Source organism: Chiloscyllium punctatum, chromosome 9 (assembly GCF_047496795.1).
Source record: "Chiloscyllium punctatum isolate Juve2018m chromosome 9, sChiPun1.3, whole genome shotgun sequence".
Lineage (NCBI taxonomy): Eukaryota > Metazoa > Chordata > Chondrichthyes > Orectolobiformes > Hemiscylliidae > Chiloscyllium > Chiloscyllium punctatum.
Window position 1 is genome coordinate 7109646 of NC_092747.1, and position 121896 is coordinate 7231541.

General features: G+C 44.9%; 2 protein-coding genes across 2 annotated transcripts in view; both read right to left on the reverse strand.

Moving 5' to 3' along the window:
• dgat2 (diacylglycerol O-acyltransferase 2) overlaps positions 1 to 45263 on the reverse strand; it is a 72228-nt gene extending 26965 nt beyond the window's left edge. Inside the window, exons 1-4 of the mRNA XM_072576796.1 lie at positions 44939 to 45263; positions 21857 to 21985; positions 19149 to 19256; positions 15913 to 15983 (exon numbers count right to left, since the gene is read on the reverse strand). Coding sequence (XP_072432897.1) covers positions 15913 to 15983; positions 19149 to 19256; positions 21857 to 21985; positions 44939 to 44978 — 348 coding nt within the window. The 5' untranslated portion in view covers positions 44979 to 45263. The remainder of the gene's footprint in view (positions 1 to 15912; positions 15984 to 19148; positions 19257 to 21856; positions 21986 to 44938) is intronic.
• Positions 45264 to 60409: 15146 nt separating this feature from the next.
• Positions 60410 to 121205, reverse strand: mogat2 (monoacylglycerol O-acyltransferase 2). The gene is made up of 6 exons (XM_072576589.1): positions 121101 to 121205; positions 114178 to 114356; positions 72927 to 73131; positions 69922 to 70096; positions 62909 to 63108; positions 60410 to 60732 (listed from the first exon to the last, which is right to left on the reverse strand). The coding sequence occupies exons 1-6, from the start codon at positions 121192 to 121194 to the stop codon at positions 60578 to 60580; spliced, it is 1008 nt and encodes a 335-aa protein (XP_072432690.1). The 5' UTR covers positions 121195 to 121205; the 3' UTR covers positions 60410 to 60577.
• Positions 121206 to 121896: the final 691 nt, after the last annotated feature.

Below are 121896 nucleotides of genomic sequence, written 5' to 3' on the forward strand. Positions count from 1 at the left end.
TTCACATTTCACCATTAATTTCGGTTGCTGGATTATGGAGTCAGAGCATGGAAACAGATCCTTTGGTCCAACACATCCATGCAAACCATATACCCTGAAATAATCCAGTCCCATTTGCCAGCATTCGGACTATATCCCTCTAAACCCTTCTGATTCATATACTCATCCAAAGTGTTGTAATTGTACCAGCCTCCATCACTTCCTCTGGCAACTCAGTCCATATGTACCACCCTCTGCATGAAAAAGGTGCCTCTTAGGTCCCTTTTAAATCTTTCCCCTCTCACCTCAAATCTATGCCCGCTAGTATTGGACCTCCCCATCTTGGGGAAAAGACTTTATCTATTTATCCTATCCATGCCCCTCATGATTTTGTAAACCTCTATAAGGTCACCTCTCAGCCTCTGACAATTCAGGGAAAACAGCCCCAGCCTATTCATCCTCTCCCTGTAGTTCAAACCCTCCAATCCTGGCACCATCCTTGTAAATCCTTTCTGAACTTTTTGAAGCTTCCCAACATACTTCCTGTAGCAGGGAGACCAGAATTGAATGCAATATTCCAAAAAAAATGGCCTAACCAATGTCCTGTATAACTGCCACATGACCTCTGAACTCCTATACTCAATCCACTGACCAATAAAGGCAAGCGTACCAAATTCCTTCTTCACTATGCTGTCTACCCGAGACTCCACCTTCAAGGAAATTTGAACAAGCATTCTAAGCTCTGCCTGGCAACATTCGCTTGGACCCTACCATTAAGTGTATAAATCCTGCCCCATTCTGCCTTTCCAAAATACAACACCTCACATTTATCTAAATTAAACTCCATCTGCCACTCCTCAGCCCATTGGATCAAGGTCCCATTGTACGGTGAGGTAACATTCTTTGCTGTCCATTACACTTCCAATTTTGGAGTCATCGGCAAATGTACTAACTATTTCTCCTATAGTTAAATCCAAATCAATTATGTAAATGACAAAAAACAGTGGACCCTGCACCGATCTTTATGGCACACCACTGATCACAAGCCTCCAGTCCAAACAACAGTTTTCCATCACCACCCTCGGTCTTGATTACTAATTCTTAAAATGGTGTTCCCTTGTTTCAGTCTCTCCCACAACAGGAAACGCTGGTATCCACCTAATCAGCTCCCTCTGAATCTTAGATGTTTCAATAAGGCTTGTGTATTCATCTACATGATGTGGACATCACTGGCTGGGCCAGCATTTATTGCCCATCCCTAACTGCTCAGAGGGCAGGTAAAGGTGAATCTGACATCACATGTCACACTGAGTCATAGAACAGAGTCAAAACGTGTGCTGCTGGGAAAGCACAGCCGGTCAGGCAGCATCCGAGGAGCAGGAGAGTCGACGTTTCGAGCATAATTTCTTCATCACACATTCCTGATGAGCTTATGCTCAAAATGTTGACTTGCCTGCTCCTCGACCTGCTGTGCTTTTCCAGCACCACACTCTCAACTCTGATCTCCAGCATCTGCAGTCCTCACTTCCTCTTGAGTCACATAACAGGTAAGGACAACAGTTTCTTTCCCTAAAGGGCAGCAGAAAAACCAGATAGGATTCCTCCTCTCCCCAACCCCCTGACAATAGTCAGTATTAGAGTCTTGTTTTTTTTATATTAAAAATCAGATTCCACTCTTTACTGTGGACCTGGCAGGATTTGAACCCAGGACTGTGGGATATTACCCAGGTCTCCGGATTAACAGCCCAGTGACAATATCACTAGGCTATTACCTACCCCTTTAGTCTTCCAAACTTAAACCTTCTCAGGATAAGCTAGTCACCAAGCCAGTATCCTGGAACAAAAACAGAAGTTGCCAGAGAAGCTCAGCAGGTCTGGCAGCATCTGTGGAGCGAAATCAGAGTTAACATTTCTCATTGAGTGAGCCCTCCTCAGAGTGGTGCTCAGTTGGCTGGATGGCTGGCTTACAATGCAGAGTTATGTCAACAACATGGGTTCGATTCTCACACTGGCTAAGGTTACCATGAAGGTGATTTCCTCAACCCCACCCCTTGCCTGAAGCATGGGCACCCTCAGGTTAAAGCACCACCAGTTATCTCTGGCGAGGACACGGTCCCCTGGGATTATGGTGACAACCTTCCCAATCTGAAACTACAGATCCCCTTTGTGGTTTCAAATGCCTTCGTTTTAAGTTTAAATCCTTTGCTCATCAAAAGAAAAGCTCATGGTAAAAGTTAGACTTTTCAATGATTTATTTAAACAAACTTTAAAAAAGAGAGCATAACTTGCCCTAAATTTCCAAACTCAGGGCTCACTATATCCTCCTCACTGACCCAGTGCCCTGAATTCATTGTGAAAGGCATGCAGGCTAATGACTGGGACCCTTGCCAGAGTTTTGTGAAAATGCAGCAGAATGTCTACTTTGATATCAGCCATTTCAGTTCAAATTGTTGAGCAAATATTGTAAAACCAGCAGATAAGGCAGGCACTGTGTGCCTGGATGAGAGGCACACATGCCTATTTCAAGTGGTCAGGCAGGCAATTGTCAAACATGCTGCAATTTTTCCACAGCATTGCTCAACAGTAACTAAGACAAAGTCCAAGCTATTTCAGTGGTTGCCGATGCCTCTGGTGTAGCTGGCAAAGTGATTATCAGACTGTCTGCGGCTTGATAAGCATCACTTACAAGTGGCATTAGCTTTGATCAGCATTAATTACTCCCTGCCCTCACTGAAATAAAACAAACCTGCGTTTATAGCATCTATCCCTTCCCCAAAGTGCTCGCTGGCAGATTCGAGCATCGTTGCAATGCTGGAAATTGCAGCAGCCAATTGACATACAGGATATTGATCACAGGCAGAACATCGGGATTTGGGCTGGAGGAGAACCATCTATTCCGAATATTGGAGTGGAATCCCTTACGTGCCTCATGCAGGTCCTCATTTGAAAAGTAGCTCCTCAGTCAGTGCAACACTCACTCAGTACTGCAATGCAGCATGAGCTCAGTATTCCTACTCAAGTCTGCATTTTCCTGGAGGGTGGGCAGGGTGTGGAGGGAAGGGGTTCTGACTGCTCATGGCCCAAATGAAAAAGGGAGACAGAATCAAAAGAGTCTGCCCCGCAGCACATAACAAGCGTGGAGTGGGACTTCTGCCCATCCCCAAGGAGGGAGTCTCACCCAGAAAGCTGGTCTGGTCTGGAATTGAGATTCCCATTCACCTGACCAAGGGAGCAGTGGACATTAGCTTTAATTGTACAAGTAGTTCAGATCTAGAACACACCATCGGGAAGGTAGCAAATTTAAAAAAAATTACTTTACATAAATGATTTGGACGAGAGTATAAAAGGTATGGTTAGTAAGTTTACAGCTGACCCTGAAATTGGTGGTGCAGTGGACATGAAGGAGGTTTTTTAAGATTACAATGGGATGTTGATCAAATTGGCCAATGGGCTAAAAAAAAAAGGCATATGGAGTTCCAGCTGGATAAGTGCCAAGTATTCCATTTTGGTACGGCAAACAAGGGTAGGGCTAACACAATTAATGGTAGGGCCTTGGGTAGTGTTAGAAGTGTGGTGCTGGAAAAGCACAGCTGGTCAGTCAGAGGAGGAGTCAACGTTTCAAGCATAAGCTCTTCATCAGGAATGTCATTCCTGAGGGTGCTTTTACATGGAGTGAACTTCATGAGAAAGTGTGGATGTGGGAACAATTACAATTTGGATAAATACATGAGTAGGAAATATTTGGAGGGAGAAGGACCAGGAGCAGCAAAGTGGGTCAAGTTTAGTTTCATATTACATTGGGCGGCACGGTGGCACAGTGGTTAGCACTGTTGCCTCACAGCGCCAGAGACCTGGGTTCAATTCCTGCCTCAGGCGACTGACTGTGTGGAGTTTGCACATTCTCCCCGTGTCTGCGTGGGTTTCCTCCGGGTGCTCCGGTTTCCTCCCACACTCCAAAGTTGTGCAGGTCAGGTGAATTGGCCATGCTAAATTGCCCGTAGTGTTAGGTAAGGTGTAGATGTAGGGGTATGGGTGGGTTGCGCTTCGGCGGGGCGGTGTGGACTTGTTGGGCCGAAGGGCCTGTTTCCACACTGTAAGTAATCTAATCTAATCTAATCTAATTTGGCATGGACTGGCTGGACCAAAGGCTCTTTTCTGTGCTGTAGGACAATGACTCCAAGGATCAGCACCAGTCGACCAGATCATACAGATATAGTCCATCACATTTCACTTCCTGGGGGCCTATTGCTGCTGCACAGATTGCTAGAAGGGCACAGAGAAAGTGGATTCATTCAGAATTCTGTCGTGGGATGTGGGGCTTAGGGGAAAGAGACACAAAGTGGCTGTGTAGGTGTTGCCTCATCTCACTTTTGATCCAATCCAACTTTCAAAAAGATAAAGGCCCCTGCAATTGCTCCCAATCTGCCCAAAAAATAATGTTACCTTCAAAACCATCTAGTGAAAGCAGACTTCAAACTGAGACAGTTTACAGATTTGAATATAGAAATGAGATCAAATGGATGAAGTGACAACATTAAATATGTTCTCTGCTCATCACTGGCACCTTTAGTCATTAGACAGGCAGGTGGCTGGAAGAACACAGCAAGGCAGGCAGCATCAGGAGGTGGAGAAGTCAATGTTTCAGGTGTAACCCTTCGTAGGTTACACTCAAAACGTTGACTTCGCCACCTCCTGATGCTAGGTAAAAACAATAACTGCAGATGCTGAAAATCAAATACTGGATTAGTGGTGCTGGAAGAGCACAGCAGTTCAGGCAGCATCCAACGAGCAGCGAAATCGACATTTTGGGCAAAAGCCCTTCATCAGGAATAAAGGCAGTGAGCCTGAAGCGTGGAGAGATAAGCTAGAGGAGGGTGGGGGTGGGGAGAGAGTAGCATAGAGTACAATGGGTGAGTGGGGGAGGGGATGAAGGTGATAGGTCAAGGAGGAGAGGGTGGAGTGGACAGGTGGAAAAAAAGATAGGCAGGTCAGACAAGTCAAGGAGACAGTAACTGAGCTGGAAGTTTGAAACTAGGATGAAGTGGGGGAAGGGGAAATGAGGAAGCTGTTGAAGTCCACATTGATGCCCTGGGGTTGAAGTGTTCCGAGGCGGAAGATGAGGCGTTCTTCCTCCAGGCGTCTGGTGGTGAGGGAGCAGCGGTGAAGGAGGCCCAGGACCTCCATGTCCTCGGCAGAGTGGGAGAGGGAGTTGAAATGTTGGGCCACGGGGCGGTTTGGTTGATTGGTGCGGGTGTCTCGGAGATGTTCCCTAAAGCGCTCTGCTAGGAGGCGCCCAGTCTCCCCAATGTAGAGGAGAGCGCATCGGGAGCAACGGATACAATAAATGATATTGGTGGATGTGCAGGTGAAACTTTGATGGATGTGGAAGGCTCCTTTAGGGCCTTGGATAGAGGTGAGAGAGGAGGTGTGGGCGCAGGTTTTACAGTTCCTGCGGTGGCAGGGGAAAGTGCCAGAATGGGAGGGTGGGTCGTAGGGGGGTGTGGACCTGACCAGGTAGTCGCGAAGGGAACGGTCTTTGCGGAAGGCGGAAAGGGGTGGGGAGGAAAATATATCCCTGGTGGTGGGGTCTTTTTAGAGGTGGCGGAAATGTCGGTGGATGATTTGGTTGATGCGAAGGTTTGTAGGGTGGAAGGTGAGCACCAGGGGCGTTCTGTCCTTGTTACGGTTGGAGGGGTGGGGTCTGAGGGCGGAGCTGCGGGATGTGGACGAGATGCGTTGGAGGGCATCTTTAACCACGTGGGAAGGGAAATTGCGGTCTCTAAAAGGAGGCGGGGCCTTCTGGTGTGTTCCATGGTGGAACTGGTCCTCCTGGGAGCAGATACGGCGGAGGCGGAGAAATTGGGAATACGGGATGGCATTTTTGCAAGAGATAGGGTGGGAAGACGTGTAATCCAGGTAGCTATGGGAGTCAGTGGTTTTGTAAAAAATGTCAGTGTCAAGTCGGTCGTCACTAATGGAGATGGAGAGGTCCAGGAAGGGGAGCGAGGTGTCAGAGATGGTCCAGGTAAATTTAAGGTCAGGGTGGAATGTGTTGGTGAAGTTGATGAATTGCTCAACCTCCTCGCGGGAGCATGAGGTGGCACCAATGCAGTCATCAATGTAGCGGAGGAAGAGGTGGGGAGTGGTGCCGGTGTAATTACGGAAGATCAACTGTTCTACATTGCCAACAAAGAGACAGGCATAGCTGGGGCCCATACGTGTGCCCATGGCTACGCCTTTGGTCTGGAGGAAGTGGGAGGATTCAAAGGAGAAATTGTTAAGGGTGAGGACCAGTTCGGCCAAACGAATGAGTGTGTCAGTGGAAGGGTACTGTTGGGGACGTCTGGAGAGGAAAAAACGGAGGGCTTGGAGGCCCTGGTCATGGCGAATGGAGGTGTAGAGGGATTGGATATCCATGGTGAAGATAAGGCGTTGGGGGCCAGGGAAACGGAAGTCTTGGAGGAGGTGGAGGGCGTGGGTGGTGTCTCGAATGTATGTGGGGAGTTCCTGGACTAGGGGGGATAGGACAGTGTCAAGGTAGGTAGAGATGAGTTCAGTGGGGCAGGAGCATGCTGAGACAATGGGTCGGCCAGGGTGGTCAGGCTTGTGGATCTTGGGAAGGAGGTAGAACCGGGCAGTGCGGGGTTCCCGGACTATGAGGTTAGAAGCTGTGGGTGGGAGATCTCCTGAGGTGATGAGGTTCTGTATGCTGCCTGGCTTGCTGTGTTCTTCCAGCCTCCTGCTGGTCTACCTTGGATTCCAGCACCTGCAGATTTGTCTTTAACCTTAAGTCATTAGGCATTTGTCTCTCAATCTGTGAATATGTATGATTACTGCCTTGTACATCTCGTTCCTCTACAATTTCCTAAAAAAACTTTTTCCTTAATACATTATTTCATCACCATCCCCTCACTCAGCCTAGAAAAGTTCAGAGAAACTTGCACAAAAACAGAAATTGCTGGAAAAAGCTCAGTAGGTCTGGCAACACAGTGGAGAGAAATCAGAGTTAAGGGTCGAGTTACCCTTCCTCAATTCAGATTTCTCTCCAGAGATGTGCCAGACCTACTGAGCTTTTCCAGCAACTTCTGTTTTAGTTTCTGATTTACAGTGTCTGCAGTTCTTTCGGTTTCAGAGAAATTTGTACCTATTGTACACTCTCAAAATGCAAACACCAACTGTAGAAGTCAAGAAAATTACACTGGTTAGTATTTGAAGGAAAACTAAACACACAAAACTAATTTATAAATGACTACAAATATCTACAGCAAACCTACACAAAAAAATTGATCACTTCAAGTGAAATGCAAGGAAAACATTTATTTTCCCTAAGCCAAACTCTTGCAAACAGGGTATTTAGAATTAAGTTAAATGTGGTGGCTCCGTGGTTAGCACTGCTGCTTCACTGTGCCAGGGACCTGGATTAGATTCCAGCCTCTGGCAACTGTCTGTGTAGAGTTTGCACATTCTCACTGTATTTGCATGGGTTTCCTCCCATAGTCCAAAGATGTGCAGGTTAGGTGAATTGGCCATGCTAAATTGCCCGTAGTGTTCAGAGATGTGTAGGTTAGGTGCATCAGTCAGGGGTAAATGCAGAGTAATAGGGTAGGGGAATGGGTCTGGGTTGGTTACTCTTCGGAGGGTCAGCATGGACTTATTGGGCTGAAGGGCCTGTCTCCACACTGTAGGGATTCTAATGAATTAGAGTGTAGGAGTTATTTTCCATTAGGGGTCTGTTCCCAGTCTCATGCTAAGAATCAGGAGAAGCAAGTACAACATAAATCTACAGTACAGTTAGTCATCAGTGCAAAGGTAAAAGTTAGAGACAATCAAATAGAAAGAAAAAAAAAGTGTTTTGTTGCAAGTTTAAAGTCCGGATACAGCTCATGCAAAGATTACATTGACTATCACAAGTTAACTCACAAACATGACATATAGATTATCACAATCATGTTCCTCCCTTGGTGAAAAAGGAGGAGAGTTTCAGGACAACAGGCTATGACGTGCATGTTCCTGGATGGCCGTAACCATCTCAAATTAATTGACAGAAGAAATGCAGCTGAGAAATGGATCCAACTGGTCTGGACGAGCTCTTATGCTCCACATCCTATTGTCCTGGTGTATCATAACTCAATCTCCTCTCCTGCTCCCATTCCATCATTGCGGGCATCATAACCTCTCCCTGACAACGAGGAACCTTGATATTCTCCCCACTCTGGATAAAAAGATTTCTTCTGAATTTTCTACGGCTTGATTTTATTCATGACTGTCTTTAATTACTTGGACATCCCTCCACCCCTACAACAAGTGGGAACATTTTCCCTACATTTACCTGATTGAGTTCACTTCATAATTTAAAAGATCACTAGCAGATGACTTAAAAGGACAATCAGATGAGAACATTCATCAGATTGAAAAGCAAGTCAAATGCAAGGTTTTGTCCTTTGATCTTACACGCCCTATGTCGTACGCCTTCGATTAAGTTCAAAGCCTTAACTCTTGACCAATTTTTATCCCTCAAATGATGTCCTTAAAAATTCACATATTGCTGATTTTGCACTATACAAATTGGCTGTCATGTTTCCTACCTTCCAACAGAGATTACACTTCAAAAGCAATCCATTAGATGTACACAATTTTGGGAATTTTGAAATAGGAGGTAGAACTTGTAATCATCCCTTGGTCAACATGGTATATGTGGTCATGTTTCACTGGAACATCTAAAGTGCTGCTGCAACCCAAATTCCTTTTTGCTGTTTGTCTAAGTTAGTGATACCAATTGGTGAAGGTTACGGAGTCATAGAGGTGTACAGCATGGAAACGGATCCTTCGGTCCAACTCGTCCTTGCCTACCTGATGTGCTAAATTATTCTAGTCCCATTTGGCAGCATTTGGCCCATATCCCTCTAAACCCTTCCTATTCATATACCCATCCAAATGCCTTTTAAATGTTGTAATTGAACCAACCTCCGCCACCTCCTCTGGCAGCTCATTCCATACACGCACCCGCATGAAAAAATTGCCCCTTAGGTTCCTTTTAAATCTTTCCTGTTAAACCTCTTGTTCTTGACTCCCCCACCTGGACAGGAGACCTTGGCTATTCACCTGATCCATGCCCCACATAATTTTATAAACCTCTAAAGACCACTCCTTCAGCCTCTGTCACTCCAGGAAAGCAGTCCCAGTCTAGTTAGCTTCTCCCTGTAGCTCAAACCCTCTAACCCTGGCAACATCCTTGTAAATCTTGTCCACACAAAGTCTTTGGAAGAAGAGGGGAATGGATCATGGTAAGCAGAGTAACTTTATGACTATAGTAACTTAACAGCTGACTTGCAGGATTGCCTCTGATAAGACTTCATGCTCAAGATATTCCTTTTTCAAAAATGCACTGACTATGTCCAATCAGATCACTTTTATCCAAGCATCCATCATGGGTTTATTATAGATTCTAACATTCCCTCTCCTACTGACATACAGCTCTCTAGTTCCCTGTTTATTCCCTTTGTTCCTTTCTGAAGTGGCAGGTAACATTTGCAAGCTTCCAATTTGCAGGAATCATTCCAGAATCTAGAGAGTTTGGAACATGAGCATTAATACATGGACCATCTATATAGCCCCATCCTTCAACACTCTGGAAATAGAATACAAGATCCCAGGGACTTAACTTGCAGTCTCAAATTTCTCCAGCACAACCTTCTAATTAATGCTAATTTGCTTCAATTCCTCAAACTCACTAGTCACTTGGATCTCTAATTCTAGGAGATTTATTGTATCTCCTTCAGCAAAAGGAAAAAAAAACAATAAAACATTTAGCTTCTGTTATTTCTCTATTCCACATCATTAAAAAAAAAACTCTCCTGCCTCTGCTTTTAATGGACCCACATTCATCCTTGTTGAACATTTCCTTTTTAATGTACCTGGAGAAGCTTTTACAGTTTATTTTTGCTAGATTGCATTCCTATTCCAGCCTTTTTTGCCTATTTCTTGGTCCTTCTTTGCTGAATTCTAAAATATTCCCAATGCTGATTTATTACCATTTCTGATAACTTCCTTTAAAATCATCTACAATCTTTAACATCCTATCAATCATGGTTGACTGACAATTTAGAGTTTTTACATTTAGAAGTGGTACATAGTTGCACTAAGCCACGTAATAATTCTGTATAGAACAGTCTATTGCCTGTGTACAGTTATGCATTTTAATCTATTTCCCTAAACCAGTTCAGCTAATTTGTGTTTTATGGTCTCAATTCAACACCCTTGCTTCATACTGAACTACCACACTCTCAAATATAAATGTAAAATTCAGTCACATTTGGTCAGTCAACCATAATGGTACTTTTCCAACAATCCAATAGTGTGTGCAGGAGGGCATGCCAGGAACAGTACCAGGCATACCTGAAGATGAGATGTCAACCTGGTGAAGCCACCAAACAGGCCTACTTCCCAAACAGCATAAGCAGCAAGTGACAGAGCTAAGCAATCGCACTACTGATCAGATCTAAACTCTGCAGTGCTGCCACATCCAGTTGTGAATGGGAGTAGACAGTTAAACAACTCAGTGGAGGAGGCAGTTCCACAAATATCCCCATCCTCAATGATGGAAGTGCCCAGGCAGCACAGAGCAAAAGGCAAGGCTAACACATTCACGCAATCTTCAGCTGGAAACGCTGAGTGGACGATCCATCTTGGCCTCCTCCCGTGGACCCCAGCATCAGATACTAGTCTTCAGCCAATTCCATTCATTCCATGTGATATCAAGTAGTGGTTGGAAGCACTAGATACTGCAAAGACTACAAGCCCTGGCAATATTCTTGGCAATGATACTGAAGATTTGTGCTCCAGAACTTGCCAACCCTCTAGCCAAGATCTTCCAGTACAGATCTACCCAACAATGTGGAAAATTGCCCAGGTATGTCTGTACATAAAAAGCAGGACAAATCCAACCAGGCCAATTACTGCCCCATCAGTCTATTCACAATCATCAGTAAAAAGTGATGGAAGGTGTCATCAACAATGTTATCATGCAACAATCTGCTCAGTGACGCCCAGTTTGGGTTCTGCCAGGTCCAATCAGTTCCTGACCTTATTATAGCCCTGGTTCAAACATGGAGAAATAAAAGGAGCTAAAATCCAGAGGGGAGGGGAGAGTGACAGCCCTTGACATCAAGGCTGCATTTGTTGTGTGAAGGAATTTCAAGTTGGGTTTTACAAATAAACCCTCAACTAGTACCCCCTGGTAATCCATTGACTGTGCAAACATTGTGCAGCTAAACTACAGTCATGATTTGGAGATGCTGGTGTTGGACTGGGGTGGACAAAGTTAAAAATCACAACACCAGGTTATAGTCCAACAGGTTTATTTGGAAGCACTAGCTTTCGGAGCACTTCTCCTTTGTCAGATGGTTGCCCTGATGAAGGAGCAGCATTCCAAAAGCTAGTGATTCAAATAAATCTGTTGGACTATAACCTGGTGTGTAATTTTTAAACTTTGTAAACCAGAGACATACTGCCTACAACTGTTGTAAATAACCTGATGTGTTTAGCAGCTTCACAAAAACAATGCTACTTCTCATGTCCATGGTAAATCCTCACTTGCCCGACAGCCATTACCCAGTACGTGAGCCAAGTACTGCTCTTGAAGCAACATTAAACCCTTGGAAGCTTTTAGCGCAGTCATCTCTTTACCCCAAAAATTGAAAATAGGAAAACACAAAGAATTTAGAATAATATCACCTTGTCTGCAGCCACATGAGATGGGAGCCATTACTGTAATGAGCTCAAGCACATGACCGAGAGGAAAAGACCAATCAGCCCCTGAACATCCATCAGTTATGGCTGAGTGAATGGTGACGCCAACTCTACAGTCCCACCTACTCCCCCACTGACCTTAGATTTTTGACTAATAAAGGAGCCAATACCTCTCCCTTGGAAATATTCAATGACCCTGCTTCCACTCTGCTCTGGGGAAGGAAGTTCCAAAGACCCATGAAACTCAAATAAACAACGCCCTGTGTGAAGTGAAAGTCTCAATTTGAACCAGTTTCCTCTGGTTCTAGTATCTCCCACAAGGAGATTCTATCCACCTTGTCATGTCCGTTCAAATACGACACCCTTCACTAAGTTCCCCTTTCATTGGGGAGTACTCAAAGCTTGGGGATCCCTTCGAGGCATGAAAGGCTCTATCTAACGTGGGAGTGTTTCCAAAATGCAAGGAGATGGAAGAGGATGAAAGAACATAGAATTTTTAGAGAATGCATAATCATTTTTTTGCCTGGGCACCCACATGCTCTCACCTCCCATGACATTACCCTGTTGCCCCAGTCCAGGCACTCATGATTGACACTCCTTAAGATTCAAGACCACCACCATCACTGACTTCACGGTGACTGCCACTCCACATTCCGAACAGTCCCCAATAATCTCTGCCATTCATTAGTCAAGATTCTATCCCCCTCAGTCGTAAAACCCAGCAAATGGCCAACTGCTGTCCCTATTTAGTATCTCTACGCTCAAAAGAATTGTTACAGTACAGAAGGAGGCCATTCAGCCAGTCATACACCAGCTAGCACTCCAAATGAGCAGTGCATTCTGAGGCTAGTCACCGTGTTGTTGAGTCCAGTTGGCTGCAGGGTCGCCAAGCGGAAGAGGAGAGAAGAGGCGATAGCCTGGTGGTATCATTGGTTTGTTAATCTAGAGATCAAAGCAAACCTCTAGGGATCTGGGTTCAAAACCTACCATGACACAGTGGAATCGAATTCAATAATAATAAAATAAAATCTGGAATTAAGAGTTTAATGATAACAGTAAAACCATTGCTGATTTTTGGAAAAACCCACCTGGTTCACGGATGTCCTTTAGGTAAGGAAACTGCCATCCTTACCTGGCCTACATGTGACTCCAGACCCACAGCAATATGTGTGTTTCTCAGCTGCCCTCTGGGCAATTAATGATAGAAAATAAATGCTGGCCTAGCCAGTAACTCCCACGTCTCATGAATGATTATAAAGACCATTCTTCTATCTTGTGTTGGCCCTTTTTGGAAGACTGCAATACAGAGTTCAATCTTGAAGTCTTTCTTCCATATCCTTTACCCACCCTTTAATCTCAGACACTGTCATGACATGGTCTGCTTTCAGCAGAGGAGAAAGGGAGGACTGCAGATTAGTGTTGAAAAGTGTGGTGCTGGAAAAGCACAGCCGGTCAGACAGCATCAGAGGAGCAGGAGAGTCGATGGTTCGGGCATAAGCTTTCAGCACAGCCAATCCATTTTCACCATTTCCTGATGAAGAACTTATGCCCGAACCGTCGACTCTCCTGCTCCTCGGATGCTGCCTGACCGGATGTGCTTTTCCAGAGCCACGCCCTTTGACCCATTTCCACCATCTCAATATCCCAATATCAGTTTTTTATCTCCCTAGTTTTCTATCAACCATTCCATTGTCCGCCTTCCTTTCTTTCTCAGCTTTATCTCCACTATCCATTCACTCCTTTTCTATCCCGCCCCTCAGAATAAATACCACCTTTACCCGGTTACTATCAGTTCTGAAGCAGGGTCTCTGGACCCTGTTAACCCTGTTTCTGTCTCCAGATGTTGCAAGACCTGTTGAGCTTCGCCAGCAATCCTTTTGCTTGTGTCAGAACTCCAATACCCACAGGTCTTGGTTTTGTTTTAGTGTCAAAGAGTGTAGCACTGAAACTATAGCCAGTCAGGCAGCATCAGAGGAGCAGAAGAGTCGACGTTTCGGGCATATGTGAATGATTTGCTCATCCAGGAGGATGCAGGGACCGCCCCAAATCATTTGATAGCTAGCGTATCATGGAAAGTGCAGTTTATTTTTAACTGCAAAAATATAAAAGTAGAACAACAAATATGTACGTACACAGTTACTGAAGCATTTCTGCATACTCTTTGCATATGAATAAGAAGCAAACATTGGAATTTGACATTCCCTGCAGTTGCAAAGAGCCCCAGGCATTTCTTATTTATTCAAAATCATATTTACATACATTTGAGGCACCAGGAGGATCTGATAACTGAACAGACCCCCCCTTGTGCTTTGGCAGGAAGGCCTCAGACAGTGGTCTTTCCTGACTACACTTTGGCAGAAGCTGCCCTAAGCTTTAGTGTGTCCCTCAGCACGTCGTCCTGGACCTTGGAATGTACAAGTCTGCAACATTTGGTCAGGGGCAACACATTGCCCTGGAAGACCAGCATGTTTCAGTCAGACCAAAGAGTGCCTTTCACCGAGTTGATGGTCCTCCAGACACAGTTGATGTCTGTCCCAGTGTGTGATCGCGAGACGGAGGTGCTTGGGACGAATCTCAAAAACCACTGCATGTCTCTCCAGACTTTCTTTGCAAAGGCACATTCCAAAGAGGAGATGTGCGAGTGTTTCAACCCCAACCCCACCCCCACGATGCAGATGTTTGAGTAGGTGGGGAATAGAGCAGCTCACTTACTCAGAAGGTCACAAACAAACAGCAGTATGACAATGCCCGTATTATCTGATTTTGGTCATGTTGGTAAGGGATAAATGTTGGTCCCAGAATAGGAGAACCCTCCTCCATGCACAAAATAAGATCATGAGGTATTTCCCAACAAAAGGGAAGCTTGACCAAAAAGTCACTGCCTCTAACTCACCGTGAATTCAGATTTTAAACACATAGCAATCTCAAATAGAACATTCACTGGAATCGGGTTAACTGGTCGCATGACTTAACTATTCTTAAAAGCATCAAACCACAACATCCTGATCAAATACTTACCAATACTGTGCAAGACAAAAAACTGATACTAGTCAACTGGAATTTTGTGTATTTAAAAAAAAAACTAACATCTTGCATTTATAAAGCACCTTCAACTTCTCGGTGACCTTCAAAAGGGAGTCAGTGGCGTAATGGTAATGTCACTGACCTAACAAACCAGAGCTCCAGGTTAATGCTGTGGGGACATGAGTACAAATCCTACTACAGGAGCTCGTGGAATTTAAGTTCAGTAATACAATCTGGAATTTATAAAGGAAAAAAGGAAGTGATGGTGACATGGTTCTTTAAATGCCCATTAGACAAGGAAACTGGGCCAGAATTTTATTCATGCAGCTCTCATCCCACCAATTTTCCTGGTGGGATCCGAACCAGTGAACCCTGGTTGCTTGGACTACCAGCCCGGTGACACTATCACTACACCACTGCCCGCTCCCCCATTCTAAATACTGTCATGGGACCTTTTGCATGCCACTTAAAGGACAGACTGGGCCTTAATTTTATGTTTTTGTTTAAAAAAAAAGGCACCTTCAGTCACGCAGCACACGCTATGTATGGCGCTGCTCAGTGGAGGAGGGTCAGCGTGGATTTTGACCCCAGGTTCTGGGAGTGGGAACCGGGCCTCTGGCCACTAGAGGGCATGACACTAACGTCTATGACACTTAAAAATCACCCAACACCAGGTTATAAGTCCATCAGGTTTAATTGGAAGCACCAGCTTTCGGAGCGTCGCTCCTTTATCAGGTGGTTATGGAGTACTGTTGTTGTTATTGTTGTTATACTCCACAATCACCTGATGAAGGAGCGTCACTCCGAAAGCTCGTGCCTCCAATTAAACCTGTTGGACTATAACCTGGTGTTGGGTGATTTTTAACTTTGTATACCTCAGTCCAACACCGGCATCTCCAAACTATGACACTGGAGAGCATTATGGATGGAGTTGACATGCTGAAGGGAGGTTAGAAAAGCAAAATTGTACACTGGAATTATTTAAGATATCTGCTTATTAACCAGCTCAGATGTTATGACACACCTCTGGAACATAAAGCTGGTCACCTGACTACCACTGTGCCCTTCCTGAAGTTATTTAAACACACCATAATGGATTTGAAAAAGGGGCATTTTCCCAAGAAAATACAAATCACTACTTGGTCGTCTTAATGTACTCACTCGGACAGGGAAGTACTCTCGGAAGTATCTCCACACAGCCCAGTTCCGAACCCATTCTGACCTCCGTCCACCTTGAAAGAAGATATTTTAATTTTGTTAAAGCAAATCAGCCACGGCGTGACTTGCAAGTACATGTTACTCCCCCTTGTTATTTTCCCTTGTCCTGAAAATTCCTCCGTTTAAATATTTATCCAATTCATGTTTGAAAAGTACTTACCGAATTCACTGGCAATGTAGATTCAGGCAGCAGGTTCCAGATCAGAAGTTGCTGTGTAACAAATTTCTCCTCTCCCTCATCCCTTTCCTTCTGCCAATTATCCTGAATTTGTGCACCTTTTGGTTAACCACACCACACCCTTCATGGTGGGAAAAAGTTCTGATCAATATTCCGATTAAAACCCATCCCCTATTTTCCCTCAACCTTTTGTTCCCCCTCCCCTCATCTGAAGATCAGCAGCTGCAGATTTTCCACTGAATTTAAGGACAAACTATTCTGGGAGATCTCCTCTGCACCCTCTCCCAGGTCTTCACATCTTTTCCAAAACTTGCCTCCCAGAACAGAGCACAACCCTCCAGGTGGGGCCTCGCCAGTGATTTACTAACGTTTGCCAACAATTTCATTTGATTAGTCTACTCCTCTAATGAAGCAGCCGAGGACCCCATACGCCAATCACATCTATCAATTACGCAGTAGCCTCAGCAGCAAGTGTTTGCTGGGCTGTTAAACTGCAAGAGACATCGTGGGCAACACCCACCTATATGAGTACTGGGAAATTGCAGACAATCCACTAATGGCAACTTCAAGCATTTCCGCATAAAGAAAAAGATCTTTCATGTCACCGCTGCTCAATTCCCTAAAGTTAATTTCACTAACATGTTTGAGTAGACCAGGCCCACATTTGCTGGTGTTTACAAGGAGGAGAGTTGAGTCACTGAACTATAATCAACATCTAAAGATGCCTAGCATGATAATTGCTGGCGGCACTGTGGCTCAGTGGTTAGCACTGCTGCCTCACAGCATCAGGGACCCAGGTTCAATGCCAGCTTCAGGTAACTGTCTGTACATTCTCTGCGTGGGTTTTCTCCGGGTGCTCCGGTTTCCTCCCACAGTCCAAAGATGTGCAGGTCAGGTGAACTGGCCATGCCAAATTCCCCGTAGAGTTAGGTGGATTAGTCAGGGGTAAATGTAGGGGAATGGGTCTGGGTGGGTTGCTCTTCAGAGGGTCGGTGTGGACTTGTTGGGCCAAAGGGCCTGTTTCCACACTGTAGGAAATCTAATCTAAAATGCTTCCTTGGTAATGAATCCGAAACTCAGAACAGTGTCTGAGGGGTCGCTCGTAGGACAGATAAGGAGAATTCCTTTTTCCTTTAATTCTTTCAAAAGGATGTGGATTTTGCTGGCAAGACCAGACCTTGTTGCCAATCCCTAATTGCCCCCTTGAACTGAGTGACTAGCTCAGTCATTTCAGAGAGCAGTTAAGAGTCAACTACATTGCTGTGGGTCTGAAGTCACATGTAGGCCAGACCAAATAAAAAAGGACCATTGGGTTTTTATGAGTTATGCTGATAGTTGTTGAGTTGCTGAGATGTGGTGGTGACCATGAGAATGGAGACAATTTCATTTGCAGATTTATTTATTGGATGTAAATTACACAAAGGATTCACTGGATTCTAACCCATGTCACCAAAGCATTAGCTTAGGTCTCAGATTACTAGCACTAGTCTAGTGACATTACCGAGATGCCCCCATCACCTGTAACGATAATGTCGATAATTAATAAGCCAGTACCGCAGGTTAACGTGCTCAGGAAATGTGTCCAAATTCCGCCATGGCACGTGGTGGAATTTAATTCAATAAAACATCTAGGAAAGAAAATTTCCTTTAGGGAAGGAAATCTTCTGTCCTTACGTGGTCTGGATCTAGACCCATAGCAATGTGGTTGACTTTTAACTGCCCTGAGGTCAATTAGGGATGGGCAATAAATGCTGGCCTAGCTAGTGTCCACATCCTATGAATGAATCAAAAAAGAACTTTGGAATTTCTTGCACGAAAGACCTGTGGATATCAAGTATATTGTAGATAGTATCAACCTGCCAGAGGAAGTGATGGAGGCTGGTACAATTATAACATTTAAAAGGCATCTAGGTGCATGAATAGGAAGGGTTTAGAGGGATATTGGCTAAGTGCTGGCAAATAGGACTAGATTAATTTAGGATATCTGGTTGGCATGGAAGGATTGGACCAACAGGTCTGTCTCTGTGCTGTACATCTCTATGATATTGTAATGGGATAAGGTGTAGCAGTCTGGACCACTCTACTCCACTTTCTATTTCTTAGGTTGAACTAACTCCTATTTACTGTTTAGTAATTTCATTGCTTGAATGTCAAGCTTGGATGACAAGTGTATCATTTGTTGCCCATCCCTAATCATCTTTGAAAAGATGAACCATCTTGAACCACTGCAGTCTATGTTGCGTATGTATACTCATTGTCAGAAGTCACAATAACAGGTTTATTTGAAATCAGAACCTTTTGAAGCACTGCTCCTTTGTCAGGTGAAGTCAGAGTCATAGAAATGTACGACTTCATCTGACAAGGTTCTGATTTCAAACAAACCGGTTATTGTGACTTCTGACAAATGAGTATACATATGCAACATGGACTGCAGTGGTTCAAGATGGTTCATCTTTTCAAAGATGATTAGGGATGGGTAACAAATGACACGCTGGTCATCCTCACCTGATGAAGGAGCAACGCTCCAAAAGCTTGTGATTTCAAATCAACGTGTTGAACTAAAACCTGGTGTCGTATGACTTCTGACCTTGTCCACCCCAGTCCAACACCAGCAATTCCACATTAACAGGCTCAGTGCTAGAAGGAAAGGATTTTGACTCTAGTGTTACAATTCCAAGTCAGATTGCAGTTGACAGTGTTCCTCTGTGACTACTGAAGATGCTGTGGAAGGGGCACTGGCAAGTTGTTACACTGCATCTTGTAAGTGGTATACACTGCTGCTCCTTTTATACCCTTGACCAACAGCATACATGTTTAAGTTTCCGCTGATCGAACAGACTGCTTTGTCCTGAAGCTTTCCTGTGGTGGCTAAGCTGACAAATGAAGGACTCTTGGAGACAAAATAAAGAAAAAGACTCCGCAAACACAAGATCAGCTGTTATGCTCCTTGATCGAATCCTACTGCAACTTAACCGGGTCCACTCCTTGCCCAGTTTCTAACCTTGGTTCGGCGTATTCCAATCGATGACTAGCCAGGAAAAGTATAAAGCTGCAACGGGCCACAGTTTAGTGAAGAACATGTAGCACAAGACCATAGTGCATGTGATCCCTGTAACATGAAATCAGAAGCACAGTCATGGAGAGGAACCCAAAACCAAAGTTAAGAGACACTACAATGGTGAAGAACAGAACATTCTTTCACTCATATCACTTCAGGAATTCTCGTTTCCAGTGAGGGGGTTGTGATGCAGAGTGATGTCAGAGTGGGTTCAATTCCTGCACCAGCTGAGATTACCATGAAGGACCCTCCTTCTCAACCTCTCCCCTCAACTGAGGTGTGGTGACCCTCAGGTTAAACCACCACTAAGCCATCTCCCTAATAGGCGAACAGCCCTATATAGTTTGTTAAGATTATTTTACTAATCCCATCAAGCTGAATACTATTTAATTTCTTTTTCATTCATGGGAGGTGAGTATTGCTAGCTGACCTAGCATTTATTACCCCTCCCCTAATTGCCCCTTGAAGAGTTGTGCACAACTAAGCAATTGTTTGAATATAAATTCCCAGTCACCATGGTGGAATTTGAATACATGTCCCAGAACATTCATCCAGCTGGTCTTTGCACTACATCAGGTAAAGCCTACAGATATTTAATGAGGCCACACTTGGAATATTGTGTACAGTTCTGGTCACTACACTACCAGAAGGAGATGGTACAGAACGGGTTTATCAGGATATTGCTTGGTATGGGGGATTTTAGGTATGGAGAAAGGTTGGATAGACTGGGTTTGTTTTCACTGGAATGCAGGAGGTTGAGGGGCGATAGAAATTTAAAACATTGTGAATGGCAACGTTGGAGTGGAAAGTCTGAGGCTTTTCCCAGGGAGGAGGAGCAGTTACTAGGGGAGACAGGGTGGTGTGGGGCCTAAAGGAGATGTGCGCACTTTTGTTTTTGAAAACCTAAAGGGTGGCTACACCCTGGAACGTGCTGCCAGAGATGGTGGTGGAAACAGACACAATAGCAACATTCAAGAAACACCTAAAATGAATACATGATTGGGAAGGGAATAGGGGGATATGGATCCTGTAAGGGAAGACAGTTTTAGTATGAAAGGGCAAAATGTTGTGGAGCAGGCATGGAGCCCCGAAGGGTCTCTTCCTGTGTTGTATGTACCTCCTTCCTTTAGTGAAGAGTGTCATCATTCTGAAAGCTGACAAGAGCTTGTTTAGAGTTTAGATTCCTGATGAAGGGCTTTTGCCCGAAATGTTGATTTTCCTGCTCCTCAGATGCTGCCTGACCTGCTGTGCTTTTCCAGCATCACTCTGATCTAAATTCTGGTTTCCAGCATCTGCAGTCCTCACTTTTGCCCTGTTTAGAGTTTAGAGCCAAACTAAAAAAAAGTTTAGTTCAGCATTAACTGACTAGGAACCATTGAGAAAGTTTGAGACTGAGAGTTGTGTGTGGGGTGCTGGAAAAGCACAGCAGGTCAGGCAGCATCGAAGGAGCAGGAGAATTGATGTTTCAGGGAAAAAGCCTTTCATCAGGAATGAGGTTTGTGGGCCAGGGGTCTGAGAGATAAAAAGAAGGGGGTTGGGGGTGGAAAAGATAGCTGGGAATGTGATAAATATATGGAGGTGAAGGGGATGATGAAAGGTCGGAGAGGAGGGAGTGGAGTGGATAGCTGGGAAGGAAGATGGACAGGTAGGACAGTTCAAGAGGGTGGTGCCAAGTTGGAAAGTTGGATCTAGGATAAGGTGGGGGGAGGGGAATGAGGAAGCTGTTGAAATCCACATTGATCCCGTGGGGTTGCAGGGTCCCAAGGCAGACGATGGGGCGTTCTTCCTCCAGATGTCAAGGGGTAAGGGTTTGGCAATGGAGGAGGCCCAGGACCTACATGTCGTTGAAGGATTGGGAGGGGGAGTTAAAGTGTTTCCTCATTTCCTCTCCCCCCACCTTATCCCAGTCCCAAGCCTCTGACTTGGCACTGCCCTCTTGATCTGTCCATCTTCCTTCCCACCTATCCGCTCCACCCTATCATCTTCACCCCCACCTTTATCTACCTATCGTATTCCCAGTTACCTTCCCCTCAGCCCCACCCACGTTCCCATTTATCTCAGCTCCCCCGGCCCACAAGCCTCATTCCTGATGAAGGGCTTATGCCAGAAATGTCGATTCTCCTGCCCCGTCCTGCTGTGACCTGCTGTGCTTTTCCAGCACCTACTCAACTCTGATCTCCAGCATCTGCAGTCCTCACTTTCTATTACGTGAGAGACTGAGAATCAAGGTAGTGATACAAGAATGACTAATAAAAGCTGAGCCAAATAAAAAAAAGTGTTTGGCACCTTAATTCTTGTTTTTTTTAAGAACAGCATGAAGTTTTAAGAAACCAGGAATTCAGGAGCCAGATAAGCAGTAATCTAACCTAATGTTAGTACAGGTTTGAGGCTGAATGGTCATTCCTGTTCTCAGCTTGACCACTTAAAGTGAGTCTCTGCACATTTATCAAAACATTTGGGCAAACCAAACTTCTCCATTGTCGTTATGATCAATTATCTATTGCTTTTATTCTCTTCTTTTAAGCACACACAAATCTCATCTGCACTTCAATATGCACAACTGCTTAACAAAAAACATTATAAAAAGGAACAGTCTCCAGACTTCAACTAAAATGAAAAAAGAAAAACTTTGAAGGAAGGTGTGAACTTACCCATAATTAGAAAAGTGATAACCCACTGATAGACAGAGATCATTTGCAAATGTCGTTCCACCTTGGACCTTGCCAGCCAAGGAAGAGATGGTAGGTTACTCAAGGCTGAGAGAATACTTGCACCAGCTCCTAGACAAAGGTGAAACAGATAAGGTAAGTCCATCTTTGTTGTAAGTGTAGTAATTTGCTCCTGACAATTTGCTATGTGTGCTGTGGAAAATTGCCAGAATTCCCTTGCTGTGCGATTTTCCCTTTCTACACTTTTTCATGACCACTGAGTGTTCCAAAGTGATGGAACTGGCTCAAAAGGACCGAATGGCCTACTTCTGATCCTGTTTCTGATGTTAGCCTCTGTGCAGAAGTGATTTACAAGAATGTCTCAAGGATAAGGAACTTCAGTCAGGAGGATAGATTGAAGGAACCGAGACTGTTGGCCTTAGATGGAAGGCTGCAGAGAGTAGACCGGACAGGGATTTTCAAAACCATTAGCAGGCAGGATGGAGTCGTTATGATGGAAACCATTCCTGTTCGTAAAAGGAATGAGAAGGTGTGGATCACAAGTGATTTGTAAAAGTGATTTGTGAGGGGGGGGGGCAAAAAAAAAAGCCTTCACACACCAGTAGGTAGTTAAGATCTGGAATGTACTGTACGGAAGTGTGATGGGGGCAGGTTCAATTGAGGCATTCAAGAAGGTTGGAGACAGTAAGCCCTGCAGATGCTGGAAGTCAGAGTCAATAGATGTGGAGCTGGGAAAGCACAGCAGATCAGACAGCATCCGAGGAGCGGGAAAGTCAACGTTTCCAGCTGAAACCTTTGTCAGTTTAAGAAATTATGTGAAAAAAGCAGGAGGTTGACTGTGGTTAAATGATGCTTGAAGAGCCAGTGCAGACATGGGCTGAATAGGCTCATTCTGTGCTGTAACCATTCTGTGATTTTCTGAAAAATATAATTTGATATCAATACCTCAATATTCACTTGGTTTCAAATTGTCGTAGTACTTTGCGTGTACTTTTACACCAGCTTAACTTTTCACAGTTTAGCTCACATTCTAGATTATATCCCAGTTTCCAGATTTCTCATCCATCCGGTGAACACTCATCATTTTATACTGCGCCTTCAAGTTGCTCATTACACCGCTTATTGAATGGCCTGCACTGCCCCTTTAAATGAGCTATCCAGTTAGTTCCACTCCCCTGCTCTATCTCCATCATGTGCTCAATTGTTTTCCTAGTTATCCCACTGCATTCTGAAAGTTTGCATTTCTCAAGCTGTGACCAGCTGGGAAAAACTGACATATTGGCAAAGTTGTTCACTCAGAGTCAGAGCTGTACAGCATGGAAACAGACCCTTTGGTCCAACAACCTGACATTCTACATTAATCTAGTCTCATTTTGCCAGCATTTACCCCATATCTCTCTAACCCCTTCCTATTCATGTACCCATCCAGATGTCTTTTAAATGCTACCAGATGTCTTTTAATTGTACCAGCCTCCACTACTTCCTCTGGCAGTTCATTCCAAACATGCACCACCCTCTGCACATAAAAAAGTTGTCCCTTACGCCACTTAAATCTTTCCCCTCTCACCTTAAACCCAGGATTGATTCCAGCCTCGGGCGACTGTGTGTGGAACATAGAACATAGAACATAGAACATAGAACAATACAGCGCAGAACAGGCCCTTCGGCCCACGATGTTGTGCCGAACTTCTAACCTAGATTAAGCACCCATCCATGTACCTATCCAAATGCCGCTTAAAGGTCGCCAATGATTCTGACTCTACCACTCCCATGGGCAGCGCATTCCATGCCCCCACCACTCTCTGGGTAAAGAACCCACCCCTGACATCTCCCCTATACCTTCCACCCTTCACCTTAAATTTATGTCCCCTTGTAACACTCTGTTGTACCCGGGGAAAAAGTTTCTGACTGTCTACTCTATCTATTCCTCTGATCACCTTATAAACCTCTATCAAGTCACCCCTCATCCTTCGCCGTTCCAACGAGAAAAGGCCGAGAACTCTCAACCTATCCTCATACGACCTACTCTCCATTCCAGGCAACATCCTGGTAAATCTTCTCTGCACCCTCTCCAAAGCTTCCACATCTTTCCTAAAGTGAGGCGACCAGAACTGCACACAGTACTCCAACTGTGGCCTAACCAAAGTCCTGTACAGCTGCAACATCACTTCACGACTCTTGAATTCAATCCCTCTGCTAATGAACCCAGTGTCTGTGTGGGTTTCCTCCAGGTGCTCTGGTTTCCTCCCACGATCCAAAGATGTGCAGGTTAGCTGAATTGGTCATGCTAAATTGCCCATAGTGTTCAGGGATGTGTAGGTCAGGTGCATTAGTCAGGGGAATGTAGAGTAATAGTGTTATGGAATGGGTCTGGGTGGGTTACTCTTCAGAGGGTCAGTGTGGACTTGTCAAATTAAAGGGAGTGTTTCCACACTGTAGAGATTCTATGAACTTATCACCCTCTTCTGTCAGGCAAATGATACAAAAGCTTAAAAGCACACACACACACACACACACACACACACACACACACACACACGTTCAGGAATAGTTTCTTCCCTGCTGTCATTAGACCGCTGAATGGATCACTCTAATTTCAAATCTAATGTTGATCTTGCTTTGTGCACCTTCTGTTCAGCTGTACCCTTGTATGCCTTGCTCTGCCTAAGCACCCTATGGTCTGTATGTCCTTGTGTTATAATCTGCCTATTCTGCTCGTAAAACAAAGCTTTTCATTGTACTTAGGTACATGCAACAACAATTAATCAAATCAAAATTGGTCCCTATGTACACACTTACCTGTGAATTAAATAATCCACATTATAAGTCTAACTGATTATCTTCAATTGGTTTTTATTATTTGAGCACACCGAGTGATTCTGCAAGTGCTGTCCATTGCTGTTCAATGTGATTATTCCAGACAATTCACTGGCTTTTGTAAATGCGCACTAGTTGAGTATGGTCTGCAATATTCAGATTTTACAGTACATGCATCTAATCATTTAATATGCATTTCAAAACTGATTAGCTTCAGCACAAACTGGAACCATGGAGTCTGACATAATCAGGGTCATTGATACATACATTAATTGTTTCAGATGTCACATGAAGGGAGAGGAAATGGTTACAAAGCACCATTCAAAACCATATGCACATTTACAAGTGGTATTTTAGACCATAAGATGGACTGAATGACCTAATTCTGCTCGGTCACATCTACTCCACCATTTGATCATGGCTGATACGTTTCTCAACTCCATTCTCCTCCCATCCCCCCATAATCCTTGATGCCTTACTAATCAAGAACCTGTTTAAATACACTCGATGACTTGGCCTCCAAAGATTCAAAACCCTCTGGCTGAAAAAGAATTCCTCTTCATCTAGTTCTAAAAAGGGTCATTCCTTCATTGAGGCAGTGTCCTCAGGTCCTAGTCTCTCATCCTTATGGAAATATCTTCTCTACATCCACTCTTTCTATGCCTCTCAGCATTCTAAGTTTCACTCAGATCCTTCCATATCTTTCTAAATTCCATTGGCTTTGGATAAATACATGGATAGGAAAGGTTTGGAAGGACATGGGCCAAGCGCAGGGAAAGGGGGTTAGAAGGATATGGGTCAAGAGCAGGGTAAGGGGATTAGTGTGGATGGACATTTTGGTCAGCATGGACCAATTTGGGACAAAGGGTCTCTCTCTGTGCTGAAGGATTCTATGACCCTGGGTACAGAACAGAGTGTCCAAATCATTCCTCGTGAGCCCTTTATCTCTAAGAGCATTCTAGAGTTCCTCCACCCACAGCACATCCTTAGATACGGGGCCTGAAATTACTCTCAAAATATTCCAAATGCAGTCTAACCAGAGTCTTAAATGGCCTCAGCCAGACATCTCTGCTCTTGTACTCTAGGCCTCTTGAAATGGATATAACATTTGTATTGGTGCTCAGTTGGCAATTTGGAACCTGCATGTTAACCTCAAGACAATCCTGAACTTAGACTCCCAATACCATTTGTGCTTCAAATTTCTGAAGGCTTTCCCCAATTCGAAAATAGTCTGTGCCTCTAATCTTCGTACCAAAGTGCAAAATCTCAATTTTCCACGTGGTACTCCAATCTGCCACTTCTTTACCTACTCTCCTGGCCTGTCTAATTGAATACTTGGCTAGCATGTTTCTTATATGTAAAGTCTGTGAAGAAAACAGAGCAAATTGAACAATCATATTTGGCAAGAGCTATGTCTAAGATTTGACCAGGGCAGAGGACCAGTCAGAGCTGGAAATGTTTGGCAAGATTCTGCATTTGGAAGAATACAGTTTGAGTTTTAATAAGTAAATATACATTATCTGTTTCTATCTCTGCTTTTTTCCCCCAAAAGTACATGGATATTTAACAAAATATTGCTGCAAATGTTTATTTAAATACGTATGAAGTAGACTTACAAAGTTTGCCTAAGGTAAGATTAGCATGAATAGACACTTTTTGGATGACCTTTAGGAGTTTGATATCACTAAATCCTGTATCAGCAATAAAATTTGTTCCAAAACTTCCAAACCTTGATAACTTAATCATAATCTGAAGCCTCATTGGTAACTCTCCTACTGTATGACTGGGCAGTTAATGATTTCTGAAGGAGGGTCACTGGACTCAAAATGTTTACTCTGCTGTCTCTCCACAGATGCTGTCAGACCTGCTGAGTTTCTCCAGCAATTTGTGTTGTGTGTGTTTTATGTAGAATCATAGAATCAGTGTGGGAGCAGGCCATTTGGCCCACTGAGACCACACCAACCTTCCAAAACTCCTACCCTATCCAGTGTAACCCTACCTTTTCCATGGTCAGCCCGTCTAGCCTGCATAGCATCTTTGGACTGAGGGAGGAAACCACAACCAAAAAGTGCTACAACAATTTGAAACCTGGTCACAGTGCTAACCACTAATCCTGTGCTCCCTCCTGACCTTCAGCGTTCACAGTTCTTGGTTTTATTTAAGTTAATTTCTTGGACGAATGAAGTGAACCGACTACTGCCAAGTTTGCAGATGACAAAAATAAAAGGTGCTAAAGGGAGTGGTGAGGATGACAAAACTCTACAGAAGGATATAGCAAGTGGGCAAAACCTAGCAGAGGGAACATAATGTGGGGTAATGAGAGATAATGCATTTGGGGTAGAAGAATAGAAAAGTAATTTTTTTTTAAATGGGAAAAGTCTGTAGAAAACTACTGTAGAGGGATTGGAGAGTCCTTGTGTATGAATCACTAAAAGCTACCATTCCAGTTCATTGGAAATCAGGAAGTGAATAAAATACTAGCCTTTATTTCAGAGGGAATGGTTCACATGGCTCAGTACTTCCAAGTTTCATATAATCCACACATTTTGAAATTGTGCCCAACTAAATCTAGATCACTAATACATTTCTGGAAGAGCAGGGGTTCCGAACACCAACTCCTTCACTATTAGCCTACCTCCGGTGTGGTAAATAAGCATTATCCTGTTTGTAGAAACTCAGCAATTTTGTATCCATGTTGGCACTGTTCCTTTTATTTCATGAGGTCTAACTCTGCTTATGTCTATTGTGTGGCACTGTAGCAAGTACCTTCTATATACACCACATCAACAGCATTGCCCTTATCAGTCCTTTGTAGTATCTCATTGAAAAGCTCAAGTTAGTTAGTTAAACCTGATTTGCCCTTAACAAATCTTTGCTGGTTTTACTTAATTAACCTGCTTTTGCCCTAGTGAGTATCAATTTTACAACCATGTAACATGGGAACAGGGATAGACCATTTGATCTGAACAAGTATTTGGAGATAGACAACAGATCAGCCATGATCTCACTGAATGGTTCAAGGGACTGGTTCAAGGGGATGAATGGCCTACTATGTTCCCTCGAGTCTGCCCTGCCATGCAATAAGGTCATGGTTGATGGGTTTGCATTTTGATTCCATGTTCCCATCAATCCTCAAACACTCAAGTCCCCTTTCCAACTGAAATCAGTCTGAAATTTCTTTTAAAAAATTCATTCGCAGGATGAGGGCATTACTGGCTAGGTCAGTATTTATTGCCCATCCCTATTTGCCCAGATGGCAGTTAAGAGTCCAACACATTGCTGTGGGCCCAGAGTCACATATAGGCCAGACTATGTAAGGACTGCAGTTTCGTTCCCTAAAGGGAATTACTGAACCAGATGGGTTTTCCCAACAATTAACAATGTTTTCATCGTCATCATTAGACTCTGATTCTAGGTTTGTTGTTTTTAAATATTCACTGATCCTGCCCCCAACTGTCATCCGATGCAGAGAGCTCCAAAGTTGCACACCCTCAAATAATTTATCACTTTTAAAAATCCTTTCACCATAGAGTTTAATGTGACTGGCCTCTAGTCACTGGATTTAACTTCATTCCTTTTTTTGAAAAAAGGTTTTAACATTTGCAATTCTCCAGTCCTCTCGCAACAGCCCAGTCTACAGGGGTTACAGACAATAAGTGTTTTATTCTTGGTAGGTGCCTTATGAAAGGATCAAACCAGTATCTAGAAAATTCAATCCTGCTCATTAAGTTATGTGTTTACAGGCAGCGTGAAAGGACTGTATTATTTCAGAATACTAGCTATAGCCTGTGTTGTGCATCAGGGAGTGTCACACCCAGAATGCAAGTGATCAGGATTGTATAGATGATAATGAGAGAGTCTCTGGGATTCTCACAACAGCCAGAGGGAATTTTTGGACTTGTTTACTGTGGATCTGGATTGTCTGGTTGTAAGTGTTGTTGCTAATCAGTTGCACAGTTTGCTTTCACCTCCACTAAGCTCTTGCTTTGAAGAAAAATGGCAATGGTGTCTTGGGGGCAGCATGGTAGCTCAGTGGTTAGCACTGCTGCCTCACAGCACCAGGGATCCAGGTTCAATTCCACCCTCAGGCAACTGTCTGTGTGGAACTTGCACATTCTTCTTGTGTTTTTTGCGGGTTTCTTCCAGATGCTCTGGTTTCCTCTCAGTCTGAAGACATGCAGGTTAGATGGATTAGCCACAGGAAATGCTGTTTGGAGGGTCAGTGTGGACTTGATGGACCAAATGGCCTTCCATCTGTAAGGATTCTATGATTCCAAGTATGTAGTCTGTACAGAGCTCTGGGAAAGGGGTCAAGAATGAGAGGGGAAATGACATTAATCACTCGGACAGCCAGCTCAGGATGGTGAGCTGAATTGCCTCCATTGATGGTATAACGATTTTGATTCTGAATATATTTGCTCAAGCCAGTTGGTGCACTCTTTTGGTAATCTAATGACAACAAAGGATACTGGATGGTGTGGGAATATGGCTCCAAGCCAGACAATCAACCATGATTTAACAATGGCAGAGTAGAGTGGATGGGCTGAATGGCCTACTCTTACATTGGTTTTCCAAATCCAAGCAGCTTGAGCCCATTCAACCCAGTATTGAAATTTCAACAGAAAATGGATGGATTTTTTTGTTGGGCAATGATATTAAAGGACAAAATGAATCAGGCAGATGGATACTGACCAGCCATGATATTATTGAATAGCAAAATAACTTCCAGGGCTGAATGGTCTCTGTCTGTTCCTAAGTCCACTCCCTAGAGTGGAGCGAGAGATTTGGAAAGACCAATCAACAAAAATGTTGAGAAACTTGAAAGGGCCCAGAAAAGATTTACAAAAGATGTTGCCAGGGTTGGAGGGTTTGAGTTATAGAGAGAGGTTGAATAGGTTGGGGCTGTTTTCCCTGGAGCATTAGAGATTGAGGGGTGACCTTATTTGATTTTACAAGATCATGAGAGGCATAGATAAGATGAATAGCCAAAAAGTCTGTTTCCCCAGGAGTAGGGGAATCCAAAACTCGAGAGCATAGATTTAAGGAGAGAAGGTAAAGATTTAAAAGGGAACCAAAGGACAACATTTTCATGCAGGGGATGGTGTGTCTATGGAATGAGCTACCAGGGGAAGTGGTGGAGGCTGGTACAATTACAGCATTTAAAAGGCATGTGGATGGGTATATGAATAGGAAGGACTTTTGATTTGATCGATTTATTGTTGTCACATGTATCTGAGTACAGTGAAAAACTTTGTTTTGCAAGCAGTACAGGCAGATCATAGCAAACAAGGACAAACAAATCACAGGGTGTTTAGACAGTGAGGCATATAGGGTTACAGCTGCACAGGAGATTCAAAAAACAAGATCAACATTACTTGAAGTTAGAGATGTCCATTCAGTAGTCAATAACAGCAGGGAAAGAGCTGTTCTTGAATCTGTTGGAGCATATGTTCAAGCTTCTGCATCTTCTGCCTGACAGAAGAGGTTGTAGGAGAGCATTACTGAGTTGGGAGGGGTCTTTGATGTTTAGTTTAGTGTGGTGCTGGAAAAGCACAGCAGGTCAGACAGCATCCGAGGAACAGGAAAATCAACATTTCGGGCAAAAGCCCTTCATCAGGATGAGTCTGAGCTGGTCTTTTATCCTCCACACAAACATCCTTTAACTATATTTCATTAACCATCCCTGCATACTATCCTATTCCTTATCTCTGTCTAGCTTCTCCTTAAAGGATTTTGCCTGAAACGTCGATTTTCCTGCTCCTCGGATGCTGCCTGACCTGCTGTACTTTTCCAGCACTACTCTAATCTAGACTCTGGTTTCCAGCATCTGCAGTCCTCACTATTACCTGGGTCTTTGATGTTGGCAGCCTTTCCATAGCAATGAGAAATGTAAATGGAGTCCATGGATAGGATATAGGCTTGTGTGATGTTCTGTGGGCTGTGTACACAACTTCCTGTAGATTCTATCGTCCTGGTTTAGATGGATATGGGCCAAATACTGGCAAATGGGACTAGATTAATTTTGGATATCTGGTCAGCGTGGACAAGTTGGACCGAAGGGTCTATTTCTGGACTGTACATCTCTATAACTCAACTGTTCACTAATACTCTTCATGGTTTGGCAATATTAGATCAGCAAGCATAGGGAGAGATGCTCAAATGAGATTTGATGTGCTTTCCCTTTACCTGGATACCCAAGTGTGTTATAGATGGGTTTACTTCAATAGATGGGTGTTACTTATGAATATGGAACAGCATGTCTCAAGCTGAAATCCTCTCAGTAAATTTTAAAAATAGGTTTTCACTATTTCCAGCTATCCATTGGGATGAGGTGTCCGAGTTGGTCTTTTATCCACCATACAAACATCCTTTCACTATATTTCATTAACCATCTCTGCATATTATCTTATTGCCTATCTCTGTCTAGCTTCTTCTTAAAAGGGGTTGATGTCATCTATCTTAACCATTCCAACAAACAAAATCCACACCTCCAACAACTGTCAGCCATTCGTTCTGGTTTTTTTAAATGGGATTTTTGCCTTGACCAAATAAAGTCAGTGTCAAATGATGTACAGCACAGAAACAGACCCTTTGGTCCAACTCGTCCACGCTGACCAGATATTCTAAACTAATCAAGTCCCATTTGCCAGCACTTGGCCCATATCCCTCCAAACTTTTCCTATCCATATACCCATCCAGTGGCCTTTCAAATATTGTAATTATACCAACCTCCACCACTTCCTCTGGCAAGTCATTCCAAACACTCACCACCCTCTGCGTGAAAAATTTGCCCTTTGGATCCCTTTCAAATCTTTCCCCTCCCACTCTAAACCCATGTCCTCTTGTTCTGGACTCCCCACCCCAGGAAAAGACCTTGTCTATTTACCCTAAGCATCCCCCTCATGATTTTATAAACCTCTACAAGATCATCCCTCAGCCCCTGACGCTCCAGGGAGAGTGACACATTCCACCATCCAGTACCGTGATAATCCTCAACTCCGGTATCTTGCCTTTTTCCCATTCCTCTCCTGATTAAATATCCGTCTATCTCAGCCCTAATGACCCAGCCGCAACAGCCCTCTGTGATAAAGAATTCCACAGAACCACTCCCCTCAGAAGAAATTCTTCTTCATCTGTCTGAACTGTGCAATAGAGGCTGCCCTCTGGTCCTAGACTCTCCCACAAGGAGAAAGAAACTCTCCACATCTGCTCTTTCAAGCTCTCCAAGCTTTCAATAAGGTCACCAGTTATTGTTCTAAACTCCAATTAGTACAGGCCCAACCCACTTAACCTCTCCTCATAAGAAAATCTCCCCACACCCTGAGTAAACCTAGTGAACATTCTCCAGTCTGTTTCCAAAACAGGTCATGGAGATGGTACAGCACGGAAACAGACCCTTTGGTCCAACCTGTCCATGCCGACCCAGATATCCCAACCTAACCTACTCCCACCTGCCAGAACCCACCCCATATCCCTCCAAACCCTTCCTATTCATATACCCATCCAAATGCCTTTTAAATGTTGCAATTGTACCAGCCTCCACCACTTCCTCTGGCAGCCCATTACACATAAGCACCACCCTCTCTGTGAAAAGGTTGCCCCCTTAGGTCTCTTTTATATCTTTCCACTCTCACCCTAAACCTATGCCCTCTAGTTATCGGCTCCCCACCCCAGAGAAAATACTTTTTGTCTATTTATCCTATCCATGCCCCTCATGATTTTATAAACCTCTATAAAGTCATCCCTCAGCCTCTGACGCTCCAGGGAAAACAGCCCCAGCCTGTTCAGCCTCTCCTTAAAGCTCAAATCCTCCAATCCTGGCAACATCCTTGTAAATCTTCTCTGAACCTTTTCAAGTTTCACCACATCTTTCCGATAGGAAGGAGACCAGAATTGCATGCAATATTCCAACAGTGGCCTAACCAATGTCCTGTCCAGCCGCAACATGACCTCCCAACTCCTAGTACTCAATACTCTGACCAATAAAGGAAAGCATACCAAACACCTTCTTCACTATCCTATCTACCTGCGACTCCACTTTCAAGGAGCTATGGACCTGCATTCCAAGGTCTCTTTGTTCAGCAACACTCCCTCGGATCTTAGCAGGACTTATACACTTAGTGGTAAGATTTGCTTTCCCAAAATGCAGCACCTCGCATTTATCTAAATTAAACTCCATCTGCCACTCCTCAGCCCATTAATTCATCTGATCAAGGTCCCATTGTAATCGGAGGGAACCTTCTTCGCTGTCCACTGCACTTCCAATTTTGGTGTCATCTGCAAACTTACTAACTATATCTCTTAAGCTCACATCCAAATCATTTATATAAATGCCAAAAGGTAGTGCACCCAGCACCAATCCTTGCGGCACTCCACTGGTCACAGGCTTCCAATCTGAAAAAAACCTTCCACCACCACCTTCTGTCTTTTACCTTTGAGCCAGTTCTGTATCCAAATGGCTAGTTCCCTCTGTATTCTGTGAGATCTAACCTTGATAACTAGTTTCCAATGAAGAACCTTGTCGAACGCCTTGCTGGAGTCCATATAGATCACGTCCACAGCTCTGCCCTCAATCCTCTTTGTTATTTCTTCAAACAATTCAATCAAGTTTGATAGACATGATTTCCCACACACAAAGCCATGCTGACTATCCCTAATCAGTCCTTGCCTTTCCATGTACATGCACATCCTGTCGCTCAGGATTCCCTCCAACAACGTGCCCACCATTGATGTCAGGCTCACTGACCTATAGTTCCCTGACTTGTCCTTAGCACCACGTTAGCCAACCTTCAGCTATTTGTAGAACAGTTCAGAACAAGATGCAAAGTGAGACTTACTAATGCAAAGTGCTGAATTACTAATACAGAATTTGACCTCAATTCCTCAACCAAATTATACTTTCAATATGTAAAATAGCAAAGTTAAAAATCACAATACCAGATTATAGGCCAACAAGTTTATTTGGAAGTACAAGCTTATTTTTAGGAAAGCAATTGCTCTCAAATAAACCTGTTGGACCCGCCCCCACACCTAACCCCACCCCCACTCCCAGCTCCAGCCCCACACCAGGTCCTAGCTCCCAGCCCTGCCGTATTTTCACCATCCCTCCAGAACTACCCCTCTCAGAGGATGAAAGATCAGTCCTCAGCAGAGGCCTCACCTTCATTCCCCTACGCTCTCGGACTAACGAGTTCAACACGCGGCGTGACATCGAACAATTCTTCTGCCACCTTCACCTCCACACCTACTTCTTCAACCAGGATGCTTGCCCACCCTCTGACGACCCCTTCTCCTGCCTCCAACACACCCCATCCACCTGGACACCCCGTGCTGGCCCCTTACCTGCCCTCAATCTCTTCATAGCCAACTGCCGCCGCGACATTAACCACCTCAACCTCTCCACCCCTCACCCTCGGAACATGCAGGCCTCCACTCTCTCCATTCCAACCCCATCCTCACTATCAAACCGGCAGACAAGGGAGGCGCAGTAGTAGTTTGGCGCACCGACCTTTACACTGCTGAGGCTAAACGCCAGCTCGCAGACACCTCCTCCTACTGCCCCCTTGACCATGACCCCACCTCCCACCACCAAACCATCATCTCCCAGACCATCCATAACCTCATCATCTCAGGGGATCTCCCATCCATCACCTCCAACCTCTAGTCCCACAATCCCGCACCGCCCGTTTCTCCCTCCTGCCCAAAATCCACAAACTTGACTGCCCTGGCCGACCCATTGTCTCAGCCTACTCCTGCCCCACTGAACTCATCTCTGCATACCTCGACACTGTCCTGTCCCCCTTAGTCCAAGAACTCCCCACCTACATTCGGGACACCACCCATGCCCTCCAACTCCATGATTTTTGCTTCCCTGGTCCCCAATGCCTTATCTTCACCATAGACATCCAGTCCCTGTCCACCTCCATCCCCCATCACGAAGGCCTCAAAGCCCTCCACTTCTTTTCCCGCCGTACCAATCAGTACCCTTCCACTGACACCCTCCTTCGACTGACTGAACTGGTCCTCACCCTGAACAACTCCTCTTTCCAATCCTCCCACTTCCTCCAAACCAAAGGAGTAGCCATGGGCACCCACATGGGCCCCAGCTATGCCTACCTCTTCGTAGGATATGTGGAACAGTCCATCTTCCGCAGCTAAACTGGCACCAACCCCCACCTTTTCCTCCGCTACATCGATGACTGTATCGGCGCTGCCTTGTGCTCCCACAAGGAGGTTGAACAGTTCATCCACTTTACCAACATCTTCCGCCCCGACCTCAAATTTACCTGGACCGTCTCAGACTCCTCCCTCCCCTTCCTAGACCGCTCCATTTCTATCTCGGGCGACCGAATCAACACAGACATTTACTATAAACTGACCAATACCCACAGCTCCCTAGACTACACCTCCTCCCAGCCTCCTCCTGTAAAAACGCCATCCCATATTCCCAATTCCTTCGTCTCCGCCGCATCTGCTCCTAGGAGGACCAGTTCCAATACCGTACAACCCAGATGGCCTCCTTCTTCAAAAACCGCAATTTCCCCCCAGACGTGATCGACGATGCTCTCCACCGCATCTCCTCCACTTCCCACTCCTCTGCCCTTGAGCCCTGCCCCTCCAATTGCCACCAGGGCAGAACCCCACTGGTCCTCAAATACAACCACACCAACCTCCATATACATCGTATCATCATTTCCGCCACCTCCAAACAGACCCCATCACCAGGGATATATTTCCCTCCCCTCCCCTATCAATGTTCCGAAAAGATCACTGCCTCCTTGACTCCCTCGTCAGGTCCACACCCCCCACCAACCCAACCTCCACTCCCGGCACCTTCCCCTGCAACCGCAAGAAATGCAAAACATGCGCCCACACCTCCCCCCTCACTTCCCTCCAAGGCCCCAAGGGATCCTTCCATATCCGTCACAAATTCATCTGCACCTCCACACACATCATTTATTGCATCCGCTGCACCCGATGTGGCCTCCTCTATATTGGGGAGACAGGCCGCCTACTTGCGGAACGTTTCAGAAAACACCTCTGGGACACCCGGACCAACCAACCCAACCACCCTGTGGCTCAACACTTCAACTCCCCCTCCCACTCCACCATGGACATGCAGGTCCTTGGACTCTTCCATCGCCAGACCATGGCAACACGATGGCTGGAGGAAGAGCGCCTCATCTTCCGCCTAGGAACACCAATAACAAGGGAGGAACTCAGACTTCTCCAGTTTCCTCATTTCTCCTCCCCCCACCTTGTCTCAGTCCCAACCCTCAAACTCAGCACCACCTTCCTAACCTGCAATCTTCTTCCTGACCTCTCCGCCCCCACCCCCACTCCGGCCTATCACCCTCAACTTGACCTCCTTCCACCCATTGCATTTCCAATGCCCCTCCCCCAAGTCCTTCCTCCCTACCTTTTATCTTAGCCTGCTGGACACACTTTCCTCATTCCTGAAAAAGGGCCTCATGCCAGAAACGTCGATTCTCCTGCTCCTTGGATGCTGCCTGACCTGCTGCGCTTTTCCAGTAATACATTTTCAGCTTGTTGGACCATCACCTGACTGTGCGATTTTTAACTTTGTCCACCCCAATCCAACACTGGCAACTCCACATCATACAACAAAGTATGAGAGGAAATTTAAATGAGAGAAATAAGAGACTAAAGGGAATTGACAAAGTAGATGTAGAAAGGGTGTTTTCTCTCATGGCATAATCCAGAACTAGTGGTCATAGTTTTAGGATAAGCGGTAGTAGATTTAAAAATAGTGATGAGGAAAACTCATTTTTCTCAAAGGAATATGACTGGAATTCACCAAGTGTGCAGAAGATACTGGAACATTCAGTAAATTTAAGGAGGTGATAGACAAGATTTTTAATTATTAATGAGCTGAAGGGTTCAGAGGAGCAGGCAAGAAAGTGGGGTTATAGAGTTGCACAGCTCAAAACAGACCCTTCAGTCCACCCAGTCCATGCCAACCATAATCCCAAACTAAACCAGTCCCACCTGCCTGCGCCTGGCCCATATTCCTCCAAATATTTCTTTGCTTACTGCTCCAAATGTCTTTTAAATGTTCTAACTTTACCTGCATCCACCACTTTCTCTGGAAGTTCATTCCACACACGAAGCAACACCACTAACCACCCTACGTAAAAACGTTGCCTCCCATATCGTTTCTAATTCTCTCTCCTCCCACCTTAAAAAGTATGCGCGTTAGTCTTGAAATCCCTCACCCTAAGGGAAATACACCTGCCATTCAACTTAGCTCTACACCTCATGATTTGAAAAACCTATATAAAAGGTCACCCCTCACTGAGGCGAGGTTGAGAGATCAGCCATGATCATTTTGAATGGTGGAGCAGGCCTGAGGGGCTAAATGGCCTACTCCTGCGCCAAGATCATATGCTGTTATGATCTGGAATGCATTGCCTGGATGAAGGAGCAGCTGATGCAGTTCTAATTGGAATTTCAATACAGGAGGAGAGAGGGTGGTGTAGTGATAATGTCATCGGATGAGTAATCCAGGCTAATGCTGTGGGGCCATGGGTTCAAATCCCACTGTGGCAGGGAGTAGAAGAGTAAATCTGGAAAGAAAAGCCAGTCTTGATGAAAACACTTCTGGTTGAAAAGTGTTGGTTATGGAAGGATACGTGCCATTCTTACCTGCTCTGCTCTACACGAGTCCAGACCCGAAACACAAAACAAAAGCAGGAGTAGGCCATTTGGGCCTGCTCTGCTATCCCATATGATCATGGTTGATCAGTCTCCTGTTCCCACTTTCTCCCCATACGACCTGATCCCATTAGCACCAGGAACTATATAGCAAAGACAAAAAAAAGCTCTTTGACCTGTCAAGTCTGTGGCAGTCATGAACAAGCATTCCATATTGAACTTCTTTGTGGAAACACTCAATGTCTTAGCGTGGTTGACTCTTAACTGCAATCTGAACTGTCCATGGGTAATTAGGGATAGGAAACAGATGCAGGCCTTGCCAGTGACACCCACGTAAGAAAACAGTTTTGGAAAAACAACATTTGCAGAGGTATTGAGTGAAGTGTTGGAAGCAGTGGGACTAATCGGGAGCTCTGCAGTGAGCTGTCATAGACACAATGGGCTTCTTTCACTCTGTCCTGAGACACTCTGTATGTAGCACACACTCTCAAACACACGAGTAAATCCTGTTGGAATCCACTGCTCATACGTTGCATGCAAATGGCAAGGTTTAAAAGAAGTTAATTTTTTTTAAAAACAAAGACATGCTTCGATTCAACAATTCTGATTATCCTGACACAAAGGATTTTCTGTCAATTGACAAAGAATCCAAGGGGGTTTTGATGAACTCACTGTCAGTTTCGGAGTTTTGGAAGTGCACCAAAACAAAGAGTCATTGCACCTTCCCTACCTAAGGCAAACTGGACTTGATTCCTTGGCAACCCTCAGTACAGTCACTGAAGTGGCAAACATATTGCACCTCGTGTCAATGAACCAATCCTGTTCCAGTAAAATTCACAATCCCCATGACAGGAAAGAGAAATCATGAAATATGGAGCTGTTGGTGAAAATAAAATTGGAGTGAATTATGGTTTCAAACAGAAGCACACAACTACAAACCAGAAACCTGTCTTTAATATACTAAGGCATCTCAAGATGCTTCATAGGGACTGCAGTTTTCTTTTTCCATAATGAGCTTATGTCCCTTATGGAAGACCATCCCCAACTACCATAAAGTCAAACAACGCAGAAAGAGACCCTTCGGCCAACTCGTCCTTGCTGACCAGACATCCCAATCTGATCTAGTCCCATTTTGCCAGCATTTGGCCTATATCCCTCCAAACCCTAGGCAAAAGTGGGCGGCACGGTGGCACAGTGGTTAGCACTGCTGCCTCACAGCGCCAGAGACCCGGGTTCAATTCCCGCCTCAGGCGACTGACTGTGTGGAGTTTGCACGTTCTCCCCGTGTCTGCGTGGGTTTCCTCCGGGTGCTCCGGTTTCCTCCCACAGTCCAAAGATGTGCAGGTCTGGTGAATTGACCATGCTAAATTGCCCGTAGTGTTAGGTAAGGAGTAGATGTAGGGGTATGGGTGGGTTGCGCTTCGGCGGGGCGGTGTGGACTTGTTGGGCCGTAGGGCCTGTTTCCACACTAAGTAATCTAATGTAAGTAGTCTAAAAAAAAAAGTGAGGACTGCAGATGTTGGAAACCAGCATTTAGATCAGAGTGGTGCTGGAAAAGCACAGCAAGTCGGGCAGCATCCTGCTCCTCGGATGCTACTTCTCCCTCCAAACCCTTCCTATTCGTGTACCCATCGAGATGCCTTTTAAATGGTGTAATTGTACCAGCCTCCACCACCACTTCCTCTGGCAGCTCATTCCATACATGTACCAGTTTCTGCATGAAAATGCGCCTTGAGTCCCTTTTATATCTTTCCCCTCTCACCTTAAAACTTATGCCCTCTAGTTTTGGATTCCCCTACCCTAAAGAATTAGGTTGTTCATCCTAATCATGTCCCTGATGATTTTATAAACCTCTCTAAAGATCACCCCTCAGCCTCCAACCCTTCAGGATTCCTGAAGAAGGGCTGATGCCCGAAACGTCGATTCTCCTGTTCCTTGGATGCTGCCTGACCTGCTGCGCTTTTCCAGCAACACATTTTCAGCACTGACTAATAAAGGCAAGCTTACCAAATGCCTTCTTCATTATCCTGTCTACCTGCGACTCCATCTTCAAGGAACTCTATACCTGCACCCCAAGATGCTGTTAAGCAATATTCCCCAATGCACTATGATTAAGTGTGAAAGTGCTGTCCTGATTTGCAACACCTCATTTATCTAAATTAAACTCCATCTGCCACTTCTTGGTTCATTGGCCCTTCTGATATGGAGATAACCTTCACTCTCCACTACTCCATCAATTTTGGGGTCATCTGCAAACTTACTAACCACACCTCCTATATTCACATCCAAATCATTTATATAAATGATGAAAAGCAGTGGGCCCACCACCGATCCTTGTGGCACACCGCTGGGCACAGGCTTCCAGTCCAACCATCGATAGAAGCTAAGAGTCAACCACATGACTAGGGGTTTGGAGTCATGTGTAAGCCAGGTCAGATAAGGATGGCTGTGAACCATTAGTGATGGTTTCATGGTCAACATTACTTAGTCAATCTTCATATTCCAGATTTATCAGTTAATTGAATTTAAAATTTCACCATATTCTCAGAGCAGTAGTCTGGAGTTCTAGATTTTGAGTCCACTGACATTACCACTGTACTACCATCACTGCCCTCAGATATTAATTGACTTAAACCAAAGGAGGAAACATTAGGACAAGTGAACAATTGCTTGCTCAAAGTGGCAAATTGTCAGCAATGCCTTCAAAAAAGGAGGAGAAAGTGTGGGGGTACAGTCAAGACACTACACCACTGGAACCCTGCTCCCAGATCTATCAGTGAAATCTTGGAGCATTCAGTCTCAGTTTAGACTGGGTACACCAGCAAAAGTCAATGATAAACGGTGATGGATGCTCAAGAGAATCTCGAAACAATGGCTGGTTTGTGTCGGAGTGTCAGATTTATTGTCAGCCTGTGGAGAAATGTCCTCACTACAGCCAGTCACCCTCATCCTGATATCAGAAAGGTCTTTGGCTATCACTCAAGGGGTTGGCCTCAAAGCAATCCTTCAAAAGCCACACAGTCACATGTACGCCCACTCTCCACACACACCAACCAATAATGAAAAGGAAGGACAGACTTGACTAGCCACCAGAGTTTAGAAGATTAAGAGGAACTTGATTAAAGGATGCAAGATTCTGTATGAGGGTGGGGGGCAGAGGGGCATGTAGGTATAGTCTCTATGGGAGGATCATAATCCTACTGAATGGCAGCAAGAGCTCAAGGGGCTGAATGGCCAATTCTTATTCCTATTTCTTATGGTCTAATCTAGAACAAAGGGTTACTGTTTAAAACAAAAATCAGGAGTCACACACTTTATTGTTCACAACTAGTTACTCTGGAGAAGGAGTTGGTGAGCTACCTTCTTGAACAGTTTCAGTCCTTGGGATGTAGAGTCACTCAGAATGCCAGTAGTGAGGGAATTCCAGGCTTGGTGAGCCAGTCCCACCAAAGGAACAGCAATATACTTCCAAGTCAGGATGGTGAGTGGCTTGGAGGGGAGCTTACAGGGGGTGGTGTTCCTATATGTCTGCTGCTCTTGTCCTGTTAGGTGATTGAGGTCATGGGTTGATAAGAACACAATAGATAGGAGCCGGAGTGGGCCATTTTTTCTCTCAAGCTGACTGGTCAGACCACAACTGGAATACTGTGAACACTTGTCTAAAGAAAGAAATACCAGCATTGGAGGTAGTCCAGAGAAGGTTGACCAGGCTGATTCCGGATATGGAGGGATGAGGAGAGGTTGAATCTGGTGTTTTTGGAGTTTAGAAGAGGGTGACATTTGTAAACAATAGGATTCTTGGAGGATTTGACAGGGTAGTTTGGGAGAGGTTACTCGGGCGACTGTCTGTGTGGAGTTTGCACACTCTCCCAGTGTCTGCGCGGGTTTCCTCCGAGTGCTCCGGTTTCCTCCCACAGTCCAAAGATGTGCAGGTCAGGTGAATTGGCCATGCTAAATTGCCCGTAGTGTTAGGTGCATTCGTCAGAGGGAAATGGGTATGGATGGGTTGCTCTTCGGAGGGTTGGTATGGACTTGTTGGACCGAAGGGCCTATTTCTACACTGTAGGAAATCTAATCTGATCTAAAGGTTGTTTCCCCTTGCGGGAGTGTCTAGGAGCAGAGGGCATCACTTTGGAATAAGGGACCACCCATTAGACAGATGAAAAATTTCCTTTTAGGATAGTGAATACTTTGAATTGTTTATCTCAGAGGTCTGTCGAGGCTGGATTTAAGTTAATTCTGTTGAGATAGACAGATTTTTAATGAGGAAGGGAATCAGGGGCTATGCGGAAAAGGCAGGAAAGTAGAATCAAGGGTTATCAGATCAATCACGATCTCATTGAGAGATAAAGCAGATCTGATGGGCCGAACGGTCTATTTATGCTCCTACATTTTATCATCGGAAGGGTTTACAAGTTGATGACGACCTGCTTTGGTCACATTACAAACACACCCTTTTGTGACCATCAAATCCTGTGGATGGATTCGAACTCAGGATTCCTGATTCAGAGGCCAAGACCCTGATCACCTGCACAAGACTTCGCTCACAACATTATCATCTGTGTATGAACTCTAAGCTGTATTGTTGCTTGTGCAATGAACCAGAGGAAGGTTTACAGGCCTTGAGAGTGTTGGCATATCTGTTTTTAAGAAGGGTATGGACAGAGTTGGGGAATGGTTTTCCTAAAGGCTAGGCAAGTTCCCACACAATTCCATGCAATCAAAACCAATACTTGTTCACTACAGTAGGGTGCACAAGTCAGTCTCTACATGACTAGGTAAGATCCACAGTCTCACTGGAAATAACAAGGTGTCAGCAGTGGCTCTGGAGTTAACACTTTTCCCTTGGAATCAGATGATTGCAGATCATCCCCACCATCCTGACACCCCAGACTGAGGAAGGCGATTTCAAGAGAGGACTTAGATATTGTTCTTAGAGATCAAACAGTATGGGGAGAACGTGGGAACAGGAGACTGAATTGGATGATCAGCCATGACCGTACTGAATGGGGGAGCAGGCTCAAGGGGCTGAATGGCCTACTCCTGCTCTTTGTATTTCTATTCAATGTGGAACCCGCCTGTCCCCTAGTGCAGACGTTTTGTTTTATTGAAAGTAAATTTACGGCAAATACTTTGAATCAGAGCTAATGTTTGATAATGCTGTGAATAAATCCCTCCTTCCCCCACAATCCCAATGCAGCGTCCTGACCTACATTTATCCCTGAAACAACATGACCGAAATAGTTTAACTCAGGCTGCTGTTGGGATCGCGCTGTGCATAAATGCTGCAGATCCTCTGTTACCAAGTGACGGCCTTCCAAAAACACTCCAACATATGAAAGATGCTAAGTACATTATCACCCTCGCATCTGTATTTTTGTTTTAAATGGAAAAAGCAATCCTAAGAAACATTGGTTCATAAATTAAACTTTAAAAGATTTAAAAGGATGTTGCCAGGGTTGGAGGATTTGAGCTACAGGGAGAGGCTGAATAGGCTGGGGTTGTTTTTCCTGGAGCGTTGGAGGCTGAGGGGTGACCTTATAAGAGGTTTTATAAAATCATGACGGGCATGGATAGGGTAATTAGACAAGGTCTTTTCCCTGAGGTGGGAGAGTCCAGACCGAGACGGCATAGGTTTAGGGAGAGAGGGGAAAGATACAAAAGGGACCTAAGAGGCAACTGTTTCACACAGAAGGTGGTGCTTGTATGGAATGCGCTGCCAGAGGAAGTAGTGAGGGCTGGTACAATTACAGCATGTAAAAGGCATCTGAATGGGTACATGAATCGGAAGGGTTTGGAGAGATATGAGCCAAGTGCTGGCAAATAGGACTAGATTAGGTTAGGATAACTGGTTGGCATAGACAAATTGTACATCATAGAAACAGACCCTTCGGTCCATGTCTATGACTCTTTGACCCTATACTTAGGCACTGTAGTTTTGGTGCTTAATATTGCCTGATTTTCCATATTTAAGAGATGACGCTGAGGTGCATGCGTTGGACTGGAGTGGACAAAGTCAGAAGTCACAACACCAGGTTATAGTCCAATAGTTTGTTTGAAACCACAGGGTTTTGGAACGCTGCTCCTTCATCAGGTGAAGTTAAGGGAGGTAACTCCAACAACACTCAACATGCCTGACACCATCCAGGCCAAAGCAGCCTGAGTGATTGGAACCACATTCACTTCCATGGCCACCGATGCTCAGTAGCAGCAGTGTGTACTATCTACAAGATGTACTGCAGGAATCAGCAAACATCTTCAGGCAGCAGCCTTCAAACCCACAACCACTTCCATCCAGAAGGACAAGGGCAGCAGATACATGGGAACACCACCCCTGTAAATTGCCCTCCAAGCCACTAACCACCCTGACTTGGAAATGCAATGCTATTCCTTCAGTGTCACTGGCTCAAAATCCTGGAACTCACTTCCTTACAACACTTCCTTTATGGTCATTTAAGCGGGCATTGGACAAGCATATGGAGGTTATTGGGCTAGTGTAGGTTAGGTAGGCTTCAGTCGGCGCAACATCGAGGGCTGAAGGGCCTGTACTGCGCTGTATTTTTCTATGTTCTATGTTCTATGTAACACTCTCTAGACCCCAAGGACTGCAGTGGTTTGGCAAGATAGCTCACCATCTCTTTTTGCAGGACACTATAAATCAGACTCCAACCAACAATTCTCACACATCCCATGAACAATAAGTAAAATACACACCACGTTGTCACAGCAACATTTACACCAAGCCAACAGGGTGGGAGGGTCTCATAGTGGAGCACCTCATGTGAAAGGTGGCACCTCCAGACAGTGCAGCATTCCCTCGGAACTGTCCCACAAGTCTCTGGCCAGATTCTGTACCCTTTAATGGCATTTGGTAATTTGACTTAGGAGATATGACAACTGAGGCAAGATGTTTAAAATTTTGCCAAATTGGAATGCATGACAGGCTTCAGACAATTTGAACAGCCGTCAGAACACTGAAGAGAGAAGATAGAGGTAATCCTGTTCGATCTACTAAAGTAGTTTTAGCCAGTTGTACCTTGCTGATATTTGCATTGGAGTAGACAAACAAGCAATTCACGTGTGCAGAGCAGAGTTAGCATGACTGGCACACACATTTTTGATCTGAATTCTCGCTGTCAAGTTTCACAGAAGCACAGAAAGTTTAGGGAACAGCAAGAGGTCAATTAACGAGTCACCCCTTTAATCCCACAGTCTGTATCCTGGCGAACAAAGCACTCGAGGTGTATGTATTTCTAAAAGAGTCTATGGTTTCCACCTCCATTACTCTCTCAAATACATTTATGAGGGAGCGTTAGGGGGAAGCCGGGTGTTTCAATAATTGAAACGGTGCGATTGCCAAATTCAGATCGAACTTTTCAATCGACTTTGAAACTTTCAACACCCCTGTTCCCAGTTATCACTGTCCCCAACCTAACCCTTACACATCAGAGGTATTAAATAAATCGCAAGGCATGTCAGTGCGAGTTGCTGTGACATTTATTAAAGGTATTTTAAAAACTGAGGACAGAAAAACGTAGACAAAAGGTATATCGTATAAAGATCTGCCTTTACCTCTTAAGATGCCTGAATGGGCTGCAATAATTGTCTTCATTCCTTTCCTTCTGATTTTCTGTTTTCCGAATCAAATTAAGAGTCGGGGAGGTCCCTCTACGTTCCAATGCAGCAGATCGCACAGAAATATGATTCTCTTTTTGTTTTGCAGCACCTTTTCGTTTTAAGTGAAGAATGTAAGCGGTTCAAGTTAAACGAGACCCCAGCATTGGGACCGCACGTTCCTTTAATAGCCGAGGAAAACCATTCTATTGTTTAAAAAAGGGGGAGACTTTAAACTACACTTCAACCAGCTGCCGCCAGACAACACTATCAAACCTTTACAATACAAGTTATAATTTCTTTTACAGATTCCAATAACTTTTAAGATTTACTTGCTATGCACAGGGAATGTACAGTCCATAAAATTCTGAAATTACTCCGTCCTTTGATGGTGTTGGAATGGCACAGTCTGCATGCCCCGCCTCTCCCTTTGCCTTTGCCTTTGGTCAATTCAGATTGGTTTGCATGTGGGTTAGAGAGGGATGAGACCATGAGAAAAAAGGAGTACGAGATGGGAATTGGGAGGTAAAGACAAGAAAGTGGAGTTCAAATCAAATCAGCATGGTCTCATTGAATGGTGGAGCAGACTTGATGGGCTGAATGGCCTATTTAAGGCTACAACATGCAGGAATTTGATTTGGCTGTTTAGCCCTTTCATCCTGCTCTATCATTCAGTAGAATCGTGATATTTCCAGGTCCGCTTTTCTGCCCTTTCCCCATAATCCTTCAATGATCGAGGATTGGACATATCAATGTCCAACCGAGCAGTCCTGTTCACTCTGCCCCAGTGCTACATTGTAAAATGAGCAGGCGCTTCCAAAGTGCAACTCAAATTCCCAGGATTGTCTTTTTTGCTGTTTGAGGTGCTACATTTGGCACTTGAATAGAAAGACTTGCATTTTTGCAGCACCTTACGTGACCTCAGGACAGCCCAAAGCCCTTCACCCCACTGAAACACTTGTTCATGTGTGACCACTGTTAGGGCAACATAATGGCTCAGTGGTTAGCACTCTGCCTCACAGCAGGGACCCAGGGTGTCTGTCTGGGTGAAGTTTGCACATTGTCCCTGTGTCTGCGTGGGTTTCCTCCAGGTGCTCCAGTTTTATCTCAAAGTCCAAAGATGTGCTGGCTGGGCGGATTAGTGCTGGGTAACGCAGGGTGATAGGGTATATCAATGTTGACTTGATGGACCAAACGGCGTGTTTCCACTCTGTAAAGATTCTATAATTTAGAAAGACAGCAGAAAATTGGTGCACAGCAAACTCCCACAAATAGTAAATCTGTTCATGGACAGATAATCTTTTTTTTGGTGATGTTAAATAAAGCAGAAATGTTGGATAGAACCCCTGTTCTTTAAAATAGCATCACAGGATTTATGTATCCACTGGAAAGGGCAGGCAGGGCTTTCAAATATCATTACATCTGAAGGACAGCACCCACAACTGTGTCGGCCTGGACTCTTATGGACACTGGAGTTGGAACTGAACCTGCAACCTTCTGATTTGGAGACAATAATATTGTAGCATAGAAAGAGGCCATTCAACCCATCAAGTCTGCACTGACCCTCTGAAGTTCATCCCACCCAGACCCAGCTCCCTCATCCTATCTCTAACCTGACATTTACCCTGACTAATCCACACTAACCTGTATATCCCTGCACACTATGGGAAAATTAGCACGGCCAATCCACCCTTACCTGTACATCCCTGCATACTATGGGAAATTTAGCACGGCCAATCCACCCTAACCTGCACATCACTGCACTCTATGGGAAATTTACCCTAGCCAATCCACCCTAACCTGCACATCCCTGCACACTATGGGAAATTTAGCATGACCATTCACCCTAACCTGCACATCCCTGGACACTACAGGGAAGTTTAGCATGGCTAATCCACCTAACCTGCATATCCCTGGACACTATGGTTAAACTTAGCATGGCCAATCCACTTAACCTGCAGATCTATGAACTGTGGGAGGAAACCGGAGCACCCAGAAAAAACCCATGCAGATATGGGGAGAAGGTACAAACTCCAAACAGGCAGTCACCGAGGCTGGAATTGAACCCAGGTTCCTGGGGCAGCAGTGCTAAACCACTGAGCCAGAGATTTTTCATTGTTATTTAATTGGATGTGATCATTGCTGGCAAAGCCAGGGTTTGTTTCTCCTTGAACTGAGTGAATTATTTGGCCATTTCAGTTAACCAATATATTGCTGTGGGTTTGGAATCACATCTTGGCCACGCTGGGTGAGGATGGTGGATGTACTTTCTTATAAAATCTTAGTGAAGCAGATGGGTTCCAGATTTAAAAGAAAAAAAAACTTAGTTTTGCTGGGATTTGAATCAGAATCAGAATTAGCTTTATTGTCACATGTACTCAGTGTCTCTGAACCATTAAATGGAGTCTCTGGATTATAGTCTGGTGAATTACCACAGCACATCCTCTGTTACCCCAAGTTGACACTGTTCCTGAAATAATTGATTTGTGTTGGTTCCCATACCCTTAACTGAAGCTGTATGGCTAACTAGGCTAGTAATCAAGAAGCTCAAGAAAATGAAACTAAGAAGGGTGGCATGGTGGCTCAGTGGTTCGTACTGCTGTCTCACAGCACAAAGGTCCCTCGTTCAATTCCAGCCTCAGGTGACTGTCTGTGTGGAGTTTGCATGTTCTCCCTGTGGGTTTGCTCTGGTTTCATCCCACAATCCAAAGATGTGCAGGTCAGGTGAATTGGCCATGCTAGACCCCCAATTTAGTCAGAGGGAAATGGGTCTGGGTGTTATGCTTCAGAGGGTTGGTTTGGGCTGAAGGGCCTGTTTCCACACTGTGAGGAATCTAATCAAACTGCAAATGCTGGCATACATGAAACAGAAGTTGCTGCTGAAACTCAGCAGGTCTGGCAGCATCCGTGGAAAGAGAAACAGAGTTAACATTTTGAGTGCAATAACCCTTCTTCTGAATTCTTCTGGTGGAGGTACACTGGACTCAAAATGTTAACCCAAGATAATACGTGTTCAAATCCCACTGTTGCACTAGTGGAATGTAAATTCATTCAATAATACCGGGAATAAAAGTTTAGTCTCAGTGATGATGACCATTAAACCACCATCAATGATCATAAGAATCCATTTGGTTCATGAATGTTCTTTAGGGAAGGAAATTTGCAATCCTTACATGGTCTGGCCTACATATGACTCTTAATTGCTCATCTGAAATGGGTGAGCAAGACACTCAGTACAAGAGTGATTAACAGGTCAGAAATAAATGCTGGGCCATCAGTGATACCCAAACCCTATGAAAGAATAAAGAAAAACAAAGGAATTGGAAATCTGAGACTCAGCCTCCCAAATGAACAGGGTTGAGGCTTAGTGTCAATTAGGAGTTGAAGTTGAATCAATTTTTTGATGTATATTGGTGTTAATCATTATGTAACTAGGCCAATTAGATGGCATTGAAGTTCAGGTCAAACATGATAGAATCAATTAGTTCAACATTCTTGAGGTTTCCTCCTGTCCGAGTGGCAACAACAGCTAAATAAAAGAGTTAAAAATCACACAACACCTGGTTATAGTCCAATAGCTTTATTAGGAAGCACTCGTGTTTGGAGCGCTGTTCCTTTATCAGGTGGTTGTGGAGTAAAAGATTGTAGGACACAGAATTTATAGCAACAGTTACAGAGTGATATAACTGAAATGATATATTGAAAAAGACCTGGATTGTTTGTTAAGTCTCTCACCTTTTAGAATGACCATGTTGGTTTCAGTTCTTTCATAAGTAAAGTTCAGAACTTTCTTAAAGTTATATTCTCAAGTGAACTTTACCAAAAGGTGCCATGTTGGCCCAGATAATGCATTGAAGGTGAGGATGTCTGTGCCCCAAAGTTCAGAATGATTCTAATCTAAAAAAGGGATTTACAGACACACACATACACACACACCTGCGGACCCATACACTCACACAGACTGTCTCTCATACACTCGCACATACACTCCCATGAATCCTCTCACAGACCTATACACCCGCCCCCCCCCGCACACATGCCACGTGCACACCCCCCGCACGCGCGCACACACATGCACACACTCACATGCACATATTCACACATATAAGTTTGTGGTGTGAATTTGTACTTGCAGAATTACATTTTATTTTGCTCAAAAACTGCATGTAAGATTTTGTAAATCCCTTTTTTTTTAGATTAGAATCAGTCTGAATGTTGGGGCACAGACAGCCTCACACAGGGCACCTCACACCTTCAATGCACTATCTGGGCTGACATGACACCTATTGTTAAATGTCACTTAAGAATGTAACTTTAAGAAAGTTCTGGAACTGAAACCAATATGGTCATTCTAAATGATGAGATACTTAACAAACAATCCAGGTCTTTTTCAATATATAATTTCAATTACATCACACTGTAAGCTTTTGTTATAAATTCTGTGTCCTACGATCTTCTACTCCACAGCCACCTGATGAAGGAGCAGTGATTTGAAAGCTAGTGTGCTTCCAAATAAACCTGTTGGACTATAACCTGGAGTTGTGCGATTTTTAACTTTGTACATCCCAGTCCAACACCAGCTCCTCCAAATCTAAGTAAAAGAGACTGAACTTCATGGAAAATAGTGCTTCATTTGGTGGAACTGCATTGATGCTAATTCTGTTGAAAAGCTTGTTGTTCAAATACTTCAAACAGAACTTTCACCTCTCAATTGGCATCCCACACACCTCCTTCAACATTCACTCCCTCCACCACCAATGCTCAGTAGCATCAGTGTGTACCATCTACAAGGTGCACTGTAGACATTCACCAAGGGTCCTTAGACAGCATCTTCCAATCTTATGGCCACTTCCATCTAGGAGGACAAGGGCAGCGGGTACATGGGAAAACCACCAGCTGCAAGTTCCCCTCCAAGCCACTCATCATCCTGACTTGGAACTATATCACCATTCCTTCAGAAGCTCAAACTTCTGGAATTCCTTCCCTAATAGGATGGTGCGTCTATGGACTGCAGCGATTCCGGAATAAATTCAACTCTACCTTCTCAAAGGATATTGGGGGTGAGCAACAAATGTTGGCCCGGCCAGTGACCCTCACATTCAGTGAAAGAATTAGTGGAAAAAATACTTCTCCAAAAACATGTTCTACAATGAGAAAATGCTTATTTCCTGTGTATTGTTGCTATATCTGCAATTGAAGGTTATGATTATTAAACATGTTCTCGAAACTTGAGCATAGACGTCTTGTTGGCACTCCAGTGCAGTATTGAGGAATGGAGCACTGTCAAATGTTGCTGTTTTTCTGATGTTAAACCAAGACCTAGCCTGCACTCTCCAGTGCTGTAAAAAATTTCAGGCTCACAATCTGAATGTGGAGGTGTTGGTGTTGGACCGGAGTAGACAAAATCAAAAGTCACACGACACCAGGTTATAGTCCAACAGGTTTGTTTGAAATCACAAGCTTTCGGAGCAGTGCTCCTTCGTCAGGTGAAATTAAAGGAAGCACTTCCCTCCAGTTCCCCTTATGAAGGGGCAGCAGTACGAAAGCTTGTGATTTCTATTAAATCTGTTGGGCTATAACCTGGTGTCATGTGACTTCTGACTCTGTCTCTATCTGTAATGTCAGAACAGGAGTCATGGTGCACCGACGAATATTTGTTTCCAGGTAAACAGTTTGCTTGGTCATTATTACATTATCATTTGTAGGAGTTCACTGAGTACAAATTGACTCCTGTTTTTTTCCTTTAGATGTCTGGCTCCTATCGTGCACAGCCTCAGTGAGGATTTGGGGATGCCGTGTTTTCTGGGTGGGCATGACACCTATTGTTAAAGTTCACTTGAGAATGTAACTTTACAAAAGTTCTGCAATTTACAATTGAAAGAATTGAAACCTACATAATCATTCTAAAAGATGAAAGACTTAACAAACAATCCAGGCCTTTTTCAATATATAATTTCAGTTACATCACACTGTAAACTTTTGCTGTAATTTCCATGTCTTGCAATTTTATTCTCCACAACCACCTGATGAAGGAGCATGCTCTGAAAGCTAGTGCTTCCAAATAAACCTGTTGGTCAAAATCTGGTGTTGCGTGGTTTTTAGCCTTAGTGAGAGTTTGGTCTCCTTATCTGAGGAAGGATATACCTGTCATTTGGGGGATGCAGTTGAGTTTTGCCAGAATACTTCTTGGGAAAGCAGGATTGTCTTATGAGGAGATACTGGGGGAAGTGGATCTGTATTGCCCAGAGATTTGAAGGATGAGAAGTGATCTCATTAAAACTTTTAGGGCTCAACTGAGTGGATGCAGGAAGGATGGTGAGTCTGGAACTAGGGGACACGGTCTCATGGTAAGGGACAGACCATTTGGGACTGAGTTGAAGAGGAACCTGTTCACTCACAGTGTGGTGAATCTTTGGAATTCTCTGCCTCAGACCAGCGTTCCCTCAAATTTTCTTTCCAGCTGTGTTGACCTTGGAGTTCGACGCGATGTAGGGACCCCAGGAATTGGAGGTCAATGTCACAATTGGCATGCTGATACCACTTGCCATGTATGGAATTTTAGAGCAGCCACAGAGTTTGGAGGGAACATTGACCCAGAGGGCTGAGCAACTTCAAACATTGTGTATGCTCAAGGCAGAGATCAATAGATTTCTGGATATTAATGGCATTAAGAGATATGGGGATAGTGAGAAAATGGCACCGAGGGAGGAGATGGGCTGTGATCTGGTTGAATGGCTGAGCAGGCTTGTTGGGCCAAATGGCCTACATTTGCTGCCAACTTTTGCAATCCCATTTTCAGCATAACCGTACTTCATCGACAGGAGTGTATTTGGGATGGTTCTGAAAGGAGCTGGATAAATGGAACATTTTGATTCTCTGAAAAATGTTCAATTTTCAACGCACATTCCACTCAGAGTCAGGCGCTCACTGTCCTCTGATTCTGGGGGAGGCAGTGTGTGCTACCACTAAGCCGGGATGATGTGTGACCCCATAACACAAATTAGTGTTGGACTTTTTGTAAAATAAAAATAAGGGTGTGCTCAGCTCGTGCTGCTTGGCTAATTATAGCTGGGATTAAACTAAAGACAGCAACAAGTTCAGCTCTGATTGCGATGCAGTGACCCCTGCTGGCCATTGGATGAGAGTATCCTTGTACTGGTTTGTGTTGGACCATTTATTAAATCTCCCGTAATTTATTCTTCGCAGTTTTGAAAGCTCCATTTGTTGCAGAATTAAGCTCCATTTGTCACAATGTCCACAGCCTTCTTGGGTCGAGTGTTGCAAATTGCTTTGAGTCCTATTGTGAAAAAGTAACAATGAAACATAGAAAACAGGGGCAATGTTGGACCATTCAGCCCTTCGAGCCTGCTCCACCATTCAATATGATCATGGTGGATCTTCCAACTCAGTCCCCTGATCTTTGCTTTCTCCCCATACCCTTTGATCCCTTTAGCCCCACCTTCCTACAAATACTTCCTCATTGTGGTCACTGTTTAATTATTTTGCTCCATTGTTGGAACTGTCTTGTATATTGATATCCAGAGTAATCCTAATGGAACAGATAAATAGGAATAGTAGCCTATCCTGCCACTCCTTGTGAACCTCGGCTGCACACTCTCCAGGATATATATATATCCCTTCTCAGTTAGGGAGCCCAAAACTGCTTGAAATATTCCAGATGAGGCCCCAACAAGGCTTTGTGTAACTGCAGTAGGACATCCCTACTTCTGAACTCAACTCCTCCTGCAATGAAAGCCAATTTATCCTTTGCATTCCACATTGCTTGCTGAACCCATCCATCTGGTTTCATTAATTCGTGTACAAAGGCACTCAGATCCCTTTGTACATTCACACTTCCCAATATATCACCATTTAAATAATACTCTTCCTTTCTGTTTCTCACACCAAACTGTATAACCGCACAGAACACAAAAAGTGCTGGAGATCTGTTGGATGGCACGGTGGCTCAGTGGTTAGCACTGCTGCCTCACAGTGCCAGCGTCCCACATTCAATTCCCGCCATGGGCGACCATCTGTGTGGAGTTTGCACATTCTTTCCATGTCTGTGTGAGTTTCCTCCCACAATCCAAAGATTGTGGTCAGGTGAATTGGCTATGCTAAAATTGCGCATAGTGTTAGATGTATTTGTCAGGAGTAAAAGTAGGGGAATGAGTCTGTGTGGGTTACTCTTCAGAGGGTTGGTATGGACTTGTTGGGCTAAGTGGCCTGTTTTACACACTGTAGGGATTCTAATCTATTCACAGTGGGTCAGGCAGTATCCATGGAGAGAGAGAAAGAGAGAGAGAGAGAGAGAGAGAGCAAGCTAGTATTTTGAGTCTAGATGACTCCAGCTCTGCTGATGAGTCATCTGGACTCGAAACATTCACTTGCTCTCTCTCCACGGATGCTGTGTGACTGTCTGCGATCTCCAGCATTTGTTGTTTTCAGTACAGATTCCAGCATCTGCAGTAATTTGTATAACTGCACAGCTAGGCATGTTGTACTGCAAATGTTGAACATGGTTGCCTTGTCCAGGTTATTTATACATATCACAAATAGATGGGGTCCTAGCACTGATTCATGTTGTATCCCAATAGCCTGAGCCTGATACTCAAACAAATCCATTTAATCCCATGCCCGGTTTCTTGTCTGTTAACCATTTCTCAATCCATGTCAATATAATAGTCACAGGTGAGGTGCCGGAAGACTGGAGGTTGGCAAACGTGGTGCCACTATTTAAGAAGGGCGGTAAAGGCAAGCCAGGAAACTATAGACTGGTGAGCCTGACGTCGGTGGTGGGCAAGTTGTTGGAGGGAATCCTGAGGGACAGGATGTACATGTATTTGGAAAGGCAAAGACTGATTCGGGATAGTCAACATGGCTTTGTGCGTGGGAAATCATGTCTCACAAACTTGATTGCATTTTTTGAAGAAGTAACAAAGAAGATCGATGAGGGCAGAGCAGTAGATGTGATCTATATGGACTTCAGTAAGGTGTTCAACAAGGTTCCCCATGGGAGACTGATTAGCAAGGTTAGATCTCATGGAATACTGGGAGAACTAACCATTTGGATACAGAGCTGGCTCAAAGGTAGAAGACAGAGGGTGGTGGTGGAGGGTTGCTTTTCAGACTGGAGACCTGTGACCAGTGGAGTGCCACAAGGATCGGTGCTGGGCCCTCTACTTTTTGTCATTTACATAAATGATTTGGATGCGAGCATCAGAGGTACAGTTAATAAGTTTGTAGATGACACCAAAATTGGAGGTGTAGTGGACAGCGAAGAGGGTTACCTCAGATTACAACAGGATCTGGACCAGATGGTCCAATGGGCTAAGAAGTGGCAGATGGAGTTGAATTCAGATAAATACAAGGTGTTGCATTTTTGGAAAGCAAATCTTAGCAGGACCTATACACTTAATGGTAAGGTCCTAGGGAGTGTTGCTGAACAAAGAGACCTTGGAGTGCAGGTTCATAGCTCCTTGAAAGTGGAGTCGCAGGTAGATAGGATAGTGAAGAAGGTGTTTGGTATGCTTTCCTTTATTGGTCAGAGTACTGAGTACAGGAGTTAACATGTCATGTTGCGGCTGTACAGGACATTGGTTAGGCCACTGTTGGAATATTGCGTGCAATTCTGGTCTTCTTCCTATCGGAAAGATGTTGTGAAACTTGAAAGGGTTCAGAAAAGATTTACAAGGATGTTGCCAGGGTTGGAGTATTTGAGCTATAGGGAGAGGCTGAACAGGCTGGGGCTGTTTTCCCCGGAGCGTCGGAGGCTGAGGGGTGACCTTATAGAGGTTTACAAAATTATGAGGGGCATAGATAGGATAAATAGACAAAGTCTTTTCCCTGTTGTCAGGGAGTCCAGAACTAGAGGGCATAGGTTTAGGGTGAGAGGGGAAAGATATAAAAAGAACCTAATGGGCAACTTTTTCACACAGAGGGTGGTACGTGTATGGAATGACCTGCCAGAGGAAGTGGTGGAGGCTGGTACAATTGCGACATTTAAGAGGCATTTGGATGGGTATATGAATAGGAAGGGTTTGGAGAGATCTGGGTCGGGTGCTGGCAGGTGGGACTAGATTGGGTTGGGATATCTGGTCGGCATGGACAGATTGGACTGAAGGGTCTGTTTCCATGCTATACATCTCTATGACTCTATGACTCTATAATACCCCTTATCCCATGTGCTTTAACTTGCCCACTAACCTCTTATGAGGGAGCTTATTAAAAATCTTCTGAAAATCCAAGTACACTGCATCCAATAGTTCTACCTTATCTATTCTACTACTTAACCCACACTTTTAAAACTAAGTTCTACATCTGTAAAAATTACTAATAATTTTAGTGTTTACCCTGCTTTGTGCACCTCCTGTGCGGTCGTAACTTTGCATGTCTTGCTCTGTCTAAGCACCGGAAGGGTTTATGCCCGAAATGTTGACTCTCCTGTTCTTCAGATGCTCCCTGACCTGCTGTGCCTTCCCAGCACCACACTTTTCAACAATAATCTGTATGTCCTTGTTTGCTATAATCTACCTGTCCTGCTCACAGAACAAAACTCTTCACTGTATTTAGGTACATGTAATACAATAAATCAAATCAAAATCAAATAAAGCTCTAGTTGTTTTATTAAGCATGAATTGCCTTCTTAAATCCATTTTGGGTTTGACGAATCCCATTATTGCATTCCAAATGTTCTATTGTCACATCTTTTACAACAGACTTAAGCTTTGTTCCCCAATACTGATGTTAGGTTAACAGGTCTGTAATGTTCTGTCCTTTATTTCTCTTCCTTTTTTAAACAGTTGGTTTATATTTTCCACCGTCCAAATGGTAAGATTGGCTACAGCATTTATTGAATTTTGGAAGGATGACCATCAATGCATCCTGTATCTCCAAGGCCACTTCCTTTTGTATTCTGGGATATACATTATCAGGCCCTAGGGATTTATTAGCCTTTAACCCCATTAATTACCCCGGCACCACTTATTTACTAATACTGATTTCCTTCAATTCCACACGTACATTTTTAGTATTCCTAAATTCTCCAATTCTTTGTTTCTTCTCTTAGAACCTGTGAAATTTTCTACTGCACAAAGTATTGGAGGCTGCGTCGCTGAACTTATTTAAGAAAGAAAGAGATAGATATCTAGAGGCTAATGGCATCAAGGAGCTTGGGGAAAGAGCAGGAGGGTGACATTGTTATAGAAGATAGCCATGATGATGCTAAATGGCAGAGTGATCTTGATGGGGCAAATGACCTTCTCCTGTTCCTACTTTCTACATTTCTAATAGCCTTCTCTTTGAAGCCTGATGGATGCACTGTCACTGTACCCTGATCACAATTTACTTGCAACTTTTGCTTAGAGGAGATGAAAGATTGTGCTGTCATTGCTCAAGACTGACAGATGCGAGTGTGGATCATATTGTCATCTACTGGAGGTGTTTCAATCAACACACTTTGCTCTTCTCTGAGATCAGTCCTGCACAGTAAGCTCAGACCCTATGGGGACATTCCTAACCCCTGATGAAGGGCTTATGCCCAAAGCATCAATTCTCCTGCTCCTCGGATGCTGCCTGACTTGCTGTGCTTTCCCAGTCCCACACTCTCACTAATTGCTTTACAACCAAGGAAGTGTCCCAACAGACCAGGAATGACATTTGTACAGATTACACATCAATCCAAATACCCCCTTTTCACAATGGACAAAAAAAAGACACATTTGCACACCAATACCAAAAACAGTTCCCATGCATTAACAACAGATAGCTAGTCCTGCAATTGTCTGTTTATTTACACACATGATCATGGACACATTTAATGATATGGAGTAGGATTGAGATGAGAAGAAATTTCTTCATCTAGAGAGTGGTGGGTCTGTGGAATTCTCTGCTGCAGAGGTTAAAACATTGAATGTTTTCAAGTCCGAGTTAGGTGTAGCTATAGTCATAGAGTCATAGAATCATACAGCATAGAAACAGACCCTTTTGTCCAATCAGTCCATGCCGAACATAATCCCAAACTAAACTAGTCCACCCTACCTGCTCCTGGTCCATGTGCTCCTGGTCCAAACCTTTCCTATTCATGTACTTCTCCAAATTTCTTAAATGTTGTAATTGTACCCACATCCACCAATTTCTCAGGAAGGTATTCCACACGCAAACCACCCTCTATGTAAAAAATTTGCCTCCATTTCTTTTCTAAATCTCTCTTCTCTCACCTTAAAAATGTGCCCCCAAATTTGAAATCCCCCATCCTAGGGAAAAGACACCTACCATCAACTCAATCCATACCTCTCATTATTTATAAACTTCTATCAAGTCGCCACCCACCCTCCTATGCTCCAGTGAAGAAAAGTTCCAGCTTATCCAGCCTTTCTTTATATCTCAAACCTAGGACTAAAGGGATGAAAGGGTATGTGGAGAAAATGGGAACAGGGTATTGAGTTGGATGATCAGCAGTGCTCATGTTGAATGACAGAGCAGGCTCAAAGGACTGAATTGTCTACTCCCGCACCTATGTTTATGTGCTTAAAATGTTTGGGCTTTGTGATAATGAACATGCTGTTTCTCTGATGTCAGCTGGTTGAAACAATTGCTCTCTGTCACTTCTGAGCTGTCTCTGCAGTCTTGTGCTATTGCTGGAGATACCACTTGCCTTTTATAGTTGCGTCCTTCAAGGTAACCTTTTCACTTTTGACTTTGGCATCACGTTTCCTTTGCAGTCTTGCCTTCTCCCTCACGCTGATTGTTTATCTGCTTGTTGGTCCATGTCAGTTGTAAAACACCCTAAATCTCTTCTGAAACATTTATGCTTATTAGTCTGAACTTTTAGCTTGCTTCTTCTCAGATGACTGGCTTTAGCATCGTATCTAACATCTGGACCTCTAGATCTTCTGTCTTGCCGTTTTGCCTGGGGCTCTCAGACAGTTGTTCGGTCAGGGTGAGCATTGCTCCATCTCAGAATCTCAATCTTACTGTTGAAGTTTTCAATTTTGCGTCATTGAGTGTACTTAAATGGATGTTTTTGGGATCGTGTAGGGGGACGAGCTAAGAATAGTTCACAGGTCGGTGCAACATTGAGGGCCGAAGGGCCTGTTCTGCGCTGTATTGTTCTATGTTCTATGTTACCCTTGAAAAACTCATAACACAATGTCTGATGTTGGACAAGATTCCATGAATGATATACACTTGATACAATCCTAAGTGTTCCAACATTTAAATTAACAAGCAATGTGAGATTATCAAGTAGTTTACTTACACGTGCTAGAATCTACAAATGCACAGAATTGAATGCAGGAGTAGGAAGGTTATGGTTCAGTTATATAGGGCGTTATTGGTCACCTTATCTAAAGAAGAATGGAATGCACAGGACGCAATTCTGTGAATATTTACCAGATCAATATCTGAAAAGGGCATATTGTCTTATGAGGCAAGGTTGGTCAGACTAGACCTGTATCTATTGGAGTCTAAAATAATCTGAGTCAATTTAATTGAAACATTCATAATCCTGAAGGATCTTGATAGGGATGTAGGGATGGAGGTGGATGTGAACAGCATGTTTCCTCTTGTGGGGAAAATCTAGAACTAGGAAGTCACTGAACAAAAGAAAAAGGTAGTCTATTTGAAACAGAGATTAGCAAAATTTCTTCCCCTCCAAGGGCTGAGAGTCTTTGGGATTTTTGTTTCTCACCAGGTTTGAAAGTAGAGTCCTTGAATTAGTTTTAAGGCAAAAGGGAGAGAGATTCCTAATAAGAGGAGAGATAAACGGTTAATGGAGGTAGGCAGGAATGTGACCTAATCAGATTAGTCATGATGGCATTGAATGGTAAAACAGGATCTCTGGGCTGAATGGCCTGATGTATGTTCACATGGTGCTTGATTTGGGTGATGAGTTAAATCTATCAATCTCATCCAAAACGCATTCTGGCCTGAGAGAGAGCACAGTGCAAATTCACAAGATTGACTAGGCCGAAAAAGCTGAGGGGGAGGACAGGTTGAATTGATCTCTCCAGTGTCTTTTTCAATGGAGAAGATTGATACACAATCTGTTGGAGGTGTTTGAACAGTTAAAAGGATTAGTTACAGATGATTTGGCAAAACAAATTTGTTTGGAGAAGGGAACTAAAAATAATAGAAAATAGGAGTGGGGACAGCACTCCCTCAATAATGACCCTGTGACAGTGCGGCACTCCCTCAGCTCTGCCCATCTGACAGTGCAGCACTCCTTCAGCATCGACCCCTCTAACAGTGCGGCACTCCCTCAGCACTGACCCTGTGACAGTGCGGCACTCCCTCAGCTCTGACCCTCCGACAGCGCGGCACTCCCTCAGCTCTGACCCTTTGACAGTGCGGCACTCCCTCAGCATTGACCCCTCTGACAGTGCGGCACTCCCTCAGCTCTGACACTCTGACAGTGCAGCACTCCCTCAGCACTGACCTTTCCGTCAGTGCGGCACTCCCTCAGCACTGACCCTCCAACAGTGCGGCACTCCCTCAGCATTGACCCTCCAGCACTGCAGCACTCCTTCAGCACTGACCCTCTGACAGTGCGGCACTTCTCAGCACTGACCCTCCAACAGTGCGGCGCTCCCTCAGCATTGACCCTTCAGCACTGCAGCACTCCCTCAGCACTGACCCTCCGATAGTGTAGCACTCCCTCAGTACTGACCCTCCGACAGTGCGGCACTCCCTCTGCACTGACACTCCGACAGTGTGGCACTCCCTCAGCACTGACCCTCCGACAGTGCGGCACTCCCTCTGCACTGACCCTCCGACAGTGCGGCGCTCCCTCAGCATTGACCCTCCTATGGTGCAGCACTCCCTCAGCACTGAACTTCTGACAGCGCAAATACTGACCCTCTGATGGTGTGGCATTCCTTCAGTACTGACTCTCAAACAGTGCAACATTCCCTCACCTCTGACCCTCTGACATTGCAGCACTCCCTCAACACTGACCCTCCAATAGTGTGTCACTCCATCAGCACTGACTGTCTGACAGTAAAACACTCCCTCAGTACTGGCTTACTGACAGTGCAGCACTCCCTCAGTTCTTACTCTTTGAATGGTTTTGTAGAAGGGTCACTGGACCCAAAATGTTAACTCTGTTTCTCTCTCCACAGATGCTGCCAGACCTGCTGAATTTCCAGTAATTTCTGTTTTTATTTCTAACTTCAAGCATCCGTCTTTGATTTTGTTTTTGTTTAATATCTTAAAATTTGTGCTCTCACACTACTCAAGGCAGCGGCATGGTTTCAGGGATCCAGCTTTCTATGTAGTGGTATCCCAATTTTGGACCATTTATGTGTTTCAATGGTTACTGAGGAGAAGTGGCAACTGTGTTTATATAGGTCCTACTGTAACAGCTTGTTAAACGTGATCTCAGCGTATAGTGGAAAATAACAAAGAAAAAAGCAATATCACGCAGGCTAGCATTTTTATTCTGTTCACTGAGTGTCCAAATTGGATGCCTTTTGATATGTTCTCTGAAACACTGCTCAGCAACTCCTTCCACCTAGCACCAACTCCTAGTCAGTCACGTCATATACATGGAATGGCAGATGGAAAGTGAAATCAAGAGTGCAGTTAAGAAGACGGAGCTCAGATAAAAGTTAGGTGTTTATCCTCAGCCAGCTTATATTTTGTTTTGTGCTCCTCAAAGAGTTTGATGAGTTCCTCGATGTATTTCTGATGAATTTCATCAATTTCCTGCTGTGTTGGATTTTCTTTCTTCTCCATGTCTATGGGTTTGCCGACTGAAAGTGAAAGGGAGATTTACTTGTTAGCTGCTTGACAGTGTGAAACAAATGGTTTTGTCAAATGGAACCATAAGAATTGTCGAACAATGTCGCACAGAAGGAGGCCATTCAGCCCTCTGTTCTTGTTCTGACTCTTTTGGTAGGGACATGCAAATTGTGTCTCAGGACATGCACTGTCCCGGCTGTCTTGTTCTCTTGCCCCATGAGCTTTTTGTCATATTTTTGTCCCCCTCCAATGTTTCTCCAGCTCCCCACAGAAACTGCTTCCTCCAGCCCTTCAGGCAGCCCATCACAGCTGTCAGTCCATAGAAGAAGGCAATTTGGCCCATCGTGTCTACACAGTGCTGTTCACCTTGCCTGGTCCTGCCCAAGTGCAGCATGTTACACTTAACCGGACTGAGTTCCTTTTGTCACTGATCAGCCCATTCGCCCATCTACATCCTCCATAATCTAAGGCTCACCATTTACCATCTCAACCAAGTTTTTTTTGAAATAGAGAAGACCTTCCTCCTCAATCTCTGACTTAAATGAGCACCCCGAACTCTGAGTTTTGCTCTCTGGTCCTGAACCCTAAGGTCAAACACTAAGATTTAGAAACAGAACCCTCTTGGAGCAGAGGATCTGCCAATAGAAATACATCGATATCATTCTGACAGCCTTTCCAAGAAGAGAGTTTCAGATTTTCACTCCCTTTTTTGTTATGTCACCCCGAATGTCCTGGCTTGAATTGTACAACTGTGTCCCCTTGGTACTGTCAGAGGAGGGTGACTGTGCCACTAATGACCAATTCTATCGTGTTCACATGACATGAGCAATGCAAGAGATTGTTTCAACACTCTACTTCCTCACCTCATGATCAAAGTACCTCTGAATTTTAAAGGATTTTATCCACAACTTCTGAATCCTTGAGTCAGTCTACAATAAATCCAGCAAAAGAAAGCAAGCTAACACCTATGTTTGAAGAATGCAATGTTTAAAACACCTCAAAACGCCAGGACTCTGAGTATATTTAAGGAGGAGATAGACAGATTGTTAATTAGTAACAGGTTAAAGGTGTATGGAGAGCGATTTAGGAAGAGGAAGTTGATGTTGAGATGAGATCATATCAATTAGCGGAGCAGGCTGGAAGGGCAGAATGACCTAGTCCTGCTCCTGGATCTTATGAATCCTCTTTCCAGTGGGACTTTGCATTTGCCTGGAAAGTAAACATGTCCTCTGACTCCAAACATCACCTTGCTGCATCATTGCTTACATTCAGGAATCTCTAGAATTACTCCCTTCAGCTCCCAAACATTTCGTGGAGCTTAATATCTAACTGCAACAAATTTCCTCTCATTGGACTCTCAGTCGGATAGCTACATTTTTGGTTTTACTATTCATCACTGGGTAACTTCAAGAAAGTTTGATGGGGGTCACTTTAAAATTGACATCACAACACAATTGAATGGTTATGTGCAGAAGGTGAGGAACAGAAGGTCTTTGCTCAATCTAACACTTCTCAAATATGTCACCTTAACTATTTCAATTCGATCACCCCTCAATATTTTAAACCTATGGCTGTATTAGCCACATCAATGAGACCTGTCCTCATCAATTTAACCTTTTTTATCCTGGGTACCAGCTTGTTGAGTCTAAACTGTATCACCTCCAAAGGCCCAGAACAGAACACGCGTTATTTCACTTTGATTGGAGCTTTGTACAGCTGGAACTTAACTTTTACCCCTCCACCTTGAGGTTAACATCAACAATCCACCAGCCTTTCTGATTATGTTTTGTATCTGTCCACGAAATGTCAGTTCTTGAGTATTTTTCCCACTGTCATTCTCCCATTCTGGTCTTCTGAAGTGAATTGGAAATGAATTTACTCGTTGAGAAACCTTGACTTTGGCAGATGATCTTGGTCAAACATGTGGCACATGCCTTCAAATGTAAAAATCACACAACACCAGGTGATAGTCCAACAGGTTTATTTGGAAGTACTAGCTTTTGAAGCGCTGGTCCTTCATTGGGTGGGTGTCAGGTGCCGCAACCACCTGATGAAGGAGTAGCGCTCTGAAAGCTAGCTTCCAGATAAACCTATTGGACTATAACCTGGTGTTGCATGCTTTTTAACTTTGTCCACCCCAGTCCAACACTTCCAAATCATGCTTTTAAATATGATTGTGTTACTTACCCACTGTGTAAATGGGCTTCCTGTATGGTAAGAGGCCAAAGCTATACTGGAATATACCACGGGCGTGGAAAAGGGGGAGTGATATTCCCATCACCTTCTGCAAACGTTCCTGGATCTTTCTTAACAGTGAACCCTTTGGATTGTTCACCTGATCAAATACCTCATTCTCACCAAAGGAAAATACTGGAACTAGGGACGCCCTTGAGGGGAAAAAAAACAAACACAAGCTTTTAATTTTGAAAGGGATCTTTCAGTCAGATTATAACGTTTAATTTTTGTTTGGTAGTGCACAACTTGACAATTGCTGAAAAATACCTACTTTGTCAAAGCTGTTCATCTTAGATTAGATTCCCTACAGTGCGGAAACAGGCCCTTCAGCCCAACAAGCCCACACCGACCCTCTGAAGAGTAAACCACCCAGACCCATTCACCTACTCATGTACCTATCACTACGGGCAATTTAGCATGGCCAATTCACCTAACCTGTACATCTTTGGACTGTGGGAAGAAACCGGAGCACCCGGAGGAAACCCACGCAGACATGGGGAGAATGTGCAAACTTCACGCTGACAGTCGCCCGAGGCTGGAATTAAACCCGGGTCCCTGGTGCTGCAAGGCGGCAGTGCTAACCACTAAGCCACCATGCATTCTCATCAGGATCATTTACAAGAATACCAGAGTAAAGGTGGGACAATGTTTTTATACTAGATGGGAAAGAGTGCTGATTGGAACGTGGACTGCAAAATTCTTTCCCTAAAGAATAGAAGAAAGATCTTATAGAACGGAAATAAGGAGAAACTTCTTCAGCCAGAGAGTGGGGAATCGATGGAATTCACTGCCACAGAAGGCTGTGGGGGCCAGGTCATGAAGTGTATTAAAGACTGAGATAGATAGGTTCTTGATTGTCAAGGGGATTAAGGGTTACGGGGAGAAAGTGGGAGAATGGGGTTGATAAACTTATCAGCCATGATCGAATGCTGAAGCCGACTTGATGGGTTGAATGGCCTAATTTCAACTCCAATGCCTTATGGTCTAAAGAACATTAGAGAGCCTTATGGGTTTTTACAACAATTGATCACAGCTTCACAGTTATCATTACTAAGGTGAGAGGTGGGACCTTTCCAATGCCAGACCACCTTTGGCGAGTCAGTTTGGAAAGTAAAGTGGGATTGGCAGAAATGAGATTCCTGATGTTAAGAGAAAAGAGACTGCTTCAGCAACCAACCTCTGAACAGTGAGACAAGAACCTTGCTAGGAAGGGGCAGGAGAAGTACTTGCATATGTTTGTATGGGGTTGTTTGGCTCAGTTGGCTAATGATTGCAAGAATCAGAGAATCCCTACAGTGTGGGAGCAGGCCATCCAGCCTATTGGGTCCACCCAAACCCACCCCCTCCCTTTAACCCTGCATTGCCTATGGCCAATCCACCCAGCCTGCACATCTTTGGTCTGTGGAAGGAAACCTGCATAGATGCAGGTAGGAAGTGCAAACTCCACCCAGACAGTCGCCCGAGGCTTGAATTGAATCCGGATCCCTGGTGCTGTGAGGCAACAGTGCTAACTGTTGAGCCACCGTTCCCCCAACCTCCCCCCCTCTTTTGTTGGATTCATCCATTCATTTGAGTGTGGATTCAATTCCTGCATCAACTGAGGTTGCCATAAAGGGATTCTCCTTCTCACCCTCTCCCCTCACTTAGAGTGTGGTGACTCTCAGGTTAATTTGCCACCAGTCATCTCTCTCTCTCTCTCTTTATTGTGGGAGCAGCCCTATGGTCTGGTAGGATTATGGTGACATTATCTATGACTTGATCTTGCCTCACGATATGAGATTCCCCAGTGACAATTCAAAGTCAAAAGGCCATAGAAATTTTACAGCATAGAAGGAAGTCATTTGGCACATCATGCAATCAAACATCCATCTATCATAATCCCATTTTGCAGCGCTTGGTCCATAGCCTTATATGCTGTTCATCTGTTCATCTAAATAATTCTTCAATATTTGAGGGTTTCGGTCTCTCCTACCCTTACAGGCAGTGTGTTCCAGATACCTACCACCCTCTGGCTCTGAAGATAATGCCTCAAAAATCTTCTAAATCTCCTATTCCTTATGCTAAATCTGTCCCCGTGTCTGCTTATCCAGCTGCAAAGGGGAATTGCTTCTCCCTATCTACCCTGTCTATGTCCCTCAGATCTTTCTAAACCTCAAACAGGTCCCCCTAAAGTGGGCACTTGTAGGCTTCAGCTCACCATGTGTTCTGTAAGCCTTGGGTACTGGTCACCAATGTCTCAGGGCGACTGCCTGCCCAGGCCCTGACCATTGGACATTGGCATTAGAAATGTACCAGCCTCACTGGTATATCTCCAACCCAATCACAACAAGGCTCTGCATCTTGGAGTGCACTGGTATTCAGCATTGCAGTACAAGACACCCTGTGCCCAGGGACGGGAGCCAGCTCATGGATTATACCAGGCCACATCTCAGGGACTCACTGCTTGCTCTCTTGGTGCTCATTCACCCTGCACTAACTTGGATGCTCACAGAATCCCCGTTTTGCCTTTATGCACTTTGCCCCCCTCAGCTGCACCTTAAGGGTGTACGATATTTCTACCTTGCCTTGCCCTTTAGCAGCAGACACAAAGCTGGGCAGTTCATCATGGATGTCAGCAGTCATATGGGTGGACATGTTGCTGGATTACACTAGAAGGTAAAGTCACCTGAGTCTTACCAGACCACATCATGGGCACCATGGTGGCTCAGTGGTTAGCACTGTTACCACACAGTACCAGGCACCTAAATTTGATTCCACCCTCAAGCGACTGTCTGTGTGGAGTTTGCACATTCCCCCCGTGTGGGTTTCCTCCGGGTGCTCCGGTTTCTTCCCATAATCCAAAGGTCTGCGGGTTAGGTGGATGGGCCATGGGAAATTTCCCTATAGTATCCAGGGAAGTGCAGGCTAGGTGCATTAACTATAGGAAATGCAAGTTAAGGAGATAGGTAAGGTGGGTGCATCTGGGTGGGTTGCTCTTCGAAGGGGTCAGTATGGACGCGATGGGTCTACTTCAGGACTGTATGGATTCTCTGATTCTAAATGGCTGTTCCCTCATTAGACACAACTGGTGGTGGTTTAACCAGAGGATCACCATGCCTCAGGTGAGGGGAGAGGGCGAGTCCTTCATGGTAACCTCAGCCAGTGCAGAAACTGAATCCATGCTGTTGGTGTCGCTCTATCTTACAAGCCAGTCATTCAGCCAACTGAGCTAACTGACCATTTTATCCAATATGGCAACAATCTCATATCTGCATCACATATTTACCTCTCTGCAGTATACACACTATATGAGTACTGTGTGCAGTTCTGAACACCCTATTATCGGAAGGATATTATTAAATTGGAGAGCGTTCAGAAAAGATTTACCAGGATGTTGGCAGGACTGGAGGGTTTGAGTTGTAAAGATAAGCTGGATCAGCTTGGACATGTTTCGCTGAGCATCAGAGGTTGAGGGGTGACCTTTGAGAGGTTTATAAAATCATATGGGGCATAGATAAGATAAATAGCAAAGGTTTTTCCCCTGGGGGGGGGGGGGGGGAGTATAAAACTAGAGGGCATATTTTTAAGATGAGAGAAGAAAGATTTAAAAATAACACAGGGACAACTTTTTTATGCAGAAATCATATGTGGAATGAACTGCCAGAGAAACAGTAGATGCAGGTGCAGTTACAATGTTTAATATATATTTGGATAAGTTCATGAATCAGAAAGGTTTGGAGGGATATGGGCCAAACGCAGGCAAGTGGGACTGTTAGTTTGGAAACATGGTCAGCATGGGCTAGTTGGACCAAAGGGTCTGTTTCCATGTTGTATGACAGTATGACTCTACGTGACTTAAACAAAGTGCCTTGCCTCAAAGTCTAAACGGATCGGTCCTCAGTCAAATCAAGGGAGCCAGCACTGGGAGTCATGGGCATCATTTGATATCTGCCCGGGGGTTTGGGCACAGTCAGTCGGTCACTTGGGGGTGGTCATTGTCAGAGGGCCTGTATCACTCCAGTCTGGTGATAGAGCCTTGGTCAGCCCGGTAAGTCCAGGGTAACAGTCTGGGGATTGTGCTATGCTTGTCGGGGAGGTTGCACAGAGATCAGTCAGGGACTGTTTGCCCAAGTCAGTCAAGGGGCTGCTCCACGGTCAGTCCTGGGGTTTTGACCACAAACAGTCAATGGCAGGGTTGGGGAGAGTGTGTTATAAGGGACCACTCCTACAGGGAAAGTTGAGGAACTCAATTGTGGGCATTGAAGGCAGCATGCTAGGATGAAGAGGGTGTGACATCTGTGAAGAGAGAGGAACAACATGTAAGGAGGGGTCAGGGAGATAGAGGATCATTGGAAGGAAAGTGGTAATGGAGATGCATCAGTACCAATTGCCTTCAGTTGGGATACAATGTGTTACTGTGTGTGGCATGTCGAATGCTTGGGATGGTGGATACATTGAGGAGTGAACATTTGGATTGGTAACTGAGTTGGGTGGGAACACTTTATAAAATTCGTTCACACAATGTGAATATCTCTGGCTAGGCTAGAATTTATTACCCAGAAGGCAGTGAAGAATCAAGCACAATGCTGTGGGTCTGGAGTCATACGTAGGCCAGACCAGGCGAGTATAGACTGATGTGTCACCAGTGAACCCGATGAGAGTGTTTATTGTCACCGTCAGTCGAGCCCTCCATTCCAGAGTTTTCATTGAACTTCTATTTCACCTCCTGCTAAGGCAGAATTAACTTACATCCCCCAGAATGTCATTTTTTTAAAAGATATTCATTCATGGATTGAGGGCATCGCTGGCTAGGCCAGCATTTATTGCTCAGGGGGCACCCTGAGGGTCAACCACATTGCTGTGGGTCTGGAGTCACATGTCAGCCAGACCAGGTAAGGACACCAGTTTCCTCCCCTAAAGGGAATTAGTGAACCAGATGGGGTTTTCCAACATTCAACAATGGTTTGGTTGTCATCATCAGACTCTTAATTCCAGACTCTTATTGGATTTAAATTCCACTATTTGCCTTTGAACCTGGGTCTCCAGAACATTAACGGAGTCTCTGGATTTATAGTCGAGTGATAATTATGCCACTAGGCTATCACCTCCCTGACATCACTGGTAGCTAACAGGGTTGACAGGTCACAGAACCAAGAAGGGAAGTGAAGATATGCTGAGGGGAGGGGGTCACCTAGACTGAGAGGCTGAATCTGTGGCTCACTGTGTGAAGTTTGATTGCTGTCTCCTTCCATCAAGATGCAAACAGTCAGTGCACCATGGAGATGGAAATGGCTCCACTCTGGCTTGGCAAGGGCAGTGTAAGTGTTTCACTCTCTGGGATCCACATTCATTCAATGTGAGGCCCTTCACAGGGCATCCATCAGATACCCACACAGTCCAGGTGAAGGGCACCTGACATCATACACTGCTGCATGCCTACCTGAGGCATTGATCTACTGTTGGAGTACAACGCAAGGTCACAAACACTCTTTGTGCCATCAAACAATGGCAGCAACTCTTCCCACTATTGGCTGTGATGCACAAGCAGCTCATTGAGGCCTGGAAGGATTGATCCTGTTCATCAAAGTAACTGTCACCTTCCAGGGTACCACAGCTTGCAGATAGCACAGGGGTTGCTCACCCCGCCCCTTGGGACCATCAAACATGGTGTGGCACTAAGGGTGATGAAATTCTGCACCTTCAGTCTTGTAGTTGCAGCTAGAATGACACCCACTTACAGCTGGTGGTCATATTTTAACCAATGTGATGCAGCATTTACAAGGACGTGTCACTCATGGCATCTCTGTGCCCTCAGCTGGCCACCTTCTACTCTCTGTCCCTCCCACTATGTCTTTGTTAAGTCCCAGCGTGTGCAACTGGTCTTGAGGGAGCCTGCCCTGCCTTGGAACCCATTGGCCTTGGGGTTTTGCTTGGGTGCCGGCGCCCAGGCGGAGTTTGTGGACAGAGGGCCCAGAGATGCTGAATGCAAAGAGACAGGTTCACCCGACTCAGTGAGAAGTCCCGTGGAGCTGAGGGCGGAGGGGAAAGGTCACCCTGACCATGGTCTGGTGTCTCAGCTCCCTCTGGTGGTGTCAAGGGAACAAGCCATCCCTCCTCTCCATCAGCCCTTCCACCAGGACCCTGTCAGTAAGTGGGGATGCCACCTTTCCCCTGTCCAACATCACCAGGCAACTCTATAGGGAAAAGGACTGGACCTGGCAGCTCTGAACCGATGACATTTCACCTGGTGCCGGACTGCTTTTTATGCCATGAATCCTGGGAAGTCCCAGCAATGACAAGTAAGTCTGCCTCTGGCAAGAGGGATAGAGGGATGAGGTGGGCATTATAGAGGCACTGTGAGATAAGGAGAGTGGTGAACCTGTGGAATTCACTACCACAGAGACTGGTTCAGGCTAAAACATTATGTGTGTTCAAGAAGGAGGTGGAGATAGCTCTTATGGCTAAAGGGATCGAGGGATATGGAGGGAGGGAAGGTCAGATTAGGGTGTTGAGCTTGATGTTCAACTATGAATGGGGGAGCAGGCTCAAAGGGCCGAATGGCCTATTCCTGCTCTTATTTTCATCTTTCTAATGACGCAAGTTTGGGAGAATCATGTGAGATTTCATTAGAGGTCCACAGAGAGAAATCTTCCATGGATTGAGCCAAAAGTGACATTTTGCTGATTTTTGGTAAAACTCAACCTTGGTTTTCTCTTTGCTAATTGAATTTAAGTTTCACTAGGACCTGAAGCAGCAACCAGGGCAACTAAGGGCAGAAAATAAATGTTGGCCAGCCAGCGACGCTCATGTCCCACAACTGAATAAAAAATTTTCCCTAGCATTAGCCTGTCCCTTTAGTTTGCCAGCTCAGTGAGATTACCACAATGTCTCTGTTTTTCTCCTAGATTAACCAGACAATTAACATTGTGACTCGTTAATCAGACCTGGTGCTGGTGAGGTTAATGTGATCCAGGTGTATCACTTACCCGTACTGGAGAGCAAGTTTGACAAATCCTTTTCTGTTCTTCAGCAGCAGTGTTAATGCTCCTGGTCTAGCATCCAGAGCTTCTGGAGCACCTCCAATGACAATGACAGCGACATTGCCACCTTCTGCTCTCTTCAGTAAATACTGTGCGCTCTCCTTGGCTGATGACACCAGACCTGGAACATGGGAAGCATGTGTGTGGAAACCAACCATGAACCTGATGAAGGGCCTATGCCCGAAACATCAATTCTCCTGCTCCTCGGATGCTGCCTGACCTATTGTGCTTTTCCAGCATCACACTCTTGACACTAACCAAGAACAAGAGAGATCAGAAATCACATGCACAAATGTAGCTCCCTTCAAGACATGTCAAAGCTCTACAGACATGAGGACTTCCTAAAGTATGCGGGTGTATAAGCGTATGAATTAGGAGTAAGAGGAGACCAATCAGCCACCCTAGTGTGTTCTGTCATTCAGTAGCATCATGGCTGAACTTATGATAACAATTCTCTGCACATCCCTAGTAACGTTTTCATTCCTTCACTTGTCAGGAATCTATCCATCTACATCTTAAAAATATCCAAGCACTTTGCTGTATATTAATCTCCACATTTTGTAATTTTTTTCTCTCACTTCAGTCCATAATTAAAAGTACATGAAAATAGAAAGACTCAGTTTTGGTGCTGGTATTGAAGGCATGGCTGGTACACGTTTTGGTGTCAATACTATCTATCATAAAATGATAGTGATCTTGAGTTCATTCAAAGCACTGGCTCTTAAATCCTTACTTGCAACAAAATCTGTTCTCCCATTGCCTACGTACCTTGCTGATCTACATTGGCTCCTCATCCAGCAAATGTGAAAATTCGTATCTGTTAAATTCCTCTGTGGTCTCACTTGCTCTGTCTTCGCTACACATTTCAGAGGGAATTTTGTGGAGGTGTCAGGGGTCACAGCCGATGTGGGAAGGCCAACAACAGGGGAGGGGAGGGGTTCTGGGCAAATTGGCGGATCTGAACTACTCCCTTATTGAAGTACTAATCCCACATTGTATGACCAGTGCAACTCCACCTCTTATGATCCTGCCTCACTAGCTACCTGATGAAGGAGCAGCGTTCTGAAAGCCTATATTTTCAAATAAGCCTGTTGGACTATAACCTGGTGTTGTGTGATTTTTAACTTTGTACACCCCAGTCCAACACCAGCACCTCCAAATCATGTATCTGGAATGGTAGTTAGATCATGCCCTGTTTGTGCCTTTAGATCATTGTGTTGTGAATACTGTGGGCATTCAGGTAGAGTGAACTTAACATTGTCTTTTTGATATTATTCCACATTCAAGTTACACTCGATGCTCACCTTTGTTTCTCCCAGCTTCGAGTCTCCCTTGCAGCTTTTCCACTTCATTTCACCAAAGTTTAAACCAACCCCTCATCAAACCTCCTGATGAGGTTTTTAAAGTTCATTTGCAGGATGTAAGCATCATTATCTAGGCCAGCTTTTATTGACCATCTCTAGTTGCCCTCCAGTACAACAGCACGGCTTGCTCAGCCATTCTAGAGGGCAGTTAAGAGTCAAGAACATTGCTGTGGGTCTGGGGTCATATATAGAGCTGAAAATGTGTTGCTGGAAAAGCGCAGCAGATCAGGCAGCATCCAAGGAGCAGGAGAATCGGCGTTTCGGGCATGAGCCCTTCTTCAGGAATGAGGAAAGTGTGCCAAGCAGGCTAAGATAAAAGGTAGGGAGGAGGGACTTGGGGAAGGGGCTTTGGGAATGCGATAGGTGGAAGAAGGTTAAGGTGAGGGTGATAGGCCGGAGTGGGGGTGGGGGCGGAGAGGTCAGGAAGAAGATTGCAGGTTAGGAAGGTGGTGCTGAGTTTGAGGGTTGGGACTGAGACAAGGTGGGGGGAGGGGAAATGAGGAAACTGGAGAAGTCTGAGTTCATCCCTTGTGGTTGGAGGGTTCTTAGGCGGAAGATGAGGCGCTCTTCCTCCAGCCGTCGTGTTGCTATGGTCTGGCGATGGAGGAGTCCAAGGACCTGGATATCCATGGTGGAGTGGGAGGGGGAGTTGAAGTGTTGAGCCATGGGGTGGTTGGGTTGGTTGGTCCGGGTGTCCCAGAGGTGTTCTCTGAAACGTTTCGCAAGTAAGCGGCCTGTCTCCTCAATATAGAGGAGCCACATCAGGTGCAGTGGATGCAGTAAATGATGTGTGTGGAGGTGCAGCTGAATTTGTGGCGGATATGGAAGGATCCCTTGGGGCCTTGGAGGGAAGTGAGGGGGGAGGTGTGGGCGCAAGTTTTGCATTTCTTGTGGTTGCAGGGGAAGGTGCCGGGAGTGGAGGTTGGGTTGGTGGGGGGTGTGGACCTGACGAGGGAGCCACGGAGGGAGTGGTCTTTTCGGAACGCTGATAGGGGAGGGGAGGGAAATATATTCCTGGTGGTGGGGTCCGTTTGGAGGTGACGGAAATGACGACGGATGATACGATGTATATGGAGGTTGGTGGGGTGGTAGGTGAAGACCAGTGGGGTTCTGTCCTGGTCCCTGCCACCCTGCCCCCACCCTGCCCCTGTAAAAACGCCATCACATATTCCCAATTCCTTCATTTCTGCCGCACCTGCTCCCAGGAGGACCAGCTCCAATACCGAACAATCCAGATGGCCTCTTTCTTCAAAGACCGCAATTTCCCCCCAGACGTGATCGACGATGCTCTCCACCGCATCTCCTCCACTTCCCGCTCCTCTGCCCTTGAGCCCCGCCCCTCCAATCGCCACTAGGGCAGAACCCCATTCCCTCCCCAGTAGCAATACCTGTCCTTTTAAGATGTAACCCATCAGTTGGTACAAACATCGCTTGCCCCCAAAACTAACTTTAGTCTTTCAGACATTTTATTCAATACAAATTCCACCCACTGCCATGTTGGGATTAGAAACCCATATTCCCAGAATCTGGATTACTAGTGCAGTCATATTATCACAGCACAATTGCCTTCCCAAGCACGTTACCTACCTCCACTCATAATATAGTCTCGGAAGAATGGGATCCTGAACCAGAGAGATAGCATCAGCAGATGTGGCTTCAGCCCGGGGTACATTTCCCTGAACCCTGTCACCTCAGTGCAGAAGTTTCCAAAGGCCCCAGCAACCAATACGCCATGTGGATGGAAACCAAAGATATAATTCTTCTTGGGATCCAGGTCTGCAGTCTTAATAAGCTGCAAGAGAACATCGTGGTAAAAAAACTGTCAATCTTCAGATGCACGGAAGCATGAGAGTTTTCCCAATAGTGAATCTGTGAACCAGAGAAAGAGACCTTTCAGCCCATCATGCCACTGTTTACTCCCAATCACTTGGTCTTTTCTCATTTGACTATATTTCGCATTCACATTGACAATATGTAAGACATCCACCACCTTCAACATCCACTCCGTTCACCACTAACACTCAGTAGCAACATTGTGTACCATCTGCAAGCGGCACTGTGGAAATTCATCAAAGATCCTCAGGCAGCATCTTCCAAACCCATGACCACTTCCATCTAGAAGGACAAGGGCAGCAGATACACGAGAACACCAGCCCCTGCAAGTTCCCATCCAAGCCACTCACCATTCCTGACTTGGAAATATATTGCCGTTCCTTCAGTGTCACTGGGTTCCCTCCCTAAGGGAATTTCTGGAATACCTACAGCACATGAACTGCACCAGTTCAAGAAGGCAGCTCACCGTCACCTTCTCAAGGGCAACTAAAGGTGGCTATTAAATATGAGCCCAGCCAACAACACCCACATTGTGTGAATGAATAAGTAAAAACATATCCAGAGACTCACGCAGAGATTACTGGAGAAACTCAATAGTTCTGGCAGCATTTGTGGAGAAAGAAACTGAGCTAATGATTCAAGTACAGTATGAATGCTTCACTCACCCTTTCAGAAAATGAATGTCAGATCATTATTCTGTGTAATGCTTTTCTTTCTTATTCTTCCATTGCTTTAAAACAACAGGCTCATTAATGGAATATGTGTCTTACTGGCTATGTCTGTATTTATTGTCCATCTCTAATTGCACTTGAGCTACTTTTGCCAATTACTGTTACTCTGTATCCATTTTTTATTAGTTCATTTGTGATGAGTGTATCGCACAGACAAGACCAGCCAATATTGCCACCACTGACCCTTGTGCCAAAGGTAATAATTTCTTTGTGTTCAAAATCAAAACTGCTCGATCAAAAACCACTCATTATTTTGAAGTTGAAAATCACACAACACCAGGTTATAGTCCAACAGGTTTATTTGGAATCGCGAGCTTTCGGAGCGTCGCTCCTTCATCAGGTGGTTGTGGAGTATAAGATCACAACCACCTGATGAAGGAGCAGTACGCCGAAAGCTAGTGATTCCAAATAAACATGTTGGACTCTAACCTGGTGTTGTGTGATTTTAATGTTGCCCACCCCAGTCCAACAACGGCATTTCCAAATCATAATTTTGAACACTTCCATCAAATACTGTCTTAAACATTTGGCCTTTTTGAGAATGAATCAAGATTAGAGTGGTGCTGGAGATGCCCGAAGCATCGATTTTCCTGCTCCTGGGATGCTGCCTGACCTGCTGTGCTTTTCCAGCACCACTCTAATCTTGACTCTAATCTCCAGCATCTGCAGTACCCACTTCTGCCTTTTTGAGAATGAACCCAGTTTCCCCAGTCTCTGCACTTAGTCAGTCCTCTGTCTCCAGTTTGCGGATAGGAGCGAGACTGTTTCACCGCAGAGTATTGTGTGCAGTGTTAATCTTCTTATCCAAGAAACCATCTACTATAGATGAAGTGATGGCCTGGTGGTATTATCACCGGACTGTTAATCCAGAGACAAAGGTAATGTTCTGGGGACCTGGGTGCAAATCCTTCTGTGGTAGGTGATGGAATTTGAATTCAACACAAGTGTGGAGTTAAGAGTCCAAGGATGACTATGTGAATCTGTTGCCAACTGTTGAGAAAACCCATCTGGTTCAGTAATGTCATTTAGGGAAGGAAGCTGCCATCCTTACCTGGTCTGGCCTACATGTGACTCCAGGTCTCATTACTGCCCTTTGGATATTTAGGGATGGGCAATAAATGCTGACACCCACATTCAGTGAATGAATTTTAAATATCCTGCCATCAAGGGAGTGCAGTGGGAATTCACCAGATTGATTCCTGGCATGGCAGGCTTGACAAATTGGATTGATTGGAGGTATAGGCATTGGGGTTTAGAAGAATGAGATGGGATGTCATTGAAAACAATTCAATATGATCATGTTTGATGCAATTGTGGCCTCAACTCCACCTTATCGCCTGTTCCCCCATATCTCGGAGAAAGTGAGGACTGCAGATGCTGGAGATCAGTTGAAGAATGTGGTGCTGGAAAAGCGCAGCCAATCAGGCAGCATTCAAGGAGCAGATGAGTTGACGTTTCAGGCATAAGCCCTTCATCAGTATTGGGGAAAAGTTAACATTATTTGCCTGGAAGCCATTTTCCTGATTCAGCTGAGAGTTCCATTTTGTGTCCCCAGCCAGGACTTGCTGGCTATGCATTCCTTACTATGAGGTAATGTGAAAGGTTGTCCTTATCTTCCTTCTCAAGATAGTGTCTCCTCCCTTTGCTGAATGATCAGCGCAGGCTGTAGAACCAGTCAAGGTGACATAGACTTTCCAATTAATCCCCCTTCCTCCTCTAGTTATTGCCTTTTCATGGTCATGCAGCCAATTAGGGATATCTCTGCTCAGTATTAGCAATCTGTGGAACTAGAGCAGATACCACTTGATCTGTCCACTTGTGGAATGCATAATAGTGCTTTAGTTTTGAACTTAATGACTAACCTCTAATTTAGTACCAACTTGTAAGCATGCCAAACTGTGTAATTAACGGTCAGCTCCTAGCTGTTTTCTCTATATAATCCTGTAGTATCCTGATGTATTTTGGAATAATACCGAGCCACAGTTAGGACGGTTAATTCCCCATGATATAGCGTGTAAGAAACTAATCAGTTTGCGAGGTCCGAGTGGGACAGTTTTCTTCAACAATCAGAAATGAGGCTCATTCGTGATGAAGGGCTTATGCCTGAAACGTTGACTCTCCTGCTCCTCGGATGTTCCCCCATATCCTTGAGAATTCATTATTGCTCAAAAATCTATCTAATTCAACCTTGAATATGTTCAATGAGTCCGTCTCCAGCGCACTCAGTGGAAGAGAATCCCGCAGATTAATGATCCTCCAAGGGAGGACGTAAACCTTCTCATCTCTGTCTAAAGTGGGAAGTCCCTCAGCTCCTCAGTATAGATTCTCCCATGAGGAGAGAGATCCTCTCAGCATCTACACTATCCAGCCTCTTCACGATCTCATATGCTTCAATAAGATCAGCTCTCGTTATTCTTCACTCTAATGGGCTAAGCCCAAAATGTTCATCTTTCCTCATAAGGACTTTCCTTCATTCCAGTTTCTGGATTAGTGGTGCTGGAAGAGCACAGCAGTTCAGGCAGCATCCAAGGAGCTTCGAAATCGACGTTTCGGGCAAAAGCCCTTCATCAGGACTAAAGGCAGAGAGCCTGAAGCATGGAGAGATAAGCTAGAGGAGGGTAGGGGTGGGGAGAAAGTAGCATAGAGTACAATGGGTGAGTGGGGGAGGGGATTAAGGTGATAGGTTAGGAAGGAGGGTGGAGTGGATAGGTGGAAAAGGAGACAGGCAGGTAGGACAAGTCCGGACAAGTCAAGGGGACAGTGCTGAGCTGGACGTTTGGAACTAGGGTGAGGTGGGGGAAGGGGAAATGAGGAAACTGTTGAAGTCCACATTGATGCCCTGGGGTTGAAGTGTTCCGAGGCAGAAAATGAGGCGTTCTTCCTCCAGGCGTCTGGTGGTGAGGGAGCTCCATGTCCTCGGCAGAGTTGGGGGGGGGGTGGGGGGGAGTTGAAATGTTGGGTCACGGGGCAGTGTGGTTGATTGGTGTGGGTGTCCCGGAGATGTTTCCTAAAGCGCTCTGCTAGGAGGCGCCCAGTCTTCCCAATGTAGCGGAGACCGCATCAGGAGCAATGGATACAATAAATGATATTAGTGGACGTGCAATTAAAACTTTGATGGAAGTGGAAGGCTCCTTTAGGGCCTTGGATAGAGGTGAGGGAAGAGGTATGGGCGCAGGTTTTACAGTTCCTGCGGTGGCAGGGGAAAGTGCCAGGATGGGAGGGTGGGTTGTAGGGGGGCGTGGACCTGACCAGGCCCCAGCTATGCCTATCTCTTTGTTGGCTACGTAGAGCAGTTGATCTTCCGTAATTACACAAGCACCACTCCCCACCTCTTCCTCCGCTACATTGATGACTGCATTGGCACCACCTCATGCTCCCGCGAGGAGGTTGAGCAATTCATCAACTTCACCAACACATTCCACCCTGACCTTAAATTTACCTGGACCATCTCTGACACCTCCCTCCCCTTCCTGGACCTCTCCATCTCCATTAATTACGATCGACTTGACACTGACATTTTTTACAAACCCACCGACTCCCACAGCTACCTGGATTACACCTCTTCCCACCCTACCTCTTGCAAAAATGCCATCCCGTATTCCCAATTCCTTCGCCTCCGCTGTATCTGCTCCCAGGAGGACGGGTTCCACCACAGAACACACCAGATGGCCTCCTTCTTTAGAGACTGCAATTTCCCTTCCCACTTGGTAAAAGATGCCCTCCAACGCATCTTGTCCACATCCTGCATCCCTGCCCTCAGACCCCACCCCTCCAACCGTAACAACGACAGAACGGCCCTGGTGCTCACCTTCCACCCTACCAACCTTCGCATAAACCAAATCATCAGCCGACATTTCCGCCACCTCCAAACAGACCCCACCACCGGGAATATATTTCCCTCCCCACCCCTTTTCGCCTTCTGCAAAGACCGTTCCCTCCGTGACTACCTGGTCAGGTCCACGCCCCCAAACAACCCACCCTCCCATTCTGGCACTTTCCCCTGCCACCGCAGGAACTGTAAAACCTGTGCCCACACCTCCTCCCTCACCTCTATCCAAGGCCCTAAAGGAGCCTTCCACATCCATCAAAGTTTTACTTGCACATCCACTAATATCATTTATTGTATCCGTTGCTCCCGACGCAGTCTCCTCTACATTGGGGAGACTGGGCGCATCCTAGCAGAGCGCTTTAGGAAACATCTCCGGGACACCCGCACCAATCAACCACACCGCCCCGTGGCCCAACATTTCAACTCCCCCTCCCACTCTGCCGAGGACATGGAGGTCCTGGGCCTCCTTCACCACCGCTCCCTCACCACCAGGTGCCTGGAGGAAGAATGCCTCATCTTCCGCCTCGGAACACTTCAACCCCAGGGCATCAATGTGGACTTCAACAGTTTCCTCATTTCCCTTTCCCCCACCTCACCTTAGTTCCAAACTTCCAGCTCAGCACTGTCCCAATGACTTGTCTGGATTTGTCCTACCTGCCTATCTCCTTTTCCACCTATCCACTCCACCCTCTCCTCCCTGACCTATCACCTTCATCCCCTCCCCCACTCACCCATTGTACTCTATGCTACTTTCTCCCCACCCCCACCCTCCTCTAGCTTATCTCTCCATGCTTCAGGCTCACTGCCTTTCTTCCTGATGAAGGGCTTTTGCCCGAAACGTCGATTTCGAAGCTCCTTGGATGCTGCCTGAACTGCTGTGCTCTTCCAGCACCACCACTCCAGAATCTGGTTTCCAGCATCTGCAGTCATTGTTTTTACCCCTTCATTCCAGTAGTCAGCCAACAATTCCTTTCTGATATAATTCTGACCTGATTTGTCATGGAGCCAAGGTGAGTAAAACTATCTTGACCGAGTTGAATATCAGAATATATTCATGGGGCTGAATGGCCTTCTTCAGTTCCCGTGTGAAAAATGCTGCCTCTGGATTCTCATCCAAACGTACAACATACAAATGGTCAATTGTATCCCATCCTGTCAGAATTTCCAAAGATTTATTTTTGTAAACAAAACGCACATCTTGGAAGTGATTTGAAAAGTGAAGGTCATGTGGAACAGTGACCTTGAACATCGAGTGCAATGCTACAGTTTTAAAGGCCGTAAATTAATCTTTAACAGATTAATTGTTCAATAAATAAATAAACACGGTTGTAGAACTGGGGGTGGAGCAGAAGGAGTTAGGAGGAGAGGAGTAGAGTGATTTTGGTTTTGAATGTGGTTTTGTTCTGGGATCCAGGTTCAAATCCTGCCACAGCAGATGGTGGAATTGAGTAAAAGTTTGAATTAAGTGCCTAATGATGGTTATGAATCCATTGTCAATTGTTGGGGAAAACCCCATCTGGTTCACTAATGTCCTTTAAGGAAGGAAACTGCTATCCTTACCTGGTCCGGCCTACATGTATCTGCAGACCTACAGCAAAGTGACTAACTCTTAACAGCCATCTGGGCAATTAGGGACGGGTAATAAATGCTGATCCAGACAATAATGCTTACATCCTCTTTATGAATGAAAAGAAACCTAATCTGCACTGCTCTGGACTTTGGGAGGAAACCAAAGAACCCAGCTGTAATTCCACGCGGTCATGGGGAGAACATGCAAACTCCATACAGTCTCCCGAGACTGGAATTGAACTCAGGTCCCATGGGGTAAAAGTGTGAACCACTGAGCCATCGGCTTGCCCTGGAGTAGACTTTGAGTAATTCTCTGATAGATCGGAAGCTTTGATGTAGAGAGTGTGTTGCTGGAAAAGCATAGCAGGTCAGGCAGCATCCGAGGAGCAGGAAAAAAATCGATATTTTGGGCTGGAGCCCTTCATCAGGAATTCCGCCCCCGTGAACTTAACCATAAGCACCACTTCCGCCTCCTTTGTAAGCATCATCTACTTTGGTGACGTCAATACTGACTCCATAGTCATGCCCACTCAAGCCACTGTCTCCGCCCCCACCTCAAACTCCCCCCCCCCCACCAGGTCCTAGCTCCCATCCCACCTCGATCTCCAGCCCCACTCCAGGTTCTAGCTCCCATTCCTGCCGTGTCGTCATCATTCCCCCGGACTTCCCCCTCACTGAGGACTAACATTTAGTCCTCAACAAACGCCTCACCTTTATCCTTCTACGGTCCCAGATTAATGAGTTCGACACACGCTGCAACCTTGAACATTTCTTCCACTCCTCCATCTCTGTGCCTACTTTTATAACCAAGACACCCGCCCTCCCACTGAGGACCCCTTCTCCCACCTCCAACACACCCCATCCAACTGGACATCCCATGTTGGCCTGCTATCTGGCCTTGACCTCTTCATTTCAAACTGCTGCCATGACATCAATCGCCTCAACGTGGCCACCCCCCCCACCCACTCTAACCTCTTGCCCTCAAAACGCGCAGTCCCTCCACTCCCTCCGCTCCAACCCCAACCTCACCACCAAACCAGTGGATAAGTGGGGTGGAGTGGTAGTTTGACGCAATGACCTCTACACCACTGAAGCCAGGCGCCAACTCGCAGACATCTCCTCCTACTCCCCCCTCAACCATGACCTCAGCCCCCCATCATCAAACCATCATCTCCCAGACTATCCACAACCTCACCACCTCCCACCCACAGCTTCCAACCTCATTATTTGGGAACCCCACACCACCCAATTCTACCTCCTGCCCAAGAATCACAAGCCTAACTACCCCAGCCGACGTATTGTCTCAGCCTGCTCCTGCTCCGACCGAACTCATCTCCACCTATCTCGATACTATCCTATTCCTCCCTGGTCCAGGAACTCCCCACATACGTTCAGGCCACCACCCAGGCCCTTCACCTCCTCCAAGACTTCTGTTTCCCCGGCCCCTAATGCCTCATCTTCACCATGGACATCCAGTCCCTTTACACCTCCATCTGCCATGACCAGGGCCTCCAAGCCCTCCACTTCTTCCTCTCTTGATGTCCCCACCAGTAAAAAATCTCATTCCTGATGAAGGATTCCAGCCCCAAACCGTCGATTCTCCTGCTCCTCAGTTGCAGCCTGACCTGCTGTGCTTTTCCAGCAACACACTCTCAACTAGGCAGAAAACTCGGAAAGGGATCATGCTGTAAGGTTGAGTGAAATAGGGGTTGATGGGAAGGGTGAGAGCAGTAACAAATTAAAAATACTATACATGAATGCATGAAGCATTAGACATAAGATGGATGAGCTTGAGGCTCTTTTGGAAATTGGCAGATACAATATTGTGGGGATAGCTGAGACATTGCTTCAAGTGGACAGGGCCTGGGAAATGAATATTCAAGGCTACACTTGCTATCGTAAGGACAGACTGAGGGGCAGAGGGGGTGGGGTGGCCATGTTGGTAAGGGAGGATATTCAGTCTCTTGCGCGAGGGGACCTAGAGTCAGGGGATGTAGAGTCAGTGTGGATAGAGCTGTGAAATACTAAGGGTAAAAAGACCCTCTTGGGAATCATCTACAGGCCCCCAAACAGTAGTCTGGATGTCGGATGTAAGTTGAATCAGGAGCTGAAATTGGCCTGTCGCAAAGATGTTACTACAATTGTTCTGGGGGATTTTAACATGCAGGTAGACTGGGAGAATCAGGATGGTATTGGACCTCAAGAACGAGACTTTGTGGAGTGCCTCAGAGATGGATTCTTAGAGCAGCTGGTGCTGGAGCCGACCAGGGAAAAGGCAATTCTGGATCTGGTATCGTGTAACGAACCAGAATTGGTCAGAGACCTAGAAGTGAAGGAGCCATTGGGAAGTAGTGACCATAATACAATAAGCTTCAATCTGCAATTTGAGAGGGAGAGGGTACAGTCGGAAGTGACAGTACTTATGTTGAATAAAGGGAACTATGGAGCTATGAGGGAGGAGCTGGCCAAAGTTCAATGGTGCAATACCTTAGCAGGGATGACAGTGGAGGGACAATAGCAGATACTTCTGTGTATAATGCAGAGGTTGCAGGATCAGTTCATTCCAAAAAGGAAGAAAGATCCTAGGAGGAGGCAGGGGTGGCCGTGGCTGACGAGGGAAGTTAAGAAACATATAAAGTTAAAAGAGAAAAAGTATAACATAGCAAAGATAAGTGGGAAGACTGAGGACTGGGAAGCTTTTAAAGAACAACAGAGGATTACTAAGAAGGAAATACGCAGAGAAAAAATGAGGTACGAAGGTAAACTGGCCAATAATATAAAGGAGGACAGTAAAAGCTTTTTTAGGTATGTGCAAGGCAAAAAAACAGTTAGGACTAAAATTGGGCCCTTGAAGACAGAAACAGGGGACTATATTATGGGGAACATAGAAATGGCAGAAGAATTAAATGGGTACTTCAGATCTGTGTTCACTGGGGAAGACACAAGCAATCTCCCTGAGGTAACAGTGGCTGAAGGACCTGAACTTAAGGGAATTTATATTTGCCAGGATTTGGTGTTGGAGAGACTGTTGGGTCTGAAGGTTGATAAGTCCCTGGGGCCTGATGGTCTACATCCCAGGGTACTGAAGGAGATGGCTCTAGAAATCGTGGATGTATTGGTGATTATTTTCCAGAGTTCGATAGATTCGGGGACGGTTCCTGAGGATTGGACGGTGGCTAATGTTGTACCACTTTTTATGAAAGGTGGGAGAGAGAAAGCAGGAAATTATAGACCAGTTAGTCTGACCTCAGTGGTGGGAAAGATGCTGGAGTCTATTATAAAGGATGAAATTACGACACATCTGGATAGTAGTAACAGGATAGGACAGAGTCAGCATGGATTTATGAAGGGGAAATCATGCTTGACTAATCTTCTTGAATTTTTTGAGGATGTAGCTCTGAAGTTGGACGAGGGAGATCCAGTAGATGTAGTGTACCTGGACTTTCAGAAAGCTTTTGATAAAGTCCCACACAGGAGGTTAGTGAGTAAAATTAGGGCGCATGGTATTGGGGGCAAAGTACTAGATTGGATTGAAAATTGGTTGGCTGATAGGAAACAAAGGGTAGTGATAAACGGCTCCATTTCGGAATGGCAGGCGGTGACCAGTGGGGTACCGCAGGGATCCGTGCTGGGACCGCAGCTTTTTACAATATATGTTAATGATATAGAAGATGGTATCAGCAATAACATTAGCAAATTTGCTGATGATACAAAGCTGGGTGGCAGGGTGAAATGTTATGAGGATGTTAGGAGATTACAGGGTGACCTGGACAAGTCAGGTGAGTGATCAGATGCATGGCAGATGCAGTTTAATGTGGATAAATGTATGGTTATCCACTTTGGTGGCAAGAACAGGAAGGCAGATTACTACCTCAATGGAATCAATTTAGGTAAAGGGGCAGTACAGAGAGATCTGGGTGTTCTTGTACACCAGTCAATCAAGGCAAGCATGCAGGTACAGCAGGTAGTGAAGAAGGCTAATAGCATGCTGGCCTTCATAACAAGAGGAATTGGGTATAGAAGCAAAGAGGTGCTTCTGCAGCTGTACAGGGCACTGGTGAGACCACACCTGGAGTACTGTGTGCAGTTCTGAGAGGGGATATGATTGAGACATATAAGATTATTAAAGGATTGGGCACTCTGGCAGCAGGAAACATATTTCCGCTGATGGGTGAGTGCCGAACCAGAGGACACAGCTTAAAAAGTACGGGGTAGACCATTTAGGACAGAGATGAGGAGAAACTTCTTCACCCAGAGAGTGGTGGCTGTGTGGAATGCTCTGCCCCAGAGGGCAGTGGAGGCCGAGTCTCTGGATTCATTTAAGAAAGAGTTGGATAGACCTCTCAAAGATAGTGGAAACAAGGGGTATGGAGATAAGGCAGGAACAGGATACTGATTAGGAATGATCAGCCATGATCATATTGCATGGCTGTGCAGGCTCGAAGGGCTGAATGACCTACTCCTGCATCTATTGTCTATTGTCTAACTCTGATCTCTGGCATCTGCAGACCTCACTGTACCACTGAAGCTTTATTGGTCTGTAGTATGGTGAGATACCACAGGCCAGCAAAGCCTGCCTGCTAGCTCTTAACGAGCTGATTAGCAGGGGGTCAGGTCTGCCGGGTTGGGGGCAGGGCATGTTAGGCATCGACTAACACATTCACCCCACACTTTAAACAAGACGATAAAATTCTTGCTGAAGAGCTGATGCTCAAAACGTCAACTCTCCTGCTCCCCGGATGCTGCCTGACTGACTGTGCTTTTCCAGCGCCACACTTTTTGACTCTGATCTCCAGCATCTGCAGTCCTCACTTTCTCCTGGGTAAAATTCCACCACTGGAGGAATGGTTGAGGGGTTGGGGGAGGCCTTGGTGGTGGGGACTGCCATCAGAACCAGGGAGTGGAATCTTGAAAGTCAAGCCAAGCCGATCAAGGATGATGTGAAGAAGCAACTTTTCGCGTAAACAGACTAGAAATCTGGAACTCACTCCCTGAAAACACTGTTAAGGTCTGAGTTTCACATCTGGCTTTCAAGACTGAGGTTGAGAGATTCTTTGTTTGCTAAAGGGGCTAATGTTTACCAAACCAAGTGTGAGGTATATTGAACTACAAAGTAGAAAGGATGGAGAGACAGAATGGCCTCCTCCTGTCCTATTACTCCAACAAGAAAATTGAAACTGGTGGGATTACATTGCAGGGCTTTGAGGAATCTAGTCAACAATCTAGCCCCATTATCTGTAGCTTCTGTTTCCCGTGGCCGAGTAAACCATTCACCTTTGACCATTGCTTCTGAAGGTCCTGACCTAGAATAACCCAACTCAGTTCGGTTTAGGTTGGAAGAGTTTCTACAGGGACTTGAAAAAGTAAATAATGTGAACGTCGGTTTGCTAGAGAGGGAGAATTCGGAGTTAATAGTAGATAATAAGGAAATAGCAGGTGAAATGAGCTAATGTTTTTCTTCTATCTTTTTCTGAGGACACAAAAAAGCATCTCACAGACAGTTATAAATCAGGAGGTGCAAGGGCGAGGAATGTAGAGAAATTTTAATCATGAAGGAAGTGATACTGAGTAAATTGGTGGAGCTATGGGTTAAGAAGTCTTTGAGTCCTGATGGATTTCATAGGATCCCTACAGTATAGAAGCAGGCCATTCAGCCCAATGAGATCACACATATCCTCTGAACAGCATCCCACCCAGACCCAGCCCAACCATATATCCCTACATTTCCTATTACCAATCCACCCAACCTGCACATTTTTGGACTAAGGCAGGAAACCAGAGCACCCGGAGGAAACACAGGGAGAACATGTAAATCCACGCAGTCACCCAGTCTGGGTTCCTGGCACTGTGAGGCAGCAGTGCTAACTACTGAGCCACCATGCCACCCCCTAGTTGCATCCTAGTATCTTAAAGGAGGTTGCAATTGAGGTACAAGATGGGTTGGTGTTAACTTTGCAAAATTCCCTAGGATCAGGAGAGGTTCAATCAGACCAGAAAGTAGCAAATACAATGCCTCTATTCAAGAAGGGAGAGGATAGAAAACAGGAAACTACAGGCCAGTTGGGTTGCTATCTGTCATGGGAAATACATTAGACTTGATCATTAAAGCGACTATAGCTGCACACTTAGAAAAACACAATACAGTTAGGAAAAATCAGTTTGGTTTTGTCAGCAGAAAATGATGTTCAACCAATTAATTGGAGTTCTTTGGAGGGATAATGCTTGCTATGAATAAAGGGGAAGACATAGATGTACTCTACTCTGATTTCCAGAAGGGATTTGATAAGATGCTACGTCAAGGGTTATTGTGAACAGTAAAAGCTCAGTGCAGAGAGGATTGGCTGGCTGGCAAAAAAACAGAGAGTATGAATAAAGGAGTCTTCAGCTGATAGGCAGGATTGGACAAGAACAGTCTTTCAGAGGTCTGTGCTGGAGCTTCAGCTTTTTACAGTTTACATCAATGACTGAGATTACTCTTTTCTTTATTTATTCTTTATTTACAGGATGAGAGCATCACTGGCTAGGACAGCATTTATTGCCCACGGGGCAGTTAAGAGTCAATCTCATTGCTGTGGGTCTGGAGTCACATCTAGGTCAGTCCAGGTAAGGATGTCAGTTTCCATCCCTGAAGTACACTAGTGAACCAGATCAGTTTCTTTGACAATGGTTATGGTCATTGTGAGGCTTCTAATTCCAGACTTCTAATTGAATTCAAATTCCACCATCTGCTGATTTGAACTGAGGCATCCAGAACGCTACCTGGGTCGCTGGATTCACAGCAGGATAATACCACTAGACGATTGTCTCCCACATAAGGAGAGTGAAGGCATTGTAGTTATGTTTGTAGACAAAATCAAGTTGGGTTGAAAAGTGTTTTGTGAAGAAGTTTACAATGGAGTGAGCAAAAATCTGGCAGATGGAGTATAATGTGGGAAATCATGAAATTGTTCACTTTGACAGGAAGGAAAATAAAGTATTACTTCGACACAATGACTTTGGTATTCTGAGGTGCAGAGAGATTTAAGTGTTTTGGCAACTGAGTCACAAAAGGTGAGTATGGGGGTACAGCCCTTAACTAGGAAGGCAAATTGAATATTCTCCTTTATTACAAGAGGAACTGAATATTAAAATGAGGATGTCATGCTTCAGTTATAGAGAGCATTGGTGAGGCCACATCTCAAATACTTCCTGATTTAAGGAAGGATATAAATCCATTGGAGGTGGTTCCCAAATTACTAAATTGATACCTGGATTGTCTTGTGAGGAAGCATCATATGGACTGGGTATGTAGCTGCTGGTGTTTAGGAGATGGAAGGGTGTCTGGATTGAAGGTTATAAAACCCTGAACAGTCTTGGCAAGGTGGATGCAGAAAGAATATCTCCCTTTGTGGATCAGTCCAGAACTAGGGGGCCAGATCAGGGATTTCCCTGTCAGTACAGAGACAAGGAGATTTTATTTTCTCTCAGAGGTTGGTGTGACCTTGGAGCCCTCTGCCTCAGAAAGTGACAGGAGTGGAGCTATTGAATATTTTCAACACTGAGGTAGATTGATTGGGCAGGGAACTGAGAGTGGTGCAGGATAGATGGGGATGTGGAATTCAAAACTTGAAGTCTTGATCCTGTTGCGTGATAGAGAAGATCCAGAGAAGGATCTGTAATGGAGATCCAATGAAGAGGTTTGATAGTCAATGTCTGCTCCTATTTTGTGTGTTTGAATGACAAAGTCCGATCCAACACACCATGGTCTAGCTTTCATGTGGAATTTAATACCCATTCTTAGACTGCCATGAGGAGGTGATGATAAAAGTGAATAGTTTGCTAAACTAGTTTACTGGATGGTTATGAGTCAACCACTTTGCTATAGGACTGGAGTCACACGTAAGCCAGACCAGGTAAGGATGGCAGATTTCCTTCCCTAAAGGACATTAGTGAACCAGATGAATGAATGATTTATTATCACATATATCTTTAAGATACAGTGAAAAGTGTTTTGTCTCGACAATCCAGTGCTATCTTGAATTACAATAACAATGAAAAAAATTTCTTAAGTAAGAGATCATCCTCTTTTCAAATTGGGGTCTCAGGCATGGCCAGAGTCAAAAAGTGTGTTGCTAGAAAAGCACAGCCAGTCAGGCAGCATCCGAGGAGCAGGAGAGTTGGTGTTTCAAGCATAAACTCTTCATCAGGAATGTGGGGGTGGGGGCCTAAGGGGGCTGAGAGATTAATGGGTAGGGGGTGGGGCTGGGGGGAAGGTAGCTGGGAGTGTGCTGGGCAGATGGAAGTGGGGGCTGATGGTGATAGGTCAGAGAGGAGAATGGAGTGGATAGGTAGGAAGGAAGGTGGACAGGTAGGACAGTGGGAGGTGCCAAGTTGGAGGGTTGAATCTGAGATGGCATGATTTCAGGATTTCTGCAAGGTCTCTGCAAGTGTTCTAGGCATCAAAGAGTCCCCTTTCTGGGAACAGCAAAGAAAATGCTGATTCCCAGGATCAGAGAGATTCATGATTCAGAGAGAGACCAGTGTTTTAATTTGCAGTTACTTTTAAAACATAAATGTTTTGCAGATGTGAAGCTGGGGTTTTACAAGTTGTTACAAAGGCCTTACAGAATGTAATTAGCCAATTTGGCTGAACGCACAATGTCCAAGCTCCAGTCGAGCCTCCTGTGAAAGTCTTCACCTCATCCACTCAACATATTCCTCCATTCCTTTCTCCCTCATGTGTTTATCCCAGAACCATGAAGTGCACCAGGTTCTTACCATGCTACTTTGTAAAGGTGTCTCGCCTGAATTCTTTGTTGGGTGTGTTAGTAACTGGTGAATATTTAATGTTCCTGGTTCTGGTCCAGTGGGTGGACAAACCCTTCCACCAAAGCCTTTACATAACCTTTAAAATCTCTATCAGAATATTGGTCCCTCCCCACAATCTTCTCTGTTCTCGAGAAAGAGCACTAGTCTGTTCAATCCTCCCTGGTGGGCAAACATACTCAGTTCTGATACTATTTCTTCCAGTGCTTCTAGATCAATTTTATGTTCAAACTATTCAACAGGGCTCTAAGGGCACAGTACTTAGTCCTGTCAGTCCTCACCCAAATTCATGTCCTTAAATGTTCATTTATTGACTACCTAACGGCCACTTTCTGCCTGGCCTCATAGTTGATACCATGGGAGGTGTTCAAGGGCAAGATGGAAGCCCCAAAGATCACACAGCTAAGACTTCAAGGGGTTCAGCAATCACAGTCTCCCCAAGATATACTGAAACATAAGAGCAGGAAAAGGCCATTTGGCCCTTCAAATCTGCTCTGCCATTCAATATGACCATGGCTGATCATTCTCGATTCCTGATGAAGGGCTTTCGGCTGAAACATCAATTCTCTTGCTCGTCGGACGCTGCCCGACCTGCTGTGCTTTTTTAGCACCACCCTCTCAACTCAGATCTCCAGCATCTGCAGTCGTCACTTTCTCCTGATCATTCTCACCCCCACATCAAGGGCAATTAGGGACGGGAAATAAATGCTGGCCCAGCCAGTGACACCCACATCCCACAAATGAATTTTTAAAAATTCAACTCAGTTCCCTGTTCCCGCTTTCCCCCAATACCCTTTGATCCTTGTAGCCCTAAGAACTATACCTAACTCCTTCTTGAAAACATTCAATGTTTTGTCTTCAACTTTCTGTGGCAGAGAATTCATTGATATCCACTGGCTGATCACCCAACTCAGTGCCCTGTTCCCACTTTCTCCCAATATCCTTTTAATCCCTTTAGCTTTAAGAATTATATTGAATTCTTCCTTGAAAACATTCAATGTTTTGACCTCAACCACCTCCTGAGGCAGAGAATTTCACGGGCTCCCCATTCTCTGAGTGAAGACATTTCTCCTCATCTCAGTCCCCAAATGATCTATGCACCCCCCCCCCCCTTGGATCCTCAGACTGTGGCCAATTTCCTTCCACCAACCCCCTTCCACCCAACACCTCTGCCAAACTCCTTCAGGGCTCACCAACCCCTTTCTACTCTTAGCCTTCCCCATCTCTGCCCCACTGCGGATCTGGCCCAAGATTTCAGGATGTAGAGTCTGGGGACTTTTTAAAATTCTAGCCTTGGCCGCTAGTGTCACTGGGATTAGGACATTGGCCACCAGCTCACTGACATGGCATCGCCACCCGAGGGAAGGGCACAAGCTTTGTTTTAAGCCCATTAAGTGGCTGGGGAACTGTTGTGATTGGTGGGGACTGTTCTTTGCCAACTCTTCATCTGGTAGGCTATGTAACCTTGAAAGCCATGCCTGAGTGTGGTCCTAATTTTATACAAGCTGATCATAAAATCTCTCAAATGTTTGAATTTATGTTTTATTCATCGAGGTCTCTGGATTGGTAATCCTGAATTCAGTTAGATTAGATTAACACACATGTGGCATGTTATCACATCCGATAGTTACTTTCCTTTGAATGAATAAACTGAGAAACCTAAAATGCAGTGCCTGGGTTAATGATTGTCCCTTGTCCTTTGCTGTGACACACTCTGAACCCTGTGTTTACTCAATGCATGTTAATCCCACTGTGTCAGGAACAGGATGGAAACATTGAAGTTGGATTGGGTGAGATATTGATGGAAAGTTACCCATGCACACCATCTGACTTAACCCTTGACAGCACAAACACAGATCTCTCCAGGTTCAGTGTTCGTGGTGAAAGGACGGGAGAGAGTGTCTTCATTGATCAGTCGATCAGATTCTTCATGACCAATATCAGGGATAGGCAGGAATGTAGAGTTGAGATCACTCATGATCTTTTTAAATGGTAGCACAGGCTCGAAGGGCAGAACGGCCTACTCTTGTTCCATATTCATTTGTTTTTATGGTAAGGCAGAAATCCATATCGGCATTTTTGGATCTGAATCATCTAGAACTAATAGAATTATTTCAATGCATGCTGACTGAGGATGGAGAATAGTGACATTGTAGTAATATCACTGGACCCAGAAGCCCAGTCTAATGTTCTGGGGACTGGGCTCAAATCCCACTGGAACAGATGGTGAAATATAAATTCTATTGATAAATCTGTTGTTGATAATAAGTGCCATGAGATTATCTAAACTACTGTGAAAAGCCCACCTGGTTCACAATGCCTTTTAGGGGTGGAAATCTGCCTTCCTTACCTGGTCTGATCCATATGTAACTCTGGACCCAGAGCAATGCAGTTGACTCTTACCCTCCCTCTGAAATGACCCAGAAAGTCACTCAGTTCAAGTGTAACCAGGGATGGACAATAAATACCAGTATTGCCCATATCCCTTGAAAGAATAATCAACCAAAGAAAAACCTGAGATTAGATTTGAATTCCAAGTTTGATTTAATTGAAGTTAAATTCTACCAGCTGCCATTTGAACTCATGAACCCCCCCCTCAATATTAGTCTGGGTCTCCCAATTCCTAGGCCAGTGATATCATCACCACCATCATGGTCTTAGTTGAAGGAACAATTCATTTAGAGTCATTCCACTGCCTTCTCCTCATTACCCTGGTTTAATTTTCCTTTTGCAGATCGGGAAGGGAGCAAATTAGTTAACACTGAAATAAAACAAAGAACTGTGGAAGCTGGAAATCTGAACCAAACGCAGAAATTGCTGGAGGTACACAGCAGGTCTGGTTGCATCCAGTTCTGAAGAAAGGTGACTGGACCTAAAACATTAACACCACAGTGAGTGCCAGACCTGCTGAATTTCTGCTCTAGTTTTTATTAACACGATATTGTGTTATATGGAACTTCCAACAACAGGTTCATCCTTGTTGTTGTGTCATCATAGTCTTACCAAACCACAGGGGCTGCTCTCTTGCTAGTGACAGAGAGGTGACTTAGCCTAAAGGCCACCAGAGCTCAGGTGAGGGAAGTGGCTGAGAAGGAAAGTCCTTTGTGGATACCTCAAACTTGTGATGGGAATTGAGCCCACGCTGTTCACATAACACTGCTCTGCAAACCGGCAACACAGCCAACTGAGCTAAACTGATTCCCAGTGCCACAAAAGGCAGTGAGCACACAGTCAGTGAGGGAGTTGTTATGATTAGAAAGAGTGGAAGACTATTTACAGGGCACTTGGGTGCCAACAATACCTCAGAAGACATTCCTGTATCGGTGGTGTTTAACTATGATAGAGGCACAATATAATTGCAAGTTAATGAGGATTATATACCATGAGGGTGTAACTTCTTAACCTCTAGGAAAACAACCATTTATGCAATTGTTTATTTCTGAATGAAAGTGTAGGACAAGTTTTTAATTAGCTGCACTTGGAAATTGAAGTAAACATATTGCAACCAGCCTATTCATGGGAAGTCTGAGGGAGAACAAATGTTTGAATTGTCACACATTTGAGCTTCCTCCTGTGGTTAAGTATTGTAAAATTGTTAATTTTCTTCAGAGCAGGAAAATAAAAGAAAGGGGACCTCTGGAGATCTGAAACAAATAAAAATAGAAATTTCTGGAGAACTGAAGAAGGGTCACACTGGACTCGAAATGTTAACTCTGCTTTTCTTTCCACAGATGCTGCCAGACTTGCTGAGTTTCTCCAGCATTCTCTGGGTTTGTTTGATTATATAGATCAAACCACCTGGATGCAGCGTGGGGGACCTTCAATCTGTGTAAATGCAGGTACATAGAGACATAGAGTCATACAGTACAGAAGAAGCCCTTCAGCCTATCAAATTTGACGTTATCTATTGAAAGGGGAAAGTGAGGACTCCAGTAGCAAGTAGAGTGGTTCTTGATTATATGTTTTATTGAGATCTGTCTATTGATTAAATTTTAAAAATATAAACCATAAGTACTAAGTTAGCCTAGAGCACCTTTTCAGAGCAAAAAGGCAGTGCTATTTTCTGGGTCTGTAGATTGTGAAGGAGCAAAGATGGTCTTTATTAGAGTGATGCACTCTTCCTGTTGGATGTGGGAGTTTAGGGAGAGTTTCCATGTTACAGATTATTATGTCTGCAGGAAGTGTCTTTGGTTGCGAACCCCATCTGATCACATAGATCAATTGGAATGGCAATTACAGGCAATGATGAATTCATAAGAGCGAGGGGGTGTGATGGATGGCAGTTAGAGGAAAGGAGAAAAGCTGCAGATACAGTCAGGCAGATGAGTCAACTCCAGGAAAGGTAGATTAGATTAGATTACTTACAGTGTGGAAACAGGCCCTTCGGCCCAACAAGTCCACACCGCCCCGCCGAAGCGCAACCCACCCATACCCCTACATCTACCCCTTACCTAACACTACGGGCAACTTAACATGGCCAATTCACCATGGTGTGGGCAGATAGTGCAGGAGTCTTCTGTGGCTATCCCCATTTCAAACAAGTGTGCTGTTTTGGAAAATGTAGGGGGTGATAGACTCTCAGAGGAATGTAGCACAAACCGCCAAGTTTCTAGTATCGAGACTAGTTCTAATGCAGTGAGGGATATGTCGGGTTCCAAGTGATCAATTGTGTGAGGGGGCTCTGTAGTCTGAGGCACAGAGAGACATTTCTGCGGCTAGCAGTGAAAAATCAGAATGGTGTATTACCTCCATGGTGCCAAGATCAAGGATAGCTTGGAGAGGGGCAGAAAGTGGAGAGGGACCAGCGGGAGGTCATTGTACACATTGGAATTAATGACATAAGAAAGGAAAAGGATGAGATTCTGAAGGGAGAATATAGAGAGTTAGGCAGGAATTGAAAAAGGAGTTCCTCGAGAGTAGTAATATCTGGATTGCAACACACGGTGCTACGAGCTAGTGAGGGTAGGAATAGGAGGACAGAGCAGATAAATGTATGACTGAGGAGCTGATGCAGAGGAGAAGGGTACACATTTTTGGATTATTGGAGTCTCTTCTGGGGTAGAAGTGACATGTACAAGAAGGATGGATTGCACCTGCATTGGAAGGGGACTAATATACTGGCAGGGAGACTTGTTAGAACTGCTCAGGAGGATTTAAACTAGTACGGTGGGGGAGTGGGATCTAGGGAGATAGTGAGAAAAGAAATCAATCTGAGACTGGTACAGTTGGGAAAGGGAGTGAGTCAAACAGTCAGGGCAGGCAGGAACAAAGCAGAATTGCAACATTTAAGAGACATTTGGATGGGTATATGAATAGGAAGGGTTTGGAGGGATATGGGCCGGGTGCTGGCAGGTGGGACTAGATTGGGTTGGGATATCTGGTCGGCATGGACAGGTTGGACCCAAGGGTCTGTTTCCATGCTGTACATCTCTATGACTCTATGACTCTAAGAGTGTGGTGATGAAAAAGCACAGCTGGTGAGGCAGCATCCGAGGAGCAGGAGAGTCAACATTTGGGCAAAAGCACTTGCTCATTCCTGAGGAAGGAATTTTGCCTGAAAAGTTGACTCTCTTGCTCCTCGGATGCTGCCTGATCTGCTGTGCTTTTCCAGTACCACACTCTCAATGTTATCCATTGAAAGACAACTTTATTAATCTTTGACTCTCTCTTCAGACTATGCCAAATATGAATGCAACCAGGAGTTGGTGGTTTGTCCCAACATTGGTCATCTTGAATTAATGGCTCCTTACTCAACCATTCATATCTGACACTTATTCAAAAAAACAAAGGCTTTTCTGCTGTGCATCTGATTATAGAATCAAAAGGGCAATATTTACATGTTTGGTGTACCTTTGTAGGATTTTCACCACCCAATTAACAGTGGGAATGTGGATCTTGCTACCAAAAGGTGCATTATCCACATTGATGACAGGATCCACAACTTTGATAGAACTGATTCAAGACAATTAGCAAAAGTGGGAATGTGAGACGAGGAGAAAGTGGTTAGTGTGTGAGAGTGTGGGGGAGACAGGTTCCAATGAGGAAGAAGCTTGAAAGGCAAAGAATTCAGCATAAAGAGAGGCCACATTAAAAAGGAGGAAGTTAGCAACATTAATTGAAATGAGGTTGGACATTTTGTTTACATTGAGACAAATAGTACTGAGGACCAAATTCATGGGAGAACTTTAAAATTATTTTTCCATCGGCCAGACCATTGAGTAGAGGAGTTGGAACGTCTTGCTGCAACTGTACAAGACTTTGGCGAGGTCGCATTTGGAGTACTGCGAATTCTGATTGCCCTACTGTAGAATGCTTATTATTAAACGAGAAAGAGTGCAGAAAAGATTTACCAGGGTGCTACCTGAACTGGATGTTTGAGTTATTAAGGATATGTTGGATAGGCTGGGACATTTTTTCCTGGGATGTAGGAGACTGAGAGGTGACCCTAATAGAGGTGTATTAAATCATGAGAGGCATAAATAGGGTAGATAGAGGATAGCTTTTTCCCAGGGTAGGGGAGTCTAAAACTAGAGGGCATAGGTTGAAGGTGAGAGAGGACAGATGCAAAAAGGTCCAGAGAGGCAATTCTTTTCACACAGAAGGTGGTGGTTGTTTGGATTGGGCAGCCAGAAGTAGTGGTAGAAGTGAGTACAATTTTGTCATTTAAAAAACATTTGGACAAGAGCGTGGATGGAATAGGTATGAAGGGATATGGACCAAACACAGGGAAATGGCACTAGTTTAAATTGTGAAAGCTGGGTGGCATTTTAGATTCCCTAACTGTGTGGAAACAGACCCTTCGGCCCAACAAGTCCACACCAACCCTCCGAAGAATAACCCACCCGGACATTTACCCCAGACTGATGTATCTTATAGTATGGACAATGTATCATGGCCAATTCACCTAACTTCCACACTGTTGGATTGTGCGAGGAAACCCACGCAGACACAGGGAGAATATGCAAACTCCACACAGACAGTGGCCCAAGGCAGGAATTGAACCCAGGTCCCTGGTGCTGTGAGGCAACAGTGCTATTGTGCCATCTCCAAAGTCCTTGAGAAACTCAGCAGGTCTGGCAGCATCTGTGGAGAGAGGAACAGAGTTAACATTTTTAGTCAAGCAAAATAAGGGAGTTCTCAATGAAGGGCAGGACACTAGGAAGCTCAGAGGAGCAGAGGGATCTTATGGTGTTTGTCCACAGATCCCTGAGATAGTAGGACAGGTTAATAGAGTGGTTAAGAAGGTGTATGAGACACTTGCCTTTATCAATCGTGGCACAGATTATAAGAGTAGGGAAATTAGGTAGGAGCTGTACAGGACTTTGGTGGGGCCACAGCTGTCTTGTGTGCAGTTCAGGTATCCACAGTATAGGAAGGGTGTGATTGCACTGAAGGGGGTGCAGAGGAGATTCACCAGAATGCTGCCAGGGATGGAGCATTTTAGTGATGAAGAGAGACTGGATACCTTCGGGATGTTTTCTTTAGAGCAGAGACCTGAGGGGGGGACCTGATAGAGAGGTATAAGATGATGAGGGGCATGGACAGGGTGAATAGAAAGAAGTTGCTCCCGTTAGTTGAAGGGTCATTAACAAGGGGACATTATTTTAAAGTGAAGGCGGGAGGTTTAGAGAGGATTTGAAGGGTGGTGGGGGTCTGGAATGCACTGCCTGGAGGATAGTAGAGGCATGAAATATCAAAACCTTTAAAAAGTACTTGGATGAGCACCTGCAGCATCATAACATCCAAGACCATGGGTCTAGTCCAGGAAAGTGGGACTAGTGTAGCTGGTAGTATATTTTTGATGGTAGAGACTTGATGGGCCAAAGGGTTTCTCCCATATTGTATGAGTCTATGATTCTATAATTCTTCAAGGCCCCATCAATCCAACCTACAGCTTCCTGGTCCCGTAGCTCTAGAATTCCATGTCTTAACCTCTCCATTCTGGAGCTGTGTCTGCTTAAAAAAGTTTCTTTACAGCTGCCACTTTCATCAACTTTTACTCACTGCAGCAATGTTTGATCCTGATGGAATAAAGTAAGCAAAGTTTGTAACTGCTTTAAGATAGGTTATGTGATTTGGGAACCCCTGACCTGGAAGCAGGTCACCAGGTAAGTAGCCAATGAAGAAAGAAAAGAGAGAATCAACATGTCTGGTGGCAGAGTAGGATTCTTGAGCATTCCTAAAGCATATTTACAATTAGTCATCGAGTCAGACAGATGTACAGCACAGAAACAGACCCTTCGGTCCAACTCGTCCATGCTGACCACCTGCCAGCACCCGGCCCATATCTCTCCGAACCCGTCCTATTCATCATTCCATCCAGATGCCTTTTAAATGCTGCATTTGCACTAGCCTCGACCACTTCCCCTGGCAGCTCATTCCATACACTTACCACCGTCTGCGTGAAAAAATTGCCCGTTAGGTCTCTTTTATATCTTTCCCCTCTCACCCTGAACCTGTGCCCTCTAGTTCTGGACTCCCCGACCCCAGGGAAGAGACTTTGCCTATTTATCCTATCCATGCCCCTCATCATTTTATAAACCTCTATAAGGTCACCCCTCAGCCTCCGATGCTCCAGGGAAAACAGACCCAGCCTATCCAACCTCTCCCTATATCTCAAATCCTCCAACCCTGGCAACATCCTTGTAAATCTTTTCTGAATCATTTCAAGTTTCACAACATCCTTCTAATAGGAAGGAGACCAGAATTGCACATAATATTCCAACAGTGGCCTAACCAATGTCCTGTACAGCTGCAACATAACCTCCCAACTCCTGTATTCAATACTCTGACCAATAAAGGAAAGCATACCAAATGCCTTCTTCACTATCGTACCTACCTGGTCACAGGCCTCCAGTCTGAAAAACAACCCTCCAACACCACCCTCTGTTTTCTATATTTGAGCCAATTCTGTATCCAAATGGTGAGTTCTCCCTGTATTCCATGAGATCTAACCTTGCCAATCAGTCTCCTATGGGGAACCTTGTCGAATGCGTTATTGAAGTCCACATAGATCACATCCACTACTCTGCCCTCATCAATCCTCTTTGTTACTTCCTTAAATAACTCAATCAAATTTGTGAGACATGATTTCCCACGCACAAAGCCATGTTGACTATCCCTAATCAGTCCTTGCCTTTCCAAATACATGTACATCCTGTCCCTCAGGATTCCCTCCAACAACTTGCCCGCCACTGACATCAGGCTCACCGGTCTGAAGTTCCCTGGTTTGTCCTTACCACCCTTCTTAAACAGTGGTACCACATTTGCCAACCTCCAGTCTTCTGGCACCTCACCTGTGACTATCAATGATACAAATATCTCAGCAAGAGGCCCAGCAATCACTTCCCTTGCTTCCCACAGAGTTCTAGGGTACACCTGATCAGGTCCTGGGGATTTATCCACTTTTACGTGTTTCAAGTCATCCAGCACTTCCTCCTCTGTAATACGGACATTTTTTAAGATGTCACTATCTATTTCCTTCCATTCTATACCTTCCACGTCCTTTTCCACCATAAACACTGATGCAAAATACTCGTTTAGTATCTCCATCATCTCCAGCGGCTCCACACAAAGGCTGCCTTACTGATCTTTGAGGGGCCCTATTCTCTCCCTCGTTACCCTGTTGTGCTTAATGTATTTGTAAAAACCCTTTGGATTCTCCTTAACCCTATTTTTCAAAGCTATCTCATGTCCCCTTTTTGCCGTCCTGATTTCCCTCTTAAGATATTCCTACTGCCTTTATACTCTTTTAAGGATTCACTCGATCTATCCTGTCCATACCTGACATATACTTCCTTCTTTTTCTTAACCAAACCCTCAATTTCTCTAGTCATCCAGCATTCCCTATACCTACCAGCCTTTCCTTTCACCCTGACAGGAATACACTTTCTCTGGATTCTTGTTAGCTCATTTCTGAAGTACTGCTCCTGTTTTTGTTTCCCGTTTCTGTGTGATTGAAGGCCAGAATTGACCGTGCCGCACGAACATAAAAGTGGTACAGATGGATACACACCATGACAACTGAGGGGGGAATGAAGTTTGAGAAGGGTCTGGGAAAATATCTTCCAATCCTGTCGAACATTATCGGGGTGGAACACTACAGTTAGGAACGTTGCTGCCAGCCATGAACTCTTGAAAGATGGGACCTGTGACTTGATCCAAGGAAAGTTTGGGACTGAATGGACTGTGTGCCTGAAATTAAGCTACACAGAAAGAGCAGACTGCCCAAGCACTTCATGAACTATATCTGCTATTCCCTGTGTAAATTATAGTTCATAAAAATAATGATTTGAATATTAATTTATGATTAACATATTAATTCTGATTCATGTTGAAGTAAAAATTACAAAACAATGAAATCATATCAAGTAATTTCTTTATATATAGGCTGATTGGTACAATCTTTTGATTTAACAGTTCCTACAGGAAACGTAATATTGACCTTTCTTAATTTGTTCAGCATCAAATTCTGTTTACTGTGGTTCTTGTGAAATGTTATGGGATGATTTACTAGAACATAGAACAGGGAGAAAGTGAGGACTGCAGATGCTGGAGATCAGAGTCGAGAGTGTGGCGCTGGAAAAGCACAGCAGGTCAGGCAGCATCTGAGGAGCAGGAGAATCAATGTTTCAGGCATAAACCCTCCATCAAGTTCTTAGAACACAGAACAGTCCAGCATAGGACCAGGCCCTTTGGTCCACTATTTCTGTGCCGAACAAGATGCCATTCCAAAATAATCCCATTTGCTTGTGTATGGTCTATATCGCTCTATTCCCTGCCTGTCCATGTGTCTGGATGTCCCTGAATGCCCCCTATCATATCTGCTTCTCCCAACTCCTCTGGCAGTGTGTTCCAGGCACCTACCACACTCTGTGTAAAATACTTTCCTCACACATCTCCTTTATACTTAGCTCCTCTCACCTTAAACCAATGCCCCCTAGTATTTACATATTCACTTTGGGAAAAAGACTCCAACTATCCATCCTATCCATATGTCCCATAATTTTATATAGTCCTATCAGCCTCTGACACTCTGGCAAAATCAATCCACGTTTGTCCAACCTCTTCTTATAGCTAATACACTCCAATCCAGACAGCATCGTGTCAACCCTCTTTTACATCCTAACCAAAGTCACTATATCCTTCCTGTAGAATGGTGACCAGAACTGCTCAAAATATTCCACATGCGACCAAAGTAAAGTCTTATACTCCTGCAATATGACTTGCCAATTTGTGTTCTCAATGCCCCAACCAATGAAGGCAAAGTATACCTCAGCCTTCTTTACCACCTTATCCTCATATGTCAAATCCTTCATTCCTGGGATCAGCCTCGGGCGACGGTCTATGTGGAGTTTGCTCATTTTCCTTGTGTCTGTGTGAGTTTCCTCTGCGTGCTCCAGTTTCCTCCCACAATCCAAAGATGTGCAGGTTAGATGGATTGGACATGCTAAAAATTGTCCTGCAGTGTCCAAGGATGTGCAAGCTCGGAAGGTTAGACATGGTAAAATCAGGGTTATGGGAATGGAATGGGGATGTAGGTCTGAGTGAGACCATAAGACCATAAGACCATAAGACATAGGAGTGGAAGTAAGGCCATTCGGCCCATCGAGTCCACTCCGCCATTCAATCATGCTGTTCAGAGAGATGGTACAGACCCGAGGGGCCAAACGTTCTGCATTTGTTCTGCACTGTACTGATTCTATGATTCTATGATCATTCTTGTAACCTCCTCTGGACTCCCACCAACCTAGCATATCTTCCTTAGATATGGAGCCCAAAACTGCTCACAGTATTCCAAATGTGGTCTGCCCAGAGCCTTCTGCAGCCTCAGCTGTACATTTCTGCTCTTGTATTCCAGCCCTCTTGAAATGACTTGACTCTGCATGATCATATTATGTGTTTTTAAATGCTCTGCTAATTATAATGGGTCCTACTATTTTGCCAGTAATGGACATGAAGCCAACTGGCCTATACTTACCTGTTGTTTTGTCTCCTTTTTTTAAATAGAAATGGTAAATTTGCAGGTTTCTAATCCTCGGAGAATTTTCCACAATCTAAGGATTCTTGAAAGGTTATTACCAGAGCAGCCACTGTCTCTGAGGTTACTTCAATATCCTAGGAATAATTCCATCCGGTCCAGGGGACTATCAGTCTTTAGTCCCCTGAGTTTCTCAAGCAACATTTCCTGAATGATAGATTTTGCATCTATGCACTCACCTCCTTTTGTCTCTTGATTATCTAGCAGTTTTGGAATTCAATTAATGGATTCTACTGTGAAGACTGTTGTAAAGCATTTATTCAACTCCTCTGTTTCCTAATTTTAATTGCCCAGTCTCATTCTGTCAGGGGTCTATGTTTACTTTGACTTCACTCTTCCTTTTTCTATATTTAAAGAAACTCTTACTGTCCCACTTAATATCTTTTTCAAGTTCACCATCAGAATTTATCTTCTTCCTTTTTATTATCATTTTGGTCATCTTTTGTTGGGTTTTAAAACTTTCCGAATCTGCTGATCTTTGCCACATATTTTATTTTCAATTTGATGCTAACCTTAACTTCCCTGATAACCATGGTTAGCTTATGTCTTTCCTAAAATTCTTCTTCCTCGCTAGAATATGTCTCAGCTGTGAGCCATGAACTATTTCTTAAATATCTGCAAATTTTCTTCGATCACGTTCCTCAGTCACTCCAACTAATTAATTACCCTGATTTAAGCTTAGCACAGTTGTTTCAAAAGCAAGTTGGCATGCTTGCCTTCATTGCTCAGTCCTTTGAGTATAGGAGTTGGGACATTATGTTGAGGTTGTACAGGACATTGGTGAGGTCTCTTCTAGAATACTGTGTCCAGTTCTGGTTGCCCAGTTATAGGGAGGATATTATTAAGCTGGAGAAGGGTTCAGAAGAGATTTGCCAAGATGTTGCTGGGTATGGAAGCTTTGAGTTATAACGAAAGGCTGGATAGACTGGGGCATTTTTTTTGCTGGAGCATTGAAGGTTGAAAGTAACCTCAGAGAAGTTTATAAAATAATGAGGGGTATAGATAGAGTTAATGCTAGTTCTCCCTAGGATGAGAATGTTCAAGACTGGGGGCACACTTTGAAGGTGGGAAGAGAGTGATTTGAAAAAAGACATGAGAGGCAAGTTTTTTACACAGAGGGTGGTTTGTGTGTGGAATGAAATTCCTGAGGAAGTGGGTGGATGTGGGTACAATTACAACGTTCAAAATACATTTGGCTAAGTACATGAATAGCCGAAAATGTGTTGCTGGAAAAGGGCAGCAGGTCAGGCAGCATCCAAGGAGCAGGAGAATCGACATTTAGGGTATGAGCCCTTCTTCAGGAATGAGGAAAGTGTGCCAAGCAGGCTAAGATAAAAAGGTAGGGAGGAGGGACTTGGGGGAGGGGCGTTGGAGATGCGATAGGTGGAAGGAGGTTAAGGTGAGGGTGATAAGGTGAGGGTGATAGGCCGGAGTGGAGGTGGGGACGGAGAGGTCAGGAAGAAGATAGCAGATTAGGAAGGTGGTGCTGAGTTCGAGGGTTGGGACTGAGACAAGGTGGGGGGAGGAGAAATGAGGAAACTGGAGAAATCTGAGTTCATCCCTTGTGGTTGGAGGGTTCCTAGGCGGAAGATGAGGCGCTCTTCCTCCACCCGTCGTGTTGCTATGGTCTGGCAATGGAGGAGTCCAAGGACCTGCATGTCCTTGGTGGAGTGGGAGGGGGAGTTGAAGTGTTGAGCCACGGGGTGGTTGGGTTGGTTGGTCCGGGTGTCCCAGAGGTGTTCTCTGAAACATTTTGCAAGTAGGCAGCCTGTCTCCCCAATGTAGAGGAGACCACATCGGGTGCAGCGGATGCAGTAAATGATGTGTGTGGAGGTGCAGATGAATTTGTGGCGGATATGGAAGGATTCCTTGGGGCCTTGGAGGGAAGTGAGGGGGGAGGTGTGGGCACAAGTCTTGCATTTCTTGCGGTTGCAGGGGAAGGTGCCGGGAGTGGAGGTTGGGTTGGTGGGGGGGGGGGGGTGTGGACCTGACGAGGGAGTCATGGAGGGAGTGGTCTTTTCGGAATGCTGATAGGGGAGGGGAGGGGAGGGAAATATATCCCTGGTGGTGGGATCCGTTTGGAGGTGGCGGAAATGACGACGGATGATATGATGTATATGGCGTCCTCACTTTCTCCTAAGTACATGAATAGAAAAGGTTTGGAGGGATATGGGCCAATGGCAGGCAGGTGGAGCTAGTTTAGTTTGAAATTATGTACGACATGGACTGGTTGGACTGGAGGGTCTGTTTCCATGCTTATGGCTCTATGACTCTATGACTCTTAACTGAGTGCTAAACTTCAAGCATGTAATGGTCAGTTTCCTAGGAGATCTTCTACTCTGACATCATCAATTAAACCTTCCTCATTACACATCACCAGATTCAAAATAGTCTGATCCCTGGTTGAATCCATACATACTATTCCAGGAAACACTTTGAATTATTCCTCATGCCCAAGTCTGCCATTGTAACTAATCCAATCTACATGAAGATTAAAGTTACACACGGTTAATGTACTGTCTTTGTTACATGTCCTTATTATCTCCTGATTTATTTTCTGTCCCACCATACACCTACAGGTAGGGGCCTACAGACTACTTCTTACACCTTACATATCTTATCTCCACTATACTGATTCTTCCAATTCAAGATCATTCCTTATTTTGTATTTATTCCACCCCCTGTCACCAATGCTGCACCCCCTCCCCCCACACTTTTATTCCTGCCCTTCTTTTAGTGAAGTCATATACCTTGAATATTTAGTTATTAGTTTTAATCTCCTTGTAGGTGATGGTAGGAGGTGATGGCCTAGTGACATTATCACTGGGCTGTTAATCCAGAGACACAATGGTGCTTTGTTTGAAACCCACCATGGCAGATGGTGGAATTTGAAGTCAACAAAAAAAACAAAACCTGGAACTAAGAGTCTATTGATGACCCTGAAGCAATTGTCAGGCAAAACCCTTTTGGTTCACTAATATCTGTTTAGGGAAGGAAACTGCCATCCTTACCTGATCTGGCCTACATGTGAGACCAGACCCACAGCAATGTGGTTGATTCTTAACTGCCATTTGAGTAATAAATGCTTCCTAAATAAATGTCCACATCCAATGAATGAATAAAGGAAAAACCAGGAAGCACTGTAATGGCCATATGATCATTCCTGTAAGCTTAAAAGTTAACTTACTTTTCTCATTTATATCACTCAGCCAAACAGCCCCTTGAAAACAATTTGACGGGATTTTTATTTACATTCATCTGAAAGCATGGATAGAACCTAACAGAAATATGTAAAACTATGGGACGTATGAATAGGGTGGATAGTTGGAGTTTTTTTCCCAAGGTGCAATTATCAAATACTAGGGGGCATTGGTAAGAGGGGAAATGTTTAAAGGAGATGATGAGGAAAGTTTTTTACACAGAGGGTCAGTGCCTGGAATGTGTTGCCAGGGGAGGTGGTTGAAGCAGGTATGGTTGCAATGTTGAAGAGGCATTTAGACACATACATGAATAGGCAGGAAGAGGGAGATAAGGACCATGTGCAGGAGATGGGATTAGTTAGGAATGGCATCATGGTCAGCACAGGCATGTGGGCTGAAGGGCCTAATCCTGTGCTATACTGCTCTGTGTTCTATATTCCAGTACTGTGATACTGCTATCTGTATTTGTTAGTTATTCACTTTGTTTTGCGAAAATGCTTTTCCGTTGTAATTGTGTGTGTGTACCTTTAACGTGGACACACACATCACGTTCTATCCCTCAACTTTCAGTGGTTACCCATCTATGGCCTGAATGTGTCTTTGTTTAGTTTACATATCGATAGTTGAATGATTTTGTTTTCAGATCCTTGATCTTTGCCAGAGCGCAGTGAGATCACTCAACCTTTCCCCCAAACAGATTCCGAAGGGAGCCTTGTAAAGACAATCTAAATAAACAAGGGACCTAGGGATGCAAGGTCATTGCAAATCGTTTTTGTTTATTGAAAGGACCACAGAGAGAAACGGAAATTGATATTGCCTTTCTCTTTTAACCCATTTATCCACCCTCAGTTGCCTTGTGTCTGCTCACGGAATCATAGAGTACAGGGCAGGCACTTCAACCATTTGAGTCGGCACAGACAAAAGAGCCTACTCAAAATCTACGCTCGTCCCACTTTCATAGAACCCTTACAGTGTGGGAGCAGACCATTCAGTCCACACTGACTCTCCAAAGAGCATCCCACTCAGATGCACCAATCCCTGCATTGTCCAGGGCCATTCCATTTAACCTACACATCTTTGGACTGTGGGAAGAAACTGGACCACACTCATGCAGACAAAGGGGGAAGGTGCAAATTCTATACAGGCAGTCTACCAAGGCCAGCATTGAACATGCAATTTCTCCTGATTTTGGAACCTCTGTCAGAATGGGAAAATTGCAGCTTTTAATAAATATTTAACTTATGTTCCTAAATCAATCTGCTCAGAAATGTTATTGTGCATTTTTGTAGCAGATGGGACATTGAGCCCTGGCCTCCTGGTCCAGGGATAGGGACACTACATCTGCACCATGTGGACAGCACTGGTGAATATACATCCATAACTATGACAAAATATGACACAACATTATTGACAAAAGTTTGAACATTTTCCTGTAATCACAAAACATCTGCATCATTGACTACAGTCCTGCTTCTTGTAGCGTCTACGGTGTCTGTTCACTTTGCTCAGAGTTCATACCCAATCTAACCAATCAAGCACCAGAAAGTTTAGATCATTTCTCAAACACATAATCAAAACCAGAACAATCGAACACAACGGTAAGGCAGCATGGACTTTACTAAAGCATTTGACCATGTCCCTCACCTTCAGGGTTACAGAGATAGAGTAGGGGTTGGGTTTGGGTGGGCTGCTCTTTGGAGGGTCGGTGTGGATTTGATGGGCTGAATGGCCTGCTTCCACACTGTAGGGATTCGATGACTGTGGTATGCTGCTGGTATCATCCACCGTGAAAACTGATGCAAAGTTCTAACAACACTATTTTGTTGTTCTTCATGAACTCTTCTTCAATTTCCAGCAGTCCATTGTCCACTTTTGTATCTCTCTTAACTTGCATATGTCTATAAACTAACTCTTGAAATTTTCTTTTGTATCACGAACTCTCATATTTCATCTTCTCCCCTTTATTGCCTTGCTTAGCTGCCTTCTGCTGGTTGTTCAAGGATTCCCAGTTCTCAGGCTTCCCACTAATCTTCATCACATCGATTTTTCTATTGCTTTTATGCCATTGTAACTTTTGTTGTCAGCTACAGTTGCCCCATCCTCTCCTTTGCTTCTTGAGATGAATTTTTGCTGTGCCTCCTGAATTACCCCCAGAAACTCTGACCATTACTGCTCCACCGTTGGCTCCCCTTCCAGTCAACGAGAAGAAAGTGGGGACTGCAGATGCTGGAGATTAGAGTTGAGAGTGTGGTGCTGGAAAAGCACAGCAGGTCAGGCAGCATCCGAGGAGCAGGAGAATTGACGCTTTGGGCAAAAGCCCTTCATCAGGAATGAGGCTTGTGAGCCGAGGGGGTCGTGAGATAAATGTGAGGGGAGTGAGACTGGGAGGGAAGGTAGCTGAGTGTGTGATAGGTGAATGGAGGTGGGGGTGATAGTGATAGGTCAGAGAGGAGGGTGGAGCTGATAGATGGGAAGGAAGATGGACAAGTCAAGAGGGTGATGCTGAGTTGTAAGGTTGGATCTGGGATAAAGTGGGGGGAGGGGAAATGAGGAAACTGGTGAAATCCACTTTGACCCTGTGTGGTCGGAGGGCCCCAAGCCGGATTATGAGGCGTTCTTCCTCCAGGCGTCGTGTGGTAAGGGTTTGGCGATGGCAGAGACCCGGGACCTGCATGTGCTTGGCGGAGTGGGAGAGGGAGTTGAAGTGTTCGGCCACGGGGCGATGGGTTTGGTTGGTGTGGGAGTCCCAGAGATGTTCTCTGAAGCATTCTGCAAGTAGGCGCCCTGTCTCCCCAATGTAGAGGAGACCACGTTGGGAGAATCAGATACAGTAAATGACATGTAGAAGTGCAGGTAAAACTCTGATAGATGTGGAAGGCTTCTTTGGGGCCTTGGACGGAGGTGAGGGAGTTTTGCAATTCCTGCAGAGGCAGGGGAAGGTGCCGGAAGGGGATGGTGAGTTGGTGGGAGGGCATAGACCTGACAAGGGAGTCGAGGAGAGAATGGTCTTTACGGAATGCATGTAGGGATGGGGAGGGAAATATATCTCTGGTGGTGGGGTCCATTTGTAGGTGGCGGAAATGGCAGAGGATGATGCAATGTATACGGGGTGAAAGATGAGGACCAGGGGGATTCTGTACTTGTTGTGATTGGAGGGGTGAGATTTGAGGACAGTGGTGGGCAATTGGATGAGATGCACTGGAGGGCATCATCAACTAAGTAGGAGGGGAAATTGCAGTCTTTGAAGAAGAAGGCCATTTGGTGTGTTCTTTGGTGAAACTGGCCCTTCTGGGAGCAGCTGCAGCGGAAGCTGAGGAATTGGGAATAAAGGATAGCGTTTTTACAGGAGGCAGGGTGGGAGACAATGTAGTCCAGGTAGCTGTGGGAGTTGGTGGGTTTGTAGAAGATGTCTATGTTGAGTCTGTCACCATTGATGGAGATGGAGGGGTCCAGGAAGGGGAGGGAGGTGTCCAAGATGGTCGGCACGGTGGCACAGTGGTTAGCACTGCTGCCTCACAGCACCAGAGACCTGGGTTCAATTCCTGCCTCAGGCGACTGACTGTGTGGAGTTTGCACATTCTCCCCGTGTCTGCGTGGGTTTCCTCCGGGTGCTCCGGTTTCCTCCCACAGTCTAAAGATGTGCAGGTCAGGTGAATTGGCCATGCTAAATTGCCCGTAGTGTTAGGCAAGGGGTAGATGTAGGGGAATGGGTGGGTTGCACTTCGGCGGGGCGGTGTGGACTTGTTGGGCCGAAGGGCCTGTTTCCACACTGTAAGTAATCTAATCTAATCTAATGGTCCAGGTGAACTTGAGGTTGGGGTGGAATGTATTGGTGAAGTTGATGAACTGTTCAATGTCCTTGAGGGAGCACGAGGTGGTGTCGATGCAGTCATCAACGAAGCTGAGAAAAAGGTGGGGAAAGCTAGAGGAAAGACACCTGCTTATCTATACTTCTCATGATTTTATAAACCTCTATAAGGTAACCTCTCAATCTCTGACATTCCAGTAAAAAGAGTCCCTGCCTATCCAACCTCTCCTCATAACCAAACCAATCTCTCCTCATAAGACAGCCCTACTACTCCTGGTGGCAGTATAATGCACCTCCACTGCACTCTCTCTGTGGTAGTTATCTTCCAAAGAGCTTTTCAGACACAGTCAGCTGAATGGACTCCTACTGCACTGCATCATCTTATTGTTTTCCTTCATTTGCTGGGCAGCCTGTACAGGATTACTCACATCCCGATAATATTTAAGAAGTAAACAATTAAGTGTGGCACCAATTGATTTTAGGGAGGACCCTCAATGGAGGAGAGAGATAAGGAGCTGGTGATCTGTCTAGAGGTACTTCCAGAACTTAGTGCCCAGGCAATTGAAGGTACAACAACCAAAGGTGGAGCAATTAAAGGTAGACATTCCCAGGTGGTCGGAATTTGAGAAATCTGGGGACATTGTGGAGCTGGAGGAGATGTCAGAGATTGAAAGGGACTGAGGCCATAGGGAGATTTGAAAATAGATGAGAATTTTAAAATCAAGTCACTGATTGATCAGGAGCCAGTGTCGATCAGTGAGCACAGCATTGATAAGGAAATCAGACTTGGAGTTAATATACAGTTAGTAAATTTACTGGCAACCTCCAGCTTACAGAGGGTAGAATGCAAGGCATCAGCTGATTTGATTTGATTTGTCCTGTGTACCTAGGTACAGTGAAAAGTTTTGTTTTGAGTGCTGTACAGGCAGACCATATGATACAAAATGCCTTTGTGTAATAGAACAGAGCAAGGAATACAATGTTATGGCTGCAGAGAAGGTGCACAGAGATCAACATTAAATTGAAAGATTAGATTAGATTCACTACAGCGTGGAAACAGGCCTTTTGGCCCAACAAGTCCACATCAACCCTCTGAAGAGTAACCCACCCAGACTCATTCACCTACTCCCTATGGGCAATTTAGCATGGCCAATTCACCTGACCCACACATCTTTGGTCTGTGGGAGGAAACCCAAGCAGACACAGAGAGAATGTGCAAACTCCACACAGACAGTTGCCCAAGGCTGAAATCAAACCTGGGTCCCTGGCACTGCAAGGCAACAGTGCTAGGCACTGTGCCACCCCAAAATTTGAGATGTCCATTTACACATCTAATAACAGCAGGGAAGTAGCTGTTCTTGAATCTATTGGTACGAGTGTTTAAGCTTTTGTATCCTCTGCCCATTGGAAGAGGGTGGAAGAGACTATTACCAGGGTGGGAGGGGTCTTTGATGATGTTGGCTGCTTTGCCGAGGCAGGGGAAAGTGTAGATGGAGTCCATGGATGGGAGGTTGGCTTATGTGATTGACTAGGCTGTGTTCACAACTCCCCATAGTTTCTTATGGTCCTGGGCAGAGCAGTTGTCAGACCAAGCCATGATGCATCCCGATAGAATTTTTTCTACGGTGCATCTATTAACATTTGTGAGAGTCTTTATGGACAGGCTAGCTGGGGTGTGTTGGATTAGTCAAGAGAGTTTAATTTCTGAAAGTATGATTTTCTTGAGCACTGGCTCCTTGAAAATTCTGCCTGCCCTAATATTGCTCGATCTAGGCACTACCAGGGGATGAAAAGCATGGTGGCACAGCGGTTAGCACTGTTACCTCACAGACCCAGAGATCTGGGTTCAATTCCCCACCTCAGGCAACTATCTGTGTGGAGTTTGCACATTCTCTGTGTGGGTTTCCTCCCACAGTCCAAAGATGTGCAGGTTAGGTGAATTGGCCATTCTACATTGCCTGTAGTGTTAGGTGTAGGGGAATGGGTCTAGGTGGGTTGCTCATCAGAGGGTCAGTGTGGACTTGTTGGGCTGAAGGGCCTGTTTCCACACTGTAAGTAATCTCATCTTTTAAAAAAAAACAGTGGAGATGATGTTGACTGAGAATCTACTTGCACTATGCAGATGGTACCACTAGGGGTCAGGTGACATCCATCTGAAGCTGATGGTTTTCCATGTTTTTAAAGGGTCCATCCCCTCCACACCTGTCATCAAGTATTCATGTAGTCTAATCCCATTTTCTAGCACCTGATCCATAGCCTTTGGCCCGTGGCATTTCAAGTGCTCAGCTAAATACTTCTCAAATAAATAAAGATGTTCTTAATTAGACTTTGATCCCGTAATCACAGAATTGTTGTGGCACAGAAGGAGGCCATTCAGCCCATTGTACCTGCACTGGTTCTATTATCTACAGCCAATTTCCTGCCTAATCCTCGTATCCGTCCACACCATTTCAAAACAAATAACCATCCAAAGCCCCTTTTGAATATCTCAGTTGAGCCTGTTTCCACCACAGTTCCAGGCAGTGCATTCCAGACCTTAGCCACTCATGTGGAAAAACTTTCTTTTCACATGGTCCTTGCTTTGTATGCACATCACTTTAACTCTGTGCCCTCTCATTCTTGTTCCTTTTACAAGTGGGAATAGCTTCTCCCTACCATTTTTTAAAAAATGCATTAAATTGTGTTATGCCAGCGTCGCTGGCTGGGTGAGCATTTATTGCCCGTCCCTAGTTGCCCCTTGAGAAGATGGGGGCAAGCCGCCTTCTTCAACCGCAGCAGTCCACCTGCTGTGGGTTGACCCATGATGTTGTTAGGGAGGGGAATTCCAGGATTGTGACCCAGTGACACATTGAAGGAACGGTGATATATTTTCCAGTCGGGATAGTGGGTGACTTGGAGGGGAACTTGCAGGAGATGGTGTTCCCATGTATCTGCTGCCCTTATCCTTCTAGATGGAAGTGGTCGTGGGTTTGGAAGGTGTTGTCTAAGGATCTTTGGTGAATTTCTGCCGTGCATCTTGTGGATTGTAGACTGCTGCTACTGGGTGTCGGTGGTGGAGAAATTAGACGTTTGTGGTCCTATCCAGCCCACTCATGATTTTGAAAACCTCTAAGAGCTTTCAACTTTTATTTCCAGAGAAAAGGAACTCATTGTTTTTTTATTAATGTTTCTATGTTTGACAGACTGGGTTTTGATGAACAATATGCTAAATACAGTTAGGTGTCCCTCAACCAAGAGTCCCTGTGGATTTGGCAGCATGGTGGTTTTATTACAGGAATAATGCACCAGAGGTATTACCAATGGACCAGGGGGACATGGTAGAGTAATGGTAATGTTTCTGGCCTGGTGTATCCAGATGGAGGTACAGGATCAAATCCAACCACAAGTTTGAAGTTTGAATTCAATAAAACCTAGAGTTAAAAGGCAATGTAAATTCTGTTGATTGTTGTGAAGACCCATCTGGTTAATGGAAAGGGGAATGTTGCTGCACAAAGAGATCTTGGAGTGCAGGTTCATAGTTCCTTGGAGGTGGGATCACAGGTAGGATAGTGAAGAAGGCATTTGGTACTCTTGATTTTATTGGTGAGTGTATGAGTTGGGAGTACAGGAGGCTTCACAGAATATTGGTTAGGCCATTTTTAGAATACTGCATTCAACGTTGGTCTCCCTGCTATAGGAAAGACTTTGTGAAAGGGTTCAGAAAAGATTTACAAAGATGTTGCCAGGGTAGGAGGGTTTGAGCTACAAGGGGAGGCTGAATAGGCTGGGGCTGTTTTCCCTGGAGCTTCAGATGCTGAGGAGTGACCTTACAGAGTATTATAAAATCATGAGGGGCATGGATTGGATAAATAGACAAGGTCTGTTTCCCTGGGGAGGGGAAGTCCAAAACTAGAGCGCATAGGTTTAGGGTGAGAGGGAAAAGATTAAAAAGGACCTAAGAGGCAACTATTTTCACACAAAGGGTGGTGCGTGTATGGAATGAGCTGCCAGAGGAAGTGGTGGAATTTGGTACAATTACAACAATTAAAAGACATCTGGATGTGTACAAGAATAGGAAAGGTTTAGAGGGATATTGGCCAAATGCTGGCAATTGGGAATAGATTAATTTAGGATATCTGGTTGGCATGGATGTGTTGGACCAAAGGGTCTGGTTCTGTGCTGAACATCTCTATGACTCTGTGGTTCACTAATGCCCTACAGGGAGAGAAATCTGCCCTCCTTACCCAGTCTGGTTGACATGTAACTCCAGTCCACAGCATTGTGGTTGCTTCTTAGCTGCCCTCTGGATTTTAGGGATGGGCAATAAATGAATGAATCAGAAAGTCACTGGCAAGGAATTAATATCCCACCATCACAGTTCAAGAATTAGAATTCAGTTTTAAAATCTCTGCAAGAAGTTCTGCAAATAAATGGCAGGAAAGTAAAGGTCACTATCAGGCGGGAAGTGATGCCCCATAAGGTGTGATGCTGGGACCATGGTCACCCACCATTTACAAAAACAAATTGAATCTGAGGATGACATCAATTTGACCAGAAGGAGGCGATGGCCTTGTAGTGATATCATGGGATTTGAAATCATTAAAAAATTTGGAATTAAGACTCTAATGATGACTGTATAACCATTGTTAATTGTCAGCAAAAACCCATCTGGATCACTAATGCCCTTTAGGAAGGAAACTGTCCAATTGCCATCCATTTTAATTCCGCCTTCCATTCCCCCGGTGACACGTCCATCCTTGGAGTTCTCCATTGTCAGAGTGAGGCCAAATGGAAACTGGAGGAACAACACCTGGTATTTCACCTGGGGAGCTTACAGCCCAATGGCTTCAACATGGACTTCACCAGCTTCAAAATCCCTGCTCCCCCAGCCTTATTCCATGTCTCGTCGCACCCCTCGACCTTGCCTCCCTGACCTGACTCAACCTATCCACCTTCCTTCTTGCCTATCCTCTCCCACTGACCAATCACAATAACCCTCTACCTACATCCATCTATCATCATCCTAACTACCCTTCCCCCAATCCCACCCTGTCCCCTTATATACTTCTGGGCTCCCTTCCCCCTTCCCAGACCTGATGAAGGGTTTCAGCCCAAAACGTCGATTTTCCTGCTCCTCGGATGTTGCCTGACCAGCTGTGCTTTTCCAACTTCACATCTATTGACTCTGGCTTCCAGCACCTGCAGTCCTTATTGTCTACAAGAAACTGCCATCCTTACTTGGTCTGGCCTACATGTGACTCCAGGCCTAGAGAAAAATGTCTGACCTTTAACTGCCCACTGTGCAATTAGGGATTGGCAATAAACGCTAGCCTAGCCAGTAGTGTCCATGTGCAACACATAATAGAAAAATTGCAAATTCTTGGATACCAAATCCTTTTCCAATCTCACCATTGCCTTCCAAAAATATCTCATTAATCTATTCTCCTGAACTGACCCCATTATCCTTTCCAAACATTCTCAAATTTGATTTTGAAAGTTTCTATTGAATCTATGCCCACCAGCCTCTGAAGGAATGTATTCCAGATCACAACTCACTGATTAAATTCTTCTCTCGTCCCCTCTCCCTCTGATTCTTTGGCCAGTTACTCTGTTGTTTGGTTACCAAACGTCCTGCTAGTAGAATTAGTTTCTCTGGAAGATCTTTAGTATTTTGATCATCTCCCTTAAATATTGCCACAAAGATATTGTCTTGAGGCACTCATTAGGACAAATGTAAGGTTGCAAATTCCAAAACAATCACAACAATTTATACTGCAGAAGGCAAGAGTGTTGATTCCTTTGGAAGTTATCTGGGATTCCGTGAGTGATGAATGCTGTGGACTATATTTTAGGCTCTCCAAGCTACAGGAGAATGCAGGACTCAGATCTGTCCCTTTGTTTTCAGAGAACAGTCCCATGTACTTCACTCAAATGCAAATACATTCTGGACTCGAAATATCTATCAGGTTACAATGGCTAACAAATCTCCCCTTAATCATTCTTTTCTCTCAGCAGAACAATCCCAAATTCTTCAGTCTTTCCCTGGTACCATTTCAGCAAATCACCTCTACATTGCTTCAAACACATTCCTATCTTTCCCAAAAGAGGGCATCCAGAATTGGCTGTAACACTTTAAATCAGAAAAGGATGCTGCATTGTACTTCCCGGCTGATGGTGTGAAGGCCGTCTGAGGAGAAGGCTGTTCAAGGACAACAACATCAGATCTGACAACAAGCTCATGGTATACAGAGCTGTGGTGGTTCCTGCCCTGCTCTGTGGCTCTGAGATGTTGACTGTCCACAACAGATGCCTCAAGGCACTTGAGCAGTCCCACCAATGCTGCCTGTGCAAGACCCTGTGAATCTCCTGGGAAGACAGACGCACCAATACCAGCGTCCTCCACCAGGCCAACATCCCCAGCATCGAGGCACTGACCCCCACCCGCGATCGGCTGCAATGGGCTGGCCACGTCGTCCCCATGACCGACCCAAGCAGGTGCTCTCCTCCCAGCTCCGAAACAGCAGGTGAGCCCCAGGTGGGACAGACAAAGTGCTTCAGGGATACCCTCAAGGCCTCACTGGGGAAGTGAACATTCCCACCTGGGAATTACTGGGCCCAGACCATCCAAAGTGGAGGAGGAGCATTAAGGAAGACATGTAGAACCTCGAGACTTGCCGTTGGGAAAAAGCAGAAGCTGGGGGGAAACAACGGAAGAAGCACGCTACCACATCAACACCCCATCCACCCCTCCCTGAGACCATCACCTGTCCTAAGGCTAACAGAGTCTGTGGCAGCAGCATCGGTCTGTACAACCACCTACGGTCTCATCCGAGAGTGGGAGAGAGTCCATCCTTGTCTGTGAGGGACTGCTGATGATAATGATGATATTGATAATGATGAATGCTTCAGCTGGGACCCAACCAGAAATGTATTAAGTTATTGCACTGTTTTCCCAGTGGGATAATACAGCTTGAATATGATAACTCTCAGCCATGGAAAACAGAGAAAAAAAGACACAACATGGCTAGAATCAATGATACTTACATGAATTGGAAAGTAGTCCCGAAAGTAGTTCCACAACCTCAACCTCCGGAGGAAGCGAAAGCTCCGGCCTCCTCGATAAGGCGTGTTGCGATCCCAGTACCACCATGTTGCGTAGAGCACAGACACAAACCAGAAACGGGTGAAGAGGAGGAAGACAAAGAGGGCAATGCAGCACTGAGCTGTGGAATGAGGAAAGAAACCCTGACTGTAACTCACCAGCAAAACACACCCCAGATATCAATCCCAGGCGCAAGTAAATTGTAAACAATGGAGGCCGTACCATGGGTGGTAAGGTTTTTCTAGAGATAGTGGTGACAGTATTGAGAGAGAACCTTCAGCAACATGGAGGTCTTGTAGCTCAATGGATCTCTTACACTAATTCAGAAGCTCCAGCTTCAGGTCACACTTAAGAGTTTGTTGGCCACATCACTTGAGCTTGAAGGTAGTTGCTCCTGATTAATATCTTCACTTTTGTTCTGAACAGAACTTAAGGAATACTTACAGTGCGGTTCAGAGAGGTGCGCATTCATGGGATGTGGGTGTTACTAGGTGGACAGGCAATTATCGTTCATTCCTAGTTGCCCCTTGAGAAGGTGATGATGAGCTGCTTCTTGAACCACTACAGTCCATGTGCTGTAGGGAGACCCCGATGTTGTTAGGGAGAGATTTTCAGGATTTTGACCCAGTGACACTGAAGGAATAGCAATATATTTCCAAGTCAGGATGGTGAGTGGTTGGAGGGAAACTTGCAGGGGATGGTGTCCCATGTATCTGCTGCCCATGTCCTTTTAGATGGAAATGGTCATTGGTTCGGAAGGTGCTGTCTGAGGATTTTGGGTGAATTTCTTCAGTGCATCCTATAGATGGTACACATTACTGCTACTGAACGTCGGTGGTGGAGGGAGTGGATGTTTGTATATTTGGTGTCAATCAAGCAGGTGGCTCTGTCCTGGATATTGTCAAGCTTCTTGTGTGTTGTTGGGGCTGCACTCATTCAGGCAAGTGGGGAGTAATCCATCACACTCCTGACTTGGGCCTTGTAGATGGTGGACAGGCTTTGGGGAGTTACTGGCCGCAGTATTCCTAGTCTCTGAACTGCTGTTATGGCCACAGTTTTCATATGATCAGTCCAGTTGGGTTTCTGGTCAATGGTAAACCCCAAGATGTTGATAGTTGAATGATTCAGTGATGGTAGTGCCATTGAATGTCAAGTGGTGATGGCTAGATTGTCTCTTATTGGAGAAGATTGTTGCCTGGTATTTGTGAGGCACAAATGTTACTTGTCACTTATCTGAATATTGTCCAGACCTTATTGCATTTGACCAAGGACTGCTTCAGTGTCTGAGAAGTCGTGAATAGTGCTGAACATTTGCTATCGTCAGTGACCATCCCTACTTCTGATCTTATGATGGAGGGAAGGTCATTGATGCAGCAGCTGAAGATGGTTGGGCCGAGGACACTACCCTGAGGAACTCCTGCAGAGATGTCCTGGAGCTGAGATGACTGACCTCCATCAACCACAACCATCTTCCTATGGGCCAGGTATGACTTCAATCAGTAGGGTGTTTGCCCCTGGATATACATTGATTCTGGTTTTGCTAGGGCCCTGTAACGCCACACTTGGTTGAATGCAGCCTTGAGGCCAAGGGCTGTGCTCTCACCTCACCCCTGGAAGTCAACTCTTTTAGCCATGTTTGAATGGGGAGGTTTTAAACTAAAGTGGCAGGGGGCTGGGAACCAAAAGAGGAGAAAAGTAGACAGTGAGGTGGAAACTGGAGACTGTAAGAATCATGAAGTTAGCATTAATATGAAAAAGAGTAGGCAGAGAGCAGATGAGTGCAAAAGAACTGGTGGCGTGAAGTGCATATACTTTAATGCAAGGAGTATAGTGGGCAAGGCAGATGAACTTAGGGCTTGGATTGGTGCCTTAGACATGACGTTACTGCAATCACGGAGACTTGGTTGAAGGAAGTGCATGATTGGTAACTAAATGTTCCAGGATATAGACGCTTCAGACAGGACAGGGAGGGAAGTAAAAGGGGGGGTGGAGTTGCATTGCTGGTCAGGGATGATATCACAGCTGTGCTAAAGGAGGACACCATGGAGGGTTTGAGTAGTGAGGCATTATGGGTGGAGCTGAGAAATAAGAAGGGTGCAGTTACACTGTTGGGGCTGTATTACAGGCCTCCTAACAGTGAGAGTGAGGTAGAAGAACAAATAGGTTAACAGATTATGGAAAGATGTAGAAACAACAAGGTGGTGATGATGGGTGGTTTTAATTTTCCCAACGTTGACTGGGATACGCTTAAAGTCAGAGGTCTGGATGGGGTAGAATTTGTAAGAAGCATCCAGGAGAGTTTTCTAGAGCAGTATGTGAATAGTCCGATGAGGGAAGGGGCCATATTGGACCTGGTGTTAGGGAACAAGCCAGGCCAGGTGGTAGAAGTTGCGGTGGGGGATTTCTTTGGGAACTGTGACCACAATTCTGTAAGTTTTAGAATACTTGTAGACAAAGATGAGAGTGGTCCTAAGGGAAGAGTACTAAACTGGACCAAGGCCAATTATATCAAAAGTAGGCAGGAGCTGGGAAATGTGAATTGGACACAGCTATTTGAAGTGAAGTCCACATTTGATATGTGGGAGACTTTCAAAGATAGGTTAAAGATAGTGCAGGATTGGCATGTCCCGTTGAAAACAAAGGATAGGAAAGGCAAGGTAAGTTTGCAGATGACACTAAGGTTGGTGGAGTAGCAGGGACTGTCAGAGAATACAGGAGGATATAGATAGACTGGAGAGTTGGGCGGAGAAGTGGAGATGGAGTCAATCCAGGCAAATGTGAGGTGATGCATTTTGGGAAGTCTAATTCTAGAGCAAATTATACAGTAAATGGAAGAGCCTTGGGAAAAGTTGATGGGCAGAGAGATCTGGGAGTGCAGGTCCATTGTACCCTAAAGGTTGATGCACAGGTGGATAGAGTGGTCAAGAAGTTTCATTACCTGGCTAAGTAACATCATCAGTGGCAACCTCCAAGTTAAAAGACCCAGTACAACCCATGGACAAAACCAACGTCATCTACAAAATCCCATGTAAGGACTGCCACAAACACTACGTAGGACAAACAGGAAGAAAGTTAGCCACCAGGATACATGAACATCAGCTAGCCACAAAAAGACATGACCCTCTCTCCCTCGTAGCCCTACACACGGATGAAAAACACCACCATTTCGACTGGGACAACACATCTATCCTGGGACAGGCTGAGCAAAGACATGCCAGAGAATTCCTAGAGGCCTGGCACTCCAACCACAACACCATAAACAAACACATAGATCTAGATGCCATCTATCAACCCCTCAGAAAACGAACAGGAAATGACATCACCACAAACCCCAGGAACCCCATCCAGGACAAACATATAAATAGAAAGAAGGAGACAACCGCTTCGCTTCACTTGGAGGTCGCCACTGATGATACCTAGCCAGGTAATGAAACGTCTGGATATCAAACCTACAGCTCAGCGAGCAAACCTACACCCTAAACCTCAACCTGAGCTACAAGCCTTCACAAACCTTGCAAAAATCATGAAGGGTATAGATAGAGATAAGCTTTTTCCCAGGGTGAAGGATTCAATAACGATAGGTCACGCTTTCAAGGTGAGAGGTGAAAGGTTTAAGGGGAAACACGTGGCAAATACTTCGCACAGAGGGTAGTGGGTGCCTGGAATGCGTTGCCAGCAGAGGTGGTAGAGTCAGGTACAGTAGATTCATTTAAGATGCGTCTGGGCAGATAGTTGAGTAGATGAGGAGCAGAGGGATACAGATACTTAGGAACTGGGTGACAGGTTTAGGCAGTGGATTTGGATTGGCACAGGCTTGGAGGGTTGAAGGGCCTGTTGAAGGGGCTGTAAATTTTCATTGTTCTTGGTTCTTTTTTCTTTGAATTGAGGCTATAATGAGATCAGGAGCTGAGTGGTCCTGGCAGAACCCAGATTGGTTTATCACTGAGCAGGTTATTACTGAGCAGGTACTGCCTGATAGCGCTGTTGATGACACCTTCCATCACTTTATTGATGGTCCAGTGTCTCTAACCCTTTGCTCATATCACATGGAGTGAATCGGATTGGCTGAAGACTGGTGTCCGTGATGCTGGAGACCATCGGAGGTGGCCAAGATGAATCATCCACTCGGCACTTGTGGCTAAAGATAGTTGTGTATTCTTTTGCGATGTGCATACCCCTACAATGCCCTTCCACCACCGCTCCCCCCCCAGAATTCCAGGATCCAGTGACGCTGAAGGAAGAGCGATATATTTGAAAATCAGGATAGTAAGTGCTTCGAAGGGAATGTGCAGGAGGAGGTGTTCCCATGTATCTGTTGTCCTTGTTCTAGATGGAAATGGTGATGGGTTTGGAAGCTGCTGTCTGAGGAGCCTTGTTGAATTTCTGCAGTGAATCTTTGGAGATAGTGCACATCGCTGCAACTGATTGTCAATGCTGGAGGGAGGGGATATTTTTTTCACAGAATGTAACAGCACAGAATGTCCATAACATTCTCAAGCGCCAGTCTATACAAATCCCAGCACTGAGCTCACAGCTCTATGCATTCTGACATTTCAAGTGATTGTCTAAGTAGTTCTTAACAATAGTGTGATTTCCCCCAAAGACCATGCCTTCTGAAGTGAGTTCCTGATTTTTAATCTCTGGGTCAAATATTACTTCTGAAAATGTGTTGCTGGAAATGCACAGCAGGTCAGGCAGCATCAAAGGAGCAGGAGAATCGACATTTCGGACATGAGCCCTTCTTCAGGAAAGGAAGAAGGGCTCATGCCCGAAATGTCAGATTCTCCTGCTCCTTGGATGCTGCCTGACCTGCTGTGCTTTTCCAGTAACACATTTTCAGCTCTGATCTCCAGCATCTGCAGTCCTCACTTTCTCCTCAAATATTACTTCCTCAAGTTGTCTTCAAATTTTTGAGACTCCTGCTTTAAATCTGTGTCTCTTAGTTATTGACTTCTCTAAAACAATGAAATGTTTCTGCCTATTTGCCCTATCTCTGTTAAATATGGCTTAACAAACACTGTTGTAAATTGACTTGGGACGTTCTTTCAGAGGTTATTTGAATGCAATCAATGTTGTTAGATTGATGAGACCAAACAGTCTCAAGGGACATGGAGCTGAGATGGGTAAATGGGATTGAGGCACCGATCAACCTTTGATCTAATTTAGTATTAGGACAGGCTTGAGGCCTGAATGGCCTTGGCTGACTCCTACTGAAGTTTCCTGTGGTACATGAGCTTACTGCAGGCCCCTGGACATAGTATATCTCGGCATTCACGCATTGCTGTTTGTGGGAGCTTTCTCTGCACAAATTTACTGTCAAATCTCATTGAATTACAGCTATGACTCTACTCCAAAAAGTTGGCTTCTTTGGTATGTACTGAGGATGTGAAAGGTGCCACATCAATGCCCATGGAATTGTAGAAAAGCTACGGTGCAGAAAGCAGCCATTCAGCCCATCTTGCCTGTACTAGCTGAATATGCTAGCCACCCATTGTAATCCCACGTTCCAGCCCCTGGTCTGTAGCCTGGCAGGTTTTAGTGCTTAAGGTGCAGATGCACGTTCCTTTTAAATGAGTTTGGGGTTTCCCCCTCAACCCTCAAACTGGGTAATGAGTTCCAGACACCCACTGCCTCCTGGATGAAAATAGTTTTCCTCGCATCCCCTAATCCATAAAGCCATAAGAGCAGAAGTAGCCCAATCAGCCCAGTGAGTCTGCTTTAGACAGGCTGAAAGCTGGAAGAACACAAACAGGCCAGGCAGCATCAGGAGGTAGCAAAGTCGACAGTTCGGGTCTAACCCTTTTTCAGGACTGGGGGTGGGGGGAGCTGCAGATAAAGGGGGTGGCGGGGGTAGGATGGTGAAGTGGAGATAGGTGAAGACAAATAGACGGCACGACCTGGTTGGTCAATGGGAGGAATGAATCCAGTTGGTGGCAGGAGGCAGTGGAAGGAATGGGGACGAGCTGGGAAGGGATTCAGGGAATGGGAAGAGAGGTTATTTGAAATCGGAGAACTCAATGTTGAGTCCAAAAGAGAAAATGCTGGAAAATCTGAGCAGGTCTGGCAGCAGCTGTAAGGAGAGAAAACGGCTGACGTTTCAAGTCAATGTTGAGTCCTCTGGAGTGTAGGCCGCTCAGCTGGAAGGTGAGGTGTTGTTCCTCAAATTTGCAGTGTGGTTCATTGTGGCAATGTGGCCAAGGATGGCCATGTTGGAAAAGGGAGTGAGAAGGGGAATTAAAATGGGCGGTGACTCTGCCATTCAATGAGATCATGGCTGATCTGAAATGCTGACTACTTTCCTGCCTTTCCCCCATAATCCTTGAGTCCTTTTCTAATTAATAATCTGTCCATCTCAGCATTAATGACTTAACCCTCTGGTGGTAAAGAATTCTATAGATTTACAACCATTCCACCAATTATTTCAATATATACCCTCTGATAACTGACCTTTTCTCTGGAGGCAAACAAATTACAAGTTGTTGACTATTATTTGGCAATGAGATATTTGCAATAATTCCAAGCTGAGGGCCATATGTCGGTGCAGCATTGGCAAAACCAGTGATTCACCTGTGAATGGAGAGTGAAATGCTTAGAGTGTAATATCACTAAGGTTTAGTTATTTAGTAAACCAGGGCTTGTTTGCAAACCTTACAAATACCACACCTAAGGCTGTAGTCACACTGTTAATTCGGTGTGTACGAAACTTACTGGAGTAAGTTTTATGTTTTGAGTTTGCATCAATGTAGGGAATGAATGAAGAAGTTTGGACCGACAGGTCAGGAGATTACATACACTAAGTGTCTAGTTAACATGAAACTGAAGAGGGAAGGCAGGATGAGGGTTGTGGAAGTCAAAACTCACTTACCGAGGGCAAGGAAGGAGAACACCCACTGGAGGACAGCTGCTGTCTGAGCCCGGCGATACAATGGCAACCTCAATGGGGCGAAATCGATGAGCATCCTGGCACCCCCAAGGAGTTCCCTTCAACACACAGAATCTCAGAAGGAAATCAGTGAGACTGCGTCAGGTCACAGTGCAAAGTCTTCTTTCACCGTGTGCACTTTAAACAAGGATTGTTACTTGTTGCAAAAGAGCAACAGTAGATAGCGTCTTTCATTGTTATGTAGAGGGGGAGGGGAGGGAGCCAAAGGGCAGAGTTTATTTTGCTTCATTGATAAAGATCAATGCCAGAGTGTGAAATGGATTCTAATCATTCCAATGGCTACATTCTTCATAAAACTTTATTCACTTCTGGGATACGGGTATTGCTGGCTAGAGCAGCATTTATTGCCTTGGGAAAGGTGGCAGTGAGCTGCCTTAAACCACTGGAGTCCATTGGGCTATGGGTACATCTACTCACAAGCTTGCAAACATGGAACCTCTCTCCCTTTTTGAATAAGGGTGTTACATTGACATTTTAGCAACATTCAGAACTTTTCCAGAGCCAAAGGGAGCCCGGGATCGATTCCAGCCTCGAGAGGAAAAAGAAAGGGAGAGGCAGTGACGAAAAGGAAAGAGAGAAGGTCTTAGCTGAGCAGGGATAGAGAGAAGAAAGACAAAGAGAAAGAGAAAAAGAGAGAGAATTTGAACTTCAGAAGTTGCAAATTAGTGAGAAAAGTCAAGATAACAGGATGGAGATGAAAAAAAGAGGCAGCTGTATA

What these genes read in the sequence shown, in the direction of transcription:
- mogat2 (XM_072576589.1), bottom strand. Translation starts at nt 121,194, where the DNA reads ATGCTCATCGATTTCGCCCCATTGAGGTTGCCATTGTATCGCCGGGCT. An exon ending in GGGACTACTTTCCAATTCAT is followed by an intron (nt 73,132 to 114,177) that starts GTAAGTATCATT and finishes GTTCTCTTGCAG; the next exon opens with CTTATTAAGACTGCAGACCT. An exon ending in AGACTATATTATGAGTGGAG is followed by an intron (nt 70,097 to 72,926) that starts GTAGGTAACGTG and finishes CCCATGTTCCAG; the next exon opens with GTCTGGTGTCATCAGCCAAG.